We start from the raw sequence: 144179 nt of genomic DNA, 5'->3' as shown, positions 1-144179 counted from the left end.
GTACTTCCTTTTATCAGTTCTAACCCAACTCTCAGCAATTTCATTGACTGTCCATGAGTTCTCGTATTGTGAGAAAGGGAGAAAAGTTCTTATGTTCTTATTTCTTTCTCTACCTTCTCTATCCCATGCATAATCTTGTAAACCTCTGTCATGTCACCCCTCAGTCGACATTTCTCCAAGCTAAAGAGCCCCAAGCGTTTTAACCTTTCTTCATAGGAAAGTGTTCCAACCTTTTAGTCATTCTAGTTGCCCTTTTCTGGACTTTTTCCAATGTTATAATATCTTTTTTTTTTCAGAATAAACAATTTTTATTAGTAACATATGGTAGCAAAACTGTATCTACAACTTATAAAAACTTAAAGTAAAAGAAAAAACTTTCTACCCCATATCTTACTTTTCCCCCACCCCTCCCCCCGTTACTTGACCCCCGCCAGTGTTATTTGCTTAAAGGAGACAAATATTAAAGGTACCCTTAACTGTTAAGAAAAACCCAAAAGTTATATTCTTATTTTAAAAACCTTAATCATTATCAAAGATTGTCCAATGTCCTTTTATTTTCCACTCCTTTTCTACGTATCTCCTGAATTTCTTCCACTCCAATTTAAAAATTTCCAAATCATAGTCTCTTAATTTTCTTGTTAATTTGTCCATTTCACTCCATGACATAACTTCTGTAATCCAATCCCATTTCTCTGGTATTTTTTCTTGCTTCCACAGCTGCGCATACAATGTCCTAGCAGCTGAGAGCAAGTACCATATTAAAGTTCTATCTTCTTTTGGAAATTTTTCCATTTGTAATCCCAGCAGAAAAGTCTCTGCCACTTTATTGAATTCATATCCCAAAATCTTAGAAATCTCTTGCTGAATCATTTGCCAAAACATTTTAGCCCTTTCACAAGTCCACCACATATGGTAGAAAGAACCTTCGTGCTTTTTACATTTCCAACACCTATCTGGCATCTTGTTGTTCATCCTTGCTAAATTTTTTGGAGTCATATACCATCTATACATCATCTTAAAACAGTTTTCTTTAATACTATGACATGTTGCGAGTTTCATAGAATTCTTCCACAAATATTCCCAAGATTCCATCTTTATTTCTTTATTTACATTAATTGCCCATTTTATCATTTGAGATTTCACTACTTCATCTTCTGTAGACCATTGTAAGAGTAATTTTGTATACTTTTGAAATTAATTTCTCATTATCTCCAAGCAGAACTCTTTCCATTTCTGTTTGCTCCTTCCTTATTCCTTCAGTTTTGATATCATTCTCCACCAAACTTTTTATTTGTTGCATTTGAAACCAGTCATATTTGTAACTCAGTTCTTCTGCAGTTTTCAGTTCTATTTTTCCACTTTGTATTTTTAGTAGCTGACTGTATGATAGCCGTTTTTCTTTGGCTGTTTTAGCCGTTATCTTTATCACTTCAGCTGGCACTATCCACAAAGGTCTCCTCTCATCACCATATTTCTTATACTTTATCCATACATTTAGTAGATTACTTCTTATATAATGGTGAGAGAAAAGGCCATCCATCTTCTTTTTTCCGTAATATAAGTATGCATGCCAACCAAATTTTTTTCCATGGCCTTCCAACACTAAAAGTTTTTTTATTTAACAACGTTATCTATTCTTTCATCCATACTAAACAAACTGCTTCATGATACAATTTCAAATCTGGTAATTGGAATCCACCTCTCTCTTTTGCATCTGTCAAGATTTTCATTTTAATCCTTGGTTTCTTCCCAGCCCACACAAATTCTGAAATTTTCCTTCGCCATTTATCAAACTGTTTAGCATCTTTCACAATAGGAATAGTTTGAAACAGATACATTATCCTTGGTAGAATATTCATTTTTATTGCAGCTATTCTGCCCAGCAATGACAAATTGAGCTTGTTCCATTTTAGCACATCTTCCTCTATTCTACGCCATAACTTCTCATAATTATTCTTAAACAAATCAATATTTTTCATTGTTATCTCTACCCCTAGGTACTTTACCTTAGAGGTAACTTCACAGCCCGTTAGTCTTTGTAATTCTTGTTGTCTATTTATCTGCATATTCTTGCACAAAATTTTAGAATTTTCTTTATTTATATAAAGTCCCGCCAACTCCCCAAACTCTTGTATTTTCAGTAATAACAAAGGTGTAACTTGTATGGGGTTTTCATTTATAAGCATTATATCATCAGCAAATGCTCTGTACTTGTAGGTATATCCTTCTATTTGTAATCCTTCTCGATCTTTTTCTTCTTGAATCTGCATCAATAAAATTTCAAGAGTCATTATGAATAACAATGGTGAAAGCGGGCAGCCTTGTCTAGTACCTTTGCTGATTTTCACTTCATCTGTAAGATCTGCATTAACACACAGCCTTGCCCTTTGTTCAGAATATATTGCTTTTATCATTCTTATAAAGCTTTCTCCAAGCGCCATCTTATCCATTACTGCAAACATAAAGTCCCAATTTAAATTGTCAAATGCTTTCTCTGCATCCGCAAAGAATAATGCTACTTCTTTTTCTGGATGTCTTTCATAATATTCTACAATATTTACAACAGTTCTAATATTGTCTCTTATTTGTCTTTTGGGAAGAAAACCAGCTTGATCTTCCTTTATAAAATGTATCAAATATTGTTTAAGTCGTTCTGCCAGAATTCTTGTAAATATTTTGTAATCGTTATTCAAAAGTGAAATTGGTCTGTAGTTTTTCACATTCGTGTCATCTCTATCTTCTTTAGGTATCAAGGAAATAACGGCTTCTTTCCATGTATTTGATACATTCCCTTTTGTTCTTATTACATTCATCAACTTCTGCAATTTTGGTATTAATTCATCCTTAAACGTTTTAAAATATTTAGCTGTATATCCATCTGGCCCGGGAGCTTTCTCATTTTTCATCGCATTGATTGCTGCTTCAATTTCTATTTTTTCAATTGGGTCATTTAAGACTTTTCTCATATTTTCAGTTAGGGGCTCAATTTTTAATTTTTGCAGATATTCATCTACCTTCTCTCTCTTTACTTCAGCACCTTTAAACAGCTTGGCATAGTACTTAAAAATTCTCTTTTTATTCTCTCTTGAGTAACTACTTCTCTTCCATCTATCACAATTCTACTAATTATTTTGTTTTCTCTCTTTTTCTTCAATTGCCACGCCAAATACTTTCCCGTCTTATTTGCCCCTTCAAACGATTTCTGCTGAAGCCTTTTCAGATTCCATTCCACTTCTTTGTTTAACAGATGTCTCAATTGAGTTTGTAATATTGAAATTTCCCTAAGAATTTTCTTTTTCCCTGGTCTTTTTCTCAGCCCCCTTCTTTTTTCTTTATTTCATTTTGAATGTCCAATAATTGTTTTTCTTTTTTTCCTTTTGTCTTTATTGTTCAGAGTAATCAACAACCCTCTCATTACTGCTTTATAAGCATCCCAGACCATCTGAAAGTTAATATCTTCTTTATCATTCACTTGGAAAAAGTCCTTAGTTTCTTTTTCTAGAAATGTCACTGTTTCTTTGCTCTGTAGCAAATCTTCATTCAGTCTCCATCTCCTCAATCTTTTAGATAATTTTGTAATCCACATTATTGGGTTATGGTCAGCCCCAATTTTAGGTAAAATCTCTATCTTCCTTGTTATGAGACCTAAGTCTCTAGTTCCCCACAGCATGTCAATTCTGGAAAAAGTCTTATGTCTTGCAGAAAAAAAAGTATAGCCCCGCACTTCAGGATTAAACTTCCTCCATATATCTTCTAAATTTTCTTGTTTAACTAATTCGAAGAAAGACTTTGGCAGTTTCCCTTCTTTCCCGTTGTTTTTTTCCCCTCCAGATCTATCCAATGAGTTCTCAACTGTTAGATCTCCCATTAAGAGTATTTGATCATAAGTCAACTCATCCAACTGTTGTGTAATGTCTTTTTAAAAAGCATCCTTTGCACCGTTAGGTGCATATAGTCCCAATAACAACGTTTTTTCCCACTTAATATTATCTCAACTGCTACAAATCTTCCATCTTTATCTTTAAATATTAACTTTGGCTCCAATTCTTGTTTAATATAGAAAACTACTCCCCTTTTCTTCTGTTCAGCCAATGAAAAAAATTCCGTTCCCAATTGTTTGTTCCATAAAAATTTATAATCCTTTTGTTTAATGTGTACTTCTTGCAAACAAATTATATTACAATTTTGCTTCTTGATCCAATGAAATGTTGCCCTTCTTTTTTGTGGTGAATTTAGTCCATTAACGTTCCAAGACAGTAATTTGTAATCCATCATGGTGCAAATTCTTTATTTTCTTCAAAAAATCTACTCAACTCCTGAGCATTTGTAATTGTAACTCTCTTCCCTTAAAGTTCAAAACCCAAACCTTCAGGTATTATCCATCTGAACCTCGTGCCATTGTCTTTCAGTTTTTCTGTCAACTTTTTGTATGTTCTCCTGTCGTTTAAAACTTGTCTTGGCAGCTCCTTCATGATTCTCACTCTACTGCCTCCTACTATCAGTGACTTTTCAAAGTTTTTGTTCATGATCCTTCCCACCATTTCCTTTGTCATATATCTTATAACAACATCTCTTGGTAAATTGTTTTTCTTGGCAAAAAGTGAATTAACTCTATACATGTGATCATACATATTTTTGGTCTCATCTGGGTCTTCTTCTAAAAATTCTGCAATTATTTTTATTATATATCCTTTCAAATCACCATTCTCTGCTTCAGGTACTCCTCTCAGACATATCTGAGTTTCCATTAATTTACAGTCATGGATTTTCACTTTTTCTTGAATTTTCAACAAGGTGGTACCATGTATTTTTACTTTCTCTTCCACCCCCTGCACTTTCTTAGCTGTTTCCTCAGTTTTTTTTTTTTTGAGATCATCCACTTCTTTTTTAATCTCTGTGATAATTCCTTCCTTTAATTCATCTATCATTCTCCTAACTCCTTTCATTATTCTGACTTCCATCCAATTGGTCCTGCATTTTCTCTAACGAAAGAGCCCTTTGTCGGGTCTGCTTGGGTTCAGACATTTAAGCAAAAAACAAAGGGATAGAAGAAGTAAAAAAAAAATAAAAATACCAAAAAATTTTGTCTCACGATTACAAGTTTAAATACCAAATTAAAAAGATCTGAATTTACTCTTTTAGTTAAACTTTATTCTATCTTCCTCTGAGCTTCCTAGGCCAAGATATACATTTTTTAAAAAAAAATTCCCCTTTAAAAAATGATGAAATTTTTGACCTCACCAATTTGCAATCTGACAGTCAGGTTCAATAGAGTAGGACTTGCCCTTTCCAGCAAGCCCAATTTCGCTGGTTTCTGAGCCCCCAAAGTCAAGATATTTATCAAAGAAGTCTCTAAAATTTCCAAAATGGCAGCCGCGATTTTTTACTCCTTCTTCAAAAAAAAATTTTTCCTTTTAAAATCACCCTAGGAGCCCACAAATAATGTAGCCAATAGTTCTTGTCTTCTTACCCTTTTTCCAGTTGATTCTGACAATTTTTAAAGTCCCAGATTTTTGAGGTGCAGTGACCAGAATCGTACACAGTATTCCAAATGAAGCTGCACCACCAATTTATGTAAGGACATTATGATACTGGCTGATTTATTTTCAATTCCCTTCCTAATAATTCCTGGCATAGCATTGGCCTTTTTATTGCAGTTGCACACTTTCTCAACATTTTAAGTGAGTTATCTATCACACCCCAAGATCCATCTCTTGGTCAGTCTCCACAAGTTCACACTCCATCAACTTGTATTTATAGTTAGGATTTTTGATCCCAATGTGCATTACTTTGCATTTGGCCACGTTGAACCTCATTTGCCATGTTGACACCCACTCACTCAGCCTTGACAGATCTCTTTGGAGTGCCTCACAATCCTCTCTGGTTCTCATCACCCTGAACAATTTAGTGTCATCCACAAACTTAGTCACTTCACTGCTTACTCCCAACTCCAAATCATTAATGAACAAGTTAAAAAGCATCCAACCCAGTACTGAGCCCTGCGGTACCCCACTGCTTACCACCCTCCATTCCAAAAATTGCCCATTTATACTCACTCTCTGGTTCCTCTTACTTAGCCAGTTTTTGATCCACAAAGGACTTGTCCTTTTACCCCATCTCTCAAGCTTACAAAGGAGCCTTTGATAAAGAACTGTATCAAAAGCTTTCTGGAAGTCAAGGTAAACAACATCTAGGTCCCCTTTGTCCACATGGTTGTTCACCCCCTCAAAGAACTCTAACAGGTTAATGAGACAAGATCTTCCCTTACATAGCCCATGCTGAGTCTTCCTCAATAACTTTTGTTCATCAATGTGCCTACTAATCTTCTCATTAATACAGGGCATTCTTAAATTTGATTGCAACAAAGGAGACATGTATATACCACCACCTTTAAGGTTATTTTGGCAAAAACAATGCCCCAATTAATGTATGAAACAATTCTTGGGCCTTCCTCTTCTCATTTTGCTCCTCTAGAAAAAGTGTGTCCAATGCCAGTCTACATCTTGAGTTAGGGTTGGTTAAGGTGGAAGCTAGGGTAAGTCTACTCTCTATTAACTTTTGGTTAAAATTAGTACACAACCCAAAGGGTTTGACAGCTTTGGTCCTGCAAGATAATTTTCAGTCCTCTTGGGAGAGGGCTTGTAGTGTGAGTGGTAAGTTTTAACATGACTTAAGTTTCACAAGATTCCTTCCCTTCTGCTGTAAGCCACAGGATGGAGCCACCAACTGCAGGGTATCAGTCTCTGAGGGCCAATTAAAGGCTGGATGGTTAGAAAAGGAGAGTTTTTCTCTTAGTCTGTGTTTTCTGATTACTTGCTGAGGCAAGAAGTGACAGTGACCTGAGGGTCAACAAGGACACTTTGGAACCCTGGTGGATGTGACTGGACCATCCCAGGAGGGAGTGCCTGAGGGACAGCCTGAGGGATGTTTTAGCTTCCTACAATCAACCTAGGGGTTGAGGTACTAGTTAGTTTTAAGTTTTGTTATTTTTATTACATTGTGTTGGGAGATTACCAGCGCTGATAAAATAAAACTTTGTTTAAACCGTTTTTTGTGTCAGTGGCTTGCAAGGTACCAGTGCCCATCTGCCCTACTTTAGAGAAGGTAAAAGCCATAACCAGCTTTTGGTTTGTTGGAGACAGTTGAGCCCTTAAGGAGAGAATTAGGGTGGATTGGGCCCTGTAAAATAAACCAGCAACCTAAGGGAAGGTGGAAGAGCTTGGCTTCCCCCCTGTTATCAAACATAAGTTGGCTGGGTTTTTGCCTAAAGCTATCCTCGAAATGGCCACCCCAAGCTATCCACAAATGGCCACTCTTCTCCCTGACAACAGGGAGGAAAAATCCCAATAAAAAGGCTGTCCTCGAATTGGCTGCCCCTAGCTATCCACAAAATGGCCGCTCTTCTCCCCGGTGACATGGAGGAAGAATCCAACAGCTCCAATAAAATGGCCACCCAATTAAACCCCACAATTAGCTAAGGCCTCTTTCCAAACTGCACTGTCTGGAAGAACAGCCCCTCACACTGTGAAGTAACCATTCACTCCCCCAGAAGATTAAATAAACAGGGGTAGGGGGTGGGATGGGGGTTGGTTCCTCAGCCGGCTTAAGAAAGACAAGCAAGGGGAGAGGGGAAGGGGCGCCGAACAGCACCCGTAAAAAGCTGCAGCCGAAAACCACCACCAATGCCGATCCGACTCAAAGAGGAGAGGCACCGCAAGATACCCTACAACAAAAGGAAGGGGAAGCTCAAAAACGCCGGTCACGCGAAAACGCCACAGCCAGCGACAAACTGCCGCGTCAAAAGACGCTCCCAAAGATGCTCCTGGACTCCCTCTTGAAGACCACTGCGGCTTGCTTCAAGCAGCCGCGGCAGAGCCACCATGGCCCAAAAAAGTCGCGATGACTGGCAACAGGCCTCGTGCAGGGAAAGAGCACACAAGCTGAGCTCTGCCTTCCCCGAGCACAAGGCGAAGAATGAGAGGAGGGAGCGAAGCCTGCCTGCTCTGCCCCCACCCCTGATGATGCCCTGCCCACTCCTCCTCCTTGCGAGGAGGCAAAACAGCCCCCAGATGCAAGGCTGTGCAGCCTGCCTCTGGATGGGAGCCGCATTATCAAACAAAGATTGCTTGATATAGAATGCCAAAGTGATATCAATAATACCCCAAATTTTCTAATTCCAGAAAAGCTAAAATATATTACTGCTCCGGCATCCTACCTCTCCATTCTGGAGGTATCCAGTCAATGAAGAGCTTTCAGCTTACTGAGATGATGAGCCCTCCCATCCACAGTTTTAGAAGGGAGATTTTAAAAAACACCCATCAAGGAGAAAACCTGTCCATGTGGCATTGGAGGTGGAATCTGTAGAACATGTACTGTTTCATTGTCGTTTCTATCAGGTAGTCTGTTCTAGTGTAATTTCCCCTGTGCTTAATAATTACCTAGGTTGTTCTGATGTCAATATTTTAAGGAAGCTTTTGATGGGTGTGAACCTACAGGTCACTATTAGCTGTGCTAAATTTCTCTTGGCGTGAAATTTTATGTATAGATTTTAAATTGTAGAGCTATCTAACCAGTGCAGGTCTTAAGTTCTTACATATGGATTTAAAATGTTATATTTTAGAGAAATTTCTGTTATTTTTAGATCAATTCTATTAAACGTTTTATTGAAAAGTTCTTGCTTTTGACTTGTACTGGTTGATGGCAAAATACATCGATTGATTGATTGATTGATTGATTGATTGGGCTATAGTTCTCAGGTGGGAGATCAGGAATTTGTAAAGTATTAATTGAGATCTCCTGATCAACACAAACAGGCTGAGCTATGGGTGTAAGGCAGGGGAGATAAATCAGGTTGAAATACTGGAAGAACAGGCCAAATAGTCCCCCCACACACACACACCTCGCAGCACAATCAAAAGAAGCAAAGAAAGCTCTTCTCGTCTCCTTCCACTGGATGGAATGAATAGAGGGAAGTCTGAGAGCAGTTATTGTTGATCATGTATAGAGGGAAGTCTGAGAGCAGTTATTGTTGATCAATAGTTCATACTGGAACGCTAACAGTAGTTCATACTGGAACACTAACAGACCTAGACTAACTTTGATTATCAGTATTTCTAGCTGCTCCCTATAAGAATTACATGTAAGCATTTCTCACTGTGTCATTGTTCTCCATTTAGTATTGAAAAAGACAGGCAGCCCAAATCAACCAGATGTGTTACTTGTTATAAAAGTATATTGTAATGATGGGTTAATAATTAGTTCTCGGTCTAGAGGGGGGGGGGGAAATCTCAGGAATAGATTTGCTGTTTAGTTGGTAAAAATGAGACATTGCAATAGAGTCATGTGTTTGCCGGAATAAGCATAATTAATTAGTGACATGCTCTGACATAATTAAATCTCTCAGATCTGAAATTCAGGGAAAGCTGCTCTCTTTCCTTTCTGTCAAATTCTGGGTAAGATGCTTAAAAATTCTAATTCATTCTCAAATTCTATTTAGATAGATTAGAAATGTCATGTATACGCATCTTTCTTCATTTTTATATCTGTGCTAGTTTATTTGGTATACTGGTGAACAATGGTTACCTAATCAGTTTGAGAATAATTGTATTAAATTTAAATACATATTTTAACTATCTCATTATTGGTCAAGGAACATTTGCTCTGAACTCAGAATAAACAAATCTCTGATTTTCCTCAGGTTCTGATTGTTGGGTTTTCACCTACCATGCAGTCTTGTGATTGATATTGGTTAATGTCTTGTTTTAATTCAGCTCATAAAGTTTTAGTCTCCATGTGAGTGTTTTAAAGTAATGACCCCTCCTGAGTGGTTCTAATGACTATTGTAGCAGCCTAGCAGGGTAACAGCTATCAAGGAGCATGCAAGAGCATCAAAACATTTGCTACACAATTTATACAATTTCATATATCAGATAAAGAGTGAGCTTTTTCAAGCATGCTCAGGTGCTGCTCACAATTTGCAGAGGTGTTTTAGCCCCTCACTGCTACTGCTTGGCAAATAATGCCAGTGCAAGCAGGTGAACTTCTAACTACAACTCCATGCAATGTCTGGAGGCAGCTGTAGAAGTAGAGATTTTTCCGCACTGATTAATTACATTCTCAAGCAGAGAGAAGAAAGTGCTGATAATGGAAATGCACCACTAGGGCGCTCAAGACATGCTAGTACTTCTCCCACTTTTGTTTTGGCATCATATTATTCAATGTTTTCAACAAGAGGAACCAAAGGGCAATGACACAAACATCAAAGGAATCAGTAGACAATGTACAGTTGTATTCTCATTTGCCATACAAATTTGGTTTAGTCAAAACTGTTCTTGCATGTCCAAATTTGTTTTTGTCCTTTTTTTTTTTAAAGGTCCCATTTGATGAAATTATTGAGTGGGATCCAGCAATCTGTCAGTGGGATGTGCTGGTGGATATAGACCCTTCCTCTGTTTCTCCCAGCAATCCATTCCAACCCCACATCTATGTGGGTGAGGAGACTGCCATTATAAGGAGGAAGGAGGTGAAATTGCCCCTTCTCTCATCCCAGTGGCAAACCACTCTATAAACAACAATACAGTCTTAAAATAGGACAAATGTGTCAAATTCATTTGTTACAAGAACCAGATCTACAAATGTCACTTTGTCAGGCTGGGCCATGTGTGTCATAAAATGTAATCCCAGGTACCAGAGATACACATTTTATAAAGGATACAGGCAAACCCAAGTAACCTTTTCACTCAAAATACAAACATGCTTAAAACACTCCTACAGAATTTCCCTTCCGTATCTCCTGAAGTCAACCTTCCCATTTTCACCACCGGTTACATATTATTATTTTATTTTATTTTCAAATTTATATTTCTCCCTCCCCACAAGTGGGCTCAGGACAGATCACTACATATAGTTAAGTCATTTGGCATCTCAACATACATACAAATTAATAAATAATTAAAACACATTAAAACAGGATAATTTAAAAACAGGTTGCACCATTTGTTATGTGCACACTCTCCAAACTGATGCCACTGGACTCCGAAGTTTGTGTAATTTGGGCCATGTAGGAGTGGTGACTTCAGTAGGGGAGGTCAGCTTTTTTATAGGATGCCCACCACCTCAGCCAAAAGCCCAGTGGAACAGCTCCATTTTACATGCCCTGCAGAACGGTAGAAAGTCCTACAGAGCCCTGATCACATGTGAAAGCATGTTCCACCAGGTGGGGGCCAGGGCAGAAAAAGCCCTGGTCCTGACTGAGGCTAAATGGATGTCCCTCAAGCCAGGGAGAGCCAGCAGATCTTGATCAGCAGAGCACAAGGCTCTCCAGGGCACATATGGGGAGAGGCGGTCCCTCAGGTATGTTGGTCCCAGGCTCCAAAAGGCTTTGAAGGTCAATACCAGTACCTTGAAGCAGACCCGGTACTCAGTTGGTAGCCAGTGCGATTGGTATAGCACAAGTTGAATATGTGCCCACACAGGCAGTACAGGCTGCAGGCATGCCACCATGCTTTGCACCACCAGGGGTGAGGTCACACTTACATTAAATCCATCAGCAACCCATCTTTAAAGCGCCGTTATTTCGTATGTCAGATAATCCGCCGCATCCTGTTTCCCGATCAGACAGCTGCTGTTCCTTTACTGTTCCGATGGCATGCCGTGTTGATCCCGTCCCCTGCTCGATCACACAGCGCCCTCCGGAACTTCTTTCAGATGGCGGCAATCCGCATTAGCGCAGGCGCAGTGCTGGGCTAACAGAGGGTGTGTTTCTGCTGAGCGCATGCGCGTTTGCAGTAGCGGGGTTTCCGGCTATTTAAACCTTTTTTTTTTTGTTTCCCCGGCAGCTCTATCGATATATCGATATATTGTTGTGTCGAATTAGCGTTGCCTCTGCCTTGCGGGGCGTGTGCGGGGTGGGATCTTTTTGCAAGCGCCGGTTATTATTTTATTTTATTTTATTTTATTGTGCAAGCTCTCCAGCTCTAGCTCTGCTCCCTGGGTGCTTCCTGCCTTTCCTCCTGTTGCAAAAGCCGGGTGCAAAAAGTTGGCTCAGCAATGTTTGCCGATTCTTCGGCTTGGGGAGGGCGGCTCGCCCTGCCTGAGCAATGGACAATAAGCCCCTCTTGCAAGACAGACCCCCCCGCCTACAGCCCGGCCGCCCAGGGAGGCGGCTACGAGTATGGGCGATATATACGAGATTTCGATATATTGCTATTACGCAATAAACTAAAATATAAAAAAAAAAAGACCGGGCACGCACGTTTCGGAAGCCCCCCCCCCCAATTAAGCTTAGGAATACAGCCGCTAATAACCAATTTTTTCGAGTTCCTTCCTTCGATGGCGCAGTGATATGCATTTTGTTTGTGGCGGGAAGCGGGAAGCGCTGCTGTGACTCAGCAACGATTGCCCGTTCAGATGCTCCAGAGCGCTCAGGAAGCGCTCAGGAAGCGTCTTGTTCCGGATTAAAAGCAGTAGCAAATTAATCCGCAAGCAAGGCGCATCAGCGTGGAACGGGCACGGGCTAAGCACGCTTCACAGATGTGGACGTGTGAACGTCCGGGTAAAATCCGACATGCTTGCGGGCTCAACTCATGCCCGTAGCGGGGTTTTTTGGACGTCTGACCGCACCCCTGGAGTTTCTGGATCAGTTGCAAAGGCAAGCCTGCATAAAGCAAGTTACAGTAATCAAGCTTGGAAGTGACCATTGCATGGATCACTTTAGCCAAATCCTGGAGGGAAAGGTAAGGAGCCAGTTGCATGATCTGCTGAAGATGATAAAAGGCAGACCTGGCAACTGTGGTGACCTAGGCATCCATGGAAAGCAAGGCATCCAGGACCACCCTTAGGCTCCTCACCTTCTGGACTGGCACAAGTGATGCACCCTCTAAGGTGGGAGGCCCGATTCCCAACTCAACTCCCCCCCTCCAACTCAGGTACAGGACCTCCATCTTCTTTGGATTACGTTTCAACCAGCTCTGCTGTAGCCACCTAGCCACAGCCTCAATGCCCTTGTCAGATCTTCTGGGGTGGAGTCTGGGCATCCATCCATCAACAAATAGATATGGGTGTCATCAGTATACTGGTAACATCTCAGCCCAAATTCCCAGGTACCAACTGGATGAGGGGGGCGCATACAGATGTACAGGACCTGCCTACCTGAGGGACCGTCTCTCCCCATATGAACCCCAGAGAGCACTGAAGTCAGCGGGGAAGAACCAACTGACTATCCCTGAGCTGAAGGAGGCAAAACTACAGAACACCCGTATACGAGCCTTCTCTATTGCAGCCCCACACCTATGGAACCAGCTCCCGGAAGAAGTGCGGGCCCTGCAGAGCCTCGAACAGTTCCGCAGGGCCTGCAAGACCATCCTTTTTAGGATGGCCTTTGCCTGACTGAACGATTGATGGATTCGCCTTAAGTGAGATCCGCCATCATATCTACTGATGGAATAGCACCAGAAATATTTAATATTTATTTTTAAACTGGAATGTTTTAAGGTTAAATGCTGTTTTTAATACCTATTGTATAATTTATTGTATTGATATGTTGTTAGCAGCCCTGAGCCTGCCTCGGTGGGGAGGGCGGGATATAAATAAAATGTCATTGTTATTATTATTATTAAGTAACATTAGTGAATCACCCCCTGCAATGCTCCACATTCAAGTGGGCATCACAGGGATACTCCCTCACCAAGCACCACTCCCTGTCCCCAATCACAGAGGAAGGAGGAAAGCCATTGTAAGGCAGACCCCCAAACTCCTATCTCAGCAGTGTGGTGGGTCAAGAGATCAGCACTGGGATAGTATACAGGGACAAAATGCACAGCCTCTGTCCTCTGGCAGTAAAGGTTATCAGTTGCTTGCAGGCTGGAGATGAACCCTGGACAAGCTGGTTCCTTCCCATATGCTTCACACCCCTGAAATAGAAACTACCAAGCTAGAAGCACGAGTTTCATATAAGCCTATCCATTAAAACCATAAAAACATTCTAGATCCTCAGAACATCCTCTAGAAAAAAACCCTACCTGTACAGATCTACAAAATAATTAAAAACAATATTACATGAGGATTTCACAAATGGAGTAACATGACTTGTCCAGCTTGATTGTACTGGTTAGTGTCAGATAAGGACTTGGGAACCCTGGGTTCAAATTCCTATTTAGCCATGAATCATACTGGGTGACTTTGGGCTATTCAGGCTGTCTCAGCCTAATTTAACTCACAATGAGGATGAAATGAAGGAGAACCATGTGGCCCCTGAGCTCTTCAGTGGTTGGATGGGATAAAAATGGGATGGATGGATGGATGGATGGATGGATGGATGGATGGATGGATGGATGGATGGATGGATGGATGGATGGGACAGGTTCTTGACCTCATAGCCACCTGTTGCACTTCAGGCGCCTGGATCAGTGTCTCTTCCAATGACCTTAAAGCACACAGAGGAAGATTTGTTGATTGCTTTCTAGAAAAGTATCCCATAACTGTAATAACAGTAAAAGCAAAGGCTTTCATTTCTGAACTGTAATCCTTATTATATAAATCTTGTTCCAGAAAACACAGACAACAAAAGAGGAGACATGTCAACAGGCTGATTTGGAGAAACTAAGCAAAGTAAACTTTCATATGGTGAGATCTGTACAGTTACTCCCAGAGGAGTCCAAGCAGATTGAGCATTGAATACCTAGCAGTACCTACACAATATTTTCAACTAATTATTTCTTATAATGGATCATTTTAATAGTATGACAAAAGAGGGCTTGTTATTTACAGACCTGGCACTTCTGGAAGAGTAATTAAACATGCCCTTTATGTTGAAATAGCCAATAAGAAAGCATTATAAAAGCATCCAATTAAGTGCCTTAGAATTTCCTATGACTAATCTGAACACATGGAATACATGGTGTGCATCCTGCAGATAAAAGAGAAAGGTTTAGGAAAAGATCCAGTATTTGTGGCAACTGATCATCATGTCTCAAAGCATTCCCCCACACACACACGTACACAGGAGAAATGAATTGACTGGTACATTTTACATTGTCTTAGCACCTTGTCAAATGTTTCCTGTTTTGAATCCTCTCTCTCTCTCTCTCTCTCTCTCTCTCTCTCTCTCTCAAAAAAAGGACAATATACTGCATATTCTGCTGTACATAGCAAAGCCCTGAACCCTAAGCATCTGCACCAGTCCTTCAGTCAGAGACAAAAAGGATTTATACCAAATATTCCTAACATTACAATATCCATTTGAGGAAGTAAAGAGACAGATGGACAAGGCTAGACAGGTGCCCAATAATCACCTTCTACAAGAGAAGCCCAGCAGCGAAAACAAGAGATTGTCATCTACAGCTGATGCTTCTCCAGCACAGGATCTACTAAATCTGGATTATAATCCTTCCCTCTCACAGGCCTTCCCTACTTAAAAAAACCCACCCACCCCTTAGCCTAAAGCAACCATTTACCAGCATAAATGGACCACCCAAAGGACTCAAACCAGAATTTAGTCCCTGCAACAAATCCAGGTTTCAACCTTGCCTCCACATCTAATCAAATGGCATTATCCCCAAATGTTTGAGAACCACATGTCATGAAAGAAGGGAGGGAGGAAAGCAAAAAGATGGGGGGAAAGAGGTGAAAAGAAAGCAACTTTAACTTTAAATGCATTCTCCAAACCACCAGCTGACTTGGCTCAGAGAAATGATTTAAAGAGATAAATGTCTTTTCCAAGGAGGCTGATGGAGCAGTTGGGAGCTTCGAGAGCCACACAATATGTGTGAAAGAGCCATATGTGGCTCCTGAGCCACAATTTGGCCACCCCTGGTATAGCCAGATCTTGTCAGATCTTGGAAGCTAAGTAGGGTCAGTGCATGAAAGGGTGTCCACCAAGGAAAGCTCTGTGGACAAAACCTACGCAAACCATCTCTGCTTCTCACTTGCCTTGAAAGCGCCTTACTGGGGTAACCATAAGTTGGCTGCAACATAATGACACTTTATACTCACATATTGTAGCAGCAACCTTAGCCCTTGGTCGTCAGGCAGAACGAGGCCACAGGCAAAATCAGGAAGAAACAGCTATTTGTTTAACACGTACACGGACCCCAGATCAGACTCATGTCTAAATGAATCTGAGAGTCCCGATTTCAGGAAGGTCTACAGTTTTATAGTCACAGACAATCATTTCCAGTAAACAATCGCACAGTTACAGGAAAGGACCACTCCATATTCCATACATCATTACAAGCGTCATATTACTAAAGGAACAAGGAAGAGACAGGGAGGGTCTTTCCATATATGGCATTGATGTTGTTAACACTCTTGCAGCAATACCCTTCATCAAAAACACATTTGCACCTTTGACTTGTTCCCGAGACATTTTCCAAGATAATTGTGCCTAATTGATGGCTTTCAATTTACCTTATTTAATACCTTTATTTCAGCCCTGCTTCAATCCCCCCTTCCAAGCTCACATAAGTACTTACTGCACAGCTTGGCTTTTCATATACCTTTGCTGGTTGGCTAGCATCACCTCATACACAGGGACTTGGACCACCGTTTTTTCCTTTAAGGCCCTGAGGGATCCAAGATGTTCCATACATGCAGGAAGGCAATGAATACAGCAACATAAAAATATGCATAGCACTATTAAAACCCATGATTACAACAAAACCCTCTTGCAGACAGTTAAAGCTAGGAAGCCAGCTTGTTAACTGCTTGAATAAATTTCCACCAGAGTTAAACTCTGTGTCATCCGCCTCAGCTCTCTTCACCAGGCTTCTCAACATTTATACTCCACTCAAAATATGACAGTCTCTCTTGCTGCCTCTGAAACTCCTTGTGCCATCCTCTGAGCTATGCACTTATTTATTTTAGGAATATAAGGGGATTGGCTAATAAACTCTGAGAACTTTTTATAACCTTGATTCTTCTTCTTTCTCTCTTATACAGTCTCCCACATAGAGTAGTATAGCAAATATCAAACAACCGATTGCTCCTCCAGCCAGCCACATACACAACAATACCTGCAGCAGACATCTATTTGTTAATTCTACACCTCCAGCACAAGTTATTCCATTGAAGGGGCCTTTCCACACATTATCCATGTCTGGGCAGGGCAACCTTCCCTTTGCCTTAAAATCCACCAGAGTTTCCACTTGCTTCTTGTACCTATATCGTAGATACTTTTGGCTATATAATAGAAGCACAGCTATGGCAGGTGCTCTATCACTCCAAACTTGCACACAATAATGGGGACAAAGTTGTTCCTGACTCAAAAGAGCAGTGTTGGGGGAGGTGCCAGACTCACTCAACCAAGGCCTAATTAAACTGTTGAACTGGACTCAGGTAATCCCATCTTCTTTATCCTCTATCAGATGGTCAGGGGACAATGACATTTTTTATCTGATCACGTTCTTAGGAGTCCAGGATCAAAAGGCTTTTTAGATCTTGGTTACTGAAATATTTCTTCACTTCCAACCACGATTCTAAAGACTCAACCTTCGAGCTGCAGTAATTACAGAAAAATCCTCTGTTTTCCCAAAACTCTTGGCTTTCCCACAGCTTAGGCCAAACTACAGTGGGGTCAGGGGTTGACAGAGAAGTAGGACCAAACTCGTAATACCCAGACCACTGATCTACTTCAGTATCTACTCAGAAAGACTCTTTAACAGGGGTTCCAAATCTCTCCCACCCAGGTTGTTTCGCCCGAGTCACAACAAATAGAGACAATCTTAAGGCTGAGGTAGACCCACGGCGGGAATATCACGTCCAATCTTCGCACACACCCCTCTTGTTTTCGATTTTGTAATAATAGAGGTCTTCGCGCGAGCAAACACTATGCTGACCAATTAGTTGGCGCTTCCCGTTTCCCCGATTTCTCAGTACAAATCCTCGAGTTATCAATTCCCGATTGTTTTTTGATGGCCTGTTCTCTCGAGCATTGACCTGTCAGCCTTGAGGCGGGAGCTAGGGGTCGTCTAAGTTGTCTGTGAACCCCACATTGCCGGTAAGTAGGGTCCAGAGGTCATCTGGTAAGTTTTAGTCCAGATCCAGGAACAGGCTGCACCTGTCAATCCGGGGAAGCTCATTTAAGATGAGGTTGGAATTTATGCATGGGATGGTGCACCTGGAGAGGGAGAGTTTCTAACACATATTTAGACACATCATTCATAACTCTTCCTAACGACTGAATCTCTTGAAACTGCACAAGAGTCCCTACCTGGGCCAGGTCTTCCTTACTCCCTGTTACACTAGGAGGGGCCTTCCATGAATAATCTTTTAAAGAACTTAATTTCCAGCCCTTTTCTGGGTAAACATCTCAGTTTGAACAAGGCAATGGGCAATGTGTCAGGTTACTTAAAGTTAGTCCTCTGACACATTTTAGCTATTTAATTCTTTCAATGGATTGATGCGCTCTCTCACCTTCCTCTGGGGCTGATATCTTAGAGGCCTTCTTGGTTCTGATGGGAAAAGCCTTATTCCAATTGGAGTAAGCACACGAAGACTAGTGAGTACTTTGTGATCCGGGCAGCTCAGTGAAATTTACTATCATAAACTTAAATGGGGTAGTTTCAACATACTGCACCCCTGGGGCTAACTTAGGCCCTGTCTTGGATTATTACTGGCACAGGGCACACATCCAGTTGCAGCTGTAGCACACAGTCCACAACACCTGTCTATCTAATAGCCTTGCTATGGCAGAGTCTCCATAATGTGTTCCCTTATAAGTTTGCTGCACTAGGGCCAAGCTATAGCTTTGGGGACAAATAAGCGTGTTATCAGATAGCTGTCCTTGATCACGATCGATAGATGCTTCCTGGACTTTCCTTTCTTCCTCTTCCTAATGGTGAAACCACTCAGATAGCTCGACTTGAAACACTGGGCAGACAAGTTTTCTGCTGCTGCTGCTGAATGGCTTTGATGTGCTGTACAGTACAGCTTCCAAAAGTCTCAGGATCTTGGGGCTATATTTGGTAATCTCTTCTGTTGTGTGAATTAATTTCTTCTCATTACATAGAGCTTCATAGGCATAGAGGGTCAAAACATATATGTTGAATTGGTGCAGATGCTTGTTCTGGCTTCAGCTGCTAATTCAAGTGTTCTGGTCAGGGCAATTGGCTCTGCCTTTGCAGGGTGACCACAACATGTTCTGCCTGGCGCACTCCATCTGGTGCAGAACTGCTGCCATCGGTATAATATTCTGCTTCTGAGTTAGGCAGGGGCACAGCAGTCAAATCTGGGCAGTTTGAATCTACTTGCCTTCAGAACAACATGAGGGACTCTGACTTCTAACTCCTGGCTCAAGGTGAGCCTGTCTGCTTCTTTGATGAGTTCTGCAGTTGCAGCAATGGTTCTGAGGCATCTTGGCTATGACATTCAGCTGTTTGGACAGGTAGAATACTGGCCAATGCCATAACCCAATACCTGGGTGTGAATTCCAACTACCATCCCATATCTTTCAGGAATGAGGAGGGTGGCAGCCTTGCTGACATCAGGTAGCCCTAAGGCCGGGGCTTTTAACAACAGCCTTCTAACTTCTTTAAGGTCTGATGTTACATAGTGCCTCATTTAAAGGGTGTTTGTAACTTCACGTAAGGGTTTGGCAATTGGGGCTTTCTTTTCCTTGGTGAGGCTCCTGTTGGCACACACCACATCCTGGCACTGGGCTAGCTGCTGCTTCTGTGCCTCTACCGTTTCCTTGGACATCTCTCTCTGGTGCAATTTCGGCTTCAGCCTTCAGGCATGAGGCTTTATTGATCGCAGCCAGTTTCCCTTTGAGGATCTGCTCAGTCTTCCACTCGCTACCTAGGAGCTTTTCCTCTACCAGCTGCTTGGCCTTTTCATAGATGCCCAGGAGCTCGAACACCTCATACATCGGGACCTCCAGGTCAATGACCCTCCACTTCTCCATCTGGACCTGCACCTCTGCCAGGGTATTCCTCTCTTATCTCCTGCAGCAACTGATATCTAGGAAGACACCCCTGTACTTATTCACAAACCATGCACCCCTGGAATGTGATATTGCAATGTAACCCTAGAAAATATGACACAGCAATGCCCATTTGAATTGGAATGGTCTCTCTTGCACATAAGGGAGAAAAATCCAGTTCCTTCTTGGCCCAAGGCAGGCTGTGGTGTGGTTCTGGTTCACAAGCCAGAACAAAAGGACAGCCGGCTGAAAGGCTGAGAAGCGTCCATCTTTCTGCTCCTGGGAATGAAGAGTTCCAAGCCCAGAGAAACTAGTGGGCAGAGCTGTATAAATTCCTTCACGCTTTTGGCAGCCTTTTAAAGTCCTGTTATCAAAGCATAAAGAAATAAGAATTACCAGGAAACCTCCAACACAAATAAATGGCTTGTCTGTTACTCTTCAGGGCAAGACAGAAGAAACACAAAGGTTAAAGGCTAAGTGCTCATCTTGTTGTGGATGTGTGGTATACCTACAAACTGATCTCATAATTTTTGACTCTTAACAAAGTTTCTGTTTTTCTTTAATTAACTGCTAAGGCCCTTCATCGTCTCCTTCCTCCCACCCCTTCCTACCCTCACCCCCCCTTCTTAAGAGAAATCTCCCTCCAGAGGCCTTGCATATCCTCTGACTGAGCCTACCCTGCAAGATATAGGTATTGTATCACCTTCCGCCATCCATGCTTATTCAGCTAAACTCTTGTATTCCTCTTGTATGCTTGAAATTGTTTGATTGAGATGTAACTATTTGACACCCTATAATAAAATCCATTATTAACCAAAGGATTTCAGTGGTCTATCTCCGTAGACAAAGACAGAGATCCTGACCACCTCACCTCTCGCAGACCTACCATTTTGAGCTAAGAAATATTAATATTTCCCAATAACAGGTTGTTTGAGGTGTAACACAACTGGGGCAGGAAAATGCTATTGAGGGAAGCACTTCAGCCCACAGCTTCTTCCACAGGTCCTCCACTTCTTGGGCCAGCTGCTTGGCTTGACGCCCATAGCCTTCCATCTGACTGGCCGAACAGCACCTCTCTAGTCTCCTTCAGGCTCAACTCAGCCTCCTGCCACCTTCACCTGATATCTGGAGCTGACTGAGCCACAAAGGCACCACTCACCATCTGCTGAGCACCTGCGACTTCGTGGTTGGTGGGCGAATAAATTCGGTGGGCTTCATATAGGTGCTCCAAAAAGATCTGGCTTCTGGAAGACTTCTGCTACCTCATACATATTAATGGGTTTCGTGGCCACCTCCTTCATGCCTGATGGTAGTGCCTGCCGATATTGGCTTAATAGGCAGATGGGAGCCTCCCTGTTGGCATCCCACTTGAGGTCAGTTCCAGGGAAGTGAATTGTAGCTCATGGCACGTTGTTCCCTTCTGTCCCATCATAGCCCAGGAATTGGGAAGCCTGGATCTGCCAGAGGGGCATCACATGGCTGACGGGGACTTCTTCTGAGGTGGCAAGCTGGCCAGAGGCAGAGGGCTTGCTTCTGGAGACATTCTCTCTGGGGGAGCCCATAGATCTGGAGTTCTTTGGTCTCAACTGATGAAGGGGCAAGGGTAAAGTCTAAGTGGCAAAGGTGAAAGGTTGCGTTGGGCTTGAAGGACTGGCTCCCTGCAAGGGGTGAAGGGGACACTGCCCTATGTCCTAATATCTGGTTTCTGGGGGTGCTTTGGTGTAGATTGCCTTGGCCTGAGACTGAGATGCCTGTCCAAGAGTAGTGTATTTTGCAACCACGTAGGTGGTTTAAAACCAAACTATACTAAGAAACAATATACAAGGACTGGTCTAGGTGGTCAGGGTAACTCATAACCTTTGTCACATGAACCCTCAGATGACTGAACAACATCAAATGTAGGGCATTCTAGAATCATAGAGTTGGAAGGGACCTCCAGGGCCATCCAATCCAACCCTCTGCACAATGCAGGAACACATAAATACCTCCCCCCAAATTCACAGGGTCTCCATCGCTGTCAGATGGCTATCTAGCCTCTGTTTAAAAGCCTCTAGTTCACAAAATGTTACAAACACTTCAGGAGCCCTATCTATACCATAGTCTCCACTAAAACCTATGTCAGAATTTGCAATCATGCAGTCTAAGGGCATCCCCTAGATTGTGATCCTCCCATGGTTAACCAGACAGATGAGACATTCTTAGACACAAAAAGGAAAAGGTGGTGGGTGAGAGAGCAGTCTCGACACAAAGAAACACACGTCGCTTCGTAATGGCTGCTGCCTTCAGCAAATGTCACGTCTCATTCACACACAGTCTCACCACAAGCCCCTTCCCAGTTCCAGTACTAGGCTAGCGCAGCTTCAAGGGCACTGGTGGGGAGAACTACTTCCCCTTTCTTCAGCGAGCTTTACTAGTTTGCAGCCGAGGGGTGATCAAGCCCTCCTTCCCTCTGAGACGGGCTGAGGCCAAGCAGTCTCTTATGGAGAGGTTCTATCTACTAAACCCCATTTTCATACTCACCTGCGCAGGTCTACTTACTGGGGCTGGTTCCTGAATGTCTTTCTGTAGTCCTTTTAGTGACCTGTCCAGCCAGGCCAGGCAGAAGCAGACAGAGGCCAGGCAGCTGAAATCAGCTGGGAGCTCCCTCCCGGACCCGAGGCTGGCCCGACCATGGCCCCAGGCTGGTCCAGGGGCCAAAGGGCGGGGCCCAAATCCCCCCTTTTTTCCTGGCCAATGCACCAGAAAAATGTAGCAGCAACCTTAGCCCTTGGTGGTCAGGCAGAAACAAGGCCACAGGCAAAATCAGGAAGAAACAGCCATTTATTTAACGTGTACACGGACCCCAGTTCAGACTCATCTCTAAACAAATCTGGGAGCTCTGATTTCAGGAAGGTCTACAGTTTTATTGTCACAGACAATCATTTCCAGTAAACAATCACACAATTACTGGAAAGGACCACCCCATATCCCATACATCATTACAAGCATCATATTACTAAAGGAACAAGGAAGAGACAGGGAGGGTCTTTCCATACATGGCATTGATGTTGCTAACACTCTTGCAGCAATACCCTTCATCAAAAACACATTTGTAACTTTGACTTGTTCCCGAGACATTTTCCAAGGTACATTTGCTCAATGCTTATTTTAGTGCTTATTCCAGTCAGTTTCTAGTTCCTCTTTTAGGCAGCTGCGGCAGAGCCTGTGGGTGAAGGATTAACGTCCTCTTTTGCTGCCTTATGCTTTTACAAGCCGAACACACTGCTAACGTCCCTTTCCTTCCTTTCGCAATCTAGGAGGATTATTTCACAATACATCTAGCAAGCACTTTTAAAATCTCTTTGACCTTTTGTTTTCTTGCCCTTGTGCCTAACTGATGGCTTTCAATTTACCTTATTTAATACCTTTTTATTTCAGCCCGGCTTTGATATAGTTTGCGAAAGAGTAGAATAGCTTACAGTTCAGGACTACAGCTAACTGAGCCACAAATAATACTGCAAAGAACAGTCAGTTTTCTGTCTATTTTCTGAAATGAAATGCAGTGTAATATTCTTTAATCATGAGTTGGATACACAGTTGTGTAACATGCATAGGTGGTTCCCTGTTTGTTCTCCCAATGCAGAGGCAAGGGAGGAAATACCCATGAGTGATGGAACACAGACATATTTTGACGCATGCTGTATAACCACAGTGATTCTCTATTGATAGAGTATAAATCTGATTTCTTTGGAATATTGATTCTTTAATTCTTCAGGATTTTTTTTTTTGCCATCAGTTTACAAACATCTGATGTCTTATGGTGACCCTGTAGGACTTTCAAAGCAAGAGACTTTCAGAGATGGGCTAACCTACTTGACTTCCAAGATCTGATGAGATTGGGCTAGCCTGGGCTATCCAGGTGAGGATTCTAAAAAGATTAACTCTGATTACCCCACGGTCACGTTGCTCTTCTCTGTGCAGTATCCGCCAGATTTCCCACTATCTGCACCAGAGTTACAGGAAGTGTCGTGGCTTTCGCGCAGCAAATGGAAACTGGTTTTTAGCAGTTTCCGTTTGCTGCACAAAACCCATGATGCTTCCTGTAGCTCCAGCGCAGATAGTGGGAAATCTAATGGATGTTGCGCAGAGAAGAGGAACGTGACCGCGGGGTAAGCTGAGTGCGAAATCGGTCTCTGATTAACATCTCATTCGTGTTACCTACCTCACTGCCTACCTGAAGTCTCTGCTTCTCTGTTCTCTATACATGTCTATTGCTGTAACATTTCAGTCCTAACTGGTTTCAGTCAGGAGCCACTGTTCCCAAGGATGGCAGGCCAGCCATCACACATCTCCATCTAGATTTTGATTAAACAGAGCAATGCACACCAATTGCTGCACCACAGGAAAAGTAGAGATTCTGATAGATCTGGTACATCAAAACTGTAGCACCATATTGTTATATTGTGGTTTTAAATTATTTAACTTAAATGTTGTTTTATATGTAATTGTATTTTAATTGTTATTGCTATGAATTTTATTGTTGTATCATGGTATGAAGTACTATGTCTTGTGAGCTGCCCTGAGTCTGCTTCGGCAGGGAGGGCGGAGTATAAATAAAAATTATTATTATTATTATAGCCAAACCGTGGCTCAGGATCCATATGTGGCTCTTTCACACATATTGTGTGGCTCTTGAAGCTCCCACCACCCCGTCAGCTGGCTTGGAGAAGGCATTTGTCTCTTTAAGTCACTTCTCCAAGCCAAGTCAGCCAGTGGCTTGGAGAATGCAGTTAAAGTTGCTTTCTTTCTACCTCTACCTTCCCCATCTATTTCCTTCCTTCCTCCCTCCCTCCCTCCCTCATGGCTCCCAAACATTTGCTGTTCATGTCTTGCAGCTCTCTAACATCTGATGTTTATTCTATGTGGCTCTTATGTTAAGGTAGTTTGGTCACTACTGTGATAAATTAAACCATTAATCATGTGATCATTTCATTGTTTAATTTTTGTTAATGTAACATATTGCTTCACTGAGGATTTTTTGTGTTATTCTGTTCAACAGAGTATCAGACAGCAAGGTGGAAAATACAGTCAAATACAAGTTTAAAACCCCAGATGGATATTCAATTTACCTTTGTTGGCAATGCTTAATCAATAGTAATTGCTATTCCTGGAATGAGACAAGTTGAAAGAACATCAGTATTCCTTGTTTTCATTTATTTATCAGCCATGTATTACTTTGATGATACATCTCTTTGTCACATTAAAGGTACTAAAATAAAGCTGTATTGCTATTATTTAAACACAACTGTTATACTGCATATAGAAAGGATTAATCAGTGTCCTTGAACAAAAAACCTTTCAAGTGACAAAGCTCAATTAATACAATTACACCCATAAGGACCTCTTTTTTAAAAAGGTGACTCATTTCTTTCGTGTTATGAATTTAATACAAAGCAGAACCTAGGTCTACTACTCTTGAATATTAACAAAGTATTACCATATTCTAATTAGTTTGAGAGGGTGCTTTATTCTGAGCTAAATTAGTATCTAGTTATTGTTTGAGAAGATTACTGTAAGAATGATTTCTTTAGTACCTAAGATGATGGACTCTTGCGAATAAAAAAATTAATTGTAGTATGAATATGCAATATGTCTTATTTATTTAGTTGAGCACAAATGGTTTCAGAGGGAAATATATTTAACCATTACAGAGTCAAGGGTTTGGATTCCATTAAAACAAAACCTCTGCTAAGAGAAGGAGTCCCATCAGTGGTGCATGGCTTTTCCAGCTGCCACATCTGCTACAGTCCAAAATATTCCCCCAAATGCTGTTCCTATGGGACAGAGGACCTCAGGAACAGCATGGGAGGATGGAGGTCTGATGTCGGGGATCGATAAAAAACACCCCACCATGCATGCTTCTTCACACAATATGGAAATAGTGGGTACATGTCTGAATGCATTGGAACAAACCAGCAGTGGACTTAGAAGGGTTAGGATTGAACAGTTTGTTGTGACTCTCACATTCCATTGATATCAGATTTTTTTTCTTGATTGTGAACCATGTGAATTTATAGTATTCCAGATATCATTCTTAATATAAGCAACCATGTTTGGGGTACGCCAATATAGAGTTTTCATTCTTTATTGGTTCTACATGCTGACATCTGTTTCAGTTTGTGTCATGTTCACAGCCACTGTTCATTATTCTTTGGATTCTTTTGTACTATTTATGTACCATTTACAGTTTGCACTTTTTTGACATTTGTACTTTATAGGCTATTTTTATGCCATTTTTGGACAAATAATATTGAATAGTATATTAACTGTAACAGGAGCAATTGGTGTGAAAATAAATAATTTGCAGGTTCAGGTCTCATGAGGGACAAATGGAAATTGGGATAGGTTTTGCCCTTTGCCCTTGGCTCATGTTAAAACAAGCCTGAGTAAAAGTCTCACCCATTGCAGGAAACACTGTAAAAATAATCAGATATCCTTGGTAGCACGTGAAGCAGCCCTCACAGGCTCAGTTCTCTTTAACTGATTAGAGGGGAGAAAAATAATGGCTGATTAGAAGGGAGAAAAGTAATGGCTGGGACCTAATGGGAAGGCCCATTTGTGGCCCTGGGCCAGAGGCTAGCAGAGAAAGGTCTTTCCCTGGCTCTGAGCCAGCCACATGGTTCTTGGGGGTGTGATCCCTGCAGCAGCCCTAGACCAGCCAATCACATCCTCTTAGGGTTGCCAAGTCCAATCCAAGAAATATCTGGGGACTTTGGGGGTGGAGCCAGAAGATATTAGGGGTGGAGCCAAGATCAAGGCTGTGACAAGCATAATTGAACTCCAAAGGGAGTTCTGGCCATCACATTTAAAGGGACAGCACACCTATTCAATGCCTTCCTTCCATAGGAAATAATGAAGGATAGGGGCACCTTCTTCTGGGGCTCATAGAATTGGTCCAATCTTTATGAAACTTGGGGGGTATTTTGGGGGGAGGCACTAGATGCTATACTGAAAATTTGGTACCTCTACCTCAAAAAACAGCCTCCCCCCCACATCTCCAGGAATTCCCCTCGCCCAGCTGGCAACCCCCTCCCCCCAAGAGGGAATATTCTCCTCCGAGCCCTTCTCCTCCCCCCCCCGCCCAACTGTAGAAATCTTCATCGTGCCCCGCAAGCCAGCCAGTGAAGGCATGCAGGCAGTTCCCTAGAACGACAATGAATTCCCAAAGTCCAGATTCCCGGGGGGCAGGCTTCGGTCCAGCCGAGGAGGTCTTTTGTTCTCCACCCAAAGCAACCCCCACCCCCCGCGCACGTTTCTAGGCATTTCCCATCCTGGCTGGAGTGGACCTCCAAACCGCCCTTTACCGAGGCTCTCCAAACGGGCCGGCCGTGCACCGCACCTTCCCTCTGCAGCACCACAAGAGCTTTCCGGCCACAGGGCCAGCCCGGCTGTGCGCCGCCTTCCCAGCCGGACTCCACTCTGCTCCCAGCACCTTGGCTCTCTCCAGTCCTTGCCCCCCGGCCTGGCTGAGCAGCGAAGGTTGCAGGGAGGCCGCCGCTTGGTCCCCGCACACCTTCCCCAACAGCGCCCGCGACACCTGACCAGCGCTCCTCTAGCCACCGAAGGCGAGGGCAAGGCAGGAGGCAGGGCCCCAGGGAAGCGCTGCGGCTCGCCTCTAGCTCTGGCCATGCTTTTGGAAGCAGCAGCAGCAGGCAGCCAGCCGGGAGTGAGGCGCGCCCGGCACCGCCGCCACCTCTGGAGCCGCTGGCTGGGCTGCCCTCAAGGGTGGAAAGGGAAGGGGCGAAGAGAAGCTGCTGGGATTGGAGCTGGGTGGGAAGGGCCGCCATTCCCCCTGCTTTCCAGATTTTTGGCGAGTGGGGGGAGAAGGCTCCAAATCAGGGGTCCCCAACCCAGGCGGGGGATTTGGAAAGCCTACATCCTCTCTTGCTGGCCAGGAAAAGGGGGAGATCCAGGCAGACCTGGAGTTCAGAGTTCTCACTCTGGTCCACCCATTCTCTATTTAGCTGGGCTGCTGTGGGAGCCTTGGACTCAGCAGACATAAAGTATTACAAACAGAAAATTTATCTTTAGGTCAGTGGATCATCTACCTACTGTCTTTTCCAAGTCTTGCTAATGAAGTTCATTCAGTTAAACACATTGGTGGCTTAACGTGGATCCAAATATATACAAAGATAGTCTACCAGGCATACAGATAACTGGGAATCTCTCTGAAAATCAGTCTTCAAAATCCCCAAAGTTTACAGCTATAGTAGTCAACAATATAATAAACTGGTCAACAATACAATGCTGTGGTCAGAATACCAGCACTTTTGCAAAAATGTGTTAAGAGGAGCAATAAAAAAAAGTAATAATGTGAACTGTGATGCCTCTCTTGAAGAACTGCACTTAGTTTTGCTCCCTGACTCAAGAAGGTTCAGATCCTCAAGGAAGACAACTTGTCCTGAAAGTAAATCGTAGGAGAACATTCAGAAAAACTTGAAAAAGCTGTAGGGTGAATATGAGAATAGGTTTCAAATGTGTGGGTGGAGTTTAGAAAGTGAAGGGAGAGCAACCATTTCTTTCATCAGTTTAGAATTAGCCAAGAAACAGTGGGAATAAATTCTATAAGAAATTATATTAGGCTGTAAACATTAAGAATAAATCTATAAGCAAACAAAGAAACTGTAGAGATATATGAATGACATTTCCTGCAGGCTTCTAAGAAGGGATTGGGCAGATGTTTTATAACAAGTTCTTTGGACTACTGGGTCTATGTGACTTGCTACTTCTATTTTTAGAATAAATTTTTAACGATACTTGTCTCACTGTATAACTAATAAGGTGTATATGTTGCTATCCAGACACACTATTCCTTCTTATGATGAGTTCTATCAGCAAAGGATTTATTGATGTCAGTTTTTCAGCTGATTCATCCATTGAGTCAGTCATTCACATAATGCCAGCATAAAACAAAAACTGTGTGGAGCACACCGGTTACCAACAGCGTTGCCATTTCCATAATGAAATGTCTCTGAGCAGAACACACTAGTCTACACCAGTTACCATGGTACATGTTCTCCCCTGTGTGCATCCAATTTGTGGTGTTGTACTTGTCACCCCATTCAATTTGCTTTCACATCAAGTAGAGCTAATTTCATTTCACATACTCCTCTCTGTTTCTGGGGTATCATTGCATTCACTCCTTATAAAATCTGCTTGCCACTGTTCAAACACTTGGCATTAAAACTGCTGCTGTTTTAGTGCTTCAGTCCTGTTCTTTTCTTGACCTGATGAAAGTTCATCCTGGAAAGGAACCAATGATTTATCTAAGATGTGTTGTGTGAAATGATTTCTTCTGCTTGATTACATTTCCCATTAGAAAAGGCTGAAGTTGTGGGAGTTGGCTGAGTTTGCCTTATTCCTGCTGTGTTGCTGTTGCAGCTCTAAACCAATCTTATGTTGACCACTTGAGTTAGTATTGAAAACCCAGACATTTCTTCCACCCTATTCACAAAGTATAGTTTTATGGACTTCTTCCTTGCTTGAGCAAAGAGCCTTCACCAACTGTGTTACACTGGAAACAAATTCTGCTCTCTTTGAGATTCTTCTCAGACCTGAGACCATAACAGGTGCTTCTGGATCATAACTGATTGTCCAATTCACACATTATATGTAATCGTACAAGTGCTCTTTCAGCGAAAACAGGGGCCATTCTTATGAACAAGAAACACAGGGCTGAACTCAAAGAGAAGAAGAAAAGAGATGGGATTTATACCCTGCCTTTCACTCAGTCTCAGAGTCTTACAATCGCCTTCCCTTCCTCTCCCCACAACAGACACCCTGTGAGGTTGGTGGGGCTGAGAGAACACTTTCGAGAACTGCTCTTAAGAAAGCAACTCTTTCAAGAACTGTGACTGACCCAGCATGTGAAGGAGTGGGGAATCGAACCCAGTCCTCTCAGATTAGAGTCTACTACACCACTACACCAAACTGGAGCTGTCACTGGAGTTCCATAAGTGAGCAAAACTTCACTGACTCAGTACTTTGCACTGAATTTATACCCAACCCATCACTCCTGAGGATCTTGAACAGTATGGCATAAGGTCCAAGGGCTGCAGTGGGAACAGGAATCAGCAGAGATCACATGAAAAGCCTTTTTGCATGAATAGTTTTCAGAAGTCAAACCCAGTGTAGGTCACTGACACACTGAATAAGAACTCAGTTAGGGATTTGTGGTGCAATCCTAAATAGAAGTTCACCTTTTTAAGTTCATTGAAGGCAATGGGTTTAGAAGATTTAATGCCAGCCACATTTTTCAGTCTTACTGGCATTAAATCTCCAGCGGAGAGCCCTGAAGAGGCCACACAGGTGCAGTTGGGCTCCCAGACCTTGGCTGGCCAGCAGGGAGCCCAGAAGACACCGTGCAGGCACTGCTGGGCTCCCGGCCCCTGGCCAGCCAGTCAGGATCCAGGGAAGCTGCTGAGGCTGAGCTAGAATGCTAGCTAAGGCAGCCGAAATGCTGCCCATGCCAGCTGGAACAGCATTCCGGTGCGTTCCAGCTCAAAAAAAACCCCTGCTTGTCATATGAGCAAAGCTCAGATGTGCTGAATTTATCCAATTATGTGGACATTATGCCAAGTACAACTGATTCCTTCAATGTTATCTAAATAACTCGTCCATTACATCTGAGTGCACCCAAATTTGACCTCACTGGGTCCTTCCAATCTTGAGTTTCATGAGGCTTTGAACAATATTAACTAAATTCCTTTTTATTCAGTTACATTAGTTTATTTTAGTTATTTATTTTATTTATTTTGTTATTCAGTTTATTTTAACAAACCCTCTCTACTCTAATTGTGGTAGACAAAAGACTCCTACTAGCAAAACAGGGCTGGAGCTTATTTGCTCAGCTATAGGATATTGGGGGGGGGGCAGGAAAAATCTGTCAATATTACTAGCTGGAACGTTTCTTTCAGGATCTGCTCAGAGAAGGAGAACCTTTTCTTGGAAGGGTTCTTCCCAAACAACCACAAGGACAGAAATGTGGCTTGCCAACAGCATTTCCTCACAGGTGGTGATAAATGTTTACCCTAGAGCCTGTCCATTTTCTCAGCAAATTTTATATCCTGCATTCTCAGCATGTAGTGTGGTCGAATCTCTGCATTAGGAGTAAAACATAAATGACCTTTAATATTGGGATCACAATCAATGTTTCCATGATGACTCAGCATGTAGAAACCTGAAGAGTTTTTGAAGTATATGGAATAATGGCGAAGGATAGACGAAGCCACAAAGAGCACTGTTATGAAACATTCATTTGAAAAAGACAATACTGCCTCAAGGAAAAAAGAACCTTTAACAAAAATAAATGAAATAAATATTTTTTCTTTACAAAAGGCTGATGCCAGACATTGGACAGCTGAAGGTTCTTTCATGAAGGCAGTATTGAAATACACAAATGGGAAAACTGTGGCATCCACATAGTAGGAAAAGGACTCACAAACATCACCACCTTGTCCTCTTGTAAAGGGAGGATTAGGCTTGACCATACTGTGTATGTAGTCAATAAAGGCAACTTTTCATAGAATTACATTAGCCAATAGTCTTCATCATTAGACAGAATATCATATAAGTTATTCTGTAGAGTTCTGAAATGTTCATTATTATAACAGCTAAGAGACCACCTTGTACATATAATTGTTTGCTAATGGCCAGTAAATAATTTGATGTTTCCACAATAAGCTGGAAGCTGTTTTCTTTTCTTTTTTTTAAGATGAGTTGTTATGACTGGTGGCTGCTACCAGCCAAGACACAATTATCCCCTGAGACTGAGACTGCTGCTCTGTACTTTCAAAGAGATAGAATAGCCATCAAGACAGACAGAGGTCTGAATTTTGCAGATGTCTGCAAGAAGAAGCCTTAGGGCCTTTGGGGTTTTGTTGGCTTTGGAAGGAACTGATGCTGATTTACAAACCACCTTCTGTTTGTTGTTGTCTGTTCCATATTCAACAGGGATGTTTTGAAAATCATGGGGGGATATCTCAAACCAGGGCATTACCCTTTTTACACAAGAGGAAGTAAAATAAACATTGCTGTGCTGGGTAACAGAGGGAAAAGCAATCTCTCTTGAACCCTGCAGGAATGCCTTAATGTCTTTAGTACCATGTTCATGTCAACTTTAAGGTGTGAAAAAAAAATTAAAATTCAAAAAAAAAAGCTGTAGTTGTTTCCACACTTTTTCTTTAAACAACAGGATGATGAAATATCAAAAGGAAAAGCTCAATGTGAATAAGTATCCAAAAATCACTCAAACTATTGCTTTGCAGTGGATAGCGTATCCAAGAAACCAGAGCTGAATGAATACATTCAAGACATGTGCCAGTCATACAATACAAAAAACAATCCCCTTCCACACACACACAAGATACTCAATTCAAATTAGATTTTGTTTGGAGCAAATGATTTGCTTTGCTTTTGAAAAAGGCCACAATTCCTCAGCAGCAGTTAAAATTCCAGGTTGTGAAATCATTCTTCTTGTGTTTCAATGAGACTGGCATCCCAAAAGAGAAAGAGGAAGCAAAGGTTGTAACAAAGTTATTTATGTCTTCTTCCTTTTTGAACAGAGGGCTCTTTTCAGTTCTGTTCTTCAGGTGATGCAGAAAAGAATATAAGACGAGCCCTGCTGGAACAATCAGTGGTCTAGCATCCTGTCTCACTGTGGCCAAACAGTTCCTCTAGAAGGCCAACAACAGGGCATAAAGGCTGAGACCATCCCTTGGCATTGCCTCCTGGCTCTGGGATTCAGAAGTTTAGTGCCTCTGAATGTGGAGGTTCCCCTCAGTCACCATGGCTTATAGCCACTGATAGGCCTATCCTCCATGAATCTTTCTAATCTTCTTTTAAAGCTGTTTATTCCTGTGGTCATCATTGCATTCTCTGACAGCAAATTCCACATTTTAATCACTCTTTGTGTAAAGAAATATTTCCTTTGTTCATCCAGAACCTACTGCTCATCAGCTTCATTGAATGCCATCAAGTTCTAGTATTTTGGGAGAGGGATAAAAAGTTATCTTTGTTAACTCTCTACCCCAAGCATAATTTTAAAACCTCTATCATGTCATCCTTAATAATCTCTTTTCTAAACTGAAAAGTCCCAGACCCTTCAGTCTTCCTCATAGGAAAAGATGCTCCAATTGCCTAATCATTTTGGTCATCCTCTTCTGTACTTTTCCTAGCTTTGCATTGTCCTTTTTGAGATACGGTGACCAGAACTGTACACAGTATTCCAAATGGCACCGCACCATAGATCTATACAGGGGCATTACAATATCAGCTGTTTTATTCTCAACCCCTTCTTTAAAACTCCCTAACAAACAGCTTGCCTTTTTTCACCACTGCAGCACACTGGGGTGACACTTTCATTGAGCTATCCACAATGACCCCAAGATCTTTTTCCCTCTCAGTCTCGCAGGTGCAGACCCTCTAGCCTATACTTGAAGGTGGGATTTTATTGTCCCAGTGTTCGTCACCTTACACTTACCAGCATTTAACTTAATTTGCTACATTGTTGCCCACTCACCCAGTTTGTGGAGATCCTCTGCAAGCTCTTCACAGTCAACCTTGATTTTCACCATCCTGAATAATTTTGTGTCATCCCAAAAGAGAATGACACTACTAACTCCTAGTTCCAGATCATTTATGAATAAAACAAATAATACCAGCCCCAATACCAATCCTTGTGAGATCCCTCCATTGTGAGAACTATCCTACTCTTTGCTTCTTGTCATTTCACCAATTTTTAAGATTACTCAGAAGTCTTTGGTGAGATGTCTCACCAAAAGCCTTTTGAAAGTCCAAGTATATAATGTGTACTGGGTCACCATTGTCTACATCCTTGTTCAACCTTCTCAAAGAACTTCAAAAGGTTGGTGAGGCAGGAGTCAGACTGCCCTTTGCAGAAGCCATGCTGATTTTCCTTCAGCATTGTTCCTCTGTATGCCTAATAATTCTATAATGGATTACAGTTTTTACTAATTTGCCTGGAAAGACTGGAGTTGACTGGCCTGTAGTTTCCTGGTTCCACTCTGGATTCCTTTTTAAAAAATGGTACAGCTGTTGAATTTAGTGATAGGTCACATATATAGATTTTGTAGATCAACTATCTCTCATTTGAGTTCCCTAAGAATTCTTGGATGTATGCCTTCTGGACCTGGAGACTTGTGTTTGATTTCCCCAATAGGTCTAGAATGTCATCCTGGTCACTGCAATTTGGCTCAGATCTTCAGACTCCCTTCCTGAAAATAGTGGCTTTGGCTTGGGTACATACCTCACAGTTTCCACAGTCAACAAAGAAGCAAAAAACTAATTGAGCTTCTCTTCCACCTCCCCATCTTTCTTTAGCAATCCTTTTATTCTTTTGTCACCCACGGGTTCAACTGCTTCTCTGGCTGGGTTCCTGCTCAAGATATATTTTTAAAAATGTTTGTTGATTGTCTTGATGCTTGATCCACTCCTCAAAATCTCTTTTTGAATGCCTAATCATTGACTTAGATTTCTTTTGCTAGATCCCTTCTGTTCAATCCATTGGGGCAGATCTTACACTTTTTAAAAGAAGCCTCTTTACTTTTTATAGCTTCTTTGACTTGCATTGTTAACCACACAGACCTTCTCTTAGGCTTGGCAGTACCTTTCCTAACCTGTGAAATGCATTCTATCTGGGCTTCTGTTGAATAGCTTCCAAGCATCCTTTAGGGATTGGACTCTTTTGTGTTTCTCTTTCAGCTTCCTTTTAATTATCCCCCTCATTTTTGTAACGTTCCCTCTATTGATATCAAATGTTACTGATTTGGACATTAGAAGTAACTTTCCATTGAGCTGAATGCTGAACTTAACATCATTGTGGCCACTGTTCCCAATTGGTGCAACATCCTCTACATCTCTCACCAGATCTTAAGTCCTATTCAGAACCAAGTCCAAGACCACTACCCCTCTCTTTGGCTCTGTGATCAACTGTTCCAGCGCACAATCATTTATGAATTCTCCAAATCTCATTTCTACAGCATGACACAAGCACATGTTTACTCAGTCAATGTGAGGGTAGTAGAAGTCTCCCAGTATAACATTATCTACTTTAGTCACCTCCCTTTCTTCCTTCTCCATCTCAAGATCTGCCGCAAGGGTTTAATCAGGTGGGTGATAGTATACACCCACTGTTAAATAACCCAAACCGGAGGCTTCACAGCTCCTGTCAGCTTTCCCTCCAGGATTAGTTTAAAAGCTGCTCTGCCACCTTTTTGATATTAATCCCCAACTGCCTGGTTCCCTTTTGTTTCAAGTGAAGCCCATCTCTTTTGCACAAATTAGGTTTGTCCCAGGAAGTTCCCCAGTGCCTAACAAATCTAAACCCTTCCTCTTAGCACAGCTTCCTCATCCACACATTGAGAACTCTGTTCTGTGTCTGACTAGCTAGCCCTGCACGTGGAACCAATAGCAATTCTGAGCATGCTACCTTTGAGGTTCTGCCTAGTAACCTAAATTTTGCCTACAGGACCATACAATTAATATTTCCCAATGTCATTGTTACCAGTGTGCACTATGACTGTTGATGCCTTCCCACCACTGCCTTTCATCCTATTTAGACAGCACATGACGTCTGCAACTTTCACAACAAACAAGCAAATCACCATACAGTCAAAACGTCTGTCACAGACCTCACTCTCTATATTCCTAATGATCACCCACTACCAAAAGCTCACCTCTCCCCAACCCCAGATAGAATTTAAAGAATTTTATTAATAACATATGGTAACATTATCCATTAATAACTTTTTTTATCTTCCCCATATGCTATTTTCTAAATCCCCCTCCCTCCGTTACTTGACTCCTATAAAATTAAAATGTTAACACTTAAAGGTACCCTTAAACCATATAAACCATATAAGCCTAGATTAATGTTTTTCTTTTTTCTAATACTTAATCATTACTAAAAAAAATTGTCCAATGTCCTTTTATTTTCCATTGTTTTTCTACATAACCTCTAAACTTTTTCCACTCCTTTTTATAAACTTCCAAATCATAGTCTCTTAAGATTCTTGTTAGTTTATCCATCTCACTCCATGTTATTACTTTTGTAATCCAATCCCATTTTTCTGGTATTTTTTCTTGCTTCCATAACTGCGCATACAATGTCCTAGCCGCTGAAAGCAAGTACCAAATCAAAGTTCTATCTTCTTTGGGGAATGTTTCCATTTGTAATCCCAACAGAAATGTTTCTGCTACTTTCTTAAATTCATATCCCAAGATCTTAGAAATTTCTTGTTGAATCATCTGCCAATGCTTTTTTGCTCTTTCACAAGTCCACCACATATGGTAGAAAGAACTTTCATGTTTTTTACATTTCCAACATCTATCTGGCATCTTATTCTTCATCTTTGACAACTTTTTAGGGGTCATATACCATCTGTACATCATTTTAAAACAGTTCTCTTTAATACTCTGACATGTTGAAAGTTTCATAGAGTTCTTCCAAAGATATCCCCATGTGTCCATCTGTATTTCTTTATTTACATTGATTGCCCATTTAATCATTTGAGATTTTACTACTTCATCTTCTGTAGACCATTTTAAGAGTAACTTACATATTTTTGAAATTAATTTTTCATTATCTCCAAGCAGAACTTTCTCCATTTCTGTTTGCTCTCATCTTATTCCTTCAGCTTTAATATCATTTTCCACCAGGCTCTTTATTTGTTGCATTTGAAACCAATCATATTTGTTATTCAATTCCTCCGTGGATTTCAATTCTATTTTACCACTTTGTATTTTTAATAGTTGATTATATGACAACCCTCTTTCTTCACTGGTCTTAGCTGTTATTTTTATCACTTCTTCTGGCACTATTGATAATGGCTTTCTCTCATCACCATATTTCTTAGACTTTATCCATGTATTTAACAGATTATTTCTTATATAATGGTGAAAGAAAAAACCATCCATTTTTTTCTTTCAATAGTACATGTAAGCGTGCCAGCCGAATTTATTTCCATGACCTTCCAACATTAAAAGTTTTTTATTTGACAGCATCACCCAATCTTTTATCCATACTAAACAAACTGCATCATGATATATTCTTAAATCTGGTAGCTGGAATCATCCTCTCTCTTTAGCATCTGTTAAAATTTTCATTTTAATCCTTGGTTTCTTCCCAGCCCAGACAAATTCTGAAATCTTCCTTTGTTATTTATTGAATTGTTTACTGTCTTTCACAATCGGAATAGTTTGAAACAAATATATTATTCTTGGCAAAATGTTCATTTTAATTGCAGCTATTCTACCCAACAATGTCAAATTAAGTTTATTCCATTTCATCAAGTCTTCATCCATCTTATGCCATAGCTTTTCATAGTTATTTTTAAACAAATCAATATTCTTCATTGTTATCTCCAAGCCCAAATATTTTACTTTGGAAGCAACTTCATATCCCGTCAATCTCTGCAATTCCTTTTGTTTGTTTGCTTGTATATTTTTACATAAAAGTTTTGACTTTTCTTTATTAACATAAAATCCCGCCAAGTCACCATATTCTTGTATCTTAGTTAACAACAAAGGTGTTACTTGTACAGGATTTTCAGTTATAAACATTATGTCATCAGCAAATGCTCTATATTTGTAAATAGATCCTCTGATTTTTAGCCCTTCTATTTCTTTATCATCTTGTATTCGTATCAGTAAAATGTCAAGAGTCATAATAAACAACAGTGCTGAAAGTGGGCAACTTTGTCTTGTACCTTTACTAATCATCATATTACCTGTAAGGTCTGCATTTATACACAACTTAGCCCTCTGTTCCGTATATATTGCTTTTATCATTCTTATAAAGTGCTCTCCAAAATCTATCTTTTCCATAACTGCAAACATAAAGTCCCAGTTCAAATTATCAAAAGCTTTCTCTGCATCGGCAAAGAATAATGCAACTTCCTTTTCTGGATGTTTTTCATAATATTCTACAATATTAACAACTGTTCTTATATTATCTCTTATTTGTCTTTTAGGAAGAAATCCTGCTTGATCTTCCTTTATAAAGTTCATCAAATATTGTTTAAGTTGTTCTGCCAGGATTCTTGTGTATATCATAATCAATATCTAATAATGAAATTGGTCTATAGTTCGGCACATTCGTGACATCTCTATCTTCTTTAGGTATCAACGAAATTACAGCTTCTTTCCAGGTATTTGGTATTTTCCCTTTTATTCAGCACTTATCTTTGGTAAAATCTCTACTTTTTTAGTTATGAGGCCCAAATCTTTAGTACCCCATAACAGGTCAATTCTGGAACAAGTGTTATGTCTCACTGAAAAAAAAGTGTAGTCTCTTACTTCTGGGTTGAATTTTCTCCAGATATCTTCCAAATTTTCTTGTTTAATCAGTTCAAAAAAAATTTTTTTGGCAGTTTCCCTTCCTTGTTGTTACTTTTTTGTCCAGACCTATCCATTTTGTTCTGTATTGTTCCGTTAAAGTCTCCCATCATCAATATCTGGTCATAAGTCACTTCATCAAGCTGTCAGGTAATGTCTTTGAAAAAAGCATCTTTTGCGCCATTTGGTGCATACAGTCCTAATAACAACATTTTCTTTGCATTTATTATTATCTTTACCACCACATATCTTCCATCCTTGTCTTTAAATATCAATTTTGGCTCTAATTGTTGATTAATATAAAAAATCACGCCCCTTTTCTTTTGTTCCGCCAATGAAAAAAATTCCAATCCTAATTGTTTATTCCATAAATATTTGTAATCCTTTTGTTGTATATGGATTTCTTGTAAACAAATTATATTACAATTTTGCTTTTTAATCCAATGAAATGTTGCTTTCCTTTTTTGCGGTGAATTTAGTCCATTTACATTCCAAGATAATAATTTGTAATCCATTATGGTGCAAAGTCTTTATTCTGTTCATAGAAACTACACAGCTCATGTGCATTTGTAATTGTAATCCTTCTTCCATGTAGCTCAAAACTCAAACCTTCAGGTGTTATCCATCTGTATCTTGTTCCATTAACACGCAGTTTCTCTGTCAGTTTCTTGTAAGATTTCCTGTCATTTATCATTTGTCTTGGCAACTCTTTCATTATTCTAACTCTACTCTCTTCTACTTTCAGAATCTTTTGAAAACTTTGGTTCAAGATTTTTCCTACCATTTCTTTTGTCATAAATCTTATGACTACATCTCTTGGCAGTTTTTTGTTCTTGGCATATGATGAGTTGACTCTATACATAAAGTCATACATATTTCTAGTCCCTTCAGGATTTTCCTCCAAGAAGTCAGCAATTATTTTCACAATATATCCCTTTAAGTCAGTTCCTTCCTCCTCAGGTACTCCTCTCAGATGAATTTGGGTTTCCATCAGTCTGCAGTCACCTTCTCTTGCAGCTTTAACAAGGTAGAAGCATGCACTTTAACTTTCTCCTCTACATCCTGGACTTTTTCCTTAACCACCACCACCTCGTTTTTAAAGTCTTCCATTTCCTTTTTAAAGTCTCCAATGTCTTTTTAAAGTTTTTTTTACAAGCCGTTAACATGTTCTCAACTCCTTTCGTTATTCTAGCTTCCATTGCTTCTAGTTGGTTTTGCATTTTTTCCAAGGAAAGAGCTCTTGCACGTGTTGCTTTTGATTCTGGCATTAAAATAACCCACGGAAATTTACACATCTTAAAATCAAAATCCAAATATCAGATTCAATAGCTTAATACTTGCCCTTTTAAATGAGATTAATTTTGCTGTTCTTTGATCTTTCTAGGCTCAAATATTAATTTAATTTTTTTTTTTCAAAATGACGAACGCAATTTCTTTACAGTAAAAAATCCTAGTGTAGGCCTTCTTCTTGTTTGCCTCTCTTCTCTTATTACTTCCTTCTTTGCTAGGAACGAAATCACATTTTCAATGGTATCCAAATCTCGCGATCTTTCTTAGTCTCTCTTCCCTTATTACTTCCTACTTTGCTAGGCACCAAGTCCTGTTCACAATGATATCCAAATCTCACGATCTTTGACGTACTGCCTGTTTTGCTTGTAGGAAATGCAAAGCTGTGACGATGATACATTCTTCAGTGACCGCAAGTAATCCAAACAATAACTTATTTCCCAGTTTTTAGCAATATCCTTCTTTTAACAAAGTCCAAAATTCAATCTTTCTTTTCTTCTTTTTCCCCCTCTCTAAATCACTCCTTCCCACCTTCCAAAATTATTTTATTTGCTTTAAAAAAGTTCTGAAGCGAAAGATTGTAATTGGTACCTCTCCGCTGATATCCAGCTTAACATCGATCTTTCCAACTATCAGATGTGCACCAGTCCCAAAGAAGATCAGGATCTTTCCAAGCTTATGCCAATTGAATGGCTCTGAAAGCCTCTGTAGATGATGAAAATGCCACTCTTCTCCAGGGGCCCCTCAAAGCCTCAAAAGAGCCCCCAATGGAGCTCTCTATCAGCCAAGGTAAACCCCCTCTGAGTTCTTGTGTGTATCTTGGACAAATCTCTAGCTGAGAGATGTAGGTAGAAGGCCAGGAAGAGCCTTTTCCTACCCTGAACAGAGGCTTCAGTCTGTCCCCGTTAACGAGACAGGTCAGCTCGCCATTTTCCTAATCCCGGAAGCTCCAACCCCAGATAGGTATCCTTGATATGAGAGGATATTGGTCCATTGCCTAAAAAAGGGGTCCCTTCTTTTTTTTAAAAAAAAAAACCCTCAATTTAAAACACAATGACTCTACAATAATCCATATTCAAAGATATTTAGAAGGTACTTTACAATCAACAGAATTATTAGTGTTCACATATTCTAAAAAGGGGAGCCATTTCTCCACAAAGTTATTACTAAAACTTGGATTTTCCATCAATAATAATTGTGTAGTCAATTTTCCTGAATAACCATGTCTCAAACCTTCAAGAACCAGGCTCTAATTCTAGGTATTTTTGTAGTCTTCCTTTTAAGAGCTAACACTGCCTTTGCAGCTACCAATAAAAGTGAGATAAGATCCATTTGCAACTGTGAAAAAGCATGATCCGGCCAATTGTGTAATAAAATAGAGTCAGGTGTTAAAGGAACCGTACTACCCATAATTTCAGTTATTTTAGCTGCAGCCCTAGTCCAACATTCCAGGCAAGTTCCAGGCAATCCACAACACTTACTGTAATGCTGTCCTCTAACCTCAAGACACTAGTCTCCACAACAGAATAGCTATCAGCATAGGAATGGGACTGTTCTGGTAAGTCATTGAAACCCTCTGCCCCAGCCTCTCCAGGTTGGTAACCCTAGCCTCAAGGGAACAAATCTGCTCCCTGAAAGCCAAGAGCTCCAAACAAATGGGTAGATAATCGTACATGTGGAACTCTATGCAAAACACTGGTCAGCTACTGGAAGCATCTCTTTGTGGTGACCTGTCTGAACCTTGTAAGATGTCTGCCCTTCCCTCATGAAGATATGATAAAGATGTATAGCCATAAGCCTCTCCCCCTTCTCTCTGAAACAGTGACATAGAAGGCTAGGATTCTACTTCATATCTTCCCTGCTGTGGAACAGTTTTGTGTAGACAGTTACCCATCATGTGCATGATATTCTAATAGTATCGGCACTTCTTTGGCTGTAGGAGTAGAGTACATTCCTCGGCATGATGATCAAGGCCGCCGCTATTGTAGTCTCTAGCTCCTGTTGGCTTTCTTTTCTATACTGTCTTTCCTTTGGTTTGTCTCACACTTTTTAAGCAGGGAATCCCACCTGGACATGTTACCCATATTGATTCAAGGCCTTTGGAAGATTTCTTAAAATTAATGTCACCACTTATCCTTCTTTTAGATTTCAAATTCTTCCATGAAAAGCTTGCTTTGGTGTACCACCCATCAACTGGTGCTTCAAAGGGGCTTCCATCACATCTGATCATGGAAATAAATCCGAATCTTATCCACACAATAAACCATCTACAATAGCCTATTCAATACAAGATGGGATTTCTCTTCCTTTTCTCTTGTTCCAGCAATTTCTCAGGCTCAACTCCACCTTTACTGTTCTCCTTTTGAGTAAACCTGCACCATAATCTGCTCTGTTAGAGTGCATTGAGTGAGTGAGTGAGTGTCTGAGAATAGTGGCAGCTTCAATTTAAGTTTTCCTGGAAGAAAACCACAAAAATGCCATACATTCCTAGGGATCTCTACAAGAAACCCTGTAATATTCTTCCTGAAGCTTCATTATTTGGGGTAGGGAACACATGCAGTAACACATTCATTTTCAAATAAGGAAAATTCATAACAGTCATGGACTTCCATTAACTTAAAGCATCTCTTACTGATCATTTACAGATGTTTCCCTTAAAACAAGACATAAAACATAAATCTTCTTGGAATCAGTAAAACCTATTTAAGGAAATTGGGCCAAGTGGATTGTTCACAGCTAAATTACAGCATTTCCTGTGAAATTCATAGTCCACTTCCAAAGAAAACAACGAACAACAAGGAGAGCCAACACTGATAATAATCTTTGCTTCCTTAAATGCCTCTAGGTTACATGACATCTGTGTAACATCAGCCTTTCTGAACAAGTTGAATCTCTTTAACACTTCAGGCTGATTCAGACATAACATTAAACCATGGATTAATTGAACTAACCATAGCTGAACTGATCATCCAAACCCATAGCTACATACCAACTATGGTTAGTTTCAGGCCTCATTTTGGGCAAGAGCTCACAGGAGTGGAGCTCCAGAACCTCTAAATTTTATTGTGCTCTTTCTTTCTTACACCCACACCTCCAAATACTTACTTCTGGGTTCAAACACCCTGTGAGAATTTTGTTGAACTTTCAAATATTTCCCCCCACAAAAAAAAAAAGGAAAATAACCAAAACATATAGAGCAGACAAATGGAAATCTTCATCATGCCACTGTGGCAACATAGAAAAAAGTAATTTCAAAAGTATGATGGGAGTACGGTTTTATTATGACAATTATAATTCAAGAAGCATTTTAAGATAGATGCTGAGCTGATATAATTTAGTACACCTTCCGGTGATCTCAGGGGTGTGTGGCATATGCAAATAAGTTGTGCTAATGAGCTCCAGCACCTTTTTTTCTATGAAATGACACCTGGTTAGTTCAGATACCTGAAACCAGGATCTGAAGTCAGGATATGCAGGCGGTTTATCATCCACTGTTAGTCTTAACAATAGTTTTGCATTATATACCAATGCAGTAGCATGATTTAAACCAGATTTGGTTTTTTGTTGATGCTCCCCATCCACCCCATCCAGAAAGCTACCTAGGAAGAGCAGCTCAAAAATAAAACCAGTTCTCACTAGTGCCATACTTTTCTCTGCTCTCACCTCCATTTTACTGAAGACACACAGCAATGGGATATGCTCCTTCAGTGCATCTCTAAGGGGGGAAACATTGCCTGTGGAAACCTGTCTATCTTAATTGCCTATCCTCTAACCACAAAATAGTTGTACTTTATCCACAGAAACAATAGTCTTTCAGGGGATGCTTACCCTTACCCTTGTGCTTCCCACAGCATAGTCCTTCCATTCTGCTTTTGTGTGCCCTAGGCATTGTAAACACAGAGCTGAGTTCCAGTTTACATTAATACATTAGTACTTCTTGACAGGCGATAATGTTGATAGGCACAGGTTAAGGAGATTAAGGAGTGTAGAGAATAGGTCCTGTGCAAGCTTGAGACACCAAACTCTCAGGGAATCTCTGGCTGACTCTCCTCTACCAGCCCTCCAAATTTGGTGAAGATTGGGTTTATGGGGTCCACATTATGCCTCCCCAAGAATTTGCCCCTGGGCAGTCATTTCCCTAGAAAGCCCTTTCCTGGGGGATGGGATCCTTCTAGCAAATCACAAACCTCACAGACAGAACCAGTTTGTTTGACCCCTAAAAGTTTGTGATGATTCATAGTTTGCAACGAGGCATGCCATATACCACAAATCCCAGTAGAAGCTGAGTTCAGGTAGCTGGCTCATGGTTGACTCAACCTTACATCCTTCCAAGGTGGGTAAAATGAGTACCCAGCTTGCTAGGGGTAAAGTGTAAATGACTGGGGAAGGCAATGGCAAACCACCCCATAAAAAAAAGTCTGCCATGAAAACGTTATGAAAGCAACATCACCCCAGAGTCAGAAACAACTGGTGCTTGCACAGGTGATTACCTTTACTTGCCACATCAAGCCCTGCTCCCAGAAGGTATGAGCAGAAAGACAGTGCAAGACCTGCTTGTCCATTTGCAAGGGGAGAGCCTGGAGGGATAAGAAACAGACTCTCTTAACCATGGTTTATTGGATGCAGATGTAACAAAATCTATGGTTTCAGGTCCTTATTTAAAATCAACCCTACAGGTATTAAGCTATGTGTTTTGCTTTGTTTGAAAGACACAGCAGAAGTTACAATAAACTACAATGTGCTAATTACTGCTTAACAAATATAGTCTGCCTGCAAACTGTAGATCCCTGTTCTCTCCCTGCTGACCTTTCATGCATTCAGAGCACAGAGAATATATAATGTACCTTCTCCTGGATCACTCAACAAATGTTGTATGTCTCATTATTCCTGCACAAAAGCAGACAACATTTTCTGCTAATAAGCCATCAAAATGGATCCTATTAAATCAACACAAATCAATGTATCTAATAGCCATTATGCTGTTTTCTAAACATTAGAAAATCTTTGATATTTGTATCAAATAGAAGATGACCATTTTAATTCACTTTTTTAAAGCACCCAGAAGGGAAAAGGAAATAAAGGTTTTCAGGAATGAAATGTTGTTTTGAGTCATGACTTACTCTACCAGGCCATTTCTTACCATTAGAATTTTGAAAGCATTCAGTAGAATCAAAATGGAAAAGCTTTTTGGAAAGTTGTTTTCCCTTGTGATTCCTCAGTAACATTTATTAAATCATGTGTAGAAAAAATATGCACACATTTGAATCTATGACAAGCATAATATTATCCCCGCCCCCAGTTCTGTATGTATGGTGTTTTCACTTTCATTATTCTAGAAGATTCTCATCTTACAGCTTTTAAAATGTGCATGTCATCTTCCCCATCAATTGGGCAATTATATATGCAACACCGTTTTTGGCATGAAATGATATCAAATGTGTGTGTTTTTTAGAAAGACTATAAGTTTTCCAGACTTTGATTACAAGAAAGGTTCATTCTGGGCTCTTTGAAATGTTCCCATCTATGTGATAGCTAGTTTTCTGTGAAAAGCTATTGCACAATCGGCATAATAATTAAACTGTGTATACCTTTCCCAAGACATCAGCACTGAATGTCGGGTTGGACCCATGTTGCTGAACATTGCAAGTAAATTGATAACTGTAGAAAAGACCAGTTACCAATATAGTGCAATCCTAAACAGAGTTACAGTCTTCTCAAGACCAGTAACTTCAGAAGATTTAGAAGAGTATAATTCTACTTTGCATTGCACTCTAAATTGAACAAATTAAATTCAGGTGACTTTTAACCATGTGGTGACCACATATAAACTTACTTCTTGGCAGTTCTAAATACTTGCAAAGACAGTTCATTTGTGGCTATATGATAAGGACCATCCATCTATATCTCAGTCTAGTAAATACTATAAAAGTGACAAGAAGCTATTGATAAATGTGATAAGGATTATTATTGATGTTCACTTTTGCTTTCCTTATTCAAAATTGAGCTTTAGCCCACTAAGTTTAATCAAAAATATGTTATTTCTTCCAAGCATGCATCCCAAAGAAAATGAAAATATCCACATGCTGCTTTTAGCATATCCTTTGCTTTCATCTCGGGCATAGCCACAGACTTGCGTGTGAGAGAGCCGGGTGATGCCGGGGAAAGAAGTGTGAGCCGCGCGGTGTGCCGGAGTGGAGAGAACGTGCCTGTGCAAGGAGTATGCTGGGCAGAGGGGTCCAGAGGCTGCCGTGATGGGGCTGACGATCTGTGAGTGCGGTGAGCAGCTGGAGGAGTGAATTGGTTCTGGGATGTTGGTCCCGCACCTCAACTTCCATCTTCCCCCCCTTTTCTTTCATCTTGTGGCTGCTAGTAGGGGCGTGGCTGGACCGGCAACTGGGAACTTCCCGACTGGGACTGTGATTTCCCTGGCTGAGGCTATAGGGGCTAACTCAGACAGCTGGGAGGACACAGGGGAGGTCACACACCCCCTCCCCCGGGTCACCTGAGCTGTGATTACTATCAGGCCCCAAGGAAGTCACGCTTACTTGAACTGCACTGCAATTTACAACCTGCACAGCACTTTGAGGACGGCACTTTGAGAACTGCACTGCACTTTGAGAGCACAGCCTGTGAGAACAACCGCGATTATTTATAGACACTGCACTTTAAAACAATATCTTAAGACTTATACCTGCTATCTATCTCCTGGTTTTAACATTTTAGTCTTTTATCTTATCTGACCACTATTTGGAATATATATTTTTAATTAATTAATTAGATTTTAACGGATTGATTAGTAATTTGGATTGTTATATATTTATATATTGAATTAGATATATTTATATATTGATTTTTAGCAGATTGATTAGGAAATTATAAGGGGGGCTACTTATAAATGTGCTAGAAATGGAAATTAATAAATTAATTTGACTAATCAATTCGAGGGAGTAGTAGGGTGGGTTTAAATTAATTAATTCGACATATTATATAGTGAGTCAGATAACAAGGGGGCAAATTAAAACAAAATTAATCCAGTTTAGGGCTTTATCTCCTTTCACAATTTAAGTAGGCCAGATAGGGGTGCTTTAAAAAGTTTTTAGGTTTCTCATAAAAGGCAGCGTGACTACTAGGCCACATCAGGCTCCCTTTTAAAGAGACTAGGGTTGCAGCATCGGTGCATCTGGCTTTCAGCCACTGAAAGCTGGTGCATCCTTAGATTTCCACAGGGTAAACCACAGCTTCTCTCACGTTATAGGGGACACCTGATTTCTAGTTTGCAAGGAAATCAGGTTTGTCCCAGGATCTAGTTAGGAGAAGTTTAACTAGGAGGATAAAACAAGGATTGCCTTCATCTCAAGGTAGCCTTTTAAAAACTGCAGCCAGGTAGAGGCAGGATCACCTAGTCTCCTAAACTTTACTAGACTACTACCCCAACCCAAAGAAGGACAGGTTAGGGATCAAAAAAACAAATAAACAAGCTTTGGTGGGAGGGTTTTTAAAAAGAAGTCAGGGCACCTGTTGGTTCAGGGTACAATGCAGTGAGTTAGGTTTGTAAAAAACCCCACCTGTTCAGTTCAGGTTCTGTGAGACTGGCCAAGGGTGACATGAGTGACAGGCAGCAGAAGAGGGGCCCTGGGGGCAAGGCCAAGGAGAAGACTAGAGAGGTGGAGGGGAGGGGGAGGACCCAGGTCTCCCCCCCACCTGTGCGTGGGGCCACTCCACAACCACTTTCCAGCACTCCGACCTCTGGCCGGAGTATGATGAAGAAGAAGGCCCGCCTTGGGTCCTTCATCGAGGCTGCTGCTGGGGCGCCCCCAGCAAAGGTGCCATTAGGTGCTGGCACTGTGCAGGGGTCTGCTGCTCGGGCAGTCTCTCCTCCAGCTGATGTCGCTCGGCCTCAGCAGCTGGAGGAGGGGCAGCAAGAGCAGCCCTCCTTGGAGATGAGCTTTGGGGACAGTTTTCTGTCCAAAACGATCACCCCAAGGAGGGTGCAGAGTGTCGTGCAGGAGCTGGAGGAGAAGCTGGTTGAGGAGGACCAGCCCCCTTCTTCGGTTCCTTCGGGCACCAGCAGACCTTCAGGGGATGGCCAGGAGGGGAGGCCGCATGGGGTGGAGGGGGAAGAGATGGAGACACACGAGGTGCCTCCGTCTCCGCCCACTTCCCCCCGGCGACCAGCCCCTCCTGCCACCCCGAGGCACGATGTGTCTCCCCCGAGCACCTCAAAGGAGGTGGCTCCGGACACCCAACCTGCCAGTCAGTTTGGGCATCCATTCACCTCTGAAGTATGGAAGCATTTCCAACTTATGGAGGATCCACGTTATGCGCAGTGCAAGCTGTGCAGGGCCCGGATCAGTTGTGGGCGGGACCCTGCCCACCTGACTCCGGGGGGGATGCGGAATCACCTGCGGAAGCACCACTCGGGGGTGCTTCTTAAGGGGGAGAAGCAGGCTGGTGCTGTGTTGTCCAAGTGGACAACAACACCACCCAGCTAGGGGGTCCGTCCCATCGCGACTACCCCCGCTCTCCAGGAGCGTTCCGTGGGAGAACAGGGATGCCAGGCATCTCTGCCTGAGATGTTTGGTAGGGGCACCTCTGTGTCAAGAGGGGGAATCAGGCACGGCAGGAGGGTGATCGCCTGGCACCTTGCCAGGTCGGTCGCCCATGGGCTTCCGTTTTCAGTGGTCGAGAATCCTGGGGTGCGGGGGTTGCTGGAGTACCTGGCGCCCTGGTACAAAATTCCTGCTAGAACCACCCTTAGCAGGACCATTGTGCCAGCTCTTTTCAGGGCGACCAGATCTGTGGTGAAGGAGCATTTGTCCCATGCTGCCGGGGGGACTGTTCATTTCACCTCAGATATCTGGACCTCCAAACATGCGTTCGAGGGGTATCTCTCCCTGACTGCGCATTGGTGGCAACCCAAAGAGGTGGTTGGGGATGGCAGTAGTGACAGGCAGGGTCAGGGCCGCCGGGCCGGCTATAGCTGTGCCTTGCTGCACGCTGAAGCAGTCGACGCGCCGCACATGGCGGACACTCTCAGAGCCATCCTCTCACGGCAGTTAGAGGGCTGGGTAGGCAGCGGGGACGTCTCCAAGGGCTTTGTGGTGACTGATGGTGGCTCCAACATCAAGGCAGCTGTCCTGCGTGAGGGCCTAAAACGCCTTCCTTGCGTGGCCCACCTTCTCCACCTCGTGGTTAAGGACTCCTGGGACAGACAAAAAGCCAGGATCGTCTGTATCTAGCCGCGACCCATGAGTACCGACTTCTGCTCCAGAAATGTCGGTACATCACGGGTCACTTCTCACGCAGCAATACGGACTCATATCAGCTGCGTGAGAAACAGACACTGACAGGCGTGCCATGGCACCGCCTGCTCGGTGACGTCAGCACACGCTGGAACTCCACCTGCGCCATGCTGGAGCGCATGGTGGAGCAGAGAGCAGCCCTGGATGCCTTTGTCTCTGAAACGAGGGTCTTTCGGGATGAGAACCGTCTCACCCAAGAGGATTGGGTGGTCATTTCTCAGACTGTGGCGGTTATTGGGCCCTTCAAGACCTACACAGAAATGCTCTCATCTGACACGGCGAGCATCGCACTGGTCGTCCCCATGGTCCAGATGACCCGTGAGGACCTGGCCTCGTTTCTAGTGCCAGCTCAAGGCCGTGCAGATGTTCTTCCAGTGGTGCGCACCTTGGTTGTTAGGCTGCAGGTAGGGCTAGAGGCCCGCTTTCAGACTTTCACCCAGGATAAGGTCTACATGATGGTGACCATGTTAGACCCGCACCTTAAGGGCACAGTCGCTGAGCGGGCCAACGAGCTCGATGGCTGGCGAGACGAGATCTCCCAGAAGGTCGAGCGTACCAGAGTCGGGGGGGGGGGCCCAGTGCCGGTAGTTGAGGAGGAGGGGGGTGGAAGCAGCTCATCTGCATCTTCCGCTGCTGTTGTTCATCCCCAGCCTCCCCAGCTAGGCAGTGTTTCCCACCAGACTCACGCAACGAGGAGTGCTGAGGTGACATTCATCGGGCGGGTCGTTGGCCCCTCTAGGAGCGGTAGGACACCGAGAGCGGAGACGGGTGCTGCGATGGTGAGGGACTATGTTTTTTGTTTTAAACAATTTATTGGTAGCATATGGTTACAAAGCTTATCTATTTCTTAATTTTTTCTTTTTTTTCACATTGACCCATATGACATTTCCATCTCCCCTCCCTCCAATGTTGACTTCCCCGAGGTTATAAGTTCAAATCCATACTAAAGGCACTTCTGATTGCTCAAAGTTCCGTATATATATTCTTACAACTAAAAAAATGTCCAATATTTCTTTACTTTCCAAGTTTTCTCCATATATCCTTTAAATTTTCTCCACTCCCTTTTGAATATCTCTAAATCATAGTCTCTTAGTGTTCTGGTTAATTTGTCCATTTCACACCACGATAAAACTTTCATGGTCCATTCCCATTTCTCTGGTATTTTTTCTTGCTTCCAAAGCTGCGCGTACAAAGTCCTAGCAGCTGATAACAGGTACCAAATTAAAGTCCTGTCTTCTTTTGGGTATTTTTCTAATTGTAATCCAAGTAAAAACGTCTCTGCAATTTTCTTAAAATCATAGCCCAAAATTTTGGTGATTTCTTGTTGTATCATCTTCCAGAATTCTTTCGCTCTTTCACATGTCCACCACATATGGAAGAAAGAACCTTCATGTTTTTTACATTTCCAACATCTATCCGACATTTTCTTACTTATCTTAGCCAATTTTTTCGGAGTCATATACCACCTATACATCATTTTAAAACAGTTCTCCTTAATGCTTTGACAAGTTGATATCTTCATTGAGTTCTTCCAGAGGTGCTCCCATGTTTCCATTTGTATTTCTCTATTCACATTAATTGCCCATTTGACCATTTGAGACTTTACTACTTCTTCTTCTGTAGACCATTTCAATAATAACTTATATACTTTTGATATCAATTTTTCATTGTCACCTAACAGGACTCTTTCCAGTTCTGTTTGTTCTCGTCTAATCCCCTCTGATTTTATGTCATTTTCCATCAAACTTTTAATTTGTTGCATTTGAAACCAATCATAATTGTTATTTAGCTCTTCTGAGGTTTTTAATTCAATTTTGTCTCCTTGAATCTTAAGCAGTTGGTTATATGACATTTCTCTTTTTTCTTCAGAATCAGCTGTTATTTTTATTACTTCTGCTGGCACTATCCATAATGGTTTTCTCTCGTCCCCGTATTTCTTGTATTTTATCCAAGTATTTAGTAATGTATTTCTGACATAGTGGTGAGAGAAAAAACCATCCATTTTATTCTTCCCATAGTACATGTATGCATGCCAGCCGAATCTATTTCCGTGAGCTTCTAACCACAAAGGTTTTTTATCTAACAGCATTATCCAATCTTTTATCCATGTCAAACAAACTGCATCGTGGTATAGTCTTAGATCGGGAAGTTGAAAACCTCCTCTCTCTTTGGCATCCGTTAAGATCTTCATCTTTATCCTTGGTTTCTTTCCGGCCCAAATGAAATCAGAGATTTTCCTTTGCCATTTGTTGAATTGTTTTGCTTCTTTTACAATCGGGATGGTTTGAAACAAATACATTATCCTTGGCAAAATATTCATTTTGATTGCAGCTATCCTGCCCAGTAAGGACAAGTTGAGTTTATTCCATTTCATCAAATCTTTGTCCATCTTACACCACAGTTTTTCATAATTGTTTTTGTATAAATCAATGTTCTTCATTGTTATCTCTATTCCAAGGTACCTAACTTTGGTTGTGACTTCACAACCTGTCACCTTTTGTAGTTCGTTTGTTTTATTTGGTTGCATGTTTTTACAGAGGAATTTCGATTTCTCCTTATTTATGTATAATCCTGCTAGTTCTCCGTATTCCTTTATCTTAGCTAACAGCAGTGGTGACACTTGAACCGGATTCTCCATTATGAACACTATATCATCTGCAAAAGCTTTATATTTATAAGAGAATCTTCTAATTTTTAGACCTTCTATTTTTTCATCTTTTTGAATTTGTTGTAACAAAATTTCAAGAGTCATTATAAACAACAATGGTGATAGCGGGCATCCTTGCCTTGTTCCTTTACTCACTTTCAATTCTTTGGTAAGGTCTGCATTTATACACAATTTTGCATGCTGATCTGTATATATTGCTCTTGTCATTTTTATAAATTGTTCCCCTAAATTAATTTTTTCCATTACCGCAAACATAAAGTCCCAATTTAAGTTGTCGAAGGCTTTCTCTGCGTCAACAAAAAATAAGGCCACTTCTTTTTCCGGATGCTTTTCATAGTATTCCACAACATTAATAACAGCTCTTACATTGTCCCTTATTTGTCTTTTAGGAAGAAATCCCGCTTGGTCTTTGTTTATAAAGTTGGTCAGGTATTGTTTCAGTCGCTCTGCTAAAATTCTTGTATAGATCTTATAGTCATTATTCAACAGTGAGATTGGTCTATAATTTTTTACGTTTGTGCTATCTTTATCTTCCTTAGGAATCAGAGAGACTACAGCTTCCCTCCAGGTCTTTTTTACGTTTGTGCTATCTTTATCTTCCTTAGGAATCAGAGAGACTACAGCTTCCCTCCAGGTCTTTGGGATTTTCCCTTCTTCTCTTATCGTGTTTAACAACTTCAACAGTTTGGGTGTTAGTTCATCCTTGAGAGATTTGTAAAATTTTGACGTGAATCCACTATGTTTTTGAGCCCCTCAAGGCACAGGAAGCATCTCCTTTGGACTACTGGGTCATGAAGGGGGGGGTCTGGCCAGCCCTCTCCTCCGTGGCCAAGGCATTCCTCTCCTGCCCACCGACGAGCGTGCAGAGCGAGCGCGTCTTTTCACATATGGGCAACATTGTCTGCCCACATCGCAATCGCCTGCAACACAGGACAGTTCAGCAGTTGATCTTCCTGAAGGTCAACTTGCCAATATTCGGCTCCCCAAACATGGACTTTGAGATTGAATGAAGTGAGCACCTACTTGTGCCTGCATCCTCTCTTGGCCCGCGCTTGGAAGATGGTTGTAAAACGCTCCTCCAATAAAAATTGACTAGAGTCCAAAGACAGCCCAACCCCCCCCCCCCCATCCCTCCCCAAACCAAAAGTGAATGCTGGTTTAAAAACTGCAAAGCGATCCAAATTTCTCCAGTCCTCCATCCACACATGCCTAATAATAAGAACATAAGAACATAAGAGAAGCCATGTTAGATCAGGCCAATGGCCCATCCAGTCCAACATTCTGTGTCACACAGCGGCCAAATATATATATATATATATATATATATATATATATATATATATATATATATATATATATATATATATATATATATATATATATATATATATATATATATATACACACACACACACACACACACACACACACACACACTGTGGCTAATAGCCACTGATGGACCTCTGCTCCATATTTTTATCTAACCCCTTCTTGAAGGTGGCTATGCTTGTGGACGCCACCACCTCCTGTGGCAGTGAATTCCACATGTTAATCACCCTTTGGGTGAAGAAGTACTTCCTTTTATCCGTTTTAACCTGTCTGCTCAGCAATTTCATCGAATGCCCATGAGTTCTTGTATTGTGAGAAAGGAAGAAAAGTACTTCTTTCTCTACTTTCTCCATCCCATGCATTATCTTGTAAACTTCTATCATGTCACCCCTCAGTCGACGTTTCTCCAAGCTAAAGAGCCCTAAGCGTTTCAACCTTTCTTCATAGGGAAGGTGTTCCAGCCCTTTAATCATTTTAGTTGCCCTTTTCTGAACTTTCTCCAATGCTATAATATCCTTTTTGAGGTGCGGCGACCAGAACTGCACACAGTACTCCAAATGAGACCGCACCATCGATTTATACAGAGGCATTATGATACTGGCTGATTTGTTTTCAATTTCCTTCCTAATAATTCCCAGCATGGCATTGGCCTTTTTTATTGCAAACGCACACTGTCTTGACATTTTCAGTGAATTATCTACCATGACCCCAAGATCTCTCTCTTGGTCTGTCTCTGCCAGTTCACACCCCATCAACTTGTATTTGTAGCTGGGATTCTTGGCCCCAATGTGCATTACTTTGCACTTGGCCACATTGAACCGCATCTGCCACGTTGACGCCCACTCACCCAGCCTCAACAGATCCCTTTGGAGTTCCTCACAATCCTCTCTGGTTCTCACCACCCTGAACAATTTAGTGTCATCCGCAAATTTGGCCACTTCACTGCTCACTCCCAACTCTAAATCATTTATGAACAAGTTAAAGAGGATGGGACCCAGTACCGAGCCCTGCGGCACCCCACTGCTTACCGTCCTCCACTGCGAAGACTGCCCATTTATACTCACTCTCTGCTTCCTATTACTCAGCCAGTTTTTGATCCACAAGAGGACCTGTCCTTTTACTCCATGACTCTCAAGCTTTCTAAGGAGCCTTTGATGAGGAACTTTATCAAAAGCTTTCTGGAAGTCAAGGTAAACAACATCTATCGGGTCTCCTTTGTCCACATGTTTGTTCACCCCCTCAAAGAAATGTAACAGGTTAGTGAGGCAAGATCTTCCCTTGCAGAACCCATGCTGAGTCTTCCTCAATAACCCGTGTTCATCAATGTGCCTACTCATTCTGTCCTTGATAATGGTTTCTACCAACTTTCCCGGTATTGAAGTCAGACTGACTGGCCTGTAATTTCCCGGATCTCCTCTGGAACCCTTTTTAAAGATGGGGGTGACATTTGCTACCTTCCAGTCCTCAGGAACGGAGGCAGATTTCAATGAAAGATTACAGATTTTTGTTAGAAAATCCACAAGTTCAACTTTGAGTTCTTTCAGAACTCTCGGATGTATGCCATCCGGACCCGGTGACTTATTAGTTTTTAATTTGTCTATCAGTTGTAGGACCTCCTCTTTTGTCACCTCAATCTGACTCAGGTCTTTCAACACCCCTTCCAATATTAGTGGTTCTGGGGCAGGCAAACACTTCTCATCTTCCACGGTGAAGACGGAGACAAAAAATGCATTCAGCTTCTCAGCCATTTCCCCATCCTCCTTCAGTAATCCTTTTACCCCATGGTCATCCAAGGGCCCCACTGCTTCCCTGGCTGGTTTCCTACTTCTAATATATTTGAAGAAATTTTTATTGTTGGTCTTTATGTTTTTTGCAATATGCTCCTCATAGTCCCTTTTTGCCTGCCTGATCACAGTCTTGCATTTGATTTGCCACTGCCTGTGTTCCCTTTTATTAATCTCACTTGGACTGGTTTTCCACCACTTAAAGGAGTCCTTCTTACCTTTTACAGCTTCCATTACTTTGTTTGTTAACCATGCTGGCCTCTTCTTATACCTGTTTGTGCCTTTCCTAACTTGTGGTATGTATTTTATCTGAGCTTCTAGGATTATAGTTTTAAATAGTCTCCAAGCTTCCCCAAGGGTTTTGACCGTATTTACCTTTCCTTTCAGTTTCCTCCTCACATGCCTCCTCATCTCAGAGAATTTACCCCTTTTAAAGTTAAATGTGGTTGTGGCGGTCTTTTTGGGCAACTCCCTATTTATACAAATGGTGAAATCAATAACATTATGGTCACTGTTCCCAAGCGGCGCAATCACTTTTACGTCTCTCACCAAGTCTTGGGCATTACTTAGGACCATTAATACTGAAAGGGCCATTGCAGTCCCCAACTGTAACCAACAGCACCCACAGGCCCAGCCAGGATAACCCACCCAGTTTTTTTTCAGGGGCAGGAGGAAGAAAGAGGGAGGTGCCAGTGATGATGACAGGCAGCCAGCAGCCATACCAATGCTGAGGTCCCTCTAATGGGACAGTGATGCTGGTGTGTTACTGCTGAGCTGAGAGAGAAGGAATGGTTGCCTTCCTCTCACATAATCTGAGGCCCTCCCAGTGATCTTCCTCATTTGGGGTGCAATTCTGGCTCGCCTCCTCGTGGTGCACCCTGGGTAACGCGAAAGAGCCGGGACCAGCCAACCATCCATCACTCAAAGTAAGTCAAAATGCTTCTTGCTTTGTGTTACAGAATGATGTGGAGCTAGGTGTGGTGGTCCACCACTTCTCTTGTTTGAGACTAGAGTTGTGTTGTTTGGGGCAGGGAAGCTGGCACCTGGGTGAGAGACCCAGAGCCAGCATGCTTGTTGTGGTTGGCCAGCTCTCCCCGTGTTGTTTGGGGCAGGGCTGGAGAGCTGGCATCTGTAGATTGTGTGTTCTGTGGCAGGGAAGCTGGCACCTGGGTGAGAGACCCAGAGCCAGCATGCTTGTTGTGGTTGGCCAGCTCTCCCCGTGTTGTTTGGGGCAGGGCTGGAGAGCTGGCATCTGTAGATTGTGTGTTCTGTGGCAGGGAAGTTGGCACCTGGGTGAGAGACCCAGAGCCAGCATGCTTGTTGTGGTTGGCCAGCTCTCCCCGTGTTGTTTGGGGCAGGGCTGGAGAGCTGGCATCTGGGTTTGCTGCAGCCAGGTCTGCAGAGCAGATCTTGAGCAGATTGTGTTCTGTGTGGCAGTGACGTTGGCAACTGGGTTTACATTGGTTCCAAGCCTGCGGGGTTCATAGAGTAGATAGAGGGATGTAGTGCATTTGGGTCCTATAGAGATTCTCTGGTGTTTGGCTTTGGGTGCCCCAGGAATTGGACCCCCTGGTCCAGTTTTTTTTTGGCCTTGTGGGTTTTGTGTGGGACTGTGCCCTGAAGCTGCACAGCAGTTTGGGGGGCTCTCCTCAAAACCTCCTGCTCCCCAGAGCCACTTTTCCCACGACAATTGCAGTGAGGAAGTGGCTCTAATTGGTTTTTTCTCACCATTGGGAGCAGTGTTCCTTTTGGGGTGCCCACAGATGGGTGCCGTCTTTTGGGGCCAGGGGGGTTGCATGCTTGGGAGTCCCCTGAAGCTGCCCTGCAGTTTTGGGGGCTCTCCCTCAAACCCCCCGCCCCCCAGTAGCCTCTAATTATGCCCTATGGTGCCATTGATTTCAATGGCCCATAGGGTATAATGATGGAATAGGGGCACCCTCTTTGGGTGCCCCTGCAATGGGATCCCCTGGCTCAATCTTTTTGGGACTTGGGGGGGTTGGAGGGGAGAGTCCCCAGCAGGTCCCCTGCAAATTTGGAGGCTCTCCCTCAAACCCCCTCCCCTCCAGGCGGCTGCAAATATACCCTATTTGCCATTGATTTCAATGGCCCCTAGGGTATAATAGGGCCGTATATTCAGAAATAGCCGCGCATCTACCGTATATGCGGCTATTCCGAATACGGTATTCAGTAGTATACGGGGATTCCGAATTTTTTTCCCCGTATACTTCCGAATCCGTGTAATACCGAATTTTTTTTTTTTTTGCACATCCCTGCCGTCCGCCTAACGCATCAGCCAGTGCCTTACCATACCTGATGGAGGCAGTGGCAGGCTGGGCGTTGGAGTACCCAGGGCTTATGGTCCTGGGTGACTTCAACATCCATGCTGATGACGCAGCCTCCAGTCAGGCGATGGATCTGGTGTCATCCATGGCGACTCTGGGACTCTCTCAATTTGTCACGACATCCACGCAGCAGGCTGGACACACGTTAGACCTGATTTTTGCATCTGGGATTCTGGTGAACGATATCGCGGTAGAAGCGGTACCATGGTCGGATTACCTAGCCCTCAAGGCCCGTATGGAGATGCCGCCCAAACCCTGTATGGGTGGAGAGCATATTTTGGCTTGCCCACGGAGCCTAATGGACCAGGAACGGTTCCAAATGGCCCTGCGGGATCCCTGGCCCCCTGGTGATTCCCTTGATGACCTGGTGGAGGCCTGGCAAAACTGGCTGTCCAGGGCAATCAACGAGATCACACCTCAACGTTCTCTACGCCCTCGTGTGAGGCTGGCACCATGGTACACCTTAGAGTTACACCAGCTGAAACAAGGGCTCAGACCACTAGAGAGGCAGTGGCAGCATACTCGTGATGAAGAGATGAGAACATCCTATAGATCGTTTATGAGGTCTTACGAGATGGCAGTCAAGGCCGCAAAGAAAGCTTACTTTGCGGCCAGGATTGCGTCTGCAAATTCGCGCCCAGCTCAATTATTTAGAATAATTGGAAGTCTTACTACACTGCCTCAAGGCAGACCAAACGTGAGGGAATTAGAGATAGGCTGCGAGGCTTTTGCGAAATATTTTGCAGATAAAATCACGTCGCTCCGCCAGGACCTGCCTATCACATTGCATACAGTACAGGAACTTGAGGCTCCGTGCCTGTCTTCCGATTTCACTCTGGATCGCTTCAGCCCGCTCAGCCTGGAGGAAGTCGACGGAATTCTCTCTTCTGCACGCCCAACAACTTGTGATTTGGACCCTTGGCTGATTAAATCTTGCCAAAGGGAGCTTAGATGTCCTTTACGGGACATCATAAATAGATCCCTCTCTGAGGGGCATTTTCCAACACCCTTGAAAGAGGCTTTGGTCTGTCCCCTCCTGAAAAAATGTACAGCAGACCCGGCCGAATTGGCAAATTACCGACCGGTCTCTAATTTACCGTTTCTTGGTAAAATTATTGAGAGGGCAGTGGCATTGCAGTTGCAGGGTTTTCTGGATGACGCTTCCATCCTAGACCCTTGCCAGTCCGGCTTTCATCCAGGTCATGGGACGGAGACAGTGCTGGTCGTCTTGGTAGATGACCTCCAGCAGCATCTGGACCGAAGCGGCGTGGCGGTGCTGATGTTATTAGATCTGTCGGCCGCATTCAACATGGTCAACCATCGGCTACTGACCCGCCGCCTCGCCAACGTAGGGGTTGGGGGGCTAGCCCTACAATGGCTTTCCTCCTTCCTCGGGGGTTGGGGACAAAGGGTGGCAATTGGGGGTGAGCTGTCCCAGAGGCACACACTTGATTGTGGGGTGCTGCAGGGAGCAGTTCTCTCCCCAATGCTATTTAATATCTATATGCGCCCCCTTGCCCAGATCGCCCAGAGGTATGGGCTTGGGTGTCACCAATATGCAGATGACACCTAGCTCTATCTGCTAATGGAAGGCCGGCCTGACTGCGTTCCAGGGAATTTGGACCTGGCATTGCAGGCCGTGGCAACTTGGCTTAGGCTGAGTGGGCTGAAGCTGAACCCAACGAAGACAGAGGTCCTTTGCATCGGTCGCGGCACCCTGGGGAGGGAAATACCTCTCCCAGTTTTTGACGGTGTGCCTCTGAAAGCAGCGCACCGGGTCAAGAGCTTGGGAGTTCTACTGGAGCCTTCACTATCAATGGAGGCCCAGATAGCAGCCACTGCTAAGTCGGCATTTTTCCATCTAAAGCGGGAAAAGCAGTTGGCTCCCTTCCTGGAGTGCCGGGACCTAGCAACAGTGATCCATGCAATGATCACCTCAAGATTGGATTACTGTAATGCCCTCTACATGGGGCTGCCTCTGTGCCGAACCCGGAGGTTGCAGCTGGTGCAGAACGCAGCGGCTAGGCTGATATTGGGGCTCCCGAAGTGGGAGCACATACAGCCAGGGCTACGCGAACTGCACTGGTTGCCAGTTACCTACCGGGTTCATTACAAAGTGCTGGTTATTACCTTTAAAGCCCTATATGGCCGAGGACCTGCCTACCTAAGGAACGGTCTCTCCCCATACGAACCCCAGAGAGCACTGAGGTCAGCAGGGAAGAACCAGCTGACTATCCCTGGACCAAAGGAGGCCAAACTCCAAAACACCCGTACACGGGCCTTCTCCATCGCAGCTCCACACCTATGGAACCAGCTCCCAGAAGAAGTGCGAGCCCTGCGGTGCCTTGACAAGTTCCGCAGGGCCTGCAAGACCACCCTTTTCAGGATGGCTTTTGCTGGCTGAGAGACCGCTGTTGGGTGACTTCCGCTATTATCATTATAAATGGAATTAGCACCTGGAAATCTGTATAATACTTGTTTAACTGGAATGTTTTAAAGTTAATGTGATTTTAAACTCTGTATAATTTTATGAAATGTTGTTAGCCACCCTGAGCCCACCTCGGCGGGGAGGGCGGGATATAAATAAAATTTTATTATTATTATTATGTGAGGTGAGCACACTACATTTGGTGTGCAATTACACTTCATCAAGAACCCCATGGAGCAGAGTGGTAAAGCTGCAGTACTGCAGTCGGAGCCCTCTGCTCACGACCTGAGTTCGATCCCAGCAAAAGCTGGTTCAGGTAGCCGGCTCCAGGTCAACTCAGTCTTCCATCCTTCCGAGGTCGGTAAAATGAGTACCCAGCTTGCTGGGGGGGGGGAGTGTAGATGTCTGGGGAAGACAATGGCAAACCACCCTGTAAAAAGTCTGCCATGAAAACATTGTGAAAGCAACGTCACCCCAGAGTCGGAAATGACTGGTGCTTGCACATGGGGACTACCTTTACCTTTTTAAGGAGGGATTAGTTGAAGTTGAGTAAAAAAGCTGGTTGGATTAAAAAAAAGTTTTATTTCCTGTTAATTGTATAGGATTTTTAAAATTTTCACTTCTGTCTTGTTTTGCTTCCTCGTTCAAACATACAAAAATCTTAGAACAAAGTAGGAGTTCAGTGACATACTCAAATAAGGGATATTGGCTGTTTATCTCATTACATATACTAAACCCATCTTCCACTTTATTTTAATGTATTCTTTTTTTCCCCTAATGACAAACTAGAATGATGTTTATAATGTATGTTACATGTTAAATAGTAAATCAGGTGGACAGGAACACCTCTGGAAAGACATGTCCTCAGTTTAACACAGATGTGCAAGCAATAGAGCAATTAACAGACTGCATTTATTGCCTTATGACACTCTCACCATCATTCTCCCATTCTGACATGTTACTGTTTTATTGGTTTTCCACACAAATACTATCCAGACCAAATGTCCTTTCAATTAGTTACACTATTTTGCCATTGGATTCTAACTTTGTATCGCTTTGCATTCTTAACCAGTCAATTGCAGCTGGGGAGAATTCAAATAGTTCCATCGCATCACCCTGAAGAGCATGACACTCACATTCCTGGGATAGATGGAAAATAGTTTGGTGGGTGGAATAAAGCAGGGATGTGTCCTTGCACCCCTCCTTTTCAACCTGTACTTAAATTATATAGTGCACAAGTTGTCAGGTCCTGAGTTTATCGCTCCTACACTTGGTCATCAGAAAACCTTGATTCTTTTATATGCAAATGACATGGTCCTAATATCTCTTTTCAAGATAGGACTAAAAAGGCTGCTGCTCCATTTAGGTGAATACTGTAAAGAGGAGACTCTTAATGTAAACTATACAAAGATTAAGGTTGTGGTGTTTAGAAAACGGCCTAAAAAAACACTTGAGTATCCATGGTATTCCCATTGAACAATGAAGCTCTTTTAAATACTTGGGAGTGACTTTTAGTGAAAACTTAAATTGGAATACACATTTAGATACTGTCAAATCCTCCATAATAAAGATTATAGGAGCAATTCTGAGATTTTATTATGCCAAGGATGGATTTCTTGTAGATCCAGCGATAAAACAATTTATAAGTAAGGCAGTTCCCCATCTCCTTTACAGCACAGATGTCTGGGGATGGAAGGAGCATATTATCTCCAGTCTGGAATCAATTCAATATCTGTTCATTAGAAGACTTCTTGCTTTACCCAAGGGAACCCCTGCAGCCCTAATGAGGGTGGAATTGGGCCTGTCCTCAATCAGAGCTCGTGTTCATCTGGCTTTATTTAATTCTGGAATAAAGGTAAAATCACCAACACATTTAGCAAACAATGTCATCAGCTAATGACACATAAAGATATACCCTGGTTTGCTTGCTGTAATAACATACATCATTCTATTCCAGATGATCTAGTAGGGACTTTGATTAATAATTCCAACTAATAAAACTGGGTCTATAAATGTGATGCCCTTTTGGACAGTTCTACAATCTATAGTCCAGATCTTACCCTTGGTTTAAATTATTTAAAAGAGACCACATTAGGTCCTTCCATTTAGTCAATATTTCATTTCAAATTCTCAGAAAATCATTCACATCTTTGTGTTTTCAGTCAATGCAACAGCTCTACTCAAGGGAAGATATCTTCAAATTCCAATGGCTTGGCATTTCTGTATCTGTGGTACTACAGCTAGAGCCAAATTTATTGATAATCTGTTAGTAGGGCATAAATTTTCTTCTGACATTGATAAATTGGTTTTCTTGTTATCAGATATTGATCCATTTGTCACCTATAGCGTGTCTCTTTTTGCCTTGGCTGCTAAAAAAATCAGAACCAAAATTGCCTCCTCAGATTAGTTGACATTATCTTAGATGTCTATAATTTTGTAGAATATTGATACTTACCACTTATTGGTTTATTGGATTTATAACATTCTTAATTTAATAGTTTAGCTATTATCTTAGCATTATGGTGTTTTAATATTTTAGCTGCTTAAACCTAACTGGTTTTACTTTAGTATTTTAGCAATGTCCGGCCCCTCCCAGCCAAGCCGGCTTGCCGGCGCTCAGGCTGGGGGCCGTCTTTGCCGCCCCGGAAGGAGGGAGGGGCAGCAACATCACACCACATACAGGTGTTTGTAGTGGGCGCGGAGCCGGGGCTATATAAGCCCCGGCCCCCGCCCCCTCTGCATGCTGTCCCTTTGGCTCTCTGGGTGAGAGCCACGTGCTGGTCGCTGCGCGGTCGAGGCCTGTCGACGGGGGACCGGTGCGACGGAGACGGCTAGGAGCTCGGCTTTGCGACGCTTGGCTTGGACGCGTGCGGCGGCTGGCGCTTGCGAGGCTGAGTTGTGGGGCGTATTTAGGCGCGGCTTGGGTGTTAATCGGCCGGGTGGTCGGTCTGCGGGAAGCTAGGCCTTCTTCAGCCCCTTGGTTGCTAGGGGCCGGAGCGGGGGGGGGGGATAATTCTGGCAGCGTGTGGCAGCCGTTCTCTCCTTTACCCTCGGTTAGAGGGAAGCGCGCAGCGGCCCCTGTCAGGGGCGGTTCGCAAGCGGCTGGCCAGTGCGAGGTAGTCCTTGCTTCGGAGCATCGTTGGTCGGCCCGTAGCGGCTTTTGACTCATTGGAGCTAGCTGCTCCTCCTCCCCCCCATTGGTGAGGGTTTTTCATTGCAGGCCCATAGGTGCAGGCATTTGCCTACCACTCTCACCCCCCCCACCCCCTTCCTCTTGTGGCTGGACAGCCTGAGGTTTGTTCTAGTGTGTGTGGGGACTGGTTTTTTCAAATATCCCCCCCTCCTTTTCTTTTTAGTGGGTGTTTGGGGTGCCAGTGGTCCACTGGGCGGCTGCTTGGTGGCTAGACTGTGCCTCTGGCTTCTGGGTGGTGTGCTTTGGGGACGCCCTCTGCCTGCAGTTTTATTACACTTCCTGATAGTGGGTATAGGCAACCTTTTGAAGGCACTACCTCATCTGGGTAGTTGGTTGTGGTTGGGGGTAGTGGTTGTTTCCAGGCTTCAACTTCTCTCTTCCCCTGTCTTTGTGGACAGAGGGTGTTGGTGGTTCCTGGTGTTACCCTCCCCCCCACGGTTTCCCCGGCTATAGGGTGGGGCTGTTCCTTCCGGCAGGAGCATTTCATTGGTGCACCCTCTCCTCTCTCTTAAAAAAAAAATACACCCCTGGTTGGTGGGTTGTTCAGGAAGCTCCTTGGGTGCTTGGTTATTACTCATTGCCATCTGGTGACTTGTATAGGATGGCTCCAAAGAAAGGCCAGGGCAAGTCTAAAGGTAAACAGCCCGCCCGCCCCCCCGTGGGCGTGGTCGGCAGGGTACTCCAGTCGAGGAGCCCGGCCAAGGAGAGAGGGTTAGGCTCGCTATCATGAGCCAGCTGGATGCTTTAGAACAGGATAGATTGGCTAGGGGCGCTCCCATTTGGGGGGGGGCGTCGCCGGGCCTCAGGCCAGTCGGCGCGCCCGACTTTTGAGGCAGAAGTGCTTGCACGTATATCTGCTTTGCAGGGTGGGCCATCTGAGCCTGAACCACCGGCGGTACCGGACCAGGAGGAAGATCCGCAGGAGGGTCCATCAGGTACGGCATTCGGTAGTGGTGCAGCCGGAGGTAGTGGGCAGCAGCCCTCTGGAGGTGCTAGCGCTTTTCCAGGTGATGGTGGTAAGCCTCCTCTTCTGTCAATTCAGGGGTGGCCATGGGGTCCCATGCAACTTCCTCCCCCCCCCCGGCGGCCCCGAGTGGGGTGGCCTGGGGTATGGGGCAACTGGGAGTAGTCGGGCAGCCGGGTCCTGTCCAACCTAGGGCTTGGGGTTTTCATGGAACTAACATCCCCTGCCCGGTCTCGTCCACAAGCAGCCAGTTGACAGGCGCTGCGGCGCCGCCCATGCCCCCTTCAGCCCCGCCCGCACCGGGCATTTTGCCATGGGGCGGTCAGCAGTTGGCGCATCAGAGTTGCGGGTGGTTTTACCCCCCCAACCCATATGCTAGTATCCCCTTTCATACCCTCCCATACGGGGATACCTCTCTGCCGCTGGGGGATCATTTAACGGCGGCCACGCGTGAGAAAATCCTCCGGGGCGAGTACGTGGACGTTTTCGGTCTCCTTTTCAGAGAGCTCGAAAAGAAAAGTAAAGATGAGCTCGATGATAAGGAGAGGGAAAAGCTGAAACGTTGGAAGGTTGATAGGTCCTGGGCGAACTGGTTGCCTGGATTTTTGATTTACGCCGGGGTAATTGCGAGAGCGCAGCCGGCCCGGGCGGCAGCCCTTTTTCAGTATATAGACATTGTTTATAGGGCATATACGGACTTCGTGGGCTCAGCTTGGCTGCAGTATGACGAGGCTTTCCGTATGAGGGCCGCCGTCAATCCAGGGATGCCGTGGGATCAAATAAATCAGCAGCTGTGGCTACAGCTGATGTCCCCGGCAAAACCGAACGCCGGAGACAGGTCTGACAGCGGCCATTTAGTGCAGAGGTTGCAGCCACAACAGTGCTCTACAGGGGCCGGTGATACCTCGGGCCAGTCAGTCCAGTCCAGGCTGTTATGTTGGGAATTTGCATATAAGGGTGCGTGCCCCAGGAAACCTTGTAAGTTCCGGCACGAGTGCCCGCTCTGCAGCGGGGCCCATGCACTTTCGGCCTGTAGCAGATCTACAGCCAGACCGGGCAGTAAGACCCACGGGGGCAGCGGTGGCGGGCAGCAGCCACCTGGAAAAGGGGCACAGCCCCATCCGCCCGATGGCACCCCGCCAGCCGGCACATGAGCAGGGGGCGGTCTGCGGCCGGCCGAACTTTTGTGGCCCTCTGGTCGCCTACTGGTGGGTGGTGGGCTCGTTTGGGTGGTATTGTTGTTTATGCTGACCGTTGTTTGTCTTTTCAGATGCTGGGCTCGTGGTGAGTGACGTCGGTTCTCATCTGCGGGCACAGCACGGTTTTCAGGTTTCCCATTGCCAGGGTTTCCGGTGGGCCCCAGCTTGGCCTCAGTGCGGGGCCACCGTATTGGCTGGGTTGTCTGGGGCTGTGCTGGCCTGGGGTCACGCCCCTGCTGTTCTGTAGGCTGACCTGTAGCGGCCAGATGGTTTTTATTTTCCGAGTGGGCAACCGGGCCTTTTAGTGGGTATGGCAGGGGGTTCGGTTGGCTCTGGGCCACCCGGTGGGGCGCTAATGCCTAAGCAGAGGCTTGGCATTGGCGGTGGCTGGAGGAGGTTTGGCCACAGGGTTTTCCAGGGGAGCACCTATGGCCTAGCACCGTTGGTGCGGTGGTCTGCAGGAACCGTAGATGGGCTACACGGCTCAGTGCGGGGAATGCAGATCACAGGGAGCCTCACCTGGTCGGATCTTTCCATGGGGATCGATGCCAGCCCAGATGGTGATGGCTGGAGGCCTGGCCGCTCAGCTACAACCCGAATACGGCGGGCTTGTGCTGGGGGCAGGGTGGCTCGCCCTTTGGACAAGGCGGGGTCCAGGTGTTGACCCCAGGGCTTGTCTGGTTTAGGTTTCACCCCCTGCCAGTTACAGTGTTATGTGTTTAATAAAGCGGCCCGGTTTTTAAACCCAATTCCTGTGTCTGCCTCTTCATTCCGACTGGGGGGGCAATGTCCGGCCCCTCCCAGCCAAGCCGGCTTGCCGGCGCTCAGGCTGGGGGCCGTCTTTGCCGCCCCGGAAGGAGGGAGGGGCAGCAACATCACACCACATACGGGTGTTTGTAGTGGGCGCGGAGCCGGGGCTATATAAGCCCCGGCCCCCGCCCCCTCTGCATGCTGTCCCTTTGGCTCTCTGCCCGCCCACCCGTCCCTTCGGTAGTACAGGCGTATGCCGGTCGCCTTATTAGGGGCCAGGTAGGAATTTTTTCATCTCCACACAATTGGCTATTGTGGGGGTGTTTTTTGCCTACCTTGTACTGCCGGTTAGGTTAGTTTTGTTATTGGTAATGGTTAAGGTCGCAGGCTGGAGGAGGTTTGGCCACAGGGTTTTCCAGGGGAGCACCTATGGCCTAGCACCGTTGGTGCGGTGGTCTGCAGGAACCGTAGATGGGCTACACGGCTCAGTGCGGGGAATGCAGATCACAGGGAGCCTCACCTGGTCGGATCTTTCCATGGGGATCGATGCCAGCCCAGATGGTGATGGTTGGAGGCCTGGCCGCTCAGCTACAACCCGAATACGGCGGGCTTGTGCTGGGGGCAGGGTGGCTCGCCCTTTGGACAAGGCGGGGTCCAGGTGTTGACCCCAGGGCTTGTCTGGTTTAGGTTTCACCCCCTGCCAGTTACAGTGTTATGTGTTTAATAAAGCGGCCCGGTTTTTAAACCCAATTCCTGTGTCTGCCTCTTCATTCCGACTGGGGGGGCAATGTATTTAAGGTTGTAATTGTTGCTTTATAACCTACTTAAAAATACAGAACAACGGATTAATTTTACCGTTCTCGGTTTCTGTATGCCCACTTTTTCTGATACTGTATTTAGCCTTGTATTGTGACAGCCAATGGCCACATACAATAAATCTGCTGCTGGGTAGTTTGGTGGGCTGCACCACAATTCCATTTCATATTTTGCTCCATTTAAACAATAGGTCTGAACCTGTTGTTTAAATGGGGCAAAAGTCTGTTCATGTACCAAAATGTACCAAATGTACCAAAGTCTGTTCATATTCTATTAGCCATCTTCCATACTTGGCATGGCAAATCAAAACCTGTGGGTCTCTTGTTGGTGTTTTATCAGGGTTTGGATATCGGGCAGAACTGATTGTATCCACGTTCATTCATTCCTAGCTCTAAATTCTGTGATTGCAGGACTTGTGCAGACCTTGTACTACTTGGTGTTGGGATCAGCCATGTCTTTGTGGATGGACAACTTTCTGCTTTCAATTATCTTTTTATATTCATAAAGAAGAGCATCTTTTAAGATGCAAGGGAGAATGTGGCAAAACATGGGTAGCTAATAGGTCAGAGTGGGTTTAATACATCCACTGATGATTCTCATTGTTGTATTGAGTAGGACATCAAGTTTGTGGACATGGATGCTGTTTGAGCCACACTGAAGCACCATATTCTGCAGTACTATATACCAATCTAAAAGCTGAGCATCTAAGTGTTGTAGCAGATGCACTCCAAATTACACCAAATTTTTGAAGAATGTTGTTTTGTGTGCATATTTTCACTGAAACATTGGTAAGATGGTGTTTATAGCTCAAGGTCCTATTCAGGGTAATGCCAAAGTATATGGTTGTGTGTAAGTCAGGTACCATTAAAATAGACATTCATAGTTGGTAAGTTTGTTATTAAGATGGAAACAGAAGCATTCTGTTTTTCCTGGACTTGGGATAAGCCATTATTTATTGTAGTAATCAATCAAAATTTCAAGGTCCCTATTCAGTATTTCCTCAATCCTTTCAATTGATTTCTGCCTTATAGCAATCATCATGTCATCAGCATAAGCAAATTTCCTGGATATCGTCTCAGGAACATCAGAGTTGTATAGATTGAAAAGAGCTGGAGTGAAAGCCAAGCCCTGTGGTAGGCCATTATTCAGTTTCTTCTGCTTGCAGATTGACCTATAATTACCTGGCAAGTTCTGTTAGTTACAGGGCTGGTGCCAGGTTGGTGCCCCTTCCCCACCCCACCAGCTTTCCCTCCATTGACAGACCCACCCCAACTTTCTGCCCCACCCACCAGGCCATGCCCTTCCTCCCACTTACCCACAGGCAAAGCGAGGCCAGGCCCTGCCACCACTACCCTCCCTCCTGTATCACAGCTCCTGCTGCTGCACTAGCAAGGCAGCTGAACAGAGCTGGGCAGGTGGAGTGGCCGGCCTAGTGCTCAGCGCACTCCAGCAGGGATGGGGAGGTGGTGCTACACTGGCCCTGTCCCCCATCACTGTGAGTCATATGGAGGCACCCAATTTGGTTCCCCCCAAGGGCCACTGCCCTAGGTCACCTAGTGGGTGCATTGGCCCTGGTTGTTCAACATGTTTTTCTGCAGGGGGGAACTCGTAATAACTTGTACAGCAGACCATCGCCCCAGACTGTGTCATAAACACCAGTCAAGTTGACAAAAGCTGCTGACGTCTTAAGATACTTCTGATAGCATGCCTCAAAGAAAGTTGTTAAGGTAAGAACCTAGGCTTCACAACTATGACAGGGTGTAAATCCTGCTTGCTCTATAGGGACGTTTGTTAATTCTGTCACTGATTCCATTCAGGATTTGCATCTCAAGGAATTTATAATAGGAGCTCAGAAGGAAAATGGGTCTGTAACTTTCAACCAGATTTTTTGGTTTTCCAGGTTTCAGAATAGTAGCTATCTTTGCTTTCTTGAATTCTCCTGGGAGTCTTTCTATTCTCATGATGTCAGTGAGAAACTTTGCGAGCCACCTCTTAAAAAATGCGCCACACTTGATTATATCCAATTTCCACTATTTTTGTTTATAGTTGTTATAGTCGTTAATCATTTATTTAGTATATTTTTATCCAATTTTTCCCCAGGGGGGCCCAAAATGGCATGGCTTTAAAAAATGTATGAATACATTTTAAAGCCCCAGCTAAAAATAAAAAGTTTGCAAGTTATACTGGGCTGCTGTCCACCAAGTCACCAGCATATATAAAAGGATGAAGATAAGTTTTTTTTCCCCCAACAGCATAAACTTTATTTTAACTTTAAAGTTTGGTTACAATATTCAAAGCTAATAATCATAGCAGAAATAGCTACAATTCTTGTTACAGTTATAATTAAATATTCCTTTCAGAAATAAAAACAAAACAAGGGGGGAAAAGGAAGAACAATTATTGCTGTCAATAATTAAAACTAAAGCACAATGGGTATTTCCATTATTATTATCCATATTATTTTTTGTTTGTTCCAGAATAGCTAAAGTAAAAGAGTTTACACTTAATAGGACTAAAAATACAACATCTTTCTATACAGCATTCGATGTGGCAAAATGTTTTGTTCAGATAAGTAAGTTATCACCAGGTACCATACAGCAATAAAAAATGTTTCACAATTTTCCGTCAAAGGGGTTTGAGTCTGAACAGAAATCTTAGACATTATGAAATATTCCCACAGTCTTCGTTGCCAAGCAAGGATAGAGGGGGGATTTTTATCAATTCAGTACGCCGCCAGGGTGGTGCATGCAGCAGATATGTACTCTTTCTGAATTTGTCTTATTTTTTCCAGGGTCAGTCCATTTGCCAAGAAGGAAGACTTCAGGTTTTAAAGGTAAGTTTGTACTTGTAATAAGTGCTATATGTTGAATTATGTTTTCCCAGAAGTTCTGTATGTGCTTGTATGACCACCAGCAATGAAATAGTTGCCTATTTCCCCACACTGTTTTATACAGTTTGAACTTATGCTATTGTGCATGTGGTGAAGTATTTTTGGAGGTAAGTACCAACGCATTAGCAGTTTATAGGATTGTAGCCTAATGGTGGAAATTTTAGAGGTATAAGATGGGGAAGACCATATTTCTTTCCAGTCATCAGAAAATTTTGTGTTACAATCAGTTTGCCATAATCTTTGATATTTTAAGAATGGGGTATGGTCTAAGTTGAGCAAAACTTTACGCAATCTAGATATGAGTTTAGAATCATCAGTAGCTAGTGTATGTAATATATTTTCAAACTCTGTTTGAGGTCTGGCTAGCTCATTCTGTATTAGTGGTATGGAGAAAAAACTTCTGATTTGAAAATAATGTAGCCAAAATAACTTAAGACCAGTTTTTTGTTCTAATTTGTTCTTTTCTAAAAGCTTTCCTTTGCTGAAGAAGTCTATAATTCGTGTAAGTCCAGCTTTATAGCAAAATATCAGAATATCTGCAGTATGTGTGGGCGACCATTCTTGGTTCAAGTATGAGGATTGAATGGATAGAAAAGGGGTGATTCTATTTCTATATTTGTTCCATATTTTAATGGCAGTATGTAAGTAGCTTTTTGTAAGAGAAGCTTTTGGTTTCAACTTGTTAGCAGGAAGCTTCCATATATAGTTAAATAAATTTAGAGGCCGAATATCATGTGTTTCTATTTGTACCCAAGCTAAGGTGGGAGAAGCTAAAGCTCTCAATAAGGTGGCTAAATTGGATGACTCATAGTACAGTGCAAGATTTGGTATTTCAAGACCTCCATACGGTATTGATCTGTAAAGAGTCTTTTGGTTAGTGCGTGGTCTTTTTTTTGCCCATAACAATTTTGCCACGGGTATAGGCATTTCCTGGGGATCTCAATTGGGATGGTCCGAAAAAAGTAAAGAAATTTGGGGAGGATAAAGTGTCTGATAAGATCTAGTCTATCCATCCAATATAGAGACATAGCATTCCAGTTTTTAATTGAATTTCTAATTTCTGTCTGCAAGGTGCCAAAATTGGCAGAAAATAACTGTGACTGGTTTACAGGTATAGCCACGCCTAAATACTTCCAATTTTTTAAAACCCAATTGTAAGGGAAAAACTGTTTAATATTTTGAATATTAAAGTTTGACATATTGATTGGATATATATCTGATTTTGTTTGACTAAAAGACAGTCCAGAGACTAGGCTAAAATTATGTAATATTGATTGTACTTCTGGCAAAGAATCAGAGACATAAGACAATATCATCAGCATATAAGGATATTTTATGAGAAGTAACACCTATGTCTATTCCATTAATTAGAGGGTTTGTACGAATTGTCTCAGCCAAAGGTTCTATGGCTATGGCTATCAATTGTTGTAATATTTTTTTCCAGCAAGTGAACTCCTACCCGAGTTAACTTAGGCAGCAACCCTTGCTTACTTAAGAAAGCTTTTATTTTAGGTGTCTCAGGTTTTGTGGTGGAATATATCTTTGTGTAGAAATCAGTCAAAATTTGGCATTTTTTTGAGTTTCTACTTGTTGGGATCCTTCCCTGTCCAGAAATGAGTATATGTGAGAGGCTTGGTGCTTCTGTTTAACCTTCCACGCTAGGTATTTTATTGATCTTGGGGATTTTTTCCAGTACCTGTTTTTAATATACATCAGCTGTCTCTGAATTGTTTCAGTTTCCTTATCCTGTAGGAGTTTCTGTTCTGCCTCTAATTTCCTATAAATATGTGAGTTAACAGTTTGTTTATGGAATAATTCCAAATCTTTAATTTTTTCTTGCGTTTCCAATATTAATTGTTTCTTTTCTTTTTTCAGGCGTATTGCCGTAGAAGATACCAAGCCTCTAACAACTTTAGATGCATCCATAATGTATTTAATGAGATATCATCTGTGTTATTTTCTTTAAAATACTTTTGTATGCGCTGGGCAATTTGTTCTTTTGTGGTGTCATCCAATAATTTTTTTCCCTCAAATTTCCAGTGCCTTTCTGTTTGTATTTGTCTAAATGGTTTTAATGTACAAAGGATTGGTGTATGGTCTGACCAAATATTAATGCCAATTTATATGTCTGATAAAATTTCATTAAGGATTGGGATAGAATTATGTAATCAATTTGTGTATAAATGTTATGTCTTGCTGAGTAATATGTATAATCTCTCTCATTTTGGTGGGAATGACGCCATACATCATATAGCCATAGCTTTCAAGAAGGGAAGATAAACCTGTATCTGTGTTACCTAAGTTTTGAGGGTTGGGCTGCCTATGTGTTCTGTCTAAAGCCTTATTGGCTATCAGATTAAAGTCTCCTTCTAGTATAATATTATCAGTTTGGAAGGCTTGTAGCTGCAATAATGACTAGTTTAGAAATTCTGATTCATATCTGAAGCATATAAGGTTGCTAGTGTTAGAGGAAAGCCAAACTGCCTTTTACAAAAAGGAATCTACCTTGAGGATCAGAGATGGTGTCTTGTAGTTCAAAGCCGATGTGCCTGGCAATTAAAATGGCTACTCCCCTCGATTTTGAGTTCCCAGGGGCAAGGAGTTGAGTAGCAAACCAGGGGGATTTCAAGACTAGGTGATCATTAGATTTCAGATGTGTCTCCTGTAGGAACAAAATGTCAGGCTTATCTTTCATAATCTGAGAGAGTACATGTTTTTGTTTGATTTTGTTGTTTAAGCCACGTACATTATAAGTCATAACTTTTAAAAGATTCATTTTGCAAATTAAACACTCTAAATATGCTAATAATCTAGTCACAAAATTCTAGAAATGTGCTATCGTATCCTATAAATATTGTCACCAAATACCCAATGTAAAACTCTTACTACTAAATTTAACTTCAAAAATACCTATCTAGTTCCTGTTATTGAAATCTTAACTGGTAAATTCTTATATTAAGCTTTACTTAAGTACAATACTTATACCTACTCTAACCAACAAAATAAAACAGCAGTTATAACACTATTAACACAGCAAAGAAGGCAAGGAAAGAAGAATGTAACCCCCCCCCTCCCTTTATACTCAAAAATCAGGTATCAGGTATTCTTCATTGAAATCAGTTCTGACAGCTTCCACGTCTTCAGTTAGAAAGTCAGCAGCAAATGTTCAGTTCATAGGTTTCAGGTCTTTTCCAGGATGGAAATCCTGCATTTCTTCTCTGGGGTGAGAGCTTCCTCTTAGCTGTTTTCTTCAGTAAGTCTGCAGGGACTTCCAAATGTAGAGCCTTCAACATAGTAATTCCAGAGGCCAGATCCGTGGCTACATATTGTTTGCTAAGGTGTCGCACTAGTAATTTGTACAGCATTGTCCATCTGTATTTTATGTTGGCCTGCTGCAGTTTGGTGGTGATTGGCTTCAGTGTTTTCCTGAGAGACAATACATCCTGAGGAAGATCTGGATAAATGGTAATTTTACAGTCCTGTTATTTAAGTATCTTTTTTCTCTGGCTGTGTTCAGAAGCAAAGATTTGATTCGTGGAGCAGATATTGCAATTAGAATATCTCTGGGGAGCCTTCTGTTAAGAGACTTAGCATTCCCAATGCGATAAGCTTTATGAAGAATTAATGGAGAGTCATCAGTAAGGTTTAATTCTTGGGACAGCCAGGGTATCAGGAAATCAATTAGATCATTAGAAGCTTCCACCCCCTCTGCAAAACCACACAGTTTAAGGTTATTTTGCCTTACCGTGGCCTCAAGCTGACATGGTATTTGTTCTCAGGCAGCTCCAAGAGAAATGCAGGGAACAGAACAAGGCTCTGTATGTGACTTTTGTCGACCTTACCAAAGCTTTCGATACCATTAGCAGGAAAGGCCTGTGGCAAATCTTGGAACGTTTAGGATGTCCCCCAAGGTTCCTCAGCATGATCATCCAGCTACACGAAGACCAGCGAGGCCAAGTCAGACACTGCAACGACCTCTCGGAGCCCTTCCCAATAGGCACAGGTGTAAAGCAAGGCTGCGTTCTCGCACCAACTCTCTTTACGATCTTCTTTAGCATGATGCTTCAAAGAGCCGCCACAGATCTAGATGAGCATGATGGTGTCTACATCCGCTATCGTACCGATGGCAGCCTGTTCAACCTGAGGCGACTAAAGGCCCTGTGGCGGAACCGGCCCGATTCTGCCTTCAGACCCGGTCCCGTCAGCTCCCTGTTGAGTCACCAACTCCTGGAGGGAGCTATTTCTCCTCCTGCCCCTTGGGCTCGCTGCCACCACCTGCTCAGTCTAGGGGTTCAGATTGAGAGGAACAGGACTCCCAATCCCCCTCTTCAGCTATGAGGCTAGGCCTCAAGGTCCTCTACCACCCAGCACTTGGGTTTCACAGAGACCTCAGCACTTCTTTGGGGCACCCCTGGAGGATTGGCACCTTATCCAACTGCATGCCTTCCCCCTTCCCCGGGGCCCCCTTCTTAACACAGCGTGGTCTAAAGCGGTTTGGGGATCTATGTGGTACAGAGATTGACTGACAGCATTTAAAACAGAAAAACTATGTATTTACAAGAGAAAAAGATAGGAAAAAAAAAACAAAACAAAAACAGTTGCATTTAAAAAGTTAGCACAGCACCCGCACAGCACACAGCATAACAAAGAAAAGTTGATTATAAACGCATCCTGCTGGCCCTGATCTAAACATGCCCTGCCCTTTTGGATGACTTACTTTGTCTTACTGCCTGGAGGCCTCATTTTCCTGAGCAGGCCTCCCCCACAGACAGGAGCTCACAGGCAAGCAACCTCTCTTCCAGAGCGCCAGCTGCAAACTGAAAAACTCTTCCTCCTAACTCACATGCAGAGAACAAAAGAACTTCCTGCCTCTCTAGGAGACTTTCCCCCTAGAGTTGTTGGTTTGGCTCTGGAAGGGAGGGGGGAGTGAGGGGAAGGCTACAAAGCCTGCTGAGGGATTTACTGACCCCTGCCAATGAAGCACCACCACTGACTAAAATGGCGTTTCTCCACAGGCCCACTCCAAGACAATGGAAAAACTCATCCGAGAGCTACTGTTTGCTGATGATGCTGCACTCGTCTCCCACTCGGTATCAGCTCTGCAGCATATGACGTCCTGCTTTGCAGAGGCTGCCAAGCTATTCGGCCTAGAAGTTAGTCTGAAGAAGACAGAAGTTCTCCACCAGCCTGCACCCCAGGAAGATTATCACCCTCCCTGCATCACTGTGGGTGAATCAGTTCTGAAGACAGTCCAGCAGTTCAGCTACCTGGGGTGCATCATCTCCTCAGATGCTAAGATCGACAAGGAGATTGACAACAGGCTGGCAAAGGCAAACCGTGCATTTGGCCGACTGCACAAAAGAGTGTGGAGCAACAAGCATCTGAAAAAAGGCACAAAGATAAATGTTTACAAAGCGGTTGTGATGACAACCCTCATCTACGGCTCCGAATCGTGGGTTTTATACCGTCATCACCTGCGACTCCTTGAGCGCTTTCATCAGCGCTGCCTTCGCACCATCCTCAACATCCACTGGAGTGACTTTGTGACCAACACTGAAGTTCTCAAGCGGGCGGAGGTTACCAGCATCGAGGCACTGCTGTTGAAGACTCAGCTGCGCTGGGCAGGGCATATTTCTAGGATGGAAAACCACCGCCTTCCCAAGATTGCCCTGTATGGCGAACTCTCCACCGGCCATCGAAATAGAGGGGCACCAAAGAAGAGGTACAAGGACTCCTTGAAGAAATCCCTTGGCACCTGTCGCATCAACCATCACCAGTGGTCTGACCTAGCCTCAGATCGCAAAGCATGGAGGCACACCATCCACCAGGCTGTCTCTTCTTTTGAGAACGCACGCATAGCTGGTCTTGAGGACAAAAGGAGATTGAGGAAGAATCGCACTGCTACAGCACCAACCCTAAATCAGACTTTTCCCTGCAGCCACTGTGGCCGGACCTGCCTGTCCCGCATTGGTCTTGTCAGCCACCAGCGAGCCTGCAGCAGACGTGGACTATTGCACCCTTCTTAAATCTTCGTTCACGAAGCCAAGCCAAGAGAGAGGCCTCAAGCTGAAGAATACGATAATTTTGCTGAAGGTTTTCATCCTGTAAAGCCATGCCCAAGTTCAAGGCCGTGTCTGCAGTCTGCGCAGTTTATGAGAGAGATTTAGTAAAGTCCTGTAGCTGATCATTAATGGGTTTCAATAACCCAGCCATTTGTGCAGAAAGTTAATCTAATGGAGACATCTCCATGGCCTGAAGAGACATTTGTAAGGTGGCTTGAAAGAATTCCTCCATAGAGGCCTCGTTGTAAGCTGTGCTCCCTCCTCTGTCGTCAGGGGAAGCTGCCATTTTTTTAATCACTTGTGCTGCAGTTGTTACTCTGTGAAGATTTTTCTCCCTGGGGAGAGACTTTAGCCAGTCATTCTGTCTTCTTGGAGGAAGGCAAGGTTGTTCCCCCAGCTTTTTGCATCGTTTAGGGCTTTAAGAGAACGATCCAGCGCTTGAACGGGAGGGAAATAGGGCTGCGGGAGTTAGAGCTCTCCTCTCACGTGTCCGCCATGATCGCCAGCAACGCTCCGCCCCCCAGAAGGATGAAGATAAGTTGATAGGACATGTGCTGGCCATGAAACTGTAGGAGATTTGTAAACATTGACAACATATATTTCCCCAATTTTTACTATGATTGTGCAGATGTCATTGTGGATACAAGTCAATACCAGCTTCACATTTTCAGTTCTGCTTTAGCATAAGTTATTATGCTTTAAGCATGATGGTAGGTGATGCCAATAACATCCCACAATTATCACTCGGGGCAGGCTTGATTTTCATTAGCAAGATAAGCTTCTTGAAGATGAGCTAAATCTATTTTATTGGCCAGTAAGATTTGCGGCAAGTATTGGCATTTATACTTGCTTATACTCTCAATATTTATTTGGCAGATTTGGATGCAGTCTCCTATACCCCTTGTCAAGTAGTCCTGAGAAGGACTGTTTGATTGGTTGATAGTTTCCATGTGTGTAGTGTAGCTAGGAGATCCTAGAAGTTTTAGCTCTTTGGCAGCTAGAAGTTTTAGCTCTTTGGCATTATCCAGGGTGCACTATGAGGAGGCAAGCTATAATTGCACCCCAACTGTGACAGTGGTGGGGTAACAAGCAGAAGAACCAAACAGAGATTAGAATGGTAGGGGAGAGGGAATAGAATAGACATAGGACTCTTGCACAGACTGATTGCCACCAAACTAGTAGTGGATAATTGACTCCATTGTCAAATAAGTTAACCTTATTTGTCAGTTATCTTGTCATTTTTGTTTGTAGTTGTTATAGTCATTAATCATTTATTTACCTATTTAGTATTTTTTCTTCAATCCAACAGTATTACATTTAAAAATCAAGCAGAAAACCAATGGAAACATAAATAGATACATTGCTATAGCTAATCTAATACAATCCTTTAAAGTCTGAACTTCATTGTGTGTTACATAAAACTAACTGATGTTTAACAGTTGATTGCGTAATATACATATGCAACAGAACTATCAAAAATAAACTAACTTTCTATAATATTGATTTTGTGGAACGATGTCATTTTCAGAAAGGAAAGTAAGTAAGGGGTACCAAACAGACACTACATGTCTGTCGTATTGGTTGTAAGATATATCATATGAATTATAAGTGATTTTGTATAATATCAACATTTCCCACAGCCTTTGATACCAGGCTTCTAATGTGGGTGTGTGTTTATCTACCCAGTGTGAGGCTATTATTAGCCAGGCTGTGGCTATTAAAATATGAATTAATTCTGATGTACTGGAACTTAACCTTTGGTCTTGCCAATTATGAAGTAAAAAAATATCAGGTTCCAGTGCTAAGGTTGTATGGGTTAGGGTTACAACCTTATTTAGTATATTTTTATCCATTTTTTTCCCCTGTGGGGACTCAAAATGACATGACAAATAAATGTATGAATACATTATAAAGCCCCAGCTAAAAATAAAAAAGTATGCAAGACATCCTGGGCTGCTGTCCACCTAGTCAATCCAACCAGCAAAGGCCATGAACTCCTGTCCACAGGCAAAGAGCCACTCAGCTCATGCCTAAGGCCTTGTGTTCCTCAACCATGCCCAGGCTATAAACAGGGCCGGATCTAGGGGAGGGCAGAGGGAGGTGCTTGCCCCGGGTGCCGACAAAGGGGGAGTGCCAAATAGGGTACGGAGGCCATTGTATTCTATGGGACCATAAGATAGAATGGACCATAAGGGGGTGCCATTTTTAAATTTTGCCCCCCCCCCTCAAAAAACATGTAGATCTGGTCCTGGCTATAAACACCTGCAGAAAGAGAGAGAACAAACACTCAGCCTAATTGTTTCAAGCTGGCAGCCATTTCCTTTCAATTCCCCAAATGTTTATGTTGTCTTAATTCACATTATTAAAGAAACAAATGGGAAACTTGTGATGACTCTTTGGGGAGAATCACATTCTCCCTGCAGGTCCCTCTCTCTATGTTGTCTCTGTTTTGCTTCCTTTCCTCCCTCCACAGTCCCTGCAGATTGTCCCCTCAACCTGCTTGCTTTCTCCCCTCCTATCTACCTTTCTCAGTTCCCCCTCATCCATTTCCTTCCTTCCTTCCCCCACTACTGGAGAATTTATTTGCTTCCCTTTCTTACTGTATCCCCATCTTCCCCTTTTGTTTCTTTCCTCACTCCCTTAACTCCAATTTGAGAACTCCATCATCCTTTTTCTGCTTTTTTCTTGCCCACTCATTTTTCCCTGCAATTTACCTCAAGTTTTAAAAAGATACTGCCGTAGCCATATTGAACTGGCCATGTTGCCTTTGGTTGCATAGATGAAACAAGGCAAAGACAAATGTAATACAGTAGAAAGTTATTTTCTCATAACTTTGTCAGATCTCTAAATAGATAGATGAACACGTTTAGAGATCCCTGATGGTTGTAGCAACATGCATAGGGGCTTTGCCCCCACAGAAGAAAGGAATAGACGGATACAAGGGTAACTAAGGGCCACTTTTTTATTATTAAATTAACAACAAGGGCTATAAACATAACAGGCAGCACAGCAAAGCCAGGGGACGAAATACCCCTCCCTTGCCACATGACGGGCGAGCCACCATGCCCCTAGATATAGCCAAAATGCATGGCTTGTACCCGGCCAACCTAGCAAAGGTTATGCCCTGGAGTTCCAGTTCCTATCTGCACGGCTAAAGGGCGGATCAATCCATGCAAACCCGAGGCAGTCCGCTTCATCACTCAACTAGTCTGCATGGGCCAGGAATGATTTAGCTAGATCCCGTGCCCCCAAATTGGGGTGCTATTGGTGCTCACCGAGCTGCATAACGGAAGTTAGGCAAAAAAGCCAGCCAACCTGAAAGTGACCAGCCTTCTTAAACCAGTCACACCCTAGACAATTCCACAATCCCTTATACAAGCAGTGTGAGGTAGGCGAAAAATGACACTTCCAACAGCCAAACAAGAAGAGATGAAAAAGTTCCTACCCGGTCCCCTATAAATTAAGAACAACCAGCTATCGCCCACACTGCCTCAAGGGCGGGAGGGTGGGCCGAGCATGAGGTGAAGATTGGGAGGCAGAAGCGGAGACAACCGTTAAGGCGTGCCTGCTCCGCCCTCACCTCCCATAATGCCCTGCCCACTCATCCTACTTATGAAGGGGCAAAACAGCCCCCGGAGACAAGGCTGTGCAGCCTGCCTCCGGTTGGGAGCCGCATTGCCCCCACAGACAGAAGGAAGAGACAGACACAAGGGTTTGGGTAACTAAGGACCACTTTCTTTATTATTAAATTAACAATAAGGGCTATAAACATAACAGGCAGCATGGCAGAGCCAGAGGATGAAATACCCCTCCCCTGCCGCATGACAGGCGAGCCACCATGCCCCTAGGTATAGCCAAAATGTATGGCTCATACTTGGCCGGCCTAGCAAAGGTTATGCCCTGGAGTTCCAGCCCCCATCCGCATGGCTGAAGGGTGGATCAATCCATGCAAACCCAAGGCAGTCCACTTCATCACTCAACTAGTCCGCACGGGCTAGGAATGATTTAGCTAGACCCTGTGCCCCAAAACTGGGGTGCTATTGGTGCTCACCGAGCTGCATAACAGTAGTTAGGCAAAAAAACCAGCCACCGCAAGGCCAAGCCTCTGCTTAGGCAGCTGTGACCACTAAACGCCTAGCACTTCCCGAAGCCTAAATTTTAAGTCATCCGAAAAAGCATCGTTTCCCTTATTGGAAAGATGGACGCCATCAATCCTGCATAAATCCGTGTAATCAGCATGGATCCCAGAATGAGGGAGAAAGTGGCCCACCCCCCCCCCACCCCGGACTTTTTTAATTTCTAAATTGGCTTTGTGGCGAGCTCTCTCAATCGTCTCTCCCCATGGACAACAGCATCTGAGAAAAGAAGAAAACAGTGAATAACCACACCCTCAATAACCTGATGCCAGTTACTGCAGTGCCAGAGAGCAGACATAGCCTTTATAGGCCGAGGAACGCCACCTACCAAGCTTCTGAATGGACGGTGGGGAGTACCCCAGAGTCACCACTGTAGAAACCGCCCCTATGCAGAAAGAATGCAGAAAGCCTGGCGAGAGCTTTGATAGTCAGAGACCAAAACTGATGCTTCGTCAGGGGACAGTAGTAACAACACACCAGCGCCATGCCGTAACAACACACCAGCGCCATGCCGTAACAACACACCAGCGCCAGAACTGCGGGCAGCTAGATAGCACGTTAAAGCCGCTACAGGACACAGTTCCCCCTCGGAACAGGTGCCCAAACTAATAGCGTTCCCCTGTTGCAACTGGTCAGTCTTAGAACGACACACTGTAATATATGCTGCTCCATCAGCAATACAAATGTCTTGGGACAATAAGGCTCTTCCAGAAACATCCCCTCTGGACTGAGCTAGCAGTTCACTCACCCGGAGAGCCCAAAAAAATGCCACCAGGGAGGCAGCATGAAAGAGAAGTGTTTCATACTCCAACCGACACACCTGGCCCCAGACTGACCATAAACCCCTAAGAATTACGGGTGAAATCAGCTGCCTTGCATCCAACCTAACCCCAGCCTCTCTGGCCCACCCTTCGAGCATCTTACGAATGCGGAAATCACTAGTTAGTTCCTGTAACCCCACGGCTTTACTGGCAAAAGCCAAAGCAGACAACCAGCCCCAAATGGATCGAACTGCCAGGCCCCTGCGCTGCAATGATACACAATAGTGGAGTAAATGCTCCACTGGAAGAGGTCATTCCATGCTGTAACCTATGGTGCTCCTAAACTTCTGAAACTGGCTCACTGCCCTTGTGTATGATTTTCTAGTGCTAGGAGCAATAGCGATACTATAATAATAATAATAATAATAATAATAATAATAATAATAATAATAATAATAATAATAATAATAATAATAATAATAATAATAAATTTATTCTTATATCCCGCCCTCCCCTGCCAAAGGCGGGCTCAGGGCGGCTCACAGGCATGGAATTCCATGGTTCAATAAAACAATACAATACAACACAATTTTAAATAATCAATTACATAATAAATAAGTTAGTTAAAATAGATAAAATAGGTGCTAAATTACTATGGGTCATAATATCCACAAGATGGCTGGGTGGCTACACATCAGTTTAGCCAGGTTCTGTTTCGAAGGCAAGCTGGAAAAGAAATGTTTTGCAAGCCCTGCGGAATTGACTCAAGTCCCGCAGGGCTCGTACCATCTCTGGTAGATGATTCCACCATCGAGGGGCCATTGCTGAGAAGGCTTGCTCCCTGGTTGTCTTCAATCGAGCCTCTCTTGGCCCAGGGATTATTAAAAGATTTTGAGAGCTAGATCTCAGTGCTCTCTGGGGAACATATGGGGAGAGGCGGTCCCTTAGGTAGGCAGGTCCTCGGCCATATAGGGCTTTAAAGGTAATGACCAGCACTTTATAGCGAACACGGTACACAACCGGCAGCCAATGCAGATCCCGCAGCCCAGGCCGCACATGTTCCCACCGTGGTAGTCCCAATAGCAGCCTGGCCGCCGCGTTCTGGACTACCTGGAATTTCCGTGTTCGGTATAAGGGCAGCCCCATGTAGAGGGCATTGCAGTAGTCTAGTCTTGAGGTGACCGTTGCGTGGATCACAGTTGCTAGGTCGCTGCGCTCCAAGAAGGGAGCCAACTGCCTCGCCCTCTTGAGGTGAAAGAAGGCAGATCTAGCAGTGGCAGCTATCTGGGCCTCCATTGACAAGGAGGATTCCAGTAGCACTCCCAGGCTCTTGACTTTGCGCGCTAGTATCAGTGGCGCACCGTCAAAAGCCGGCAGCGTAATCTCCCCTCCCGGTCCGCCGCGGCCCACGCAAAGGACCTCAGTCTTCGCTGGATTCAACTTCAGCCCGCTCAGCCTGAGCCAGTCAGCCACGGCTTGCAATGCCCGGTCCAGGTTTATTGGGACATCACCAGCCCGGCCGTCCATCAATAGATAGAGCTGGGTGTCATCTGCATACTGATGGCAACCCAGCCCATGCCTCCGTACAATCTGGGCAAGGGGGCGCATAAAGATGTTAAACAACATAGGGGAGAGAACTGCTCCCTGAGGCACCCCACAATGAAGTGGGTGTCTCTGAGACAGCTCCCCCCCAATTGCCACCCTTTGTCCCCGACCTTCCAGGAAGGAGGAGAGCCATTGTAAGGCTAGCCCCCGAATTCCTGCGTCGGCGAGGCGGCGGGTCAGCAGCCGATGGTCGACCATATCGAACGCAGCCGATAGGTCTAGCAGCAGCAATACTGCCGAGCCGCCTCAATCCAGTTGTCGTCGGAGGTCATCCATGAGGGCGACCAAGACTGTCTCCGTCCCATGGCCCGGGCGGAAGCCAGACTGGCATGGGCCTCAGGTGGAGGCGTCCTCCAAAAAGTCCTGTAACTGCAACGCCACAGCCCTCTCAATAATTTTGCCCAAAAAGGGCAAATTTGAGACCGGTCGATAGTGTGCCAATTCGGCCGGGTCTGATGAAGCTTTTTTCAGGAGAGGGCGGACCAGTGCCTCTTTCAGGGGTGTTGGAAAGGCACCCTCTGAAAGGGATCGATTTATAATATCCCGTATAGGATATCGTAATTCCTCCTGGCAGGCCTTAATTAGCCAGGAGGGGCATGGGTCCAGATCACAAGTTGTGGATCGTGCAGTGCCAAGAATTCTGTCGACCTCCAAGCTGAGCGGGTCGAAGCAGTCCAGGGTTAAATCAGAAGACACGCATTGGGCCTCGAGTTCACTTACTGCATCTAAATTGGCAGGGCAGTCGTGGCGGAGCGATTGGACCTTATCAGCAAAAAATTTCGCAAAAGCCTCGCAGCCAATCTCCAATTCCTTAGCTTTTGAGTCGCCCTGTGGCAACGTAGTAAGGTTCCGAATTATTCTAAATAATTGGGCCGGGCGCGAATTTGCAGATGCAATCCTAGCCGCAAAGTATGTTTTCTTTGCGGTCTTGATTGCCATCTCATAGGACTTCATAAACTTCCTATAAGATGTTCTAGTCGCTTCGTCACGAGTACGCCGCCATTGCCTCTCTAGCCGTCTAAGGCCTTGTTTCAGCTGGCGTAATTCCGGGGTATACCACGGAGCCAGCTTAGTCCGAGGTTGCAGAGGGCGCCGAGGTGCGATCTCCTCAATGGCCCTAGAGAACCGGCTATTCCAGGTCTCAATCAGGCCATCGAGGGAATCGCCAGAGGGCCAGGGGTCCCGAAGAGCCATCTGGAACCGTTCTGGGTCCATTTGGCTCCGCGGGCGAGCCATAATCGGCTCCTCGCCTAAACAGGTTTACTTATTGCTCTGCTGACCTCGACCCACCAATCGTCCAAATCTCCAGGGGCATCCTTGTAGGAAGATCTGCGTCTGGGGCGAGCTGACGAAACCTCTGCATCTGTTTGCGAGAGAGAGCATCAGCCACCCCATTATCCACCCCAGGCACATGCCTGGCAAAAAATAAAATATTCTGCCGCAGGCATTGCAGTGTGAAAGCCTGAACTAACCTCATAACCCTGGGTGATTTAGAAGTGAAGGAATTGATGACATGCACCACAGCTAAATTGTCACACCAAAAATGGACTGTGTGGTCCGCCAACTCATTTTCCCACAACCAAACGGCCACCAAGATCAGGAAGAACTCTAAGAAGGTCAAGTCCCTGGTCCACCCAGCATCTACCCATTCCATAGGCCAGTCCTCCGCGCACCAGTGTCTGCGAAAATAGACGCCAAATCCCAAAGACCCTGCAGCATCGGATGTAATTTGAAGCTCACCTTCCAACCTCAAATCCTCCCTCCAAAAGGAGATACCATTAAATGAGGTCAAAAACTCCTGCCACAAGAAAAGGTCCTCCCATATGCATCCAGAAATCCTAAATCTGTGATGCGGCTGGTGTAGACCAGCCATTGCATCACACAGCCTCCTCAACAAAGGACGACCAGGAGTGTCCACCTTACAAGCAAGGTGTCCCACTAACTGCTGCAACTCCTTCAAGGTTGCCTTCCGCCGCAACAAAAACGGGGCAACCATCTCCTGGAGCCTCAAATTTTTTCCCTGGGAGGCGAGAGGTTTGCTGCAAGGAATCTAGTTCAACACCTAAGAATATCAATTGCTAGGTAGGGCCCTCTGTCTTCTCATGGGCTAGGGGGACGCCCAACTCTTCAGACTGCGCTGTAAAGGCTGCCAGCAAGTGGGCACACTGGTTGAAGCCCAAGGGGCCGGCAAACAAAAAGTCATCAAAGTAATGCACCACATTGCTTAAACCAGCCCTACAGCACACACCCCATTCTAAAAAAGAGCTAAAGTGCTCGAATGCAGCACAAGAAACAGTGCATCCCATGGGCAAGGCCCTATCCATGTAAAACTGCCCATCAAATTGGAAACCCAGCAATTCAAAATCCAAAGGATGAACAGGGAGAAGGTGAAAGGCAGACTTTATATCGCATTTCGCCAACTCAGCACCCACCCCACAGCGCCTCACCATGTGAACCGCTGCATCAAAAGATGTGTACCGCACGGTACACAATACCTTGGGTATGGCATCGTTCACCGACTCCCCATGAGGGTATGGTATCAAAATACTGGAAAAGGGAAGTGACCCTCCATGGATGAGACCTGGAAATTATTCCGGCGTAAATAATGAAACCGGGCACCCAATTTGCCCAGGTCCTATCAACTTTACGTTGTTTGATTTTCTCCTTTTCCCTGTCATCAATGTCCTCTTTATCCTTTTTCTCAAGCTCCCTATAGAGCAGAGAAAAAAGGTCCACAAATTCACCCTTGAATATTTTATCCTTGGTGGCTGGCAACAAGTGATCCCCTAAGGGAAGAGCCAGATCACCAAAAGGTAAGGCCTTAGCAGGCATCAAAGAGTAAGATGGGCCCCAGGGATAAGGGAAACCCCAGCCACCGTATGGGGCCGAGGATAGTCCAGGAACTGGCCAGGCAGGCCACTCCAAGATGCTAGAGGGTTAGCCAAATTAAAACCCCAAGCCCAAGGCTGAGGATTAGTAAACACTGCAGACTGCCTATTGGCCACAGGCCCAAATGTATCTGACTGCCCCCACGGCCCCCAGGGCCAAGCTACATTAGTGCATTGTACAGACTCACCCCTACCAAACTGCACACCTTGCCTGGCATCCACATCAGGAACTTCCACCGGAAGAGGTGATCCTCTATCCGTCTCAACAGGGCCGGACCTGCTCTCAAGAGAAGACAAGCAGTTAAGAATCTCTTCTTGCAACCATTTCCTATCAGCAGCCTTTACCGCCAACCTCTGTTATATGGGGCTTGCCACTAGAACCCTCCAAAGCAGCCAACCTAGCTAATACAGACTGCTCAAAGGAGTCATCCTCGTCCTCAGATGACATAGGCTGAGGCGCCGGGCGCTTATAAGAAACTGGCCGGCAAGGCTGGGATTTTGTGCAGGGCTCTTACCTTTTGATTTTCCTTGTCCCTTAGGCATGGCTAGTGAGCCCAATATCTAGCCTGCAAAAAACAGGGTGAGGGGTGGCTCTAAGCAGAGACTAACAAAAAATGGCCGCCAACCTGCCTAGCAACAGGAAAGTAATAAGCAGAGAAAATGACCACCGCCCTGCCCAGCAACAGGGAAGTAATAAGCAGAGAAAATGGTCGCTGCCCTGCCCAGCAACAGGGGAGTAATAAGCAGGGAAAATGGCCACCACCCCACCCAGCAACAGTGCAGACCACCCCAACAATAGAACAGGGGGACTGAAGAGGGCCCCAAAGCTAGACCCAATATTCCCAGCTACAGAGGGGGAACAACCCCCAGGAAAAGGCAGAGAAAAAATGCTGGCTGAGCTAAAGAACCCAGCCAGCAGCAAACCACCACATCAAAAAGCACTCCTGCCGCCTCCACGCAGCCGAAAACTGGGTGCTCGCCATCCCTTGACGCTCAAAAGCAGCTGTGGCCACCAGGAAACCGCTGCCACTGAGCTGCAGCCCCTTCCTTTGAAGCTCAGCCGAGGGATTGCCGCCACTGCTCACAGCAGCACGAAAACCAACGCGCCAAAAGGCCCCGCACCGGGCAGGACAGGAGGAGCTCGTCCAAGCTCTCCGCTCCCCGAGCACGAGGCAAAGACTGGGAGGCAGAAGCAGAGACAGCCGTTAAGGTGTGCCTGCTCCACCCTCACCTCCCATAATGCCCTGCCTGCTCATCCTCCTTATGAAGGGGCAAAACGGCCCCCAGAGACAAGGCTGTGCAGCCTGCCTCCAGTTGGGAGCCGCATTTCATCAATAAATTTTCACTTTCTCTCTTCACTTCCAGCATTTTTTTTCCTTCTTTCACCTGGGAAATGGGTGCAGTCCTCTTGTTGTTGCTGTCATTTGCTCCCTAGTCAATTCAAAATGGCTGCTGAGATCTCATGAACTTTAGCATTGTAGTGTGTTGTGCTTTTGCTGCATACTGCTGTTTTTTGAAGTCTTTTAATGCTCAATGGCTTGGAATCAGTAGAACATTTCCATAGGAAGAAGGTTTTTCAGCTATGGATTGTCCCTTTTTTCCCTCTGCCCCATCCACTTCAGTCTGAATGCTGCTTCTGGGGAAGAGAGGATTCTAATGAACAACCGTTCCAAAATGGTTGAGCAGCAGAATCACATGGTAAAGTTCAGCTGCTAAAAATAAGGGATGGTCTAAACCATTAACAGTGGCTGGACAGAGAAAAGCCTGGACCAAAGTAAGCCATTCTTCAGAGATGAGTTAAAGGTTTTTGTTTTTTTTTAAATGTATGTGCTTTCAATTTAAATCAGATGAATAAGGAATCATTCTTGACACGAAGCACACAAAATAAAAATACTCCTGACTAGAAGTGGTTAAATAGATGAGATTGTCCCAGGGGCAAAAGAAATGTAGAGGAAAAGGGTAAGTTGCCCTTTGCTTTTATCCGTGCTTGGCTGACAAGTGCTTCCATTACTTTTTTTTGTGTTTTGTCATTGATTCTCAGTTGATTGCAAAGGTATACTGGCTTCGTTGGAAGTACCTTCCATTTGTTCTATGCACTTCCTGCTTTCTTGTAGTGTTCTTAGTCTGTCACTTTGAAGCTCAATCACACATATGACCCCCAGTGAGATGAGAGATGAGACTGTTCAGATACACTTTGCAATGAAACCAACACCTGAGTTTAGCAAGATAGAACAAGTTCAATTTCAGAAAAAATGTCACTAGTTACATTCTTCATCATTTAGAAGTGTGATTCATGAAGGATATATTAGCAGAGGGAAAGCTCTTATGCATTTACAAAATAAATGTGAAGATGTTTATTATTCTTGTTTTGAAAGAATAAAGGTAATGATTATGTCTTCATAATGCTTTTCCCCCTCCCCAGGCATTACATATTACTTAGGAAATGGATGTGTATGTGCATTATTATTAACAAACAGCAACTGACATACACATTGTTTCCTTCTTAGTTTTGCTGTTTTCATGCATTCTTCTTTTCAAACCTTCCTCCCAAAAGTTAATCGAGAAAAGAAGGGTCTAAAATGCAATCTGGGATCATGGTACAATTTTAGACAGATTTAAAACTTTCAATTAAAATCAATGGACCTAGAAAGCTATATTTCTTCTTAGGATTGCATTGTCACTTCCTTTCTCATTGATGCAGTCCCAGTTCTAGGTGTAGGGGAGGGTTTATGATACCACTTTACATGTCCCCCCAAATAGCCAACAAGGTTCAGCTGAAAGTGAATACAATTTTAAATTTAATCTTTAAAGCATCTTCCATACTTAAACAAGGAAACAAGAAGTCCAGGAGTATAAATGTCCAGAAACATATCAGTGAAAGTTTATATAACATTCCTTGTGAGGAGACCCATGAAACATAAGGACATTTATACTATAAAGCCTTCCAGAGTGGTAGTAGTGTCACAATGCAATCCAGAGTTACATTCCCCTAAGCCCACTGACTTCAGTGAATTTAGAATGGTATAACTCAGCTTAGAATTTTATGGGTAGTATGTTACAGGAAAAAAAACCAGAAGGGTAGTTGCACCTTACATCTTCCAGTAAAGTAGACTCTAGCACATGAAAATTTATGCCACAATAAATGCGGTCATCTTAAGGGGCCTTGGACTCTTTGCCTAGCCCAAACAGAAGGATGGGGTCATTCCACCCAGCCTCAGCACGGTGAAGGATGGATTGGACCACCACCAACCAGTTTTACCCTCTCCCAGCAAGGGATGAGGACACACCACTTTGTTGCAGTGAGGGACGGGACAAGAGACGGGGCAAGGCTGTTCCATCTAGCCTCTCTGTGGTGAAGGCCAGGATGGGGCTTCACTCTGCCCAGCCACCTTGGCCAGGCACTTCTTGTTCCAGGCTGGTCAAGTAGGTGCTACCATCCTCTTTGGAGGGGCAGGCACAGGCTGGCCTTCTTCTAGGACTGTCCCCCCACATCTGCCTCTGACTACATAGCAAAATCTTATTTTTACCCAAGTAAGGCCACAGCTGGCAAAAGGAAGGAAAGCATGTTGATGGTTAAGGGGGAATTTGAACAGGTCCCTCCAGTGCTAGTCTGAACCACATTGGCTCTCTACTCATCCATTTTCTCAACTATTCACTTCCTTTTCATACCAGTGAATTTGACTTGTAACTGTTTTAAAGTGTTCCGTTCTTCCAGAAAGGCACTTTCTCTTTTGATGATCATATCAGATCTTCTAAATGGTTGAATTATTTGTCTTGATCACATGCCTGCAAGAGAAAGACATGAAGCAAAACAGAGAATTAGGACAGAATAAGCTCAGCAATTGCTATTTCCAAATATAGGCAACAGAATACATCCCTTACAGACTAGTCCTGAATTGTAAACTGATACATCATTATCTGAAATATTCCCCTGTCTGTCACACATTTAAGTTTATAAATGTTTGGACTAAAAGAAGCTATCAAATGCAATTTCTTCTCAGTACCTGTTTCACACATTCCTTCTTTTCAGAAAATGATGTTTTTGCTACCAGTGATACTGCCAAACCAATTTCACAGCTATAAACTGTTAGAATTATATTTGCATTTAGTTGGATTTCTCTCATGTATTCTTCTCATTTACTGGTGTCCTTTGTTGTCAACTCTCCCAAACCTAACATGGTTCTTTGATGCTTTTCAAGAAAGAATTACTATTTATTTACACCAGTTGTATGTGCATCTATTACATTTCATCCCATATGTCCTTAAAAAAAAAACCTCAGGTTAGTTTATATGTCTCCCCAAAACCATCTGCAGTAGGTTAACTGACAGAATGACTGGCCCCATACACCCCCCTAAGCTTCATGGCAAAGTGAGTGCTGGAACACAATGTTCCTCAGTTCTGCTTTGACACTGCACAACCCAGGGCTCCCTATCCAAGGGGAAGAACGGGTAGAGCAGGAACACAGCCCTAAGGAGGGCAGCAACTCAGTGGCAGAGCTGATGAAAGAGCCAGGTGGGGCGGCAGCAGCAAGGTGGCACTGTCAAAAGGGAAGCCCACCAGTATTTGCTCCTTGTTGACTTCTTGGGGGTGGAGGGGAAAGGCTCAAGAGGACAGACAGAGAAATAGGAACTAGGAAGCTAAAAGGCTCCAGCTAAAAGAGATAAGGAGGCAACTCCTTATCAATCATTTTGTCATCAACTTTTTTTCAACAGCTGTTTACAGATTTGTCATAAAATATAAAACATTGATGTAAGCCATAATAGAACTATAAGAAATTATAATAGCCCTATGAAATCACAACAAAACACAAGGTGTGGGAGAATAGGAACGTCTTGTTCCTACATTTTATTTATTTGCCCATTAACTTCATTTGTATGATGGCTGTCTTACAGAAATGGGTTTTATACATTTTGTAGCAGAACTCTGTGGTGGTGCAAAATATATCTGCAGATCTCAATATTTTATCCACAAAAGATGGTACCCTAAGAAAGTCCAAAGCATGGGCTTGTAGGGAAAAGGGTATTTCCTGAAACATGCTAGACCCACCAGCAAGTTCTTCATATTTACCTACAGCCTGGCTAAAGGTTGCAATAACAATGCTTCCTTTTACCACCCCCAGTTATTTACTGCTGCATCATACCAATGACGAGATGAAGAAAAATACTGGAAGGGAGTGCTGGAACTGTTCCTTCCATGCCCCAGAATGAAGAAACAAGAATATGAGTTAAACTAGGTTGATCTGAGTCAATAATAAAATATCTCCTGAATTTTGATATGGGCTACTACTAACAGGAAGCCAAGCTTAACCTGCACCCCACAACATGACTCCAAGCTTAGCCTGCACTGCTGCCAGCTACACAGACAGGCTTTAAATTCCAGCATCTCACCACATGTGCTACTAAATCTGCTAAGAGCTTGGCTGATACTGCTCAGTTCCTTCCCACCCCCTCTCCCAACTGCAGAAGCCCATGAAGGGAAAACTGTCCCTTCACTGTGAAATGCCTCAAGTTGCTCAGGGATTAGCCCTACCTATAAACTAGCAAGCAACACTAATTCCTGTGACTGCTAATTAGATTCTAACTAGTTCTTATGACCTACCGGTAGTTATCAAGCAACTATATCTAGGGTTACCAACTCTAAGTTCCTGCAGGTTTAATGGTAGAACCTGGGGTGGAGGAGACCTCAGTGGGGCATAATGGCAAAGAGTCCACCATCCAAAGCAGCCATTTTCTTCCAAAATTCCAAAAGAACTCTAGGCTTCACCTGCAAGTTGGCAACTGTAACCATACCAAGAATGTGGAACTGGGGGGAGGGGGAACATCCCCCTTCTAAGCCAGCTGGAAGGAAATTCAAAACAATTCCTGCTCATTCCAGCTAAACTTTAGTATGTTGTGTCCCATTTATTTAAGCATATGCTTCACTCTCTTCTATTGAAACAAAGGGGATTTAAAACTGCCTAATTTCCACTGTATTGAGCCCATTATATAATACAGCCTTTTCCAAAAGCCACTCATGAAGGATGCATTCAATGTGAATGAGTAATACAGTCACTGGATAAATGATTTTGAGGCAATGAGACAGCTGTGGTGAGCAGTGAAATATATACAAGCCAGTTCATGTAAATATTTATTACATAGTTAAATCACTATAAGTTAATTTTCTCAGGGAACACTGGTGTTGGGAAGAAAGTTCCCCCCAATTTGCAGAGAATTCCCTGCCCCCACCTACACAAGACCTATTGTGTACATTTTTGGTTCACACTCAGCAACCATGTTCAGAATTAGATACGTAGATGTACATTGATCCTCAGAACCATAAAGTAGATAGGCAGGGAGCAGCTTTTGCTCAAGGAGTTCCAAAACAATTTTCAAAGAGACTTAAAATAGGAAGTTTAAAATGGTATGCTGAATCAATCATATCTCCTGCTATATACGTTTGCTTTTCTCCAACCATTTCTCATCAATATGTGTGGTGAGGGGAATCACTATGAAACCCTATGAACAGAGATATAGTATGGTTAATATGCAGACCTTGGACAGCAACTATTTACATCTCCAAGTTTACATCAATAGGTCACTTATATACAGTTGGCAAACCAATTGGCCATGGCAACAAACAAAAACTAGTAAAAGGAGTACCTGAAAAAGAGATAGTTTCTTTTCATCCTCAGCAAAGTGACCTAAGTGACAGAAGCCCAGGCTGGCCCTTAGGGGATAGAATGAACAGTAAAAACAAAGTACTGAAGTAAATAGCATAGGCAACCTGCTTATGCTTATATAATACAATTTTCTGCTTATTCAGGTTCATTGGAACAGAACGCCATACAACCATATACTTCAATTGTTATCAGTAGTTACACATCAAAGCTAAACAGATATTTATGGCTTTTCTCACCAGGATTTTTCTCACGCATAAATCATAGTTGCCACAAAACATAACATGGCAGTAATACACAAAATAAAAGGCAGGTGTCCAATTGGAAGGAGGCTACATATAGTTTAGTAACAGAACTCATGACAAAAATGCTAGAGCTTTGTTTCCATCCCTTGATATTAAGTAAAGAGCAGCGGCAAAGTGGGAAGTAAAAACCACTCAGGAAATGGACCCTGCTCCACAGCCTGCCCTCAGTCCAAAGGAAGGAGGGAGGAAGAAAGAGCCTGCGTCAACATCTCTATGCCACGTGCAGCTTGGTTGGGTGTCTCCTTCATTTCATGGGGCTCAGCTGGACACCTCCTTGGTCTTGCACAGGGTTCAAGCCATTGTCTTACTGTGGCAGCAGCTGCTGCCTGCCCTGGACAGAGTTAGAACCATTCCTCTTTGGAGCCAAAGTGGCCCCAGTTTGGGGGGGGGGGGGGTATCCCAGGCCAATAGCTCAATGGGACATTTCCTGGTGGTCTAAATTGCCAGTTATCTCTAAAAGCAAGGCTAGCACTCAGAGCAAGCACTTAAAGCTTGTTCACTATAAGACAGGCCCTGGAATATCTTTAAAGGCTCACTGGAATGCCCGGTTGTTTACCATGGTCACTTCCTGATTCTTAGTTTAGGCCCAATTCTGATGTTTAATAGGCCGAGGAGAATTTTTACATGGTGGAGGAAAGAACCCAATACTGGGATGAAAAGTCACATATTATATTTGCTGTTAAACACATAATTAAATGACACACCCATGGCTGGGTTCAAAATGAAGCATATTCTACTGGCTAACAAGCAGTGTCATCTTAAAGTATTCTGAGTAGACCTGCTTCAGATTGCTCATAAACACACTCAAAAATTAGTAGATTTAACAGAAGAGCAGATTCAACATAACCAATTACTAAGTGAAACATAAATGGAGATTCATTTAGACATGTTGAACCCTATAGAACATACAAGGAAGGGACCACATGCAGATAGCCAATTTATGTTTTTCTTTCCCTGGAAAAAGAAGAAGAAAGATCACATGTGAAGGATACATGTCACACTGATTGTTATGCATGTGCTGGAGTAGGAGGAGTATATCTTCTCCACCATGCAAAGTCTTTCACTGAACTGGGCTTTGTGATGTGTTTTATTCCTGTAGGGTCACTATTTTAGCCTGCTGAAACAAAAACCAAAAGAAAACTTGTGGCACCATAAAGTCTATCCCTGACATCTGACAACAAATCTATTGGTCTTTAAAATGCCACAAGAACCCTTTTTTATGCTTTGATTTTTTTTTCATATCACCGAAGATTGCTGTCTATGTCTCCCAGTATCTGAGTCATCAAACTGTCATCCAAAGCTCCATTTCCTTTATATGCAAATCACGCACAAAGGCTCGCGCTTGAAATGTAATTTACTGGAGGCAGTTTGGTGACTGCAGGCAGAGAAGCAGGAAAGATGCATCATCCTACTCACTCACTCTTAGGGAGGTGAAACAATGGAATCAGAGTAAGCTCTCCTGCTGCGACTTCATTTCCTCCCTTAGCAGGCAAAAGGCTAGGAAGCAAAAACACTCTCCCTTTGTAATTGACAAACAAGGGCAAGTAAGCAAGCTTGCCTTCCTTGTCCATGTGCAAGGGCTACATGTAGTTCTATGGCACAATTCCTTTGCTCATGATGTCGAATGCAAGATGCTGAGAAGCAGCTACAGTATGCTTGAATACTGTACTTCTTCACCCAAAGGGTGATTGCACCCTTGCACTTCTTCACCCAAAGGGTGATTAACATGTGGAATTCACTGCCACAAGAGGTGGTGACAGCTACAAGCATAGCCAGCTTTAAGAGGGGATTGGATAAAAATATGGAGCAGAGGTCCATCAGTGGCTATTAGCCACAGTACATATATGTGTGTGTGTGTGTGTATTTATGTATGTATATGTGTGTGTATATATGTATGTACACACACACATATATTGGCCACTGTGTGACACAGTGTTGGACTGGATGGGCCATTGGCCTGATCCAACATGGTTTCTCTTATGCTCTTATGTTATGTTCTTATGAATCCTAAACTCATAAAACTGAATATATTCTTTTCTTTGCTTGCATCCAGGGTTTGTCTTTTGCATGTTTTTTAAATTGGAACCTGAAGCAAGGAGAATAAAGCAGAACAAGAGACTCACATGTCATCTCACAGTGCATGTGAATTTCCTTCGTCTTGACACATTTCCCATCATTTGCTTTATTTCCTGTCCTTCCTGACTCAGCTCTCCCCATGCATTTCTCTCCTTGATTTTCTTGCTGGGCCAATCATACTCTCCGTCACTAACTTTTTTTCAGTTTTATAGTGGAATATATGGCTGCCCAAACCCCTGAGACTATCTCAGCAGTTATTTGGGATTGACCAGGCAACCACATAGAGCATTGACAAAATTGTCTGTGGTTTCCTAGAAAATCCGAAATGGTTGCCAAGATCTTGTAACGTAGTCTTGCGAGATCTTGGCCCTTGAAATATTTTCATTTCTGTTCTCCCCACACACTTTTTTGGTCACACTGAAGGCTTTCCTGTACACCTAGAGGTTCTGCACTACATACCTATCCATATTGTACAGTTTTTTGATCCAGATGCTAGCAATTAGGTTCAGAATTAGATGTAAGATAAAGAGATGTGCTTTTGAATGTGTAATATTTTCAAAATTATTAATAACAAGCAAGAGACCTTCAATGACTTGCAGGATGCATCTTATTTTCCCATCACCCACTATTCCCTCTTTTCCTGCCCTGGCAGCCCTCATAGCCTCTCTTTTTTCCTGCTTCCTTCACTTCAGTCCACCTACCAGACAACCTTCTTTTATCCATTCCCCTGTCTTCAGCTTTTCCTCCCCTTGGCAGCCTCTCCCTGGGAAAGATCTAGATGAGTTGTGCATCAGCTACCAGTGCTGTTAGTTGCATGCTGGGCCGTTGGCCCCATGCTCACCCCATGTTAGGTAGGGACTGTTGGTTTGTGACAGCAACTTATGCCTGTCTAGCATGTAGCAAGGACTGTCAGCTTGTAGTGGCACTTTTCACTCACCTTGCATGTGGCTGACGCCTACAGCCAGCTCCTGACTGACACATGCAGCTCCTGTCTGATTTATGCAGTGGAGGCTTGCACCCTCCTTGCACATAGTGAAAGTTGCCAGCTCACACCAGCAGCATCTTCCTCCCACACTCACAGGGGCACAATCTGTAAAGTGTGTCTCACCTCACTCAGGGCCCCATCAAGTCCATTAGGACTTTTTTCTAAACATCCAATCCATCCCTGCCTAGAAGCATAGAATGAGCCTAAACTACTCCCATTCCACTCTATGCCCATGGCCCTAGCTGAAACAGAATCTCCTCTCTGGCTGGGTCTTTAAGACTCAGAGCTTAGCAAAAGAGCTTCACAATTATTTGTCAGATTACACCACACATTGTTTGATGACAGCCCAAAACACAGTTTTCTCAAACAATGGGAATAATTGGGATTATACAGGTTGACAAAACTTTATTCTCCTGGAATTATTTTATATCATTAGATCTGAATATTAAAGAGTAAATTGAATCAATCATGCAAGAACCTCTAGGGGCACTATCATATTTCCTGCAAAATAAGGACACACTTTCTTCATTCAGGGACCACCTAAAAGCCACACCCCCCCCCAATAGCTATGTCCAGGTACTCCTCAGGTGATAGCTTCTAGTGTGATGAGAGAGCCACTTCTGAAAGCAAAAGTGCATTCTCTTGAGCTCACCCAACCATCAGAAAAGAAATTGGCCTCTATGCATTTTAAACTACATACCTGAAAATAATTAGCCTTCAGCTCTTTATTTAAGGCACTTGCAAACTGCTCCTAGTCTTAATCACCTTTTTAAAAGTCATGTAGCCAGGGATGGGGGGGGGGGGGGGGCGGGCGGAGTATAATTCCAGAGGGTACTGAATAAAGTAATAAGCTCTCAGCACTATTTCCAAAATGCTTTTCTCAAACATTTTGGGTTCTGAATTGGTGCACAATTTGGACCTCTTTGTCTTCTGGTTAAAGCACAAATTCTGATTTACCAAGGACTGCACTATTCAGTCGGTTCTCATTAATTCCTCTCCCCCTGTATGTCCTTAGAAGAAACCTTTGTAAAGTGAATGACTGCTTCTCCCACACATTTCAATAAGACTTGCACAGAATTCCCCAGTAGATTAGACTTCGAGCAGCTTCTAGGCAGACGGAAGACAGGGGCTTGTCTGAACTTAATTTTTTCTCAAGGATAGGTCCTGGAACAAGATCAGGTGATACGACCAGTACTTGTAATGCATAGCAGCACTTTAGTTCCTTGCTGTGTCCCTTACTTGTCATTGCTCTTGCATGAATCTTTGCATTTGTGCACTATAAACATGGTCAGCAAAGAAAAGAAGTGCAATGAGTGCCAACAAAGAATATATTCTGATGCAGGTAGATGCTGAGATGTCAAATCTGAAATTAGCATCCCAGAAGAACTCTGTGTATTTTTCTTTGTGGAAAAGACTTACACTACATTTTGGTTCTGTCTACATAACTGAATAATGGCATGTTTTAAAAAACCCACATCAAACTGATGAGGTCAGGAAGACTCTCACACTTTTGTCTTTCCACAGAATGTGTAAAACAGAATTGTTCAGCATTTTCACAAAATGAATAAAACTGTAATATTTTGAGATTATTATAATAGTTTTCTTCCATGTATATAGTACACTATTTGGTTTTCTGGCATTGTTCTATTATTTTTGCAGTCCAACTCTATTGCATTGCTTGCTGCAGTATTATGCTGTTATACTGTATTGTACTGGTTTTGGCAGACTGTTCTCTAATGTTGTAATCAAGTTTTATTCATTGCTATTTTTACTGTACTTATGGCATTGTTTTAAATGTATGATCCACCTCGAGTTTCAACAAGTACAGACTCTAAATGAAGTATAAGTACATAAATTATGCCAAATTATCTACTGCATCTGAGACAATTAAACAACCACAGAAGCAAGAAAGGCATGGAGTGAGCTGTTTCTGTGGAAGATTGCTTCTTAGACATGTTGGCACCCTAATTACTCCTGTTGTCAAGAAACGAGGAAATATGTAAACTTTTAAAACTCAGAATACTTCTGAATACCCCTAGAAACTAAAGGGTTGAGAGATTAAATCTGTTGGAAGTCTCCATTCTTCCCTTTTTTGGCAGCAGAGATGTGATCTCAGCCATGTTTATTAAGAAGAAAGTCCTTTTGTTGAATGGTTCTCATGCTTAACAAATTTGGACTGCAGCCTTTATTTACTTCCTGGAGTAAAAGACTATTTCTACAAGTGATACAATGAGAATTAATGAATACAGTGGTATCTGTGAGTACAGTCAAATCAGGCCAGGAATTATTGTGGGTCCCCTTCACAGCTTCATATTTGTGCATAAAAACAAAGTGGTTTTAATTTTTAACTGTGAGGCCCTAAGACAAAAATTGTAAAACTTACTGAAGCTCAAAAGTGCCACCTCAGTTCTGGACTTATTTGGCAGCGCATAAAGTCCAGTCCTAAATGCTTGATGATGAGCCATGAACAGATTTTCTCTGTTTGATCATTCCAGTGTTATCAACCCATTGTAACTTGCATCTCCATCAATCCTGAATCAGTGCCATTCTCTTTTAATCTTATTGACGGCATAATCTTAACTGCATAATCAGCAAAAGGTGGCAGGGGCCTGCAGAGGCCTTAAGCACCTTAAGAGATGCTTTCTGAGCAATTGCAAATGCTTTTTTTAAAAAAAGTTGAGATTTGTGAGTAACACAATCATTGTTTAATGCATGCTCCTAGAAAATAGTCCCTACATGGATGAACGGCATCATTTACATTTGGGGCTCTTTAGCTAGGAGAAATGTCGGCTGAGAGGTGACATGATAGAGGTTTACAAGATTGTGCATAGGATAGAGAAGGTAGAGAAAGAAGTACTTTTCTTCCTTTCTCACAATACAAGAACTCATGGGCACTCAATGAAATTGCTGAGCAGTTGGGTTAGAACAGATAAAAGGGAGTACTTCTTCACCCACAGGAGGTGGTGGCAGCTACAAACATAGCCAGCTTCAAGAGGGGGTTGGATAAAAATATGGAGCAGAGGTCCATCAGTGATTATTAGCTACAGCATATTATTGGAACTCTGTCTTGGTCAGTGATGCTCTGTATTCTTGGTGCTAGGGAGGGGCAACAGTGGGAGGGCTTCTAGTGTTCTGGCCCCACTGGTGGACCTCCTGATGGCACCTGGGTTTTTTGGCTACTGTGTGACACAAAGCGTTGGACTGGATGATCCAACATGGCTTCTCTTATGTTCTTATGTGCATGTGCAAAAGCCAGGCCATCTGATTGGTCAATGACAGGACAGGCATCCAGTGAGGTGGATTACAGTCAGGATCTGATCAGGTGACTCTGTTTCAAATAAGGATGGACAAAAAACAGGAGCTCCTTGCCGATGGGTTAAACAGTGCATCTGACCACAGCCCGAGATTGTCTGGGATCTTGGACCCCTGGAGAGTTACATGAGAATAACCCATTTTGTATTGGACCATCCTGGTAGATTTACTCCCTTTTAGACAAAAGGCAATCCGATTTGAACCAGACCACCTCCATGTCATGGAAGTCCAGAGCCATTACCAGATTTTTGATGAGGTGGGATTATATTTTATACAGCTCTGATCAGCAACAGTAGCCTCTAAAATCAGAGATAGAGTTTTGCATAGAATTTGCTAAGCCTGCTTGTCATTCTTAGAAAGGAGGCTGGTTTGGGATCAATTCCATTTACCATGAATATCTGGACATCTGGGATTTTCCTTTCATTTTTCAGTAGAAACTGAGTCCATGGGAGGTTGTGTAGGAGTTAATGACTCCTTCAGCTTCTTGTAACTGCAAGTAACTCTGCATGTGCTCTGAGGAAATTGCTACAGCCTAGGTAATATGTGTTTAGCTTAGTTGATGCCACTATATTGCTTTTGAGTATCTCTGTGATGCTGTTACTGTGTGGCCTTCCCTGTATTCTGTTTTTGCCCTTCTCCCAGCACCTTTTAAATCCAACCACACTTTCCCATTTTTTCCCCTTCCCTTTTATAATAAGCTCATTTTATAAGGACTTTTTTTTTTTTTGCTTTCCTTAGTATCATTTATTTCTTTGGGATATATCTCTTAAACTCTTCCCCAAGTCCTAGACTGCACAGGTGCTACAGGGTTGATTGTAAGGTACTTCCTAGGGTTTCTACCCTGCCACTTTGTTAATTGCTGTAGTACTGTACTGGAAGGATACCTTCTCAGCAGGAGAGTCTAGATGTTCTCAGAAGGTCCTGAGTGGCAGCACAGAGTTACCAATATGTATTTTGGGAACCCTTTTCTAAGAGAGATTCCCAGCTTCCATAACATACAGTTGCATGCAACAACTAGTGGCCTCCAACGAGGATACACATTATGCCCATCAATATCTAAAGTCAGATCAAGGCATCCCAGTCTTGCTTCTGCACATGGATCTCTCATGTTGGATTAGGATGGATGTCTTGTAATGGATTTTGTGGAAAAAAAAATAGTAGCAAAGGAGTCTGGGTTGTTTGTCTTGATTACTGCAGAGCCAGAAAGAGAAGCTCCATTCCAACAGGATTCAGGGTCAGTCCAGACATCTAAAACTTTGCTGGACTCATACTGATCTCAGCCTCATACCACTGATTAATGTAATAAATGTCCATTATTTTCACTGATTGCAATTGTTCTTGCTCATACAGAAGGACATTTTCATCATTCGGAGCACATACACAGGAAATCATAAGAGCTTGTGTTAATAATTCTGATGACAGAATTTTAATAGAGAGCTTATCAAAAAAAGACTGGAGGTACATAATTAGTCAGAGTTGCTACTGGGGTCAACAGAAATGTAATTTCATTTTTATTTCTGAATATGCCAAGAAAGATAATCCATACCAATGTTTTTCAAATATATGTGCTGACTGGGATGCATAATCATACTTTCAACTGCTTTTATGTAGAAAAATAACACATACATGCTAATTATCATTTTAAAAGTCAACTAGAAGAGATTCCCTCCCCATCTCTAAGAAGTCTCTCTGCTTTGGGCATTTTTAATGTTCCTTGTTGGATTGCCATCTAAAGTTTGTAATGTTATGCCACTGTCACTAACTACAACACTCTTTATAAAGCAGCCCTTCTGGAAATCAGAGTAGTTCACAAATGGTTGAGAGCTTTGAGAAATGTCCGAACAATATCCTTTTATGGGCCTTTCCAGATCTAAAGCTTGCACCAGGATTATCAAGCAATCTCTTTTTGACATCACAACATGTTCATTTTACAGCTAGTTCTTAAAAAAAAAAAGACATATATAAACAGCATTTCAGAAATTGAATAATTTATCAACCTGTATGTATTTATGGAAATTGAGTTAGCTGGAATCTAGAAGCTAATAGCTAGGTCAGTTGAAGTTTTATCACCATGAGTTGTCAATGCCAGGGTCATATAGAATGTACACCTAAAGATCACACCACAGCTTTGAAGTTATTTTCTTGTGCTATTTACTCAATCTTGAAATGAAACATGCTACACATGTGAAAAACTACAAAATGAAGGAAGTGAATCCAAATTCAAAACAAACTGTGTACCCAGCACCAAAGGGATGAGGAGATGGCAAAGCAACCACCCAAGACTCAGCAATTGCAATAACAATGACTACATTCTTAAGTGAAAATGGCTTCAACTCTACTGGTTACAGAAGCTGTCAGAGCCATGTCCCAGGATGGGGCTATGGATCCTGGCACTGACTGATCTGTCTGCCAGCCGATGTACCTGATCCTACCCCAGCCTGCCTGCTAGGGGATTGCAGGATGCAGAATTCCACATGGGTGTAGACCACTGCATGATCTTCACTGCCACTTAGTGAAGGCACCTGAGAGCCCCCAAGCTGGGCATGTCCCCTGTAAAATCTCATAAGGAGATTCCCAGATATGGGGGAAAGGGGGCCCACAGGCTGCCTCCCCACCCCAATAGATCTGATCCCATGCTGATATTACCCAATGCAGCTGTAATGGAGAAAAGATAAAAAGCTGCAGATATACAGATATCCTGATGGACATCCATCCAATCTAACACTTTGTCACACAGTTTCCAAAAAAACAGGTGCAATTAGGAGGTTCACCAGTAGCCCTCCCACTGTTGCCCCCCAAGCACCAAGAATACAGAGCATCACTTGCCCCAGACAGAGAATTCCATATTTACCTTGTGGCTAATAGTCACTGATGGACCTCTGCTCCATATGTTACATCCAATTCTCTCTTGAAACCGTCTATGAAACCAAGGGAGGGATGGGTTGGGGAAATGACAAGGCAGACTGAGCCAGGTGGCCTGGCAGAGCCTGCTAATAACTCTGCCAAGCTGATCAGAAGGAAAACTCCCTCTGTACAGTTTGCCAGCTAAGGTCCTGCCCCCTGGCCATGCCAAGGCACACCTGATTGGCCAATCTGGGAAGAAGGAAGATTGGGGAGCCCATGCTGCTGCAAAGAACTCCCCATACCACCAGCCCAGACAGACCCACATTGACTCCCTCCTCATCTCCACAGGCCGCAATTGGGACCCAGGTAAGTCTAACCCTCCTCAGCGTTATTTAGAAGTTTTAAAACAGAATTCTAAATTGATGTTATCAGCTCCTTTTCATAGTCCATTGTTTGCTGGCCACCTTTTCAAGCAGACACAATGTTCAGCTATATGCTTTCCAGCTTTTTTTATTTGTCTGCATGAAGCCTTACCAAGACAACTGGTATATCATGGACTAATGCTAAAACTCAGATACATTTTGATGCATGTGTGTTTGCACATATGTATATTAAGATGTTATTACCAAAAGTAAAAAGGAGGAACTTTATTCTCAAGCAATACACTTCCACCCCACAAGAAAGGGGACTTCCCAAACTATAAATGTGCAATTTTGAGGCAATCCCAATCTTATCCATCAATGTGGACCTTGATGTGAGATTTGATGAATATCCATTAAAATGCAATTTCCTTAAATGTTTAAGAAATCCAAAGTCTTTTATAAAGTTTATATTAACTAAACATAGAAAACTTTACATAGCAAGTAAAATTATTGTGGTAGAGCAAAGTGCTAAAGTTTGGTCATGCTACATCTTCCAAAATTAAAAATGCCTGTTGGTTTACATTTTTTCCATTGATGTCTGCAGACTAAGTATAATTATACAAACAGCCTTGTTCCCAGCTTGCCTGAAAGTATATTACTGTTTAGACATATCTATCATTCTCTCTTCTTGCTTGTGCATAAGCAACAGCTATCTACTTGTGATTACATTTAAAGCAGTTAGTGAGTTACTTTTGGGGTCTGAGTTGTACAGGCTTCATTCTTTGGCATGCAGATTATCAGAAAACAAATGGCCAAAAATGAATGATAAGAACAGAGTGTGTCACATCAAATGCTTTTTGCACATCAGTAATAATTATAGCAAATAGAAAACATAATCTTTATCTATTGTTCACTGAATAATCAAATGAAATATGCCTGTTGTTCTTCCATTAAACACAGCATGCCAGACAGAAAATAGAATTGTTAGTGATTTAAATCATCTTCTGGATAACATCCTCCAGCATTTAAACCAACTGCTGTGACTTAGGGGAGGGTGGAGGGAAGCAAGACATTTAAAAAGGTGTGCCGTCTCTTGAAATGCGATGGCAAAACTCCCGTTGGGGTTCAGTGATGCTTGTCACACCCTTGCTCCTAGCTCCACCCCAGTGTCTCCTGGCTCCACCCCCAAAGTCTCCTGGCTCCACCCCCAAAGTCCCCAGAGATTTCTTGAATTGGACTTGGCAACCCTACTGTGACTTGATTATCTGAATCATATTGAAAGACAGAGTTTTCTATGCCACAAATTTCATCTCTATACTCCATCTCTGCAAGCCTATCCTTGCCTTTGTGGAAGCTAAGGAAAACTAAGGAGAGATGATAGTTGAGATCCCTATAAAAATATGCATTGAATTTTGTTCCTAACTCTGCAGCCCTTTCAAAATCTTTTTTCACAATGGTAAACTTTCATATAATTGTAGCATGGCATGACACCTACTAGTTGTAAATGAGAGGAGGAAAAGAAGGAAACAAGACTGTTTGGTCCAGACTATCAAAGAGTTTATTTCATCAACCAGGGTGTATGCATGTGTAGGAAAGGGTTTCTTTTTATGTTTAGAAAATACCATAAACCCACTCAATTGCTCTCACATAGCTAATGCAAGTGTGGCTGGGGGAGGGGGGGGGTTAGTGAGCTGTTTATGACACTAGTAGTGACAAGAGCTACAATTTATCCTGTAAAGTGCTCGGAATAAACCAGCCCCTCCAATACCTGTTGGGATTATTGGACTAGTCATTTTCAAGATAGAATTTGTTCCCATGATCCCACAGAAATTTACTAGATGAAAGACAACTCCGCAAGGTTATTACATGGAAGCTGCTTAAAATTTAATGCGTGGCATTGAGCCATTTCATATCTACCAGCTTGCAATGTAAGTTAGCCCCTAAAGCCATGCTTCATTTTCATACTATAGGGAGCCACAACCAGAAATGCTTGACTGAAGCCTGAATAATGAATTAGCGCATACATACTAGCTCTCTGGCTGGAGCAATTGCCACAAAGAGACATTTTCAAACAAATTCTATGTGAAGACTAGTTTTCATGATAAAGTAATTTTCAATAGAACTTTGTATATAGCGTTGAGTTTTTGCTATAGTGTTGACTGCCTACTTATAATCTCTTATATTCCCCAATGACACACAAAAATATTACTATATTTTGAGACAGTTGAGTGCAATAAGGCACAATTGTGAATTAAAATATCAACCAATCCTTCTGTTCTCCTTCATGTTTTAGAGGTAATAAAAATAGATAGCTAGATCAAGCAATCAGTCTTGGAATGTTGAGATAAGGAACTCTGGGAAATCTCTCTTTTTTCCAAAGCACAGTTTTGGAAATTCATTAATTATAGGCATGTTCCTTAAAACATTTTTGCCCTTTACACTGCAATTACCATTGCATGCATCTTGGTAAGCAAATATACAGCATACGTAAGATCACACTAATCTTCATTGTAAATGTGTTACATTGAATATAAAAGGATTTCAAAGAGCTGGGACAATATGTGGAGGGTTGTCAGGTGCTGGTATTCCCCTGAATCTTGTGAACCACGTCAAGGTAGCCACCCACAAAAAGGGCTTTAAATGGAAGTCAAACATAGATCCTGAGCTAAGTTGTTTAACCCCATTGGCATTTAAAGCTATGCCTGAAATTCAATCATCCTCTCTACAGGCAAACAGTATAAAGAACACACTTTCTGAATGCCATCTAGATATGTGCTCATTTTACACAGGAGGTGCAGGAGTTCTATGGCGAAGACATGCTATATGCAATATAGTGTACATGAACAATTATCTGTGTGTATGCAAGAAAGATGGTGCTGTCTCCAGTGAGACAAGTGGATGAGGTTTTTTTTCCTAAAACATATGAAACCAAGTTCTTATGTTTCCTCATCACTGCAGCTGCCAACTCTATTTCTTGGCTATTCCACACAATAGGTCCTAAACAGAGTTTTTGCAAAACCTGTAGATTCACATAATAGGAGTTAACATGATTTCACAGGTGAAACAAATGGATAGCCATTAGTATATAATTGTTTTATTAATAGCAGTGTCGGGGGGGGGCGTGGCATCAGCGCTGAAGGAGATGGACACCTAATTTAGTGCTCTGCTTCCTCAGCCCCCTTACACCAAATAAATAAGCAATCTGAACTTTTAAATACCTATCTCTGACATGGGAAGTAAGAAGGCAAACAAGTCAGGTCCAGCTTTAAAGGACTCTAAGTATATTCCTTATCTTTATGCCCAAGCTTCTGAGGATTTTGTCAGTGAGGAGAGTGAAGAAGAAAGCAACAACATGGTGACAGAACAAGCCCTGGTAAGCCTGCAGCCCCCACAATCGCAAGATGAGATTTTTACCTCACTGTTTAATAAAATGGAACAGAAGCTGATGGCCAACATGTTAGCTCTTATCATGCCACTTTCAGAGCAACTGACTGAATTAAAAATATCGATACAAACTGTTACACAAAAAGCAGACTCAGCATATGAAATAAGCACTAACTTACAAAATGGCTACCAGGCTCTTAAGTCAGAAAATGAACGCTTACAGTCCTGAGTCTTAGCCTTGGAAGCCTCTTCACGTAAAACTCACCTTAAATTCTGGGACTTCGATGAGTCTTTGGCCCCAATCTTGGAACTCTACATTTCTAACACGGTGGCTTACTCATGAGTTAAAATTGGAGGTGGGGGCAGCTCCTTTAATAACAGCTGCCTACAGACTGGGCTCTGCCCACAATAATAAAAGATATGGTCCAAGGGACATTCTGGCTCTGATACCCAACTCTCACATGAGAAAATCAATCCTTGATGCTGCCAGATCCTGGGGCTCTTTGTCATTTAAAGCCTCTGCTAAAGCTGTCTTCCCAGATCTCCCTCCTGACGTTCTCAGTAAACAAAGAGATTTGAAACCCATTGCAGAGGCTCTGCGACATGCACACATTCCTTATCGCTGGAAGGATCTAGTCAAAATACAAGTAGTCCACAAGGAACACACATATAATATGGATAACAGGGAATCTGGGAGACTCCTTCTTCAGAATCTCCAAGTGCCGATGCCTGCTGATTTCGGGAAGTCAGCCTCTAAGCGTAAACAGAAACGGCCACCTTCTCCAGTGATAGATAAAAAAGTCTTGATTATTCAACTTTAAACTGTGCTGCTTTTGTTATATTACAATAGCATTAAGTGCCTCTGTCTGTATGATTACAATGCTTGATGCTCAGGTTGCTTGTTATTGATATTTATAATGAATATATGGGTTTGGAGGGAGGAGGGAGAAGACTATCATTATTGCTCCTAGTTTTTACTTGCTTTGAAAAGTCTTTGAACATAAATTCCTTTGTTTTTGTGTGTGTATAGGTGGGTGGGTGTGGGTATACATTTGAGTTTTACTCTAATTAATTGGTGGGGGGATATATTTTTTAAAAATTAAATAAAATACATAATTCTAGATAGTACATTTTAATAATAATATTTAAATATATAACAATATTTAATTCTGCATCTTGTATATTTTTTTCCAGTGTTGTGAGTTTTATTTAAGGTTGTAGATAGTAGTTCCAGAACTTCTTAATACTATCAAAGATTTCAGGTTTTCACGGCTGGTAACATCATTAGGGTTTGTAGAATCTTTCGGGATCAAGTGCCGTGTTCTACTGGAGAAAGTTTTCCTTCCAGACGTTTCGTTCTCAGCTGCGGAGAACATCCTCAGTGGTGTTGCAGCCGGAGCAGACACTCAGACCTCAGACCAGGATAAGGGGAACGCCAACGTTATTCTCAATACAGAAGACTACCATAATAAAATTCAGGACCTTCTCAAGCCAGATACATACAGGAAACTTCGCTGCGATCCCACCACAAGAATACTTCGGAAAACAAATCTGTTCATCAAAGGCTCTTCAATACCGATTGAGGATCAATGCCTGCTCAGAAAGTCTGAAGCTCTGCCCCCCAGACTGTATGGCCTACCTAAGATCCACAAACACAATGTTCCTCTTCGACCGATAGTCAACGCCATCGGCTCATCTACCTACGCCATAGCCAAACACTTGACCAGCCTTCTTCAACCCCTTGTGGGCAACACCACCTCTTACCTTAGGGACTCATCGCATTTTTTGGAAAAAATCAAACCCCTAAAACTCCAACCCAGTGATCTTTTAGTAAGCTTCGATGTCGTCTCGTTGTTCACCGTGGTTCCCGTCAAAGAAACCCTTGTCCAACTACAACACATCTTTCCTGATGGCATCACTGGCCCTATTCCACCACATGCTCACCACTACCTACTTTCAATGGAACAATAACTTTTATGAACAGATCGATGGAGTTGCCATGGGAAGCCCCCTTAGCCCTGTCATCGCTAACTTTTACATGGAAACCTTCGAAGATACAGCACTAAGATCTGCCCTCCTAAAACCACGTTGCTGGCTTCAATATGTGGATGATGTTTTTGCCATCTGGAGTCATGGAGAGGCTGCTTTGAATAACTTTCTCCTTCATCTGAATTCAGTCCATCCTCGTATCCAGTTCACCGTGGAGAAAGAAAACAATGGTCAACTTGCCTTTCTTGACGTTCTCAACACCAGGAAAGATGACGGAAAACTCGGCCACACTGTATTCAGGAAACCCACACACACTGATCGCTATCTAAATAAGAATTCCAATCATCATCCTCGCCAAAAACATACAGTTGTAAAAACCCTCATTCACCGTGCATCACGCATCTGTGAACCAAGCCAACTCCAACAGGAACTACACCACCTCAAACAGTTACTGCAGCTTAATGGATACTCCCAACAAGAAATTAGAAGAGCCCTCCATCCCAGGAGACCATCCACACCAAATCCCAAGCCACACACAAATGTGGGTACAGCCTTCCTGCCCTACATAAAATCTGTCACCGACCGCATTGGCAAAATTCTCAAACGCCATAATGTTGACACAGTCTTTAATCCCACACAACAGATCCGCCACATGCTGCGCTCAGCCAAAGATATGAGAGATCCGCTTTCAACCCCTGGAGTCTACAAAATACCCTGCTCCTGTGGTGCAGTCTACATTGGCACTACCCAACGCAGTATCAACACCCGTCTCACCGAACACAAGAGACACTGTCGCTTGTTTCAGCCAGAAAAATCAGCTGTAGCTGAACATGCACTTCAAGAAGGAGACCACGTCATCCACTTTGAAAGAACTGAAGTCCTTTCTACGGTCTCACATTATCATACGCACCTGAACAGAGAAGCTATTGAGATTTACAAACACCAGCACAATTTTAACAGAAAGGAAGAAGGCATTTTCATCCACCAATCTTGGTACCCAGCTTTGTAAAACACCCTATAGACTATAAATTGCAGAAAGTCTCAGAACCAGCAAATTCCACAGAACAATCAGCACAGTCAACAACCATCTTCCTTGTCTTCAAACCCCTTCCAACCCTCCCAGCAATTAACACGGAACAATGGTCACATTCAACAGCCAGTTTCCTTATCACTACCCTTCCAGGAAGCCCCACCAAACAATGGGCACATCCACAAACCAATTGCCCTTTCATCACAGCCCCTCAAGCCTAGAAATAGCAGCTCTCCAGCAGCCCTGGCCCCACTCAATGCACAGCAGCCAAGAAGGTCTGAGTGCCTGCTCCGGCTGCAACGCCACTGAGGATGTTCTCCGCAGCTGAGAACGAAACGTCTGGAAGGAAAACTTTCTCCAGTAGAACACGGCACTTGATCCCGAAAGATTCTACAAACCCTAATGACTTCTTAATACTCTTCACAGTTTTTAAGATTTTATCTCTTTCTATGAAAAGCCATTTCTGTACATTAAACTTTTATATACTCTTTATGTAAAAACTTAAATATTTAAATTATTCGTTAATTTTATTAATAATCTAGATATCAATTGTATAACTCATTGATTCATAAAACTGCTTAGAAAATTATAGTGTGATTAATTCTTAGAATTTGATTATTATTTATTAAAATCAATTTTTATCAAGTCACTAATTTACATTTTGTAAATTAATTCTTATACTGAATTCTGTGTGCTCTTCACATATTTACTGGTAAATATAGAGCTGACATTTTTTAAAAAAAATTCATTGTAATAGCAAGTTAGATAGAACTACTGTATTTACATTGATATTTCGTATGCTTACAGAGTATATCTAAACTAAGGTTTAACTTGCTGTCTGACTCACCCCAAATCTAGTCCTTTATTTTGATCGAAGCCTCATCCATTAATTCTTTCATTTATTTAATTTACGTAGATAGATTTATATGTTTATTAATTCATAATTAATTATTTATTTTATCCTTTTGATTCTTCATTTATTATTGCTAATATTATTATTATTATCATTATTATCCTATACTGTCTTTTTGTATTCCTGTTTTGCCCAAGTTGCCTGCTATTGCCTGTTATTGCAACCTTAGAACGAATTCTTCAAGACACTCAGTCCCTATGTGAATATGTCTCATCCTTTGAAGATAAAGACACTGAATGTTAATGGTCTTCACAACCCTATCAAACAAAAGTGGATTTTAACAAATCTTAACAAACTTCATGCTGATATTGTATTTCTTCAGGAGAGACACCTGCATTCAAGCTCTTCCCCCCTTTTAAAAACATCGTGGATTCAACAACAATTTCATGCCAATGGATCATCTAAATCCAGAGGAGTTTCAATTTTGCTCTCAAAAAATGTTCAGTTTCAACACAAAGCGGTTGTTAAAGGACTTTTGGGTGACAAAATGTATACCCTAGCTACTGTGAATGCTCCAAATGATAATCAGGTGGCATTTATTGACAACATTTTCACATTTCTGCAATCCTTTCAGGAAGGTGAAATAATTCTTGGGGGAGACTTACATCTGATTGTTGACTATGGGTTTGATAGATCTACTACAACAAACCAAGGGAACAAAAAATCTCTGCTCACACCTTTGCCAGCACTTCTAGAAGAAGCTCATCTTTTAGATGTTTGGAGGCATTTACACCCATCAGAAAAAAATTATACCTACTACTTGCCGAGACATGGTGCATACATTTGGATTGACTACATCATCACTTCAAAAACTTTGACTTGTAAAATAGTGGAACTGATATTGGTAACATAATGTGGTCTGATCATGCATGAGTATCTTGTATGATGCTTACAGATAATGATTCTCCTCAGGCAAGGTCATGGTGTCTTGATAAATCACTACTTAACATACTATACAAATGAATTGGAATTAAATGTCAAACAATATCTCTCGGAAAATGCTAAAGAAGATACTACATCGGCTATACGTTGGGATGCACTTAAGGCAATTGTACGTGGAAAATCTATCTCATTGTCATCTCACCTTAAAAGACAAAAGCAAACAGTGGTCACAGATCTCAAAGACAAAATCAGATGACTGGAAGAACATCATAAAAGTAGGGGAAATAAAAAGATATATAGAGAATTATTGAATACCCGCAAACGTTTAGAATCACTTGAATGCTCTCAAATTAGTAAGAATTTGCTTTATATAAAACAGAAAACATGGAGTCACTCTCCCAAATTCCTAAGACTCTTATCATGGAGAGTGAAGGAAAAGCGAGCTTCTAGAACGATTACTTCACTTTGAGATGCCAATGGCAGGATTCATACTAAGTCACAAGAAATTGCAAAGGCCTTTGCTGATTATTATCGCATGCTCTATACTTCTAAAAATCCTACTTCTTCAGATATAGATGAATATCTTAAAAAGGTGCCTCATCTACCAAAACTCTCTGAAGAACACTGTATGGACTTAAATAGGTCAGTTGACTCACAGGAAATTCTACGTACAATTAAAACACTGAAGAATAATAAAACAGCAAGGCCTCATGGTTTCCCCTCGGAATTCTATAAGAAATTTGCCTTATTCCTGGCTGCTCCATTAGCAGATGCTTGCAATGAAATACTGACATCAGGAAGAATGCCAACATAATGGAATAAAGCATCGATAGTGGTGATACCTAAACCAGGGAGAGATGCTACAACTCCTACTTCCTATTGTCCTGTTTCCCTCCAAAATCAGGACTATAAAATTTTTACTTCCCTCATAACCAAACGATTGTCTACCTTTATTATTCACTATGTTAAGCCTGATCAAACTGGTTTTATGCCTGGGAGAGACCTCACTTCCAACATATTTAAGACCATAAATATAATCTCATTTTGTACTCGGGAGGGCCCAGAAACATTGTTACTTTCACTAGATAATGAGAAAGTGTTTGATTCATTGGAAACTAAATATCTACTTTATCTTTTACAAAATATGAACTTTGGGGATAAAATTGTATGTATGGTGGACACCATATATGCTAATCCTTCTGCATATGTCAGAGTGAATGGAACAATATCTAACAAATTTATTCTACAATGAGGTACACATCAGGGATGTCCGTTGTCACCTATTCTCTTTGCAATAGCATTAGAACCATTAGCAAATGTGGTCCAAAATAACAACATACACGGAGTTCCCCTGCAAAATCATGAATTTAAAGTTAGTATGTTTGCTGATGACATGCTTTTGTACATAACAGAACCAGAAACATCTTTACTGCATCTTCAAGAAGTTCTTGCAGAATTTAGCTCTATTGCAGGTTTGACAGTGAACACCTCAAAGTCTGCAATTTTACCTCTTACCTTATCAGATGATAGAATAAACTCTATGAAAACCTTTTTTGCTTATAAATGGTCAAAATCATCACTGTCCTATCTAGGGATTCAACTTTCCTCTTCGTCTAGTGATTTGCTGAAGATTAATTATTTGAAGAAAATTCAAGATATCCAGTCGAATCTTCGAATATGGAACAAATTATCCTTCAATTGGCATGATCGCTTCTACTTAATAAAATCTTTTGTGGTACCAAAGCTCCTTTTTTTTTTCCGAACTCTTCCAATTTATATACCAAACAAACTTTTGACTGCCTGGCAAAGCATACTTAATCAGTTTTTATGGAAGCACAAAAAACCACGTATTGCTTTCAATATCTTAAGACTACGCACCTCTCAAGGAGGTCGAAAGTATTCTGACATCACTTTGTATTACAGAACTGCATTGCTGACAACAGTGGTTAAGTTGCTTAGGAATGTGGAGTATACTGACTGGACAAAGACCATTCCTGAGCTCCTTCACATTAAGAACTGTGACGGAACTGGCCCGATTCTGCCTTCAGACCCGGTCCCGTCAGCTCCCTATTGAGTCGCCAACTCCTGGAGGGAGCTATTTCTCCTCCTGCCCCTTGGGCTCGCTGCCACCACCTGCTCAGTCTAGGGGTTCAGATTGAGAGGAACAGGACTCCCAATCCCCCTCTCCAGCTATGAGGCCAGGCCTCAAGGTCCTCTGCCACCCTGTATTTGGGTTTCACAGAGACCTCAGCACTTCTTTGGGGCACCCCTGGAGGACTGGCACCTTATCCAACTGCATGCCTTCCCCCTTCCCCGGGGCCCCCTTCTTAAAACAGCGTGGTCTAAGCGGTTTGGGGATCTATGTGGTACAGAGATGGACTGCCAGCATTTAAAACAGTAAAAATATTTAATTAAAAGAGAAAAGGAAAAGAACAGAAGAACAAAACAAAAACAGTTGCTTGTAAAAGGTTACACAGCACAGCACCCGTACAGCAAACAGCATGACAAAGGAAATGTGGTTATAAACGCATCCTACTGTCCCTGATCTAAACACGCCCTGTCTTTTGGATGACTTACTTTGTCTGGCTGCCTGGGGGCCTCATTTTGCGTAAATAGGCCTCTTCCCCAGGCAGGAGCTCCCAGGCTCACATCCTTCTCCGTTGAGTGCTAGCTGAGAACTGGTTTCTCTTCCTGCCTAACACATGCCAAGAACAAAAGAACTTCCTGCCTCTCTAGGAGGCTTTCCCCCTAGAGTTGTTGGTTTGGCTCTGGAAGGGAGGGGGGAGTGAGGGGAAGGCTAGGCCCAAGCCTGCTTGGCAGTTTAGTGATCCCTCCCAATGAAGCACCAACATTGACTAAGATGGCGTTTCTCCACACGTCCCCCTCCTCAAATTCTGAGCCGGAGGGGTTGCCTCCTACAGAGGTGACCCCATAGCAGAATCCAACCAAACAAGGAGAAACCCGTTAACCCAAACAGAATGTTTACCAATATTAGGAATTTTCCCAACAATACACAAAGTCCAACACCCTAGGTGTCCATGTCCTTTCTGGACAAGTCGCATTGCTGCATTCGGAAGGAATGTCCAGTCTTTAAGATGTATTCCTCCATCTCCCAGGACCACCTCTGGAGTTTGGTGCTCTCCCTCCGTTGCTGCTGTTGCTGGGGTGAGTGGCCCATCAAAGGAGGAAATTCCTGGCCCCACCTATGAGGTTGGACACTGCCCAGTTCCCACATAGTTGCTTCTTTATCCCTCATTGGTGGAATGTTCCCCCTGTCCACTCTGACCTCCCAGAAAACCACCTCTGGGGCTCCAAACAATTGCTGTCCCAGCTTCTTTTTGTCTCCTTCCTTCCTACCTATATGCACCACCATGGACCTCGCAGAGAATGGCTGTGGTATGAAGCACCAACATTGACTAAGATGGCGTTTCTCCACACGAACATTCAGGAGACTTTTTGGAAGAAACCATCATCTCGTCCACACAAGTGATACGTAATAACTTAATACTGTCAACTTTATTTAAATATTGAGACTCTCTCAAAGGCAAGTTATTACCAAACATATCCAGATTTTCCTCCTTTTTACAACAAGTTTGGTTCCTTCCGGGTTGTGACCCACATATCCTCTCAGTCTGGAGGAAAGCTAAAATCACTCATCTAGTAGACATAGCTGTCGGAGCGGGAGTAGCAGAGTGAGGGAGATGACTTGCCCGACACAGGGCTTCAGGAAAGAAAATCAGGCAGACACGTGCAACTAGTGCCAAAAGGTGTATTAACATATATACACAACAAGTGCTCTCTTGTGCAGTCTATACAATATCACCTCCACGGACAAAGTGCTTCGCCTAACCACCATCTCACAGGGAGAGACCTGTGTGATGCACACACAGATCATATATAGTCCAAGCAGCCAATCCTGGCCATGCTGACTCAGCAGATTGCATCACTTGGCTTCTGCCGGCTCAAGCCGGTCTGCTGATCAGGTCACTGTGACCTAGCCTGGCAGCTAGATCACCAGCTGTCATACTGTAGCTGTCAGACTGGGTTTATGTAGATTCTTGCTCCAACACACCTCCTAATCTATTTAAACCCAGTGCACCAAAACACTTTACACAGTTTACATACATGTCCACCAGCAACATTACAGTTCATATTTACGTAGCTCGGAACCCTTTCCGGAATTGGTTCAGGAACTCATCATGATTGTAAAACACATCATCGTGTTCCTGTTCAGCCAGCTCTTTCAGACGCTTGGCTTCAGCCTCCTTCTCCCTTGCCTCGCACTCTGCCACCCAGGCTTTCCATTTCTTAGCCTTTTCTTTTAACATTTCCTCAAATCCGGGTGGGTCTGGATTGACAGTCAGAGTGACATAGGGACACTTGTACCTAGCGGGACGTTGGCCTTTGGTGGACCTGGCAGACACCCGTGGCCCTGTGCTTGGACCAGCTTTGTCTTCTTCGGGTTGCTCTGTTCCCACCTCCTGGGCTGGTTGCTCTGCCCCTGTAATTGGGTGTTGAACCTCCTGACTCTCACACTTTACCTCCAGTCCCTGCATTTGAGGCTCTGCCTCCTGACTCTGCTCGTCAGGCTCTGTGCCAGCATTCGGCTCACCTTCTCCAGCCCCACTGGGTGCCACCTCCTGGGCTGGAGTTCTGGGCTGCGCTCCAACATCGTTATCGCTACTTGGCAGCAGGACAAATTGTTTCTGCAAGGAGTGCAACCTTGGCCAGCTGCTTTCTTCATTGAACTGGGCACTCTGACTAAGTGTTATCTTGCTTTTGCTATTGCAGAAACGATAACACCTGGCCCTTGGCTTGTAGCCCAGAAAAATTAGGCTCTCTGCCCGGACATCCCCCTCCCCGCTACTCGTGGAGTGGATGCCAACCCGAGCCCGTGACCCAAAGACTTTTAAAGAACTCAAATCTGGGGTCTTGTTCAGCAGTAACCTGTAAGGCACATTTTTCACAGTATTACACCAAACCCTGTTTTGCAAAAAAACAGCTGCATGTATGGTTTCTGCCCAATAGGTCATTGGCAGTTGTGCATCCTCTAACATGCAATACATCACATTCTGCAATACAGCCCCATGCCCATTTTCTCGGGGCGTTGCCGGGTTCGTCAGACGGTGGGCAATGCCCTTGTTCTCCAGCCAACGTTTCATCTGGTTAGATAAGAATTCCCCCCCTCTGTCGGTGTGTACAGCTAGGAGATTAACCCCTAATTGTCTCTCCGCTGCTTTGACCCACTTGGTGAATGTCTTATACACCTCAGACTTATGCACCATGGTGAAAACCCACGCGTACCTCGTGTGGTCGTCGGTGGCCACCAAGCAGTATCTCCTCCCCGACAGACTCTTTGGCAATGGGCCAATAACGTCTAAATGGACTAGTTCCAGGGCTCGTGTGCTTTCCCTTGAGCTTTCTTTAGCAACAGCACACGCCTTGCTTTTGGTCTTCTTGCAGACCTGGCAATCCAAGTAACATTTGCAAGGATTTACTTTCAAACTAGGCACAAGCTCCAGGGTTTTCTTTAACGCCCTAAATCCGCAGTGCCCAAGTCTCCTATGGAGCAAATGTATACAATTATTGTGCACAGGCTCATTCGACACCTGAGCCACCTGGGCACAATCACTCTGGACCACATACAGTTTACCTTCCCTCTTTCCTGTCACAAGCAACTTTCCCCCACCTCCCAGGATTTTGCAGCAGGTTTTCTCAAATCTCACCTGGTATCCCTGGTCAAACAGTGTGCTAACACTCAACAGGTTAGACTGCAGTGAGGGTACATACAACACATTTTGCAACATACATTTCAGTGCAGGAAATTCCACATTGCCTGAGCAAACAGAATTGGCAGTGGTCCCATCAGCCAATCTCACATACTTATGCTCAGGACTGTCAATGTTTTTCAACAACTCCTTCTCGCAGCAGAGATGGCTCGTTGCCCCGGAGTCTAAAATCCAAGCAGACCCTGTGCTCTCTACTGCAGACGTGACCAGCCGGGTTGCTTCCTCACACGGGCTGGCGGTCCTCCGCTCTCGCCGCACACGCCCCCGCCTCTTCTCCCTCTCAGGGCAAGCTCGGAGCAGGTGCTGCGACGACCCGCATCCATAGCAGCGACGGACTGCAAACGCAGTCGGCTCCACTTCCTCCACCTTCGGACGCCTGCCAGCAGCAAAAGCTGGCTCATTCTTGGCTGTCTTCCCGGACACACCGATAACAGCACGCTGCCCGGCCGACACCCCCGGACAGCTCACGGCCGCAATTCTCCCTTGGAAGTCAAGCAGGTGGGCACAGACGTATTCCATGGTCAGGGTCGCTACGTCCACCGTCTCCAGAGAAGTTATCAGGGGAGTGTACTCAGGTGGCAACGACGACAGCAAAATGTACACTCTGTCGTCTGGAGCTACAGTCTTGCCTCTTGCCTCCAGCTCAACGAAACAGTCCGTTAGCCGTTTGATGTGATCTTTCACACACCCTCCAGCCGGCATAACGGTGCGGAACATCCTCCTTGTCAAGGCCATGAGGGAACCAGCAGTGGTGCTAACATGCACCGCACTCAACGCGTCCCAGGCAGCCTTGGGAGTGTCCTTCCCTCGCACATAAACCAGCTGGTCATCTCCTATAGATAGCACTATGTTGGCCAGTGCCTTATCCGATAACACAGTCTCGGCAGGAGATAAGTCAGCAGGGGGGTTACTCACAAACAGCCATTGCCCTTCACGCTTGAGGTAGTGTTGCATTCTCAGGCTCCACACCGCGTAGTTGGCTGAGGTGAGCTTCTCAACGGCTACTCCAAGCTGTTGCTGAGCCATCGTGCCGACTCCTCCTCACAGCTGGCTGCCGACGTCCCTCTGGCTCTCAAACAGAGAACGGTGGTGCTTCTGTGTCCTTCACCGGCGTTCCTCGCCTCCGGCTCTTTCCAAACTCACAGTCAGCTCAACTCTCAACTCTCTCCTCCGCGCAGCGGAAGCGCCCTGGGCCCATAACCCTGTCGGAGCGGGAGTAGCAGAGTGAGGGAGATGACTTGCCCGACACAGGGCTTCAGGAAAGAAAATCAGGCAGACACGTGCAACTAGTGCCAAAAGGTGTATTAACATATATACACAACAAGTGCTCTCTTGTGCAGTCTATACAATATCACCTCCACGGACAAAGTGCTTCGCCTAACCACCATCTCACAGGGAGAGACCTGTGTGATGCACACACAGATCATATATAGTCCAAGCAGCCAATCCTGGCCATGCTGACTCAGCAGATTGCATCACTTGGCTTCTGCCGGCTCAAGCCGGTCTGCTGATCAGGTCACTGTGACCTAGCCTGGCAGCTAGATCACCAGCTGTCATACTGTAGCTGTCAGACTGGGTTTATGTAGATTCTTGCTCCAACAATAGCTTCAAAACAAGGCCTTCTTCCTAAGCTACTTCTGGAATGAAAATTACAAGCAGATGTTCCCTGGTTTTTCTATCTTCAACTTCGGCATACGAATACTCAAACTAAATGCAATATTGCGGTCTCCACTGCTAGATAGTAAGGAAACGAATTATTGTGGTCTTACAGTGCAAATATATGCAATACTTCTAAAAAGTTCACGATCTAAACTCTTACCTTATCAAATGTCTTGGAATAAATATTGTAATAATGTTATAACAGAGGACCACTGGCCTGCTATCTGGCATTCTATGCTTGTCAGTTTATCTTCACGACACATGAAACTTCAAAACTTTAAGTTGTTAACCCACTGGTATCTTAGTCCCAAACAATTGGCTAAATTTTCAGCATCCCGCTCCTCTTTATGTTGGAAAGGGTGTGGAGACACTGGATCTTTCGCACATTGTTGGTGGCAATGTCCATTTATTGCAGCTTTCTGGAACATAGTTCTTGAACACATTGCTAAAATGACTGCTTATAGAATCCCATTTCAGCCTCTGATACTTCTTCTCCAATATTGGCAAGATACAACAGTTCCTACAATCAGACGCTCATTAATTGATAGCTTATTAATGGCAGCAAAAACATCAATAGCTTCTCTCTGGAAATCCAACACAACACCTTCAGTCTCGTTATGGTTCACAAAAATATGGGATCAATTAATTATGGAAAAAAATCACAGACCAAATAGCCCAATTGGACATTTATCCTAAATCTACTTCTTTTGAAGAAAAATGGTTCCCATTTATGGAGTATATTTCAACTCATGATATCCTACCAGGAAGCTCAACTTATAGACAAATTCTTTCACTCTGAATTTTGAATAGGATTTGTTATTAATTTTATTTATATCTTACTTTTCAATTATTTTATGTTATTCTTAGTTTACTTTCTTTCTTATTTCATATTTCTTATCATCATCATCATCAGATATAAGGTGCAGTCAGACAGTACCTCAGAATCAGTTTTTGAAAAATATTTTGTGTATTATTTTGGTTACACGAAGTAGTCTTACTCTTGATGATATCGTTATGTTGAATTTTCTAGCTGTATTGTACAGGATTTATTGTGCTTATATGCTCAGTAATTTCTGTTGGAGGTTGCTAAAATGCTTCTTCATATATTTATTCTGTATTGTCAAAATAGCTAATAATAAAATCTTTGAAAAGTTAAAAAAAATAGCAGTGTCAGCCCAGGTCGCTAATATTTATGCCAATTTAGTCATGAAAGCAATAATTTTAATTACTGCTTATGGAAAAAAAACTCTGTAATAATTTGAAAAATTAATCTGAAGCATGCCCTTAAAATAGTATATTAATATAGCACTGGACAGGATATTGGCTATTTAGTCACAATATGCAAAAGACTAGGCAATCCAAGTACAAGCTGATGTACTCAAAAGTCACACACTTATTTTGGATAACAGTCAAATTAGGGTTGTGTCTCTTTTTAAAAAATGGTGTTTTCCCCCCAGATCTGGATATCAGGGAAACAAACAAACAAAATCAGTATTCCCAGTTATCCAGATTCCAAATATTGGTTTGGTATTTGGATCGGTTCTCTCCACCCCCACCCAGATTCCAATATTATTTTTAATACACATTTTTATTAATTTTCTGAATTTTCTTAGTTCAAAAACAACACAAATAATTCAAGTAAAAACATACAAAAGAAAACCTAACTTTACAAATTCTCGTTGACTACTTATTTCCAACAATACGTCCATTGGAGATTAAAGTAACCAACTGACTTTCAAAAAATGGGAAAATAGAAAGTTTAAAGGTTTGTAGTTTTCCAAAAGTTCATCAATGTTCTCGAGGAGAGGGAACCACCGATCATGGTAATCCGAGAGTTGGTTGAGACTTCTGTGGCTTTGATATTGTCTGCTATTTTGTCCATTAACAGATGAGTCCAAATGGCAAGGGGCATCTTGTACAGGGCCAATATTATTTGGCTCCATTATTCCTATGAGGAATATATTTCCAGAGGGCAAACTGCAGTAGAGCTGCTGGTGCCTGTTCTCAAGAGACCCAATACTATGGGCCCTGTACAAGGGGCCCCTTGCCATTCTTTATTTTTCCTAGGGAGGGGGGGAATTCCATGCTTTCTCCAGGGTAAAGAATAGCCAAATACTCAAGAGCAAGCAAAGCAACCCCTGGCTAAAAGTCTCCCAAAGCAGACAGAACCAACAAACCCAAAGAATCAGTGCAGAGCCAGGAAATCTCAGCAGAAGTGCAGGACAATGCAACAAGCTTAATACAAAAAATGTCAGTTACAGAATCCAGGTCAAACCAGAGAATTGTCCAAGACAACCAGTTTAACAAGTAATTTGTAAGCCCAACAAATGTCAAACCAGAGAATCCAAACCAGTGCTAAACCAGACAATGCAATGTAAACCACAAACTCTATGCAAACCAACTTTCACACATACATACCCCCAAAAAATTGCATGACCAACAAAACCAATTTCAAAAAACAGAATCAAAATCAAAACAGCATGGCAAGTGGATAAAAGCCATGGCAAGACGTAGGCACGCAGTAAAATTAAAGAACACAGTCTTGGAGGCCTTAAAACACTGGCTCCCAATATTCCCAGTTATACCTTAATATTTCCAGGATTGGGGGGACCCACTGCCTGGTATCCTGAAAAATCCTGGATACTCTCAGTAGATCAAAATATATTCAGAAAATATCAATACGTTTTCCCCCCAGATATATATTCGGACTAGAAATATTCAAATGCACATCCTTAAGGCAAATTCCCCTTCTGTCTGCTGGTTTATAATTATCAGAAACAAGTGATAGTTCTTTGTCATGCCTTTAGATTATGGTAGAAATATGTGGCTCTGGGAGGGAAGGTATCCTTAATTTAAAGCGTAAAGTACTAATTACATGCTTTCTACCATGTCAACTAGTTCTTAATCAAAAGAAACCATTCAAGTTAGATTCCCACAACCTTAAAATTACCTTTATTCCTTCCTCTTTACAACACCTCTTTACTTTCTTTAGCTGCTGAGAAAACTTGAAAACTTGAAAATGGAAAAGAAAAACAGAGGTGACCGATTAGATTTTATTTCATTTCAATTTGTGATACCATCTGTTTGTATCAGGACATGATTGTCTTGGGACTTGAAGGATAAGAGGGTTGATGAGTGACCTGTGTGATATCTTGTGGTTCAGTGTCTCCCTTTATAAAATAACAGCTTCATCAAAGCTTTCATAAATAGTGGTATGAATCAAATAGAACACAGGAATCTGGCATTGCATGTAATAAGATTACTTCAGAGGAAGCTATTTGTCTTCAGCAGTCACATATACATGCACCACACACTGTGTATGAGGTTCTATTGTCATAAATAAAAGTCTAGTCCTGCTCCTCTTGTTGGATCTTTCTTGCAGGAGAGTATCAAGAGGCGGTATCATTGGAATTCAAAGAACACCATGACTTAGATCTGCATGCCCACGAGGTCTTTTTTAAAAGTAGCATAGGGTTTTTCCACATGAGGGATCTTATTCTGTGTTTTCTCAGCAGTTGATCCAATAACAGTGAAATCATATTGAGTGCTGAGCTTCTGCATGTCCTGCCTCCTACTGCAGCTTTCCAGCTGCCATGCTGGTTTATTTTCCTATAGATATGCCACAGTTCAATCAGATTCTGATCTATGGCGTTGTTCTCAGCGCCATGACCAGCAGTTTCATAATACCACCATTTTTTTTAATGTGAATGTACTATACTGATAGATCAATGTAGTGCTGGAAGAGGGGCTAGGCGTTGACATGCATCATGAAAATCACAATATTGTGCCTGTGGAGAAATGCCTTCCACTCAAAGGTTCATGCAACATTTGAAAATTTGGGGCTGCAAAATAGTTTTTAAAAGTTCCTGTCAACAAAGGGCAGGCAAGGAGAGAGGAGTCAGTTGCTCACCTATCTAGTCAATTGCTTTGCAGGTACTTAACAGTCATGCAATAGCAGGTGGAAAACAATGAAGAGGGACAGTGGGACTGCCCTGTAACAGTCCCCACCAGAACTGGAAATCATAACAGAAAATACTATATTCCTATGAAAACTAAACATAGAAAAGGAGAGGCTGGATATCACGGCACAGGGACATCTTATAAAGATATAATTATCAGGGAATTGTTTTTTTTAAAAAAAAATTAAAGACTTGCCTATGCATATAAAATATCCTTTATTCTGTGGGAGGAAGGGGAGGTGTCCGAGCTAATAAAGAGAGCCAAGCACAGAGGCAAAGAGAGAAGGCTGATTGGCTGGAGAGAACAGTGAGCACTCCTATCTCTACTGAAAGTGCAGGATAGTAAAATGGAATTTTCCTTCCAGGGCAGGGAAAGAAAAAGACACCAATTGCTGCCTGCAATCAGGAAGAGCAATAACTGCGCCTGTGACTTCTTGCAGTGATATAGTGCTATCTGTGCTGCCTGCCCTATTCTGGCTTCTCATGAGTAAATCCTTATCTCCACCAGTTTGGAGGTAAATCGCAGGTCACAACAGGTCTCATAGCAAGGGTCCTGGGGGTTACAATCCAAGGTCACAGTCCAGGATCAAGCACCACATTACAGAATCAAAGACCAAGGATAGTCCAAGGTTCATGTAGCAAGAACCCAAGACCTTAGCAACAAGTAAGTCAGGCAACTGGTAAGCTCATCAGAAAGGTGGCAAACAAGTGGAGTCCACACTGGCTCAGTCTTTTATGGGAGTTTCTTTACAGGGGCTGCTGGGTCCCATGTTAGGCTCCTCCCCACAAGCTGAGTCAGCTCCTGTAGTCATGAGAAGTGTTAGGGCCCAGATTCTGCAATGACCTATCAGTCTCTCCTAGTATTTCCTTAACAAAGGGGAGGCCTCAGGCCATCTGGTCTGTACCTCAGTCCTAGCCAGGGCTTTTTTTGTAGCAGGAACTCCTCTGCATATTAGACTACACCTCCCCGATGTAGCCAATCCTCCAAGAGCTTTCAGTAGGCCCTGTAAGGAGAGTCCTGTAAGCTCTTGGAGAATTGGCTACATCAGGAGGGTGTAGCCTAATATGCAAAGAAGTTCCCATAACAAAAAAAGCCCTGGTCCTAGCCCTTTACCTCCTCTGCTCCTGGGGTGCTTTGGGACACAATTGTGAGTCTGGATGCAGATGGGTCTATGCCTGAGGACCCTATTGTCAGGGAATGGTGTCAGTGCTGGCTGAGGGTCCCATTGGCGAGGTATTGGAGTATCTGCCTCACTGGGAGGGTCTGCCAAGGCAGCGCTTGAGAGCAGGTTGTCCTCCTCTGAGGACTCATCTTCCCATGCTAAGCCAGGGCAGTGTATGGCAATCCATTGCAAATACCAATGTGATGTCTGGGAGATAATGGCTGATAACAGATGGGCAATTTGGGGCGGTTGGCAGGCGTCCCGAATTGGGACAGCTCTTTTTGAGCCATCCTGAAGCCTTCAGACAATCCTCTGCAAGCTGTCCTCTGCAAGCCATCTGTGAGGCAGCTGGGCTTTTCCACACGGGAAGGTGCCTCAAAACCAGATTCCTCTTTATTTTCTCTGCAGGTCAAGCACTCATGTGCACAAGTGCTCAAGCACTCTGAATGGTTTTGTCATTTAAAAAATCCAGAAATGACTTGGGGCAGCTTGGCAGTTTCACACTGCCAAGTCACCTTGCTTGCGCCCTTCTTCGTCCAGATGGCACGGAGGCGAATGACGGCCGGCTCAAAGATTTGATACCACTTAGGAAGTGGTAGCTTTTTGAACTGGTGTCAGGCACCTGGAGGATAGGGTGAGGATGGGAGGAGGACAGGCAGCAGATGTTGCCAACTGGAAGGATTTTTTGGGTCAATTTCAGAGGCGTCTCTGAGTTGACCCAAAGTGGCGGTCTGTAATCACCCAATCCGTACCAGAATAGTTCGTTCTCTTTATTTTTAGAACTGCAACTTCCACCACCATCCTGCTTTTGAGACCCCTCACTTTATTTTCTGATGAGTTGTGCCTGCAACAATAGATACCTTAGCCTCTATTGGAAATAGAAAGAGAGGGTGGCATTTTGTCTCAGTTTTGGACATTGCAACTCCCGTCATCATCCTGAACTGGGTGGCCAATTTTTATATGTCCAAGCTTTATTTTCTGATGACTTGTGCCTTCCACAAACAACCAGGACTTTTTTTGTAGCAGGAATTCCTTTGCATATTAGACCACACACCCCTGATGTAGCCAATTCTCCAAGAGTTTACAGGGCTCTTATTACAAGGCTTATGATAAGCTCCAGGAGGATTGGCTGTATCAGGGGTGTGTGGCCTAATATGCAAAGGAGTTCCAGCTACAAAAAAAAGCCCTGCAGACAACTGTTTTCCAATGCAAACAGTGGAAAGAGAGCACCTTGTGCTTACCTGGGCCAGGATGCCAATTCTCTTCATTTTTGGCACTGCAAGTCCCTTGGTTATTTGAAGCTAGTGGCCATTTTAGAGGCTTTATCTTTATTTTCTGAAGAGTTATGCCTGTCACAGACAATCTTAGGTTCCAGTGCAAAAAACATTGGTGGGCATCTACAGATAACCCAGGCCAGGAGGGGACTTCCGGGTTTTGGCATCTCGAGCTTGGTGGGGTCTGCGGAGCTCGTCTTTGGCGGCCCCCTGAACCGGGCAGTAGGAGGGGTGCCACAGCTGTGGCATCTCAAGGGAAACCCTGGAGGGGTCTCCTGACAGAAGGGGCTTTACAGGAGCCAGGGAAACAGCAGTGGCTGGTCCCTGTTCCTCCTGTCTGCCCTGATGCTCCACCGCCATGGTCGCCATTATGGCAGCAAGAGATGAATGCCTGACTGCTTTCTTCTTCTAACAAGCTTTTAATACATACTTCTATCTTAATCATTGAAATACTACCATGCAAGTAAGTCTTTCTTTTAATACTACCGACTAATGGATCTTCTACTGTAACGCCAGTTAGGACTGTTCAAAAAAAAGGGGGAAGAGGAGGATATCCCCCCTTTTTCCTACAAGGGAGGCTTCAAAAAGACAAAGAACAAACTTAAGAACTCTCAATAACTTAAATTGGATTGAACATAAATATTTGAATGGATTTGGCTTACAATTAAACCAGCTATAATAAGAACATTATTTTATTACAATACGGTCCGAATAAAAGTTGGATATACCTGTAAGAGAAATGCATTTGATACCTTATCGGGACTGAAACGATTACAAATGGAATGTAAAAGAAAAGCACACAGCTGTAGGAGATTTAGAAAGATAGACTATCTGGGACTTTGAGTTACTTGTAACTTTGATTATCAGACTAAGTTATACTGTGGAGAAGATGGTGATTCAACTTGAAGTGCTTGATAAAAAAGATGTTATGGTTATCATATTCTCCATAAAGCAGGAAATCGGTATGATACAAGACAGGGTAGAAGTTGATACAAAACAGGGTGGAAACTTTTATTTTGAAATGCAGTGAAACTAAAAATTTACATGAGTGGAGTGGTAAAGAGATCCCAGTGATGTCTACGGAGTCGAGAGAAGTGGATAAAGATCCGTTGGGAAAGGAGTCGAAAGAAATCAAAATGGAGACACTGTACACAGTTACAAAAAGGACGCGGAAATCAAGCGTGATTAAAGCTTTTACAGGAGGAAGTGACAGCATGAAGGCCTCATCACTTTTAGTAAAACAGATCTATGTGCTAAAGGGAGAAAAGGCAGACTATATCAATATGATCAAGACTTGGAAAGCTTTCAAAAAGAAGAGATTATAAATGTTCACTCTTTCAAGTAATTGGTCAACATTGAATTAATAAAAGGAAACTGGTGTGCAGCTTTGAAATGGCAAGCAAGACTTTTAGAATCTGGAGGTTTCTCTTCGGTTTGTTATTTTCATCTATGGATTGTACATCTTTAAAGTTAAATAGAGCAATTTAATATAGAATGGGTTATAGAGGCTGCATGATTTTTTTTCATAGGCAAAAATAAATAAGTATGAGAGATGAGGCTGTTTTCATCTATGCATCCTACATTTTTTAAAGTTAAATAGAGCAATTTAATAGAGAGTGGGTTATAGAGATTGTATGATTTCTTCCCTAGGTAAAAATAAATAAGCATGGGAAATAACTTAAACTTAAATAAGGCTGCCATTATTTATTAAACTTGTGCTTCTTAGAGTAATATGAAAGTAGTAGATATAGTCTCCAAAAAGTTTAATGAATCTTAAACATTCAACCTAGACAAACAATTAATTTGGGTCAATTTATAACAAGGTAGACAACACAGGTATTTGAAAATTTTAAAGATCTGCTCCTGATTTTTTCTAGCTTTAGAATCTGTTTATACTGTAATAAATAAAGCATTGTTTGCTAGATTTTGTTTTTGTTTTTTTCCTACTTTTTCCTTTTTCTCTGCTGGAAGCAATTAAGGTAGTATTAAGGATAAAGAAATTATATTCATCTTCTCTGCTTATGCTTATTGTCAATATTGTTAAAGTAAATAGTTAGTTCTTATCCCTAATATTGTTAAATTTAACCAATGGGGTTTGTTTTGTGATTGGTTTCTTTGCCTTTCTCATTTGTATGTATTAAAGATGAATAACTTAGATTTATATCATAAGCAATGGAATAGTAAAAAAGTATATAATAAAAAAATAAGAAGATTGAAGAATTTAATGGTTATATTGGGTTAAAATTTAAAACTTGCAGGTAGAAAGAATTTGGTACTATGTTTGGAGGTAGAAATGTAACTGCTATATTTGCTGCTTCTCTTTGTCTTTTTTTTGTTTTGTCCCTCCCCTAACCCTCTTCATTTTTTGCTTCTTTATCCCCGTATTACTCCTTTCCCTTTATACTGAAACTAAATAAAAAAATTTAACACCCCCCCCCCCCAAAAAAAAAAGATAATCCAGGCCAGGATGTCTTGAGTCTTCATTTTTGGCAGTGAAGCTCTAAGCATCATCCTGAACTGGGTGTCCAACTTTCACACGCCTAGCTTTATTTTCTGATGACTCGTGTCTGCTAGAAATAGCCATACCTTCCAATGCAAAAAGTTGGGGGTAGGAGCTTCTGGGGATTACATGGGCCAGGATGTTTCAACTCACTTCTTGTTTGGCACTGCAGCTCCTATGACTATCCTGAAGTAAATAGGTAGCCAGTTTTGAAACTCCTCGCCAGAGTTCCCTCTAAGCTGAGTTGGTGTAAACTAGCCCCCAGTTTTTTAGACTCCAGCTCACACATTTTTATCTTAGCTCACAAAAAATGCCCCCAGAACAAACTAATTTATGCAGTAACTCACAACTTTAATAATAATAATAAATTTTATTTATACCCCCCCCTCCCCGCCGAGGCAGGCTCAGGGTGGCTTTAAAGCCAGTAACTCACAAAGTAGAATTTTTGCTCACAAGACTCCACAGCTTAGAGAGAGCATTGCTCCTTGTTTCATTTTCTGATGAATTATGTGTGCCACAGATGGACTAATCTTATTATTACAGAAGAAGACTTAAAATTACTCTGGGCAAATCTTTTACCAAAGGAAATATTGTGGGGGACTTTAACCACAAATTACATTTTTGCAACACTTAACCATAGTTAAATGACCAGCGGTAGTTGCCCTGTGCCCTCATCATGCACTACATTTCCACAGCAATTCTATGATAGCCTTCTGTTTATTTGCAATGATTAATAATAACTACTTCTTTGTGAGAAAACTTGCAGCTTTCCAAAAATAAATGCCATATTTACTTCTTGCTCAGGTAGAACAGAATCCGTGCACAAGCGTCATTCTGAATTCGAAGAAAACATGCTATTTCTTAGCTGCAGCCAATGGAAATGCAAATGTGCTATTTTCAATTCTATCTTTGCTATAACTAACACACAGAGTAAAGGAACTGACTAATAGGTCACTTGAAAAGCACCTTTGTATACTCATTAGCAGCCACCCACATCTCCATTAAGACTTTTATTTCAATTTATGCTTTTTTCCTCACAACCCTTTGGTATTTACCAAGTTAAAAACATTGCTAATGAAAGTTTTCTTTCTGATTTTTCAAAGAAGTTTCCTATCAAAAATAGCACCTGTCCTATTCCCAAAGCATTATGCTTTTAAGATCTTTTTTTTACACAAAAGAGGGTGTTAGAATGACATTTCATTAAATCTCTCACATTATTATGACCAGCTCCAGTATCTGTGCCCCAGAAAATAGAAACTATAGAAAATGTTGCAGAATAATTTGAAAACTGCAAAAAGCATTACAGGAAAAATATTAATGTTCTGTATTAATTACTATAAGAAAGCATGGTGGCCACTAGTCTAAGAAATAGGAATACATTAAAGTCTGTGTGTGCATGTTTGCTTTTTAATATTATAGAGAGTACGTTATATTTCTTCCCATTCTGCAAGGCAGATGAACTACTTAACACTAGAGTCATGGGGTGATAAAGCCGACACTTTTTTTCCAGCCCTGCCTTCCTGCTTATCTGTCAGCATGTGCAAGCAAAGTCTTTGTTCTGTTCCTCAGGCCCGGATCTAGGGGGGGGGGGGGGTCAGAAGGGGTGCTTGCCCCGGGCTCCACCTGGGGGGGCACCAAATTGGGTGCTCCCTGGGGGGCAGGTGGTGGAGCAAACCAGCAGCCCCACAGATTGGCTACTTTTGCTGCGGCAGCAAAGCTGCCCCGCACCACCATCCCATCTGCCTCTCTTTAAAGACCTTGCTTTGCTAACAGTCAGCAGTGTTCCCCACCCCGCTGATGTTGTCCTGGCCCATGATGCTGGCTGGTGATTGGCGGTAGTGGGAAGGGTGGAGTGGGTGGAAGTGGTGGCAGATACAAAGCTCGGAGGGTTGGAATTCATGAAACTGCAGATCTCCAGAGGGGCAGCAGAGGGGGAAGCGTAAACAAAAAAGCTCACCTAGAAATAGTCTCCATTCCAGGGAGGCTTGTGTTGTTTCCCTCTATTTAATTTGTATGTGTGAGTAAGAGAGAGAGTGAAAGAGAGAGCAGGGTACAAGGAGGCGGCAGCAGGGCCCTGCGTATGAGTTTGAGAGAGACAGCGGAGTGTGTGTGCACGTCGTTGTGAAACAGTACCACCTGATTATATATCTGTATTAAAAACATTGTGTGTATATAAATATATGGGGGTGCCATTGTTTACTTTTGCCCCCCCCCCCAAAAAAAAACTATGTAGATCCGGCCCTGCTGTTCCTGCAGGACAGGCAGGATAGGATGTTCACTCATCCTAGGAGACAACCTTAATTTGTTCTCTTCTGTTTTTTTCCAGTCTGCAGACAAGCTGAACACAATGTCTGTGGGGAATAGCATGTGCTATTCAATGTGCACCCAATTTGCCTGCAAGCCAGTGACTGAAAACAAAGACCATTTCTGTAGTGGTGAAATTCTCCACATTGATGTTTTTAAAACTGCACATCATATGGAATTTTCTGCAGTAGTTTTTTCCCCCTCACCAGGCATAAACCTGGCATTTTCTCCTTCTTACCCCATGTTTTTGGGATCCCAGTTTTAGCGAGTTCTGAAAATGCATAGTAAGAAGGAGAAAACTTTGGGTTTGTGCCTGGTGAGGAAAAAAATGAAAATATAATACAGTTTTTAAAAAATGGCAATGTGGGGGATTTCACTACTATGAAAATATTGAAAAAAGCCTGCATTAACAGTCCCAACAATCTCTTGTGCAGACACAGGACTCATGCTTATACAGAAGCATAAAACCTTTCCCAAGCCAGTGAGAGGCTTCAAGAAATAGTGTAAAGTGGAAATTCTGTACATAGAAACAAAAATAAACAAGAAGATCACCTACTTGTTCAGTTCCAAAACCACTGTCTGACATACTGGCTGACTATCCCCTTACTACCCTCCTATCTCCCACTGGAAACTGAATAATTCTAATACCAGAAGCTTTGTAACCTCTCAAAAATGTCAGAAATATAGATTCAGAACATTCATTCCATTTATCAATAACTGTACTCTGTTCCAGACTAGGTAACTTTTGCCATTGAAAGACCAAGTAAGCATTTTGGTAAACACTGCTTATGAGAAAGCATTCCTAACAGAATGCAAACTATTTTGATTTTTTTTTTAAATTATGTCTTAGATGGATTCAGAATGCAACAGTGGCAGGATACAAAACAACCTGTAGTCAAATATTCAAAACACAGCCAAAATGAAAGCAATAAGCATCTCTATGACTGTGTTTTCAGTATTATTGACATGTGTACAGGTGTACATACTCTCAGAGTGCAGATTGAAAGCCAAACCACGGGCTGTCCTGGAAAGCCTCTGAAACCCTGGCTTCATGATGCTGAACTCCAAAAAGCATCTGAGGGAGCAGTATGGATTGACAGTATCACACAAGAGAAGAGGGATTTAACTCTCTGCTGTTTCTCCTATTGGAAATTGAAGAATTCCCTCACTGCTTTAAGACCCAGAAAGCACAAAAAATGACTGCCTTCTTTCCTGGAACTGTGGCCTTCATACATTTAAGCCTCCCTGTTAATTTTGCTGTTCAGTTACAGCCTGAAGAACCTGAATATAGATCCTCAGCATTGTAAACAGAAGTAAGTTACCCAATTCTACTACCTTACAGTATAGAAATGTATGTGGGCCCAGTAAACTAAAGCTCAGCCCATATAAGACAGAAGTATTGCTTGTCAACAAGACATCTAAATAGGAGTTCTTCATGAAGTATCAGATTTGCATCTTGGGTGATCTTTAAAATCTGCCTGAAGGTGGAGGCTCAGATCTCCTCAAAGTCTCATGGCAGCTTTAGCTGAATTTTACAATGTAGAGAAGAAAAAAAATGGTATCTAAGGAAATGGGGTTACTTGTGAATTTCCTGCATTGTGCAGGGGGTTGGACTAGATGACCCTGTGGAAGGCTGAGTCAACCTCGAGCTGAGTCAACTGAGTCAACTGGAGGTGTGTGTGTATACAAACACACACACACAAACATAAAGTGGCTGATCAGACAGCAACATCTGCCTCCTGGTATTAACTTGTGGTAGCCCCCCCCCCCAATCCTTCTTGGAACCGGATTATTTTGTTACCTGCTCCTTTGCGGTGTTTTTTTTAGTTCTCCGGTTTCACCTCATAGTTTTCTCCGTCTGGATAGTTCTGCTGTGGTATTAACCAACTTCTGAATGTCTGAAGGCTGTCCCAGAGCAAAAGGAGCCTCAGACATCCGGTTGATGGTTGCCATTTTTTTTACTACTTTGAGATATGCACATAACCGCATAACCACATAATGTTTTAACCTATGTGCATATGCACACATGCACATAATGTGTGCATGTGCATAATAGTGGAGGGGAAAAAAATTCATGGTGCCATTGTGCGGAGTGATTTGAATTGCAGTATGGCAGTCTGATCGATAATATCCGGAACAAAGATATTCAGAACAGAACCAAGTCAGTTTAACACAGACTCAACACACTGTGTGAACAGGGCCACAGTGAAGAACTGGAAGTTACATAGGTAGCTGTAGCCAGGGGTTGTTTTTTAGAAAAATAGGAGGTGGAGTTCATTAGCATAACTCATTAGCATATGCCGTCCCCCCTCCAGCCAAAAGCAACCCAATGCAAGATCCAGCAAGGCCAAGCAGGCCTCACTCACCTGGGGCTCTCCTTGGCCGCCACCACCCCTTCATAGTCAAAAGGCCAGCAAGCCACCCACCACCCAAAATCACATAAGAAATGGAGAAAGAGTGTCAAGGGCTTCTCCAAGAGTTAATGAGGGCTGCTGGGGGTGTGGCAAAGCTCCTGGTGGCTGGCTGGCTGCCTGCTTTCCTTATCCAGGGATTGTTATGCAGCTGCACTTACTATTCAATGGACAAAGTGGGAAAGAGGGGGGGGGCATCAAAAAGGTTCAGGAGCTGTGCTTCTGTGAGCTCCTGCTGAATTCAAGGCCTGGCTGTAGCAATCACCAGAAACTCATAGAGTTTCCAAGGATTCCTAGAACTATCCTGTCACCAGGGCCAGCCTACCCACTAGACAAACTAGGAAATTGCCTAGGGTGCCAGCAGAGCAGGGGCACCAAATTTGGTCTGCCCCCCCCTGCCCCACCCCCTAAGCAAATCCCTATTTACCTCCCCAGCCTCCTCCCTTCCTCACAGTTTTAACGCCCAGGAACCTGTGGTGAAGCATTATGCTCCCCAGGCTCTTTAAAGGCTGACCCCCACCGATCAGTTGATCGGCGGTTGAAACCGTGCCGGAGGTTGGCGGCTCCTATGCCCTCCCTCTGACACACTCACAATCAGTGCAGGGGCAGCAGCGGAAGGAAGGATAAGAGAACCGTTGAAAAAGAGTGGCCACCGCCACTGCCTTCTCCCCACTTCCTTCCTGATTGCATGGGGAGGAAGTAGGGAGGAGGCAATGGCTGCAGCCGCTCTTTCAGTGGCTCACTTGTCCTTCCCACCACTGCTGCCTCCACGCTGATCGTGAGCGTGCTGGAGGTTGGGCATAGGGACTGCCAGCCTCCAGCGCAGTTTTATCCGCCAATCAGCTGATCGAAACGGGACAGCCTTTAAAGAGCCCAGGGAGCATGGCACTTCACCACCCATTCCCGAGCATTGAAATTGTGAGGGAGGGAAGAGGAGGCGCCCTGGAGGGGGGCAGGGGGACAGAGGGGGTGGCGCTACCGAGGGGGGCATCGAGGCTGCCTGGGGCAGTATGCACCCTAGGGCCGGCCGTGCCTTTCTCTTACATTTTTTACTGCAAGTGACATAGTGTTGCATGCAACTCTGCACATTTAAAAAAAAAATTCTCCTACTGCTGTTCTGAGTAACACTGGGCAGTGGAAGTGGGGGCAGGGAATACACTGCCTAACTAGGGAAATGAGTCATAAGTGCAATTTATGAGACATAAGCGCGACTTTATAACAACAAAAAGAAAACTTAACAATATGCATAGGTTGGGCTGATTTGATATTCAAGCACTAACAATTTCCAGTGCCAGGTTCTTTATTTTAACTCTCAAGATCCTTTTTTAACAGTAAATTCTTAATCACTTGATTACATTGTATTAACACAACCAGAAAGTCCCATCTACTGGGAAATACAGCTCCCCAAGAACAACCCACATGCTGGTTAATCCTGTCAGAGAGTTACTAAATCATACTAAATTTTTCTGTCTTCCAATTGGCCTTTTCTGTCAAAATTTCTGTATGTGACTGGAGAATGCAAGAGTTTGTTGTTTTGTCAGATATTCAACAGGAAGGCAGTTGCAGATTAGTAGAAGCTACAACAACATATGCAGACAGAGGATCCAAAATACAAGTGGTATCATGGCTGCCTGTAGATGAACTGAATTCATTTATATATTGAATGGAGATGGAACTGCAATTATATAAAAGTCTTCATTATACAGAAAGCTAAAACGGAAAACTTCGTTTTAAAGTATAATTCAGGCAATTATTCAGTACTTTCTGACATACAGATTTGTAGTTCATTTGAGATGTGATTGGCTGCTTAAAATGTATTATGCTAAGTTGTAGACATGATGAAAGAGGCAGTTATTCATCCACTACTTTAAAAACCATCCTTATAGAAAAATAATGTATCCAGTTATCACCCAGGCTCTTTTCTGCTCTTTCTGGGGGAAGGTGATTGAGAGAGCAGTGGCAGACAAATTCCAGGATATGTGTATGTGTGTGTGTGTGTATATATGTGTGTATATATATATCCATCCCAAGGGTATTGACCCTTTCTGGCTCTCCCATTGGCTGTGCTGCTTGCTGCATCAGCCATTGGATCATCAACTCAAGTGTACTAACATTCCATTGGCTGAGTCCACTCCTCTCCTCCGCTCACTGTTGGCTTGGCCACATCTTCCCTATCTGTATAAACCACCAAAATGGATGTCTCTTCTAAGGAAGACACTTCTTCTGCTGCTCCTTTGCTCCTCCACATCTAGCTGTCTACTGAGCCGCCTTTCTCTGCTCATGAAGAGCCTTCTACTGCCACTGCTTCTCCTGCTTGGCTCCTCCATGGCTGGCTGCCTACTGAGGTGAGCCACGGGCCGTAAGCTATTCTCTTATCCAGGAGACAGACAGCATGGGGTCCAACAGCTACCATTTTGCCCTACCTTGGTCACTGTTAATAGCTGATGATGACTGGCCTATCCATACCAGTGTTAGATATCACCTACTGCCAATGCTTTTTCTCCATCCCTCTGGGCTGCATGAAGAGGCTGCTCTTGCCACCTGGATGGCCAGTCTGGGGAAGCTGCCTTCATGTCCTGTTGGCCTATCCCTCCAGCTCTTCCATTTTCCCTCAATGGCTGCTGCTAGGCAATCATAATATTCCAAGCTTGATTCTGTCAGTAGCAGGTGGGAGGAGGAGGCCCTTTCCAGACCTATTTGGCCTTTAAAGGAGCAGCAGCCCCTCATGACAGCCAGTGTGATGTAGCAGTTATCACTTCAGAGCAGGGTCTGCCAGACCCAGGTTCTTACTGTGGAAACTGACTGGGTGATTTTGGACCAGTTACAGACTTACAGCCTAACCTACCTCACAGGGTTGTTGTGCAGATCAAAAGGGGGAAAGGAGAATAATGTGAGCTGCTTTAGTCCCCACCGCATCTGTGTGACCATCATCATCCCCCCCCCCCCCCCCGCACTGCCCATAATTATTCTTCCTTATTTCATTCTGGGCCTGTTTCTGGGCTTTGAACCACCACAAACATGAGAACACACATACGCACATGCAGGGAGGAAAGCCAGCAGCGGGGTGAGAAGACAGAAGGATGGGTGGGTGGGTGAATGCCAAGTGTTGCGAGTGGGTAGGATGACAGCAAGGGAAGGGGGTGAGTGAAGGCCGAGGATTGGAGGGTGGAAAGATAGTAAGGGTGAGTGAATGTCACAGGTGGGGAAGTAGTGGAATGCCAAGAGAGTGGGGTTAGTTAAAGAGGTGGTTGGAATGGGTGGTAGTTGGAGGGAGTGGGGGTGGGAAGTTGGGGATCGTGAGAAGACACCAAGGGTGGGGAGAATGGATGCCTTCACTTCTGCGGGTGGGAAGATAGCAGGGTTGTGGGAGGGACTTGCCCAGAGCCTCTTTCTAGAGCCCAATGTATTTTCCCCTATAATGGGCCTTATTCCTGGTTCTTGGATAACTCATCTTCTCTGGGCCTTTTTCAGTCTGGTTTCAGGCTGAGCTATGGAATGGAGAAAGCTCTGGTGGCTTTAGTTTATCTGAAGAAAAACTCATACACTACTGCAAATTTTGTTAGTAGTAGTGCTACTGGATGCTTATTCTTTCCTACTTTTAAAGGGCTCCACCTGAATGTAAACAAAGGCTATACCTCTTTGTTGCTTTTTAAATTTTTTGTATTTTTAAGTGTGCATGTGTGTATGAGTGTGTGTATGTACCTGGAAGTCACGGTGATCTCTGTTGACTGACTCTGGCAACAAAGAGTTGCCATTGGAGACCACTTATCAGTTTGGGTACTGTGAGGTTTTACATTATGAGGTCCTATCTCCCCCTCAAAAAACCATACCTCATTGCAACACCTTTAAAAGTAGGAAAGAACAAGAGTCCAGTAGCATTACTACTGACTAACAAAATTTGTAGCACAGTATGCACAGGGAACTACCTTTACTTTTTTAATGAGTTTTTGTGAGGGTATGAGCTCACTTCTTCAGATAGCTCATGTAAGCTCATTCCCTGCCAAAAAAGTTGTTGGTCTTTAAGGTGCTTCTGGACTCCTGCTCTTTTATATTGCTACAGACAGACTACCCAACTTAGACTAACTTTAAAAAGAGCTATAAACAGAGTTAAAATACAAATAATGCAATTAAAATACATACAAAACATAAAGCATTGGTTGCGAAGGTGGGATAACTAATTGAATGCCAAATAACAACAAAAATCTTTGTCTGCTAATGAAAGATAGCAACAGAAGGGAACTGATTAATCTTCCTGGGGAGAAAATTCCAGTGCTTCAGTGTCATGACCAAGAAAGCCCTCTCCCAGGTTGCCACCTGCATAATCTCAGGTTGTGGGGACACCCAAAGCAGTGCCTCCAAAGAGAACCATAATGGACAGGCAGGTTCATAAGGCAGGGGTGGTGAACCTTTTTTCTGCCAAGAGCCATATGGATATTTATAACATCATTCATGGGCCATAAAAAATTATCAACTTAAAAAACAGTGCTCTGCCAAAGGAGAATGATTCAGGCCAGCAAAATTAATGCAAATAATTGTTTTTCTATTTGAAGTCATATGGGAAGAGCCTAATCTGGTGCGCGCACACACACACACACACCCGGCCCGCCCGACCTAGGCAAATGCATAGGTCCAGGGCTTTCTTGTAGAAAAAGCCCAGCAGGAACTCAGTAGCATATTAGACCACATCCCCTAATATTAGCATATTAGATCACACACCCATTATCATATTAGGCCACACCATCTGGGATAATCAAGTGCAATCTGAACTGTGGCAGTAAGTTTTCCAGGCCCTGTGGCAATTCTGGCCGGCCAGCGAGGTCCCAGGGAGGCTGCCGCACAGTACATCTGGGCCCTGTGATTCCTGCCTGACCCTGGGGAGGCTGCTGCACAGCGCAGCTGGGCCCCACAATCCTTGTTGGCCAGCCAGGCCCCAGAGAGGCTGCCACATGGCTCGTTTCGGCCCAGCAACCCCCAAGGGCCACACCAAGTGACCCTGAGGCTGCATAAGGCCCTTGGGATGGAGGTTCCTCACCCCTGTTCATAAGGGATTTGGCAGTACTTCAGGCATCTCAGTCCCAAACCATATAGGGCTTTGAAGGTCAACACCAACCCCTTGAATTGTGCCCAGAAACACTGATTTCAGAATTGGTTAGGAGGTACCAATCTAAGGAAAATGAACATAAACTATTAGTCTAGCTAAGTTACAATACAAGATAGTTACTTTAGATCAAGGAAACACATCCCTACCTCCAGGTTTTGTTTTGGTTTTGAGCAGGAACACACAGGAATGCAGTTCCAGCTGGCTTGGTGTCGAGGGTGTGGCCTAATATACAAATGAGTTTCTGCTGGGCTTTTTCTACAAAAAAGCCCTGCCTACCTCCCTACTGCCCCCTGACAGAGGATGGAGTTTACATGTTATAGCAAAGTGAACCCAGAATAAAAGAAAACCACACATTTTAATAAGTCAGATGCTTTGGTGAAAGTCTCCCCCCACCCCTCATCCATTGTTAGGAATCCTGCCACCGTTGGCCGTCCAGCCCTTCCTGGAGCAATACAGCTGCGCGAGCAACATCGCTTGTGTCACATTAGACCACAAATCTCTTGTTTTCGTCAGGGTGTATTAGGCAGGGCTCAGACGTAAACCGCACCTTCAGTTCATCACAGGCTTTTTGACACTCCCCTGTCCATTGGAGGCCGGAACTACCTTTTAAGGCTTGCGGACCATTCCCTTTTGTTTTTAACAGTTTGGTGAGGGGTAGGGTGACCTCAGCAAAGTTATTGATGAACCTCCTGTAAAAATTGGCAAACTCCAGGAAGCTCTGTAGTTGTTTGTGGGTGTGGGGAGGTTCCCAATCGATCACTGCTTGTATCTTGTTCGGGTCCATCCCCAAACACCCCCCCCAGTGGATATGCGATCAAGTTCCGTTTTGTGGAATTCGCACTTGGACAGTTTGGCAAACAGTTTGTGCTCATATAAGGTCTGGAGTATTTCCCTCACCAACCGGACATGTGAGGGTAGGTCCTGGGAGTATATTAAAACATCACCCAGGTAGCAAACCACGCCTTTGTAAAGGTACTTGTGCAACACTTCATTGATTCATATTGTCCGAGCGGGGTGTTAAATGCGGTTTTCCACTCGTCCCCTCTCCTTGATGCGCACTCGGAAGTACACATCCCGGAGATTGAGTTTGGTAAAGATTTTCCCATGAGACACCTCCCCCAAGAGATCTCAAATGAGTGGGAGAGGGTGCGCGTTACTCATAGCAATCGCATTTAACCCGTGAAAGTCAGTACATAGTTGTAAACTGCCATCTTTTTTCTTTCTGAAGAGTACGGGTGCGGCATGGGGGGACTTGGCAGGTCGTATGAAAACCCTGCGTAGATTCAGCTCCAGAAACTTTTGTAGTTCCTCCCGCTCTCCTCGGCTTATTGAGTATAGTTTGGCTTTGGGTAGTGGCTCCCCCTCTACCAGCTCAATAGCACAATCCGTATCTCGGTGAGGGGGTAGCTCGTCCACCTCGAGCATCAAACACCTTATGTAGATATTTGTATTTGGGGGGTAGGGTGGGTGCCTCGACTTTGGTGACACATAACTTTTTCAGTTTGCGGGGGGGGTGCGGGCCCCACTTTTTGTCCCAGCGATGACTTTTGCACACCAGGTCTAGAAAGTATATTGTGTGTCCATTGGACATGCGGGTCATGATTGGCCAGCCACTGTAGGTTGAGGATAGCTTGGAACTTGGCGGCTGGGACTATGATGAAGGTGCGGGGCTCCCAGTGTTCTCCCCCCCACACACAATTGAAGCACAATTTGGCCTTGGCTCTACGGTCTTGCTCCTCTTGTGAGAGTGACTCAGGGGCCTTTTTGGGGAGGCTTGATCTTGGGGGTTACTCTCGGCCCTCTTTGGGGGACCCGCTTTGTTGTTTCTTGTGGAGGGCGATCATCTTGTTGCGATCCTCTATCTCAAAGGCTAATGGGATCCAACCAACCAGGTCCTTCGGCTCCCCTGCGTTTAGGGCTTCGCCATAAATTGTGGAACTCGGGCCCCTCTTGAATTGTTCAATTCTGGCCCCTTTGTCCCATCTATGGACCTTTGAATTCAGCACCCTGAATTCGTTGAGGTAGTAACGCACCGACCCTGCACCCTGTTTCAGGTCTTCTAGGGCCGATATGGCATTGGTCTCTTGCAAGGGGTCCCTGAAGTGGCGGCATAGAGCCCTCAGGAGGTCCGTGGTCGAATTTAGGGCTGGGGACCGACTTTCGAAAAGGGTGATATACCACTGGGCAGCCGCCCTGCGGAGGCAGCTCCTGATGTATACCACCCGCAACTGCTCCGTCGAAAAGTTGCATGTCCACACGCTGAGGTGACCCCGTACTGACACTATGAAGTAGGTGAGGTCGGCAGGGTCCCCATCGAACTTTGCCTCACTGACCCAAGGTCCACCTGGCACTGGGGCAAGTTCCTTTGGCCTGGATTGGGGCTGGGGGGCCAGTTCGCCCCCTGCGGGCAGCTCTCCTCCCGCTGACAGATCTCCTCCCATAGGGGCCCCTGGTTGTTCGCCCTCTCACGGAACTTGGGGGGCGCAGCCGTGACCCACTCCGCCACTGTCTATAGCTGCCAGGCGAGGTTGCGCATCTCCTGGATTAAGAAGGTGTGCATGGCCTGCATTTCCTCACATAGTTGGCTGCTCTGGCTGGCGAGGGCTTCTTGCACCCACTCATTAGTGCCATTCCCCGTGCCATTCTCATGGGGGTAATCCCCTCCACTCTCGTCACCCTGGAACCCCCACGGGTGGTAGGACCTCTGTAGCCCCAAGAGTCGGATGCGGTGGTGGGGGTCCTCTCTCAGATCTCTGATAATACTCTCCCGGAAATCCATGGAACCCCACTCACTCCTCCGAACCGTCACTGTGGCTGGAGTCACCCTCAGCCCTTCGTGCTTTGTTTCCTCCTCATTGGTCGTAGAGGTTATAGTTGTCCCTGTACCTTGGTCCTGTTTGCCAGCCATCGTTAGTCTGGGTTCAGGCCGCTTAGGGATGGGTAGAGTTTCAACAAAATGTCAGACCCAGAGGCAAGGAACAGACAAGTAAATTTCAAGATCTTTATTCCAGCATCATAGGCAGGTACAGGCGTTGTCAGAACTGGCTCTCCTGCCAGTTCCTCGCTCTTATAATCCCTTGCCTTGACCATTATAATTCAAACCAAGCACACCAAGCTGCAGTGGGGATTTTGTGTGGGTTCCCTCGTACTCTATCATCACCCCAGATGCCTGTTATCTACCCCCTCAGCCACATCTCCACCGACTCCCTTGACCTTGGTTGCATAGTAACGTGCAAGTTTCCAGACATGCCACCCTCCCTCTAGATAAGCAGCGGGGATGCTTCAAAGCAATCACCCAGCATAACAAGCACAAGCATTAGCATTGTATAATGGTTAGCCATTTGAATACATGTGGCAAGAGGAACAAAGATGGAATGACTCTTGACAGCAGGGAGGATTCATTTCATGCAATTCGAACTGCAGCAGGTTCAAATATTTCATAATCCAAGATCCATATAAACTTAATCGAAGGTATTAATCTGTGTCTTGATGAAATCTGCTGTTGAATTCTGTGAATCTTCCTCAAACTCTGTAGAGTCCTGCCCAGATTCCATAGAATACAATTGAATTCAAGGGCTTTTTTCCAGAATTGTATGGCAATCTTATATAGATTATAGCTCCTTGACATTTATTTATTTTTATTTTATTTTTCTTAAAATTAATGGTTTCTTTATTCATAAAGCTACCGAGAGGACAGTTTGTCCTAGCAGGTTTTTCCTATTGTTTTGTGTTGAATATTTACTTCATTTATTGGTTTGGTTTCCAGACTGTATTACCACATCTTGGCTTCGAATTATTGCTTCCATCCTTGTGTAATCTCTCTTATACACAATGCTTTTATCACCAGCTTCCCATCTTTTAGGCAACTTGGAGACATCTCCCTCTGCTTTAATTGGTTGTTCTACCTGTAAATCTTCTATTTACATGCTATTTGTCCCAAATGTACTGCTGGCTCCAGAAATAGATTCCAGGCTGCAAAATGAATGGGGGGTGTTCATCATGAAAACAACTTTAGTTTGGAAAGAAACAGATTTTCCATTTTATTCAGTTCATATAAATCCCCCAAGACATATCTTTTAAGTCCTGATTTTCTCTACAGAGCATATTTTTTCCAGGTAAGGGAGGTGAGATTTTTTAATCTGCTGCATAGTAAAATATTCATTTGGAACAATGGAGCAGACAAAGGCCTTAACTAGTTGCCACCACTCTGCTTCTAGGGTTTTATTGGAGAAGGTCCAGAACATTCTCTCCTTATCACCTAGGCAACTCCATTTTCAATCAAGGTGTGCCCTGTCACATGCCCAAATATGAGGCATTAAGGACTCAAGCAGAGTAAATGAGAAAGTTTATTAAACACTGTAACAGTTGAACAAACAAACAAAAAAAAACAGGACGGAATTAATACGGTGCACTGAAAATCCACAGAGCAAAATTTGCACAGGAAAACACTGGCTGGAAAACAACAAGCCATTTTTTGGGGGGGAGGGTCATCTAGTAGCAGCCAACTTATGGAGATCTCAAAGAGTTTTCAAGGGAAAAGTCATTCAGAGGTGGTTGTCCATTGCCTTTCTATATGTAGCAACCCTAGACTTCCTTAATGCTCTCCCATCCAAGTAGAAATCAACTGCTAAGCTTCTGAGATCCAATGAGATTCGTCTAGCCTGAGCTATTCAGGTCTGAGCAGCACTTCTATCTTACTTGGTTCCTATTCCTGTCTTAAGCAATGGACCAACTCCCTCCAAAAGCAACATCACTACCACTCAACTTCAGGGAGTGAACACCCTCCCTCCATGTGCAGGGCTTTATATGGCCTCTGTTAGTGTTCTGTCTCCTTGACAGTGATTGGTGTCAATCTTCACCAGGCCCAATCCTGAGGCTTGGAGGGTGCCTGAAATATGGAGGCAAAGGAGGAGGAGGGATTTATACCCTGCCCTTCACTTGGAGTCTCAGAGCAGCTTACAATCTCCTTCCCTTCCTCTCCCCGCAACAGACACCCTGTGAAGCAGATGGAGCTGATAGAGCTCTGAGAGAATTGCTCTTGAACAGAACAGCTCTGCTGAAAACTTGTGACTGACCCAAGGTCATACTAGCAGATGCATGTGGAAGAGTGGGGAATCAAACTCAGTTCTCCAGATTAGAGTCCACACACTTAACCACTATACCAAACTGGCTCTCTACAGAGTTAGCTGTCAGGCTGCTAACAGGTAGGGGTGTGCATTCAGTTCAGCCGAACTATATAAAGCACCGAATCACCCCTGATTCAGTAGTATACGGCGGCGTATACTACCGATCCCATTTTCAGGCCATTAAACAGGAGCCGTATATGACTCCCCGTATACTTCTGTATAAATATTCGGTATACGGAAGTCAATGGAAAAAGCGGGAAAGGGGCTTCTGCAGCCTCAGGGGAGCTGCTTGCTTACTTTCCTGCCTTTGGAAGCCTTTTCCTGCCTCTCCCATAGCCTCCCTGGGATCAGGGAGGGAGGGGGAGGGGGACAGGAGCCCCAGCAGCCAATCCAAAGCATGCATTTGCTAAAAGCATTGCAAATGCATGCTTTGCAGGGCTGTTGTGTAGCTGATAGCTGGGCTAATCCCTCACCATCAGCAACATTGTTGTTCTTTTGTTCTTGGGTATCCAAGTAAACTGTGTTCTCTGGCCAATCACAGAGCAGTGCTATTTTTTGAAACTGCTCTGTGAGTCAGAGAACCTTTTTAAGGAGTCTGCCTGGCTGGACTCCTCCATTGCTGTTGTGTTGGTGTGTTGGTGTGAGAGAGAGATTGTGCTGTGCTGGCCCTTGGCCTCAGCTGCTGCTGCTCTCTCTCAGCCTTGCCTGACCTGCCAGACAGTGCCTGGAGAAGAGAAGACGTCTAAAGGTAAGACAGTCTTGGGGTTCTTGTTTTTATTTTAGTTAGTAAAAGGACTTTTTAAGACTCAGAGTCCCTTTACTTATCCAGATTTGGGGTGGGTGAGTACTGGGTAGCTTATTTGGGGTTAGGGGGTTCTGCTGGGGGTGGGGGCCTGGGGTGTGGGGTTTTGCCAATTTGCCCGTATCTTACTTTAGTGAGAGGACTTTTAAAAGTGCAGTGTCCTTTTACTTTTCTTGATTTGGGTGGCTTGGTTTTCTTGGGGTTAGGGTGAAGGGTTTTTTGGGGGGGAGGGGTTGGTAAAGTTCCTGTATTGCTAAAAGTTAAGTTTTTTACTGTTTTAAAAGGCTTCTGTGTTTGATTTGTTGCTGCTGTGTTGTGTTGCTGTTCCTTTTCTCTCTGGTTCTTGGGGGGGGGGGGCTGTTTGGCCTCATTTTCATTGTTTAAAAGGCCACTTTTGTAACAGTTGAGTTTGTTGGCCTTCTGTTTGGATCTATTGTTGCAGGGGTTTTTTTTTGGGGGGGGGGGTGTTGTTGACTGATTTGGCCTGAGGTTTCTTATTGGTGAAAAGGCCACTTTTTTAACAGTTGAGTTTCTTGGCCTTCTCCTGTTGTCCCTTTTCCTGGTTCTGGATTTTTTTTTGGGGGGGGGGGGTGTTGTTGACTGATTTGGCCTGAGGTTTCTTATTGGTAAAAAGGCCACTTTTTTAACAGTTGAGTTTCTTGGCCTTCTCCTGTTGTCCCTTTTCCTGGTTCTGGGTTTGAGGGGGGAGGGTTGTTGTTGACTGATTTGGCCTGAGGTTTCTTATTGGTGAAAAGGGGAGTTCAAAGTTATGTTTCTTTCTGTCACGTTTTGTTTTTTTTTAAGTTACCTCTGGTTGGTGTGAGAGGGTTGGTGTGTGGGCTGTGTGGGGTGGGGTTTTTATAGAGTTGTTTTTGGAGCCTGAGGCTGCATTCGGTTTGCCTAGGGCCACTAAATAGGCTGCCCCACTAATAAGGGTGTTTTCAGGGATTGCGTTTTTTGAAATTTTTTTTAAAAAATTAATCCAGTTTAGGGCTTTATCTTCTTTCAAAATTCAACTAGGCCAGATAGGGATGATTTAAAAAGATTTTAGGTTTCTCCTAAAAGGCAGCGTGACTACTAGGCCACATCAGGCTCCCTTTTAAAGAGACTAGGGTTGCAGTGCATCTTGCTTTCAGCAACTGAAAGCTGGTGCATCCTTAGGTTTCCATAGGGTAAACCACAGCTTCTCTCAAGTTAGGGGACACTTGATTTCTAGTTTGCAAGGAAATCCGGTTTGTCCCAGGATCTAGTTAGGAGAAATTTCACTAGGAGGATATAACAAGAATTGCCTTCATCTCAAGGTAGCCTTTTAAAAACTGTAGCCAGGTAGAGGCAGGATCACCTAGTCTCCTAAACTTTACCAGATCACTACTACCCCAACCAAAAGAAAGACAGGTTAGGGACCAAAGAAAAACAAACAAGTTTTGGTGGGAGGGTTTTTAAAAAGAAGTCAGGGTACCTGTTGGTTCAGGGTACAGTGCAGTAAGTTAGGTTTGTAAAAAAAAAAACCATTCTCAGTTCAGGTTGTGTGAGACTGGCCAAGGGTGACATGAGTGACAGGCAGCAGAAGAGGGGCTCTGGGAGCAAGTCCAAGGAGAAGACTAGAGGGGTGGAGGGGAGGACCCAAGTCTCCCCCCCACCTGTGCATAGGGTCACTCCACAGCCGCCTACCAGCACTCCAACCTCTGGCCAGAGTGTGATGAAGAAGGCCCGCCTTGGGCCCTTCATCGAGGCTGCTGGTGGGACGCCCCCAGCAGAGGTGCCATTCGGTGCTGGCACTGAGCAGGGGTCTGCTGCTCGGGCAGTCTCTCTTCCAGATGATGTCGCTTGGCCTCAGCAAGAGCAGCCCTCCTTGGAGATGAGCTTTGGGGACAGTTTTCTGTCCAAAATGATCACCCCAAGGAGGGTGCAGAGTGTCGTGCAGGAGCTGAAGCTGGTTGAGGAGGACCAGCCCCCTTCTTCGGTTCCTATGGGCACCAGCAGTCCTTCAGGGGATGGCCAGGAGGGGAGGTCGCTTGGGGTGGAGGGGGAAGAGATGGATACATGTGAGGTGCCTCCATCTCCACCCACCCCCTCAGCAGCCAGCCCCTCCTGCCACCCCGAGACACGATGTGTCTGCCCCAAGCACCTCACAGGAGGTGGCTCCAGACACCAAAGCTGCCAGTCAGCTTGGGCATCTGTACACCTCCAAAATCTGGAAGTATTTCCAACTTATGGATGATCCACACTATGCGCAGTGCCAGCTGTGCACGGCCCGGATAAGTCATGGGCGGGACCCTTCAAGGGGTGATGCGGAACCACCTGCGGAAGCACCATCCAGCGGTGCATCTTAAGGGGGAGAAGCAGGCTGGTGCTGCGATGCCCAAGCAGCCAACATCACCCAGCCAGGAGGTCAGTCCCATCGCAACTACCTCTGGAGCTCTCCAGGAGCATTCCGTGGGAGTACAGGAACACCAGCCATCTCTGCCTGAGATGTTTGGTAGGGGTGCCACCAGTGTGCCAAGAGGGGGAATCAGGTATGGCAGGAAGGTGATCGCCTGGAACCTTACCAGGTCGGTCGCCCATGGGCTTCCATTTTCAGTGGTCGAGAATCCTGGGGTGCTAGGGTTGTTTGAGTACCTGGCGCCCTGGTACAAAGTTT

The 144179-nt window shown here is 43.5% G+C and overlaps 1 pseudogene; it reads right to left on the bottom strand.

The window, feature by feature from the left end:
• Positions 1-41294: 41294 nt before the first annotated feature.
• On the bottom strand, positions 41295-131410 carry LOC132572023 (protein lin-28 homolog B-like; annotated as a pseudogene).
• Positions 131411-144179: the final 12769 nt, after the last annotated feature.

This window comes from Heteronotia binoei, chromosome 5, assembly GCF_032191835.1.
Source record: "Heteronotia binoei isolate CCM8104 ecotype False Entrance Well chromosome 5, APGP_CSIRO_Hbin_v1, whole genome shotgun sequence".
Taxonomy (NCBI): Eukaryota; Metazoa; Chordata; class Lepidosauria; order Squamata; family Gekkonidae; genus Heteronotia; species Heteronotia binoei.
The sequence above is the reverse complement of the archived record's forward strand: the minus strand, read 5'-3'. Positions and strand labels throughout refer to the sequence as shown.